Here is a 137,808-nt window from a genome sequence, read left to right as displayed (position 1 = left end):
TCTGTGGTGTGGGGCTCTGTCTTTGGACACTAGTCCACAGGCTCCCGGGCCCTCAATAAAGCACCGCATAAACGACTTCGGTTTGTTTGTGTTTTCTTCGGATCGGGCAACACCGGAGTCTGTCTCATGGAGTCCAGGGACTGAATTCTGCTGCTCATTTTCCTCATGCACTCTGTCTGGAACACGGCTGTTTCCAGGTCACTTCCATTGGGGCAACCACTGATTATCACACGTCAAACCATTTCTTCCTCATGTGTGACTAATAAAGGCAGAACTGCTGCATCTCCTATTCAGTTTAGAAATGCATTGACTGATTACATGGAAATAGCTTAATTGCAGAATACTTATTCCATTGAGTTCCATGCTGGATAAATACATTGTACTGAGATAAAATCTAGCCTGGAATTATTTTGGTCTCATTCACACAGTGCTGTGTGTGCCCTGGCAGCTTTGGGTTGTCTGCATTCATCACGCATGTAAGCTGCTCTTTGGATAACACAGCTAGGCATAACCAGGGCTTAAATATGCATGAAATTAGGAGTCTTAGTCGTTCACTCTTCTCTAGATTTTTTTTCCTGCTCTTTGCCTTTCTATGTGTGGTTTTATTCTTTCTCATCAGATGTCTTTGAACAAAATTTGTTGCTCCATTAGTGTGGCCAGTGCAAAGAGAAACTAAAATATCCTAGTTTCTTGGCAAGCTGCTCTATGTACTGATTTATATTTTCTTTCTGCTGTTAGTGTTCCTGGAGCAACAGTAATAGTTGATGGCATCAAGACTTATCTAGACTTAGGAAAGAACTATACAGACATACACTGATTAAAGAGTGAAAAAAAATCCTGGAAAATGGAAGTTTTCCTTTCCTAGTGTGTTATTTGAACAAAACCAAAACCAAATTAAAACAAAAAAGAAAGTGGCTAAGAAAAAGAAAAGCTGTCCTTTGTTGCCATGTTGTATGAAGTACTCATTAGAAAAATTACTGAAGGTGAGGAACAAGCAGGGTAACCAAGGAGGGCAGAGTCGTTAAAACCTTTTTAGTAGTGCTGGAATTTCTGCATGTGGTACTAGCTGTGGTGCTGTATATTCTGATAATTGTATTAGCCCTGCTTCTATCTTTACACATTTTAGGGCAGCCATATTTTAATAAAACATCAGCATACCAATGTGATATGTTAAAGCAAAATAGGAAAAGTCAGATGACTGGAACATCTCTCTGAAAATGAGCCAGGCTAGTCTTGTAAGATATGATTGAACTGCATGTTTGAAGTCTGACTTTACTGGGTCAGTATAGCATTAATAGGATGATACTGAAGGGACTATTATTAGTGACTCAGATTTGAATTTTTCACATATCAGACTCATCCAAGTACATTTTCCTGAACAATTTCTGGTCTGACATGACTAAATTTTACCAGATGTGGTTTAACGGACTTAGTCTAATAATTTTCTCTTGAAAGGTACTTGGCATAGCTAACAAAGCTGTCATGGAAAAATAATGTCAATCTGTGAAGAAGAAATATTTCAGCTTAATACAGCATGCAATGCATATAAACTATAAAAGAGTGCACTTCTAATTTAGCAATGTCATGAATTTACAGTTACTCCAACAAGGAAATCAGGTTTGTTACTTTTATCAGTGTTATTGCTGTACACAGTCCTGCTGTAGCTCTCAATTTAACTTTTTGGATCATGAAAAATACATTTTTCTTTAAGTCATTTGTGTTGCTTATTTAAATGCTAAGATCAAAAATAATTGCAAGACGTTCTACTTCATTAATTAAAGATGTTTCTTTATTGGCCTAATTTTATACTTTCACACAGCAAAAGGGTTGTACAAGATGCAATTGTTTCTGCTGTAAAGAGATCTTTGAGGTTTAAGATTATTCAAGTTTCAGTTCCCAGCTTGTGTTCCTCCAGACTATTTAACGGCAATGCCAAAATCCCAGATCTCTGTAAGCGTAGTTCTTGCAACAAAACCGGCACAAAGAGTATGCAGAGATTAAAGCCGGACTAAGTGCCTTACAAGAGAGCTCAGAAGAGAATCTTCCCCCTAGACCAGAGTTCACACAGTGTTTTCTTTTGACTGTGTTCCTTTGCAATTCTGCAGTCAGCCTCCAGCAAGAACCTGACTCAGACACGAGGCTTTGGTGCAAGTCATCCACAGACACCAAGGGATGCTCCAAAGGACAGAGCCCCTGGAACTGGACAAAGCTGCAAAGCTTTGTTATAATGCTTTGCTCACATCCCTTCTAGGGGCTTAACAGATGACAGGAACACTGCCTAAAGTGCCTTTTTGTCACCCAACAGTTAATCTGTCATGTCTCTTATTACTCTTATTGAGACTTGGTGAACTTTTTTGGGTGTATGGAACTAACAGGAGATGTAGAAAATTTACACTGGAAGGAAAGCCAATGAAAGGATATGGATTATCAGAAGTTATATATACACAGACAACAGATTTTGGGTTTGTTAGCATAAATTTCTATTTTACATTAAGAAGCCTTTCTAGTATTTTTTCAGAGGAAAAGTAGTATCTTGTCAGCTTTATAGTGCAATAAAACAAACACAAGGAAAGAAACAGGTTCACAATGTAAAATCTTCAGTAGTAACTCCAGTTTTGTTGGTATATTCTTCTGTACCAAATCCTCTATAGGGTATACAAAAACAGCAGAATAAGTAAGAGCCTTTAAGTTCCAGTTCAGGAAGAAAACGGTCGTGTCTGGTGTACATGTCATCTGCTTTAACAGCATCATTTCCACAGCCTGTGGTATGAACCGAAATGCCAGAGTAAAATAGATCAAATACTTGGAACATTGAAACAACCTTTTCTTCTTAGGTAATATTCAGTAATAAACACTTTAAAAACCACATTTCTCATCATTAACATGATTTTTAATATATAGACTGGTGCCATAAGTAGTCTAAAATAGAGGTTCTTCACTGAGCAATTTTCACTGGGCTTTTTATGCCACTGAAAAAAATCTATAGAGGGGCATAAAAATTGCAACCAGCAAATATCCCCATGGATAAACCTCCTTAAAACAGCTATTTTTCTTACAACACTATTACACCATCATCAATAGCTTGCTGTTCAGGAATACAATTTACTACCAGAGTAAGTGTTTCAGGAACTGGTGTTATCATGTTTGTGAATCGGTTCCTGATTGTCTGCTAAGATTCCAAGGTAGCTGGAATGGTTTCACATAGACAGTTGATGGCAATGTTACTCAACTGATCTCTGCACCCATTCCTCCAACTACTGTGCTTTACTTCTTGGAGCTTGCAGAAACAAGGAATTATTTTCCTGTTGCCAAATAATTAGTACTTTAGCACATTCTGATTTATTTTTTTGCATTTAATATTTGTTACATATACCAAGGTTTTCAGTTCAAGGACAAAAAAGGTCTTAATTTATAGAATAATAACTTGTTTTTATGAGTTACATCATGGCTAAGCACTCAAGCCTACAAACTTCACTACAAACTTTGGCCGACAGTCAGAGAAAGATGTGATCCTCATCAGTACCACACTGCAAATACCATTATACTGAAGAAAAAAAACCCCACCCCAATCTCTCCTTTCTGCAGAAACACACTCAGAGTTTTGCTCTATGAGTTAGAGCTATGCCATGGGAATAACCTGCCAGTATCCCACGCAAGCACCATTACCCTGGCAGTGTTCCTATGGGTGCTGTACCTTCAATCCAACTTTTATTTTCTCTTTTTCCCCCCCTTCCTTTCAACTGTTGTGGTTGCATATCTCCTTTATTTTTGTTTCATCTTCAAAGCAGCATACCACATTTTCACAAAAGGAAGTATTCAAAATGGTAATTTAAAAAAGTTTATTACATCAGTGAATCAGCAAATAGTATTTATTTCCAACAAAGCCACATTATCTTTTTTGTCTTCTTTCATCTAGACTTAGCTGTATTTAATAGTAGCAAAAATGGGACTATAAAATGTAGAATGGAGATGAAATGAAAAAGTTGAGATGTAATCTGAGGACTATTCAAATACAATGTAATTCCAGCTGTTCTACCCAAAATGCAGCCAATTTGTGTACATTTATGCCTTACATTTTCATGTATTTGCTATAGAATCCAAATATTTTATGCCCAAATAAAAACCTCCTACAGGATAGGAATATCTTTAATTGCATAATGTGGATTCTGTTAGTGAATCTGATAATACAGCCTCTCCCTTTACAGACAAGGTGACATTAACTGGAATTATGGAAATGGTAATCTAATGCACTAGATGGCATGAGTAATGGAAATACTCAGACTTTCTGTCTACTGATACTCCAACCCACCAGGTGATTCTTCAGCTTAATATTAAAGACTCAGTCCAGCCTCAAAATAATGAAGTTTTAAAATCCCACATTAAGTTTGCTCAACAGTGGAGCATCATGTAGTCTTCAGACACAGTTCAATGCCTTAAAAAAATTTCAAAGGACATAACAATTTAGGAATCTAACTGTAAGTATTCTCCAATAATGGTTTTTGGAAATTTCAAATCCATGAGCTTACTTCAAGAAAGCAGTCAGATATCAGGAAATCTTGTCAGTCCAGAATATGAACAAGACAGTAAGTTAGCCTGGCTTTTAATTTCTTCATTAGTTTAAGATCCAAGGAACAGTGGGTTTTGTTCACTTGGTAGAAAAAAAAAAGTTACTTTTTAAACTCTGATTTACCAAAAAAATAAAAGCCCAGAGATTTGCAGACATAATAAAATTTATTTAAATTCCATGCATTACGGTAGCTACAAGTGTAGTCATATGAAACTGAAGGACAATAACTTCTTCTGTCCATACAATGTAGCTGTAAGTGAAATGAACGGGAGTTCCACAGTTACAAAGAAACAAACAAAACAAACAAAAAAAAAAAATCCCAAAAATGGTAGATCTGTTTCAGTTTTGAGTTTCAATTCAGATACAGTCACTGGACTGTAAACTTTTTGGGGAGAAGATGGGCTTACCAATTTTACAGCTGAGAATGTTTAGTTTAAGATATTCTGAAGAAGATCAGAAGATACCTTTTAATAATTACTACTAATACTCTGAAAAATGAAAAAAATCCCTTAGCCTTCATCCTAATTGTTAGAATCAGGACAGCAATTGCAGACAGTCCATTTTCAAAGTGCAGCTAAATAGGGTTTTATTATGCAGCTCCTTCAAGTTGTACTGAGTAAGCTTTACATTGAACCAGTTTTGCTTTAATTTCTCAAGTAAAACTTCACCGGTCCTCATAAGCTTACATTGCTTTTTGATATGCAAAAATTTACAGACTGTGCTTGATTCTGACCTCCCATATTTCAGTATGTGCAAACTCTTAGGGATTTAAATAGTCTTTCTCCCTCTCGGTTCAGACTGATCTTTAAAACAGCAAGGATTATCCAGCCCTCTAAATTGAAGACAGGGTGAACTGAGTAATTTATGTAACTGGCACTTTTTAATTGGCCCAGTTCTCCCACAAAATGTAGCTCTTATAAATACTAATAGGCACTATTGCCACAGATTTTCTTATTTTTGCAAGTTTCACTGATTTACTTGTTGTTAGCATTTTCTGCAGTTATGAATTTAATAATGCTGAATTTTTATAAAGACACTATATGTAGTTCTAGCCTTCAAAATTGACTTCCTGTATCTAGTAGTAATGTTAGGTCAACCTAAATTTGCTGAAGATATTAACCAATGTAAAGCTAATGAAGGTGCCACATTTGCATGAAAGTTTTTTTAGTTTTCAGAATGCATTCAAGAAATGGAAGGGGCAAAACCTAATTATTTTAATACAAACTTGGTTGAGTGCCCAATTGCCTCATTTAAAACTGTGTGTGGGGAGGCTGAGGAGTTTAGAAAAGTCCAAGTAACCAAGTATCTGGGTTACTGGGAAGTTAAAAAGCTAATGCAACTGTGTTACATCCGGATAAAAAACATTATTCAAAAGCAATTCCAATACCGAAAAAGATTTCAAATTGAATAGTTTATTAACATGGTAGTCATCTTTGTAACATGTGCACACACACTCGCACACTCTGAATGATCTGCCTGGAAAAAGAGATCTTAATATAGATGCTGGGGGAAATTAAACATTAAAAATCCTTTAGATTTTCATAATTATAGGCAATTATGTCCACATCACTTACAAAGCTATTGCCGAATCTTTCCAAGGAAGCAGAATTTGGGAGAAAAAAAAAATTCTTTTTGGGAAAATTCAACAGTGGCATAGCAGAGCTCTCAATATGAGAAAGCTGACATAATGTGGACCTTTGCTGTGAAATTTGTCTTTGCAAAATATGGGGAGAAGTTTATCAATGGGCAGAAAATAAGACGGCGGTGTGAAGTAGGCTTTTGCTGAGTCGATTTTCCTCACAGTATTGTGCGGGGTCATTGAGAAAAATGCTTAGTCCTTCTCTGGAACCAGTTTCAGAACTTTTCCAATTGCAATGGTCTTACCTAAACCAAGGAGACAAACAGCAGAGTTATATTTACTGTGAAAGGAATGTAGACGTCTCCAAGAACATGAAAACTAGAAAATACAGGCTCTCAAGTACTAGAAAACATAGAGAATAAATTATTATGTTGTAGCATTAGTATATTTTAAAAGCATGATAAAATTTCAAAAATAGTAAGACTGCTATTCTGACAGCAAAGAACATAGTGTGGATTGTGGAAAACCTGCTTCTATGCTCACCTAAGGAGAAGGCAAGGCAGAACCACTACCAGATCTGTTTAATGCACTTCAAATAATTTATTTTAAATGCATCCCACAAATCTGTGAGTTTTACCAGGGTGTGCATATTAAAGCCCAACATACAAACCCCCTGATATTTTTCAACTTTAAGTAGTGAAACTATGGTATTCATATTGTAGGTGGATATTCCAGGACACATTAAAAAAGCACTGCTGATTATTTTTCAAATGCAGTCTTTTGTTTCACAACACACATTTCTGTACATTATTCAAATAAAACTGTCTCTCTGTTACTAGCAAGGACTCTGCACAATGTCAACAATTTGCTTAGACTTACATTCCCATTGTTACCCAGAGAGCGATTTCCACTAGATAACAGCATTTTAATACCTCACTGCCATGCAGCTCCAAGTTCAAGTAAGTTTTTGCAGCAGTCAGTACCTGCTGCTGAAGCAGCCTTACCCTCATCCCTTAAAGTGAAGCGACCCATCTGAGGGAAATCTTTGAATGTCTCAAGGCAGATCGTTCCTGCTGTCCTTAAACGGGCAATGCAGACTTGATCTTGTTTCACAAAACGGGGCCGTGTCTTACTTTTTTCTCCTGTTTTTTTGTCTACCAAGCAGATTAAGGCCTGTATACGAGAAAAAAAAAAATAGCCGTGAGCACTAAAATAAGGGTTATTTTTCTTTACAAACAAACAGAATTGGTCTAAGAAAGAATATACTTACAAATTCATGAAAGAGTGCATGATTTATTCAGTCATGTTGTACACCATGTTTTCAGAAGGTTTATGCTAACACTTAGAGCCATTTTTGTTTGTGTTAGGGCACAACCAAGAATTCCATTCAAGCCCGAAGCTTTATTGCTTTAATTGCTCTACAGATGTATGACATGACTGAATTCTTCATCCCAACAACAGGATGTTTTATATTCACATCACAACTTAAAATGACACTTACTGTTATCTCAACTTCTTCAATACAAGTGTGGATGTGCAGCACTGCATTATAACCTGGGCAGATAATGGATTTGTGCTCAATTATCACTATCTGTAAAACAATTCAAAATAAGTGCATTTTTCCTAATTTCAATTATGAAAGAACAGAGAATAATCAATGAAGAACTATATTAAAAAGTCTATTGAACAATATACACACAAATTTTTGTCGAAGAGCCAAAACTTGTAAGTCACTAGTTTATAATATGAAAGTAAAGTAGAACTGGCTTGATGAAGTCTTGCTTTCACCATTTTAAGTATCTAAAACTTCATTGAGAAGTTACATTCAAAACAACTTGTATTTTAAAAACTGAAATTAATGATGCAAGTTTTAAGTGTATGTGTTATTGCCCATTTAGACATATGTCAGTGAATAAGAAATCTGAACTGAAACTTCAAACTACTGAAGTTTTTGATTTGGAAAAACATAAAATATTTCCATGGTTTTTACCCCTCTATACAATTAAATGTTGTTATTCTACCTGGGCGTCAAATGTGCGTCCAGAATGACAAAGGTTGTTGAGATCACAGAGAATAAATCCTGGAAGTATCTCTTCCTCTTCAATTCCCTTCAGTCTGATCTTTAGATTTTCACCTGGGGCTACTGAGTCAGTTTCTACATCATCAGAAAGGATTCCAAGAACTTCCACGTTGTGCTTAAAGGAAATAAATATATAGTTTTGCATTATGAATATTTTAATCTGGTACAAAATAATTGTAACATAACACTATTTCAAGAAATAATTCTATTACAGTTTAAGTTCATTATATTTGATTCTGTCAAGCTTTGGAACATTTAAAATATTTGAATAATGAATTACTAATTCTTGAATTTTTTTAAAAAAGTTTTTTCTTTTTCAAGTATTTTTTCCTGTTTCCCTTTGGGGGAAAGAGGGAAAGAAATAAACGGTTGAGCAGTATTAATCCATAGCAGGTAAAAGGCTTAGTGGGCCACCAGTACAAACATGAAATAAAACCCAGTTGAAGTGTGATGATTTGTAGTCCAGCAACTGGGTTTACTAAGGCAGGAGAACCCAAGTTCTGACTGCTAAGGAGCTACACACACCCTCTGTGTCCCCAGAAACATTACCCCTGAAAACATGAGAGCTTACTTGTGTTCAACGGAACATCTTCTGATTTAAAGTAATGAGTATCATTAAGAACCAAGCTCTTTTTTTATGATAGTAGATTTTTTTAAATATCTAAACCTTACTGTACCTTGTTTGGCATCATCACAAGCTGTTGTCCTTTGCAAATAGAGCCTGACTCCAGCTTCCCAAGGACCACAGTGCCCATGTCCTTCACAGAAAGAAATCATTACAGAGCAACTGAAAACATTTTCCTAAAGAGTCCACTCTATTTATGATTTACCTCTGAGTTTGATTACTTAACTCTATGAATATCTAGCACTGCTAGACTTAGTATTTTGGAAATTGTTCTCATGAAAGATTACAGATTTTAGGAGTTTCATATAATGCCAAAATTATTTACTTCCCCTTCCCTCCTCTATTCTACAGTTGGAAATATAACACTACCAAAGAAAAAAGATACTCTCTAAAAGTACAGTAAATAGTCTATTTACTGCTTTCTGAAAACAGCCTCTTTACACTTTCTATGTTATTATTTTACTCTGTACCTTATATTTATCCACAATTGGCAGCCTGATTGGTCCATCAACTGAACGGTTGAAGTTTGGCAAATTATCCAGGTATGGAATAAATGGTAATCCACTAAAAGAGCAGAAGGAATTTGTTTCAATTTTGTGAGCACCATTTCATTAAAAAAAATTACTCAGAATGGATAAATGCAGTCCAACCAAAAGAATCATTTTCATCTTGTCATTTAGAACAATAACCTCTAAGACAGCTTAAATCTATTTTAACATCCCATCAGTAGTGTCCACTTTACCCCAACCAACATATTAATACCCAGGAAATGCATGTTTTTAAGTTACATTACAGGCATATTTTACACCAATTAATTATTCCTTTGAGACTCATGACAGATGTGTAATATATTCTTAGAAATACAAAACCATAAGCTAGGTCCAAATGTGATTTCCATTAATTCTTTTTAAAGTACACAGAACAATATTGAAAAACATGACATCTACTGAGAGACATGGCTTGTCCCTAATTATAATACAGCTTCAAGCAAACTGTTCACATCAAACAATTACTTATTCTAGCAATGTCAGCTGCAGCATCACTGGCAAATTCAAGTGCTCATAAGGGACTGAACTCACACAGCCAAGGAACACTGCTAATATTCCTAATAATCTTCTGAAGTTTGCAAATGCTTTTCACTGGCATGTTGCATGGCTGTGTTCTTATTGCTCTGGCTGTATTTCCTCAAGCACTTTGGCACACAGCTACAACATACCACGCTCTGCTACCTCCCAGCTTCACTGAAGCATTTACTTTTATTTAAACATAGCAAATATTCAAGTTGCTCAATTTAAGATACATACATATACCAAGGACAGAATTCTGACTGTTCTTTAAGGTTTGCTCCAGTCAGTCCTGAGCAGGGCATGAAATGAATGTCCTTTTTGGGATTGAAGCCAACTTTCTTCAAAAATGGCACCAGTTTCTCTTTACATTCCTCATATCTATTAAAATGACAAGCAGATCAAGGTAAATTCCACTTATTCCAGCATAACATAATTCTGTGCTTTAAAAAACATGCAGACATTTCAGTTCCTTCAGCTAAGTTACTTTGTGAGCAGCAAGCAAGCCTAATGGAAATCTGGAGGCCTATTTGCATCTTCTCCCCAACCTTCCAGCACAGCTCGGTATTGTCTATTCCCCTCATTCCTCTGCTCCATAAAGCACTGCTCTCCATACACTTCAATGACAGGGCCAGGGGAGCAGCAGCACAAGCTGGAACTGCTTAAAGCAAGAGATCCAGGCCAGCACAGCAGGACAGACCATGCAAACAACTCCTGAGGTCATGCTCCAGGCTGGCACTTCCGTGCTGCCTCCTTCTCCTCCAGTTTCTGGAGGTTTCATGCTATTTATTCCTGTCACACCGCCTCCTCTCAGTTTGGGGTGAATTCAGTAATGCCAGAAGGTTAGGGCAGGACCAAGACAGAGAACTGGGCGTGCCTTAGTGAGGCAGGCTGACATTCCCAGGTTGCACAGGCCCTCATGGCTTCCACTAAAACCTCCACAATTCTGGGCAGAACACACAGCAGGGTTCTCTGACAACTCTGGCAAACTCGACTCACTTCCTTTTTTAGACTCAGTATAAAGTTTCCAAGTCAACAATTCAACTATGCTAGAATGCATGGGTTTGTTAGATACGTCTGCATGGATCCAAGCAGTTGACAGTGAATGCTTGAGTACAGAACTTCCAGCTTAATTGAGAGGCACTGTCCTAGACACTGAGCTGCTGGTTTTCCTGCCAGTTTCATAATATCTGCCTTTAGTCCACCAGTCAACTATTCTTTCAGCAACAATGGGATACAAAAATTACGTTACCTAGGAATTATTTTATTGCAGTATCTGTCAATGAAGATTAGTTTTTTAATATTAAACTTACCTTTCATTACTCCAGTTTACAGTTGGATCATCCATTTTATTAATAAGAACTATTAAATGCTTTACACCTGCTGTTTTTGCTAACATGGCATGTTCTCTTGTTTGTCCACCTTTCTCAAATCCAGTTTCAAACTCTCCTTTTCTTGCAGAAATTACCTAATTAAAGATACATATTTTAATAAAAGTTCTACAATTCTCTCAACAGAGCAATCAACAATACTGCCTTATTCAAAAAACTCTGGGTAGTCAGACCTAGTAAAAGCTTTCAAAATGCACTGGTATATCCTCAGTATTACCCATTAGTCTCTGCACTGACATGTAAAAAAAATCACATGACACCTGTGGACAGCTTTAAGAAGCTGCTAAATTATTCCAAAACTCACTCATCTCAGTAAACTTAACATTTAAAAATTCTGCTTGCTGTAAGTAACCAAAAGAATAAAGAAGCAAACAAAAAAATAAAAATCACAAGCTTAATTCCACAGTATATGCAAAATAAAACTATCTGATTTGTCCTTACCAGAACAGCAAGATCAGCTTGAGAAGCCCCACCAATCATATTTGGAACAAAGCTCTTGTGTCCAGGAGCATCTAAAATAGTGAAGTGTTTCTTCTCCGTTTCAAAATAGGCACGACCCACTTCTACTGTTTTACCTTTGTCTCGTTCTTCTTGGTTTGTGTCTAAGGCCCATGAAAGGTACCTAAAAAAATCCCAACCCAATTACTCTACTGTTGTATTAATTATTATTAAATTTATATATAATATTTTAGTCATAAGAGACCTTTATTTTTGCTTAATTATTTTAACCACTTCAGCATTGCTAAACTTAAGTATTTCTAAGACCAACAGTGACTTTGTTTGATTTGTGTACATTGAGCTGCAGAGCCCATTGCCAGTTCTCCTTCACACACCTACAAGGATTCAATTCTAAAAATTCTAATAAACAATTTTAATTTTCTAAGTTCTTCAGCTGTGATCTAACCTCAAGTAATTTAAGGTTTGCCTCAGTCTCAGAAACCTCAGGATCCAATGCAAAACAATTCCTCCTTCTCAGCATAATTAATGAAAACATTAGTTCTAATTTGCATATATCATTACTGAGAATTATTAATTCTCATTTATTTGCACATATTAAGCAGAAGTTAGCTATGAAATACACACCATCTTTATTCACACTATCTTTGATATTTTCATTATATCGACTCTTGTTCCCTCCTAATAATTTTTCCCACTGGCCATCAACAAGTTAGCTTCCAGTTACACAAACTGAAAATTCAAAACAACCCCATTACTTAACTCCTTCAGGTTTTGTGAAAACCGGTGAATATAAAGAAGAAAAAAAAATACTCTTACTAAGGATAAAAACGTGATAATAACTCCATTGAACTGGTTTAACATAGCAATATTTTTCACCATTAACAGCAACTGGTAGACATCCTTAGCTTTTGTTTTGTAGTGACTAGCTAGTGTCTGAAGAGATGCTGCTTGGACAATGGTTGCTTGGTGAAAATAACTATGTCACCCTTTCTATTCCACTCTCTCACACGATTCAGTAAGTTCAGGTCAATGCCCTTCCCCCGAGGACTCCACCGTTGCTCTACCCCTAAGGAAGTCTTTAGCTGCTCCTTTTCCAGAGCCCTTTAAACCCCTATTATCCTCCAGCCCAAAAAGGGAAAGGTTTCAAAAGGGAAATCAATTTTGCAGGAGTTATTTGAAGCAGAATTCAGGCTACTACTTGTGCTGTGTATACATACACTGTCCCCAAAACCCAACCAACCAAAAAACAGCAACAAAACCCAAACCAAATACGAGGCACACAAAAAAAATCCACCCAGGACAAGAGCACCATCTTGCCTGAAGGAAGCCAGGGCTACTGGGACAGAGACTAAAACCAGTTTCATTGCAGTAAAGGGCAAAGTGTGCTACTATCTTCACAAAGTTCATACCATGTTTCTCTGTTTTTTTCTTTAGCTTCTCTTTCATACTTTTCAAGTGTTCTTTTGTCAACCATTCCTGTCAAATACCTAAGAAGAGGGAAAATAAAAGTGAAATTTTACACAAAATAGAAAGGTATTTCCAAATAGTTAACTTGTACAATCCCTAAAGATTATTATGATTGGGGAATAAAAATATTATTTTTTTTTAAATCTTCACAGGAAGGCCAAAGTTTAACCAATGGTATAAAGCAGTTTCAAACTGCATTTTAAAATACAAAGAAAAAGAGCCATGTTCTAAGAAAGGGATTAATTTTTAAAATTTGATAATGTTTGCTTTTGCATAGTTGCTTCTATTAAGTGAAAATCCTATAGCAACAACATTAATGCACGGGAATTAAGAAATTCCAAAGACAATAAGCACCTCAATTGACAGGGATAGAAACATTCTGTTATAAAAGTATTAACATATGCTGGTTAAAGCCACAAAGAAAATATTAATTTTAATTGATGTTTTTTAATTCACAAGAACAGGAAATAAAAAAATTAAAGAGTTTCCTTACATTATTTGTCCTCCAATAGTTGACTTGCCAGCATCTAAAAAAAAATTAATTCAAGTCATCAACAATTTACAATTCTAGAAACAGCAGACCATTACAAACTAAGTCATCTAGTTTATTTCCAAAGCATTTCTGTTTTGAACCATAATCTAAATTTTTGGAAGCATCTTGCATCTTCCCTTGTTCCCATTATAATTTGTTGTCCATTAAATTACACCAAATTTTGAACATGCTGTTTTTATATATATAAATTCAGCATTATCCATAACAAAAACCCCTCACCAAGCAGTGATCCAGCTAAAGCCAGGGTCAAGATCATGGGAAGCTCTTGCAAAATCCCCTTCCCTACTTCCTTTACCCCTACCTTGTGTGGGCTGCTCTTCAATATTGGGATGTACCACTGCCCACAGCCCCTTTAGTTTGTGTGACTCCATTCTGAATTTACCCAAGGACTAAATTACAGTACTTTTAAGGTGATAACTATAGAAATGAAAAGACAGAATTTACTATATAACTTGTGATTCAATAATTCTTCTCTAGTTCTGACACCACCCAAGTTTTTATGAAGCTTGTTGAAACTATTAAATGAAGATATTTTGCTATAAATGCTTCTTTTAACTATGAATTATTCTAATCTACTGTTGTAACCCTACAAATTCTAGTATTTAGAATAGTAATTTTTGAATCTAATAGCAAGAACCCTTTTTATTTAAAATAAGCAGCAAAGAAGCACAATTTTCTGATTTTTTTCTTTAGATCATAAACACAGATGTGTCACTTCAGCATTCAACAGGAGCAGGTACTTGTGAAATCATGAACACAGGCACTGCTGTGTCCAAGAGAACACACTCTAACCTTAGCACTCTACCCCTGAAAGACCTTTAAATTTTTCATTTTCCAGAGCAGCTTCGTTAGAATGAATGCTCCTATGAGCCTCAAGACATGGTGAATACAAAGAATAGCATTAATTTCTAATCCTCTGAATTCTAGATAATACACAACAGACAGATCCAATTACTTCACCTTCACTTACAACTTACCTACATGTCCAATGAATACTACATTTACGTGCTCTTTTTTCGGAGCACCTGGAGGTGCTACAACAGATTTCGGTTTTGGTATTTCCTCCTCCTCTTCCATCATTTCCTGAGCGCTCTCTTCAGAAGGCCCCGCATCCCCTGCAGGACCACCTCCTAGCTCTGCTTCACTGGGTTCTTCTTTGTGGTCCCATGACTCTTCTGGGGACATTTCTGTCTCTCCATTTTCCACTAAAAATGAATCAATTAGATATATTCAAATAGATAAAGAAATTAAAAAGAATTACCTTGGGGAAAAGTCCCTGCCCTAAAGGTGCACTCACAAGGTTTTAACTACCAGGTCTGTTAACATTTTCCTATAGAAAAAGGGACAACTGCTGCTTGTTTCTGAAATTAATACCAGGAGCTTACAAGTTAGTTTGTGAGCTGACAAAAAATCTAGGATACAGAAAGTTTTGTTTTAACAAGGCAACAACTTCACACAGAAAAAGCTAATGTAAGACACTCAGACCAGCCCAGTAATCTGAATCCACAGACACACACTACCAAATGTTTAGAAAGCAAAGGAGAGGGATTATAGTTTAAGTTCACTCATAAGCCATATAAAAACAATGAGAAAGATACAATTTCCATGTTCTGATTGTTCATATTGCTGACCACTTTAAAGTTTTCTGCTAATCACCATTCCACGCATGTTAATGGGGCTATTTTGTAATATGAAATTATTTTTTAATAAATCACAGATCATTTTACAGTAATCCAATTGCAGCTTTCAATGCATACTAGTGTTCAATTACCTGTTTCCTCATCCAAGTATAAAGATACAACAATAACCACTAAGGACTATTTGTAAGTGCAATGGCTCTACTATTTTGTTTGCAGTGGTTCAGTAAAAGCACTGCAGTAGTACATTATAGTACTATCATAGTGAAAAGGAACAATTCTCATCTTACCAACAGATTCTGAAATTTCCATGTTAACAGCAGCATTTGAACCTAGGAGGAAAAAAGGGGGAAAAATTTAGCATTGAAGACACATTCACCATGACAGTAATCAAGAACAAAGAAAACTGAGTGATTAAATTAATAAAAGGATAGTTCAGATGCTTTGGCACTTGCCAGCGCTTTTCAATATACAGGTTCATTTTGAAAATTCTCTTCATGCTAGTTTTATGATCTTCCATAATCCACTTTATGAGCCTTTCTCAACTGCCTATAAAACTGTAAATAACTACAGATAATCACATTGCCTTACAAGAGTAGTATGAGGATAATGAAGATTGGAAAAGGTTCATAGAGATTTAAAAGAGATTATTTGCAGTATTTTTAAAAGAATCATGTTATGAAGATCACAAAAACAACTACCTTCACAAGAGGCTGTCTGCTCCTCTGGAGAAGGCTCTACAGGTACACCTGCAGAGAAAAATAAAGTTTATTTTTTAAAGTATAATGATATGACCAATTTCCAAACTTTGCCAAAAAAGACCATCTCCCAACTTGATTGCAAGAAGTGTATGGAAAGAATAACTTCCCTCCCCACCAAGTGGTACTAAACACAGCCTCCAAGCACAAATACTTCTAAAGAATACTGCCTAAACATGGTGAAAAGAATATACCACTTCTAAAAACAACCCATTTTTTCCCTCTGCATGGAAAGATACACTCAAAGCAAGCAATTTTTCTATACATAGTATTTTACCTGCCCATCTTTTTTGAGCACACTGGCTATACTGGCTATCGGTAAGTGTTAGTGTCTAACTGGTGTTTAAAAACACCAAAGCAGTTTCATTGTATCCAAAAAACCAATGTGGTGTCACAACTGCAGGGAAAGGGTCTGCCAGCTGCTGCTTACAGCCATGTCTACACTGCTCTTGTGCCTCACTTCCACTAAATGTTGAGTAGAAAATAGAAACAAGCTATTAAAAACAAATTCTTAACATCTTCTGTAGTTATTAGGGTCAAGAGATGATAAACTCATTCAGATGTCTGGTATGTTTGCCAGTCCTCTTAAACACCACAGCACAGTCCCATTACGTGGAAGGCAATCTCATCGGTCACATGCATCTATCAAAGCCACAAGTACGGTTTTTTTTGATAAATTACTCAACCCTCTCATGCACTAAACCATGCCACTACATTTTATGCCAAGGTGTAACTAATTATTAAACCTACTAGGAGTGATACACTCCAATTAACACACCACTCAGTGTTTTGGGACGTTATGTCACATGATCAAGAGGCCTTCTATAACTACCCCTAAAACCTTAACCTATTTAGTTCTCTCTTGGTATAACTTCATAATGCTTTGAAACAAGTTCATTATCTTTTTTTTCAGCTACATACAAAATTCATACCCTCTGTTTAGCTGTACTCCAGCTCTCCTGCAACTGAATTCTAAACACAGATCTTAAAGCATCACTTGCTCTATACGCATGATGGGACCTAAAGATGAAACAAATCCCCTCAAAAGAACAAAACCATACAGAGAAGGACCCGATTCTAAGCCTCTTTGCTTTCGCACTGTTTGCGTATTTGCTGCAGACTTCTCTAAAGTGGAGCAGCGCCGGGAGAGCTGGCAGGGGGCCAGAGGACAGGGCTTTGCAGGCAGGGTGAATGTGGGTCACAGCACAACATCCAGTGGCCAGCAGCAAGACAGGGAGGGGGCACTGCAATGCCCGGCTGAAACCATTCCCTGCACTCCTGTGTTGGATCAGACATGAGCTACACTCCCGAAAACAAATCAACCAGGTAATAAGAGAATGATTTAATATAGTCAGTAAAAGCATAGGAATAGAATACCCTTAGACCCTTTTAAAGAAATGATCTATCACTGCCATTTGGCAGCTGGAAAAGACTCAAATCAGCCCATTTTTGAGTGTGGTAAGCAGGTGGCACAAAATTTAGATGTGAACCTAAAGCCTCCATTTTGTAGCACATCAGAAGATTGTTGGTTATTTCACACATACTGTGGTTAGGATGCATAAATATTTTAATTACAAGATTATTTCAACAAGCTTTTGATTTCACTTCAGAAGTCTGTCTATAATAAAAAATGTATCAAATGGCAGTATTAATGCACTTGCCTTGAAACAGAAGTTTTACCAGTGGTTGGTGAGCTAGTTAATTTCTTAGAAATATATTGTCAATCAACAGCATTTATATAAACTCAGTTTTTACTTTCTGGTCTATAATACAGCAGGTATGCATACAGGAAAAACGTTTCTCCACAACTAACAAAGAGGAAGTAGGAAAAAAAGGTCCCTCTGTACAGGTCTAGCACACAGGAGTCAATAAGATAGCTTGTGCATGGATGCTAAAGAGTACTAGTACCACACAACCAGGGGGCAACAGATATTCAGCAATAACCACAACCATTTATTACACTCTGGTCACTTTGGTACAGAAGTGGTAGACATGCTTTGGAAGAGGACACTGAATTATATGAAACATATACTGTTTCTTCAAAGCAGAAATAAACAAACCACTCACTAAAAAACAATTGTTAAGAAACCAAGTAAATAAATAAAAAACCTTAATTTCAAAACTAACGTGCTCTAAGTGACAAAAATAAACACGCTCCAGAGTAATTGTTTACTTCTGTTAAACAATTTCAGGTTATGTCAGACACTGCTACATTTCAGACAAAGGCTCAGTTTTACCATTGACTCTATGTGGAAGTGAACAGATTGCCTGAAATGTACCTTAATACCATCACCTGAAAAGGACAAAATCCTACTGCTTCCTTAGACCACAGGGCTGCTGCATTTTGATCTGTCACATCCTCTCACTTGTGAGGATCATTCAGACAGGAATCTTTCACATGAGAGGGATTCAAAACACACTTTGGAGGAAATCTGGTTTTAAAGTCAGCATGTGCCTTAAGCGACACCAATTTTTTAATGCCTCAAATTATTGGATTTACACATGATAAGCAACTGCTGGATTTTACACCTAACCATACTCCATCTCTCCTTCAAGCCCTAAGTCAAGAACTGCTGTTGCAACCTTATCCGGTATTATATGGAGTGAGTGGTTTACCTTTAATCCTGCTCAACATCAGACCCTTAGGACATTTTTTGGAATATCTTTGTTGTCACTACCAAAGGCAAAAATGAATACAGATGTTGCATTTATCTACTACTGCCATCAGACAGTGACATTATGGAATTCAGAGTCTTGTCTGGAAAAGGTAATTGTGGGAATTTTTAAATACAAAATTCACTGGAAGAGTATGCACACTACCAATACAGAGTCCAAAATTGCACAACTTGTAAAACACGGCGAATGATCTCTTTAAAATACATCTCATGTCCTAAAGAATCCACTCTGCCTACTTCATAGCATTCTACTACAGCTGATGAGTTTGTTGCATATCACACCAAGTTTTGTACTTGTTTGCATTTTTGTTGTACAATAACCAAAGCTGCACAGCTACAACAGGTTTGAAGTTTTCCAGTCTCTGAAAATATTGTTTTAAAAGACTGTAAGCCAGGAACTCTGCAGCATTAACATATTAGAATGCTTGTAGATAAATAATAGAAAATTGCTTCTAAATTTAAATTATATTAGAATTTAGCAACTTTTTCATATATAGAACAGATACAGCTGGCAAAGCAGAAATCAATAGTAGAACAGTGGTTAAAGCGCAGTATTAAAGTCAAACTCAACTGTTAAGCAGTAGTGACAAGCTCCATCTTTACACAACCTCAGTTTACCAGATGCACAGAAAAAGCTGATACAGGTCTCCACAAAAGTAAGAACTGCCCAGTGGTTAACTGGTTAATTCCTCAGCAGCAATTACCTGAACCATAATGCAAATGCCTTCACAGAATTGATGAGAGGCACCACACATTTAGTGCAATACCAGCAGCACTCACAGCTCCAGCCCTCCTGCTCTGCCGCTGGAGTGATAAGAACCCAGACAAGACTGGAACCTGACAACTGAGGTAGACTACAGAGTTAATGAAACTCTGCACCACACAGCAGAGAGATAAAAAAGAAAAAAAAGAGTAAAAAAAATAAAAAAGGCAAATTCAGCCCGAGATAAACATCTTATCTTCAAAACTTAGATGCCTGTATAGCAAATTTGTTATTGCTTCTCTAATACAGGCATCAAGTTCCTTCACGGGAATTCCTGAAGAGTGAAGAAACACATGACACCACCTTAGGATTCCCATCTCCTTTTTGTATGTGTAATTCCAGTATCTGAGTTCAGCACACATTTACACAATAGTCATACAGTCTCAACAGTTTTCATGCATTACATAACAGATGTTTGCCCCCCCCTTTTTTTAAAATGAAAGCATAAAGACAATTACAGCAGAGTAAAAAAATAAGTCTGCATCAAACACACACAGCATGAAAAGCAGAATGAAAGAAACCCCAAGAGATTCTTAGATAACAACAACACACAAAGATTACATCAAGCACAAATAAGTGCTACAGCTAAACAAAGTGCTTTATATTCAATAGTTAGAAATGTACAGAAAGAAAAGGTTTTCAGGAGTTCACTGTAAGGCAGTTGTTTTGAAAGTTAAACCCAAAATTATGTTATTCTCCTCTCTGCCCTGCTTTATAGCCTATTCCCCAGCTTCACCAGTGGACACACCAGTTTTTAAAATGCACCAAAGCAAGAGCAGCTCTAACTCTGTAAAATTCACCAAAAAAAATCAGCACTTGTTTCAAATCCACAGGATTTTATTACACGTTAGCTTAGTAAAAGACCCACCTTCTTCCTTCCCCAGGGAGGACACACCTTAAGTTTATCTTATCTAAACCTGACATGCTTCTTAACAACTAAGTTTAGGAAAGCTTAAACTTTTCAGGGAATATATTAAAACCCTCTTTTGCTTAATACCAAGTATCTGTGCTCAGTTGATCACTTGATTTTTAAGACAGATACCCAAGAAACCAAGCTCAGTATTTCAACACTTCAGGATTCCACTCTGACAAAGATCGCATAACCCAGTATCTTTAGTATAACCCATATTTTTAGTATTGCATCACCTGTTCTAAACTAACTTCTGTATTGAAATACAATCACTGTCATCTTCCCATAGACCTCTTCAAAACACAGTCATTAATTTAATGGACTAAATTATGACTGCTTTATTCCTTTATAATAAAAAACACAAAACCATCTTTCTATCTTGGCTTCATACAATCATCTGCTTCTTTTGTTTGCATATCTCTCATCACAAAACAGGAGAAAAAATGCCAGAATTCCTTAAGTGGAACTGTAAAACCAGATTATAAATAGAATCCAAGAATTATCCCAATTTATTTTTGTGTTCATTTTGATAGAGCAATCAAGTTTTAAGATAACATCATGTTTTCAAACCCATTCAAGCAGTAGCCCAAAGCAGAGTGCAAAACACATGGTCAGCAGCCTGTAGCCCCAAGACAGTTCATGCAGTGCACAGCTGACTGCCAGGGGTTTGTGTGGCTTTCACTGGAGTCATGCAAGGCCACGAGGGTGATGAATTATTCTAACAGGAGCAACACAATCCTGGCCACCTTCCTGGGGACACTTTAGATGTAGATAAAGGACATCTGTGTAACATTGGCACCCTGAGTGCATCACACAGGTATTTTCTATCTGATCACCTGCCAGTGCCAAGACATCCAGCCTTTCTCTGCACTGACTGTTTTAAAAGTGGTTGTGCAGCTCATCTGTTTAGAGAAGCTGATCCAAAAGACTGCTCTAGATAGTCAAGTGCCAACTCAAATCAAGATTTTCAGATAAGAAGAATTTATCCCATATACTGGCTCTGACAATACAACCCTGATTTGCTGCCGTCTGAGCAGTTCAAGTTTGCAGTTCCGAAGGATTAACAGTAGCACTACCAACACCTGTGAGGAAATCATCAGCACATGGTTCCAAGGCTGACAGGAACAATCATGTAACCCCTTCAACACAACAGCTTCTTGAATTGTGGGCTATTAGTCTTAGACAAGCCTTTCTCAGCAAGTTCATATGCAAAGTGAAGTCTGTAGACAACTGCGATGTTACAGAGTCTCAGAGTGTAAAATGAGATAACAGACTGTGGGGAACACAGTGGTACAGATAACTCATCATCCTGCTCTGGAAAGTACAGGTCTCAGAACCGAAGTAGAAGATACTGAAACTCCACCTTTTGTGTTTGACTGACACATGGATGTCCCAGCTGCCACAAGGTCAGAAAAAATGAGGGCAGGGAAAACCAGGAAGAAAAATGCTATATCAGTTTATTTACAGCACTTGAAGGCTGAGGATGTCCAGCTGCTTGAATTCAACTGTTTCAGAAATGACTACTGCAGGCAAGTGAGGATATTTAGGGAGTGAAGCAAACAGGGGCACTGAATCCTAAGCCAGATGTTTGCTTGGCTCAGGATTGTAGGTGCAAGTGGTTTAAACCATAGCCATTAGTAAAGACATTTAGAAATTCATTTGAAGTGGTGAAGAGATCTACCAAATTAAACAGCAGCCCTAATGCCTAGAAAAGGACAAATGCTCTTTCCTTACACCAGCTGCTGTGTGTCACACTTTTTATTCTTATTACTTTCATACTAATGATGCTTTTTCTCTTGCTACTACCACTGCATACTTCAAATCAGGGAACAATTCAGGTTGGAAGGGATCCCAGGAGTTCGGTAGTTTAGTCTCCTGCTCCAAGCATAATCGACAGTGAATACTTAAAAATTATTTCTGAAAAGAAAAACTAACACAAAATATAGTAAAGACCATACAAGGAAGCTGTGATAAATTTTACCAAGAATCCTGTGAGTATTCAAGAACTATGACAAAAATTGAACCACAAAAATGCAGATTGATGCTGCATTTTCAGAAGTGTTTTGATTCTCTCATACCCATTTAAAAAAAAATAGAAATCTTATTAATTGGGCATTGGTGTTAACTATTCCCTCTGAACCATTGCTTGAAACGGAAACAAAGAAAAGGCCACCCAAATGTAATTATCTCCTATATACAACTACAAAATTAATAAAACAGAGTACAAAAAGAAGTCACAGAAGCTAAAGAAGAGTGAAGTTGCAAGGCACAGTTGTGACTATATACATTTAGAGACCTTAACACAATCTGCTGTCATTTCATCAAGTATCACACCTGGCCTTAATTTAGTTGAGCTTGCTAGTCCAGCAATTGCTAGAGAGTCTCCCCAGTACAACGGGTCTGTGACACCCTCCCAGTTCACCTGTCACATAATTGTGCTGCAGCCATGGCTGTGACAGACAGAAACCAAAAAAGTCTTCATTTCTATTTCCAATAGAATCCAACAAAGACAGATTTTACATGAACAAGTTTCACTTGGATATAATTTGATAAAAGCAAGTCCTGACAGCTTCAACATTTAGAACATACTGGTTTTAGTATATTCCTTAGATTCAATAATGTAAATAATATACTTTTCCCATATAATCCAATGATAGTTTCAGAATTGTTTAGGAATTAAATTATCTCTGAGAAGTTATATTGGTGGTAAACATCAGTCAGCTTTCTTCCTAATATACAATTTCCAATCAAAAGAAAGCATGTGTAAACCAGTTTTAAAGTAAGCTATTAAGAATGCAGTTCTCAGGAGTCTCACAGTTTTAGAAAGTTGTCTTCTTATTCCATAAATAGCTTCTGAGAGTGCTCCTTCTGTGCTCTAAACATAAATTACAGGAATTTTATTCAAATTACTAGAAACATTAAGTTAGTGTGCATGAAAGGAAACACTATAACACACTGCAGCCACACAATGGAATCTGTCCTGTGGAATTTTTTATATGCCATGCTGCTACTACACACTTATCCTGATCTATAATGGCCTTTGAATTACTAAGGAATTACGACTTGAACAAAACCTCACCAAGAGAAAGTTCCAAGAAGAAAAAAGCATTACTAGAACTTAACTTTAGGCCGCTGAAATTCCCAAAGTGACAGCAAACTTTTTAGATTTCTTCAGGTTTCGATTAATCAACCCTAATTTAGGTTCTTCCCCACTACAAACCATGTAATGAAGAATGAGTGTCACAGAGCACCTAATTCCCTATGGGAACAAAAGCAAACTGGGTTGCTGAAAAGTAACCTATTCAGCACCATTGTCTAATCACATGTTGTTCTGACTTATTTCCAGAGCAAGCTCCACCTAGTTCTTCCAGCCAGGAAAGTAGTTGTCACCTTATACAAACATCTGCAAGGAGAAGACTGTCAATTACCTTCTGTAACCAAGCACATTGGACCTGGAGGAGTACCTAACAAGCACAGTACTCCAGTTAGGAAAGAAATTGTATTTTTTTTTAACTGCAGACTTTTGTCTGCCTAATTTTAGGGATATTGAAGCTACTTAGAGAAACTCTAAATCCTAAACATTAAAGAAGATAAAGCAATCAAGGTGAATTCAAACTAGGTAGATTATGGCACTAGGTAGCTATGTAGGAAATGTACTCAGCAATGCAGACACAAAGCAAAGCTATCCTGATGACTCCAGATGATCAGGCAGCTTTCAAGTTATCCCTAATATCTGGAAAGAAAAAGCTCATCACAGGCCACAGAAGTAGCAAAAGAGTGGAGAAAAGGAGAGTGAAGAAATAATGAGTAGATAAGGAGATGTAGCTTAAATTCCTACAAAAAAAAAAAACCAAACTATAAAAAGCCTTAGATGAAACCTTACAAAAGCAGCTAGGAGAAAAAAAAAATCAAAATTATTCTAATATTATTCAAAACACTAAGAAAGCTTTCAATCATAGTATTGATTACATAGTTAGAAAAACCCAAACCTTGGATTCAGATTGGAATATTTGCAAAATACAAGAATGGATTTTGAAGATTAGTCAAAGGTGCACCAAAAGTTCTTCACAGCCCCAAGCTACCCAGTCTACCTTTACATCTGAGAACTTTAACATATACATTTATTCTAAATGGAATTCAGGAGTCTGCCCATGGCTTCTCTGAAGTTTATTTTAATGCACTTAGACACTGCTTGCCTGCAGAGTACATAAGCTACAGCTTTTTTTTCTGCTAAAAATCAGGAGTGCTGAACAACTGTAGAGAACGCATAATCTAACCTAAGGAACAGGTTAATATTTTGTTACAAAAATATTAAAGTGTCATATATAAAAGTTACAGATTTTAGTTGTTAACAACTATTAACTTTAGATACTAGGGAGATCAAAACCAATTAATATATTAAGACAAAACACGATAAATAATAAGCCACAACCAATAGGAAATCATGCCAAACATAAACTAACAAGTAGTATCTTTAGTGAAATTAAAATACTAGATAACTACCTGAAACACTAGCTTGTTTCATACTACACCAGTAGAGATAGAAAAAATTATAGGAAAAGTTAGGAAGTCTCAAACTCCTTAGCTATAGAAGTAACACTAAAACACTACCACAAAGTTAAGCAGCATGTCTGATGTTTGCAAGAACCTTCAGTATGGAGCTGGAAATGAAAAAGTAGCTCTCCTTTAATTTCCCATATGCTAAGTACATCTAGTATAAACACTGGCTGCATACACAAAGATCATTTGAAATTAAAAGCAGGGTAAATTTCAGGTTATTCCATTAGCTGAGGCCAGCTGGACAAAACTCCCCTCCCTACTAATCCTTTATCGGCATTATGTTAGGAAAAAAAAAAAAATTACTTGATATAATCTTCAGAAAGGCATTTAAGATACATCCGAGCCACTGGTGGCTGAAGCAGTGCTTTTCTCCCAAGCAACACTAAATTTATTACCTCCAAAATCTTCGACAACTCCTAGAGTATTATATATTATATATGTTACATATATTATATTTATTTTATATATTATAGTAAGAGCAGAGCTATGCGGTTTTTTCTCATGGTGGGTGACCCTTTGCGAACAAAGGTCCCAGCGAAACGCACTGGGGATCCACAGGGAGCCCGAGCACCCCAGTTTCTGCTGCTCCCTGGGCAGAGCACAGCCCGCAGAGCCCCGCAAGCCGCGGCCTCACCCCGCCGGGGCCCCCACGAACTCGGGGGCTGCCCCGGGCTCCGGCAGCGGCTCCCCTGCGGTGCTGCCCGGCCCCGCCACCCCTTCCCAGCCCCTCTCTGCGCGGGGCTCCCCCGGCCGTGCCCCTCCCGCCGGGGAGACCCTCCCGCGGTTCGGACCCTGCTCCCGCTCCGGGCCGTGCCCCCCACGCCCCTGACCCCCGGGCCGCCCCCCAGTCCGACCCGGCTCTTCCCCCGCCCCGCGTGGCCCTTTCCCGGCCGCCGCGGGCCCGGCACCCTCGCCCCGCGTCCTCCCAACATGGCCCCCATCCCTCCCTGCCTCCCTCGCCCTCCGCGGTGCCGGCCCCGCGGTTACCGAGCGGCGGCGGCGGCGGGAGGCCGGGCGGGGGCGAGGGCGGCGGCAGGCCGGGCGCCGGGCCGCCCCGCAGGAAGGACGGCACGAACTCGGCGGCGTGGACGTTGGGCACGAAGGGCTTGGCGTTGACGTTCAGCTGCCGGCTGAAGGCCGCCCCGAGCAGCTCCTGCTGCGCCTCGGCCTCCGCGGCTGGCGGGGCGCAGCCCGGGCCGGCGCCGCTGCCCGGCTCGATGTCCGCCTGGTCCCAGCAGTCGGGAGCCGAGTCGCTACTGCTCCCGCTGCCGCTCCCGTTCGCCTCCATTTTGTTGCGGCCCCACAAGGCTCCGCGGCCCCGAAGCGTCTCCCGGGTGAAGGGGGAGCCGGCGGCGGCACCGACTCAGCACTCGCTCCGCCGATTCCGCGTGTGCTCCGCCGCCCCGACGCGAGCGCAGTGTGGCCTCTCGGGCTGCCGTACCGTCTCCCGGCAGCCTCTCCTACCGCCATCGTAGTAGTTTTTATCTCCCCCGGCCTTCCTCCCGCCGCACGTCCGAGGCGCGGCGCAAGAACTACAATACCCGTCATACCCCGCGCACGCACCCGCGGCCCGCCTCCCGAGGACAGACGGGAAATGGAGTTGCCTGCGTTCCTTGCGCGCTCAGGAACTGCAACTCCCGGCGGCGCCCGCGCGCGCCGTGCGTCCCTGCCGGCCCCGCCCCTTTTTCCAGGGGGATGCGGGACACGGAGTTGGCGCGAACGCCTCAGGCGGGATGGGAACCGCTCGGGTCAGTGCCCAGCGGTGCCAAATCACAGCGAACCCGTCCTGGAGAGCTCCCGGGGAAGCTGTGGGAGCACACGCCCTCCTGCGGGATGCCAGAGGGCTGTACCTGTCCAGCCAGAAGTGGACAGGATGCATGGAAAGTTCCAGTATTGGTAATTCTACAGGACACTTTGACTTGCTTGTTACCATGTAAAAAAGCCCATCCAGTTAAGCCAGAGTTAGTAGGACTTTCCAAATACTGAGGCCCTCCCTCCACTGGTACAACTCTTTGAAATTTTTAAAACGAAACCTCAACAAACAAATCCAAAGAACATCACTTGAAGTATATTTAGAGAAAACAGCATGGAACAGAGAGGAAAGAAGATTTTGGGGTTATGGGGCTGCATGAGGCTGCGGCATTAAATGCTTGGGAGTTTCTTGGAGTGCTGACATGCGAGGACCAAGTCATCTGCAGCATTGTTCATATTACAACACTGTAGGACAGGTTACAGAGCTGTTTTGAAAGCAGGTAGTCTTAGAACTAAAAAAGAAAGATCTCTGTTTGGTACAGAATCCAGGATAGTTCTGATTGGGGAACCAAAGCTCTCCTGAAGGGGCATTTGTGTAGCATAATCCTGACTTGAGAACCAGAGGGTTTCTGGCTGCACATCAGCAGCAACATGTGGGCCATGGACAAAAACTTCTACATGTGTTAATGGAAATATGGGCTTCCAACTGATCATATCCAGGGAAAGCATTAGTGTGCAGGGTAGTACTTACAAAAGTAAAAACACAATAATACCCAGTAACATAATAGAAAGTTCATTTTGGAAGAAAAAACATCACTTATAATGAGACTTACGAGAGACTAAAAATCTCTGCTAAGTGGAAGCCTTTCCTTCAAGCACCACCAAGAGCTTGCCTTCACCAGAGCCTAAAGAATGAGTTTTAAGACCTTGTGAAAACCACTCTCTGGTAATTGTCTGGCACATAGTTATTTTGCAATTTTCAGACATTGTTAGCCTCTATGTTTTGAATTTCATACAATTAAGGAAAAGGCTCACCCATGCTTCTCTTGTAATATTTGGAATTTTGTCAAACTAAAAGTAAGTCCGAGCTGCACATGGCATGTTTCTGCTTAACAAAAAGAAAAGTACTATGCAGTGCATTGTTTTGGTTTGTTTTCTTTAGTTCTAACCTGTGCCGGTTAGGTGACATTTATTAACCAGGAGATGTCTGATACATTTCATATAGTATGGAAACAAGGTAGCACCATTTCAGCACTCAGGGGTTACTAGCGTTGAATAATACATAAAACTCCAGTGGAGAGCAAGCTGGATGCATTCTGCTGACAGAGTGACTTGTTCCTGAACACTTTTTACTGTCACGATGAGCATTTAACAGCTCAGGTTTATAATGAGTGCAACGCTGCAGTGCAAGCTTGTGTTTTGTTTGAGCTCTGACACAGCCTACAGGACAGGAAAGCCTTAACTGGAGGCAGGTGCTGCCTTTCCAGAGCAATTAAGACATACTTTAAGATGACCAGCACACAGAACAGAGAGACAGCAATTTTTGCACACATTTTGTCATTCTTCTTTAAGGTTTTTGAGATGGAGCTTCATTCTGATGGCTCTTGAAGCACTAAGTTGTGAGAAATTTGTGTGTGTGTGTGTGTGTGTGTGTGTGTGTGTGTGTGTGTGTGTGTGTGTGGAGTAGGGCCAAATATGTATTCGATCAGAGGTGCAGAAGTGCATTTTACCACTGATTTCAGGGGAAAAGAATTAGTTGTGTTTCACAACCTTTCTTTCTTCCTTCCTTGACAGGTATTTATTCCCTAGGTACTTGCTAGGATATAAACAATTAGTCCACAGAATTTCAGAAGATGCCAGATGCCCTTCAGAGTGTACAAACCTGTTTTGCAGGCTGTCACACATAGGAATTGTGTAAACTCAAACACTAAATTTTTAACAGGGCTAGTAGTTTGTTTTTCCACTTCAGAACAGCTGGTACTCAAAACAAAAAGTGGAATTATGATAGTTTTACTGGAAAAATATCTGCTGGCATGTAAATGGTCCTGTTTGCTTGAGGTTTTAAACCATTATAAAAACTTTAATTGTTTCGATTTCTTCTGCTTCAAAACGTTTAGAATAAACATACCAGCTCTTCATTTAATAAATACTAAAATTTTGTTATTTAATAAAATACTTTTATTATTGAGAACCACACAAATAAATCCATCCTCACGTCATGACTGACTTAAGTGATCAAAATTGTCTATAAAAGAAGAGTCTGGCCCAGCTGCCTCTGAGCTGTTAGACCCTCTGCTGAGTCTGTCCAGCTCATAAAATTTAGTGACAGAACAATCCACTTTCTTTTTCCTCCTGGGCTACTCAGATGAATCAAATAAGAGGCATTTGACAAATTCCAGGGCTGGTGTAAAGTAAGAATGGGGAACAGGAGTTATTTTTTGGTGACAGCAAGGTATTAATATAATAGACTATCCCAAGGCAGCTTCACCACTCATTTGCAGCCTGTGGTCAGTCCTGTAGCAGTGAAATGGAGGGCTCTGTTCGTATGACATTAGGAATAGAGGTCCATACTTTGGTAATAACTTCCACCCAAGCTCCCACAAGCACTTTGCAGCCTGGCAGGGACACCTATGAAATACCAATGCTTTAGCCATGTGAGCTGAGGAAGAAGATGTATTTCACTAGAAGGCTCCAAACAGGTTAGCAGCTTCAAGAAGTTACTTGCTCACCACCAACAGGTAACTTTTTAAAATTCTATAAACTATCAAAAGCCTTAAAATGGAATGAGAGTTGTTTTAGGGTGCTGAGTTACCATTGAATTGACTCAGTTTACCTTGACATCAAGTAACTTCCCCAGCTACTGCAACACGGGAAAGAAACATTTTGGCTGAGACTGGGAGGAGCAGGAAAGGAATACAGCTTCCCTTTCTGGTGTGGCAGCAAGCTGGGATTCGAGTGACGCACTGTGAGCCATGACCTGAAATTTAAAGGTATTCAAATATGTACAGTAGTTATGCACCTAAATGAGTAGCCTGATATTTAGAATTCCTTTGAAGTCAGAAAGAGCCATTATAAACAAAGCCAAAGGAACAAGTTATTTACTTAGGAAAAAGAAAAGACGGGGGTAAGAGGTAAATTATTGGAAGTTTAACTAGGTGCCAGGAATTTATAAACTAATATTCTTAAACCCTGGCAAATTCGCTTTCCAGGTAGTCTGTGGAGATTTAGCTGAGAACTAGAGAATAGAAAACACAGTTATGTTTCAGCATGATGGCTTCATTAAGAACCAAGTCTCTCCTAAGTTTTACTGGTGCTCCTGGAAGTATAAGTGAATAAAGAGGCTTTTATATTTACACAAGACCATGTCTAGTCCAAACTAAGATATCTTGCCCTGGAAACATCTTTTTACTGACTTCTTGTTCCAACACTGCTATTTAACAAATGCCGTTTCTGGCCTGTTCCTCTCCCTGTGCTTGATATTGGCAGAACTGCAGTCCATGAATTCCCTCATAGAAATGTATTTGAAGCTATTTCATTGGAAGAATTTCAAATAAAAGTCTTCTTCAGTTTTCCAAATGTAGCACCAGAACATAAGCTCTGTTTCACAGTCCAATCATAGAATTACTCCACATCTGCAAAGGAATTTAGAACCTGTCTCACATTTCATCATGGGTTGACAATGAGTACTTCAGAGCTGGATTCTTCTTTTTGATGGCTCTAATCTAGAGTAAAAGCCTTTCTTAATCACTCCTTTTGGAGCAATTAAACACATACTGCAGGCTTCAAAAAGGGCATAAAATTAATTGGTTTTGCTTGAGATATCAAAAGAAATACATGGATTGCTACACCAAAATGCCAGTTTATAATTCTCTGTGTCCATGTTCTCAGCTTTCAAATACCTCACATGCTCAGCTCATTATTTTTAAAAATAGTCATGAGTTTCTCTCACTTCTGTGTGTATACACAAGCTTTAGTCCCCTTGATTGTGTATCGCTAAAAATAAAGAATGAAAGGCCTTTTTCGCAAGTGCCATCCTTTTTTTATGTGACCCTAACTGGAGGCTCAGAGTTCTCAGCTGTGTGATCTATTGCTTAGTTACCCTGTTTTGTTAAGATGCCAGAGATCTGTAAGGTAGGTTCTTATTGGATCTTTGCTCATGATGCCTCTCTTTGAATGCACAGGCAGTGCAGTTCCTCCTTAGACAGAATTTCTTCCATAGTTTTGATACCATGAGATTCCAGACTGAAAAATGAGGGAGAGTAGTTTAGGTAAGTAGTTTTTCTGTCAAAACTGTTATGTGTGTAGGTTTCTTGCTATCAAAGCTAAAAAGAAACAAAGATGGGGATTTAGGCGTGCACATTGTGAAGAACCTGTGCATAGTTTATAAACCTTATGGCAGATATAATGTTGTAAATATCAGAGGGATTGTTTAATGTGGAAGGAATGTGCTGAGCAAAGAACATGCATCCCAGGAAGGGAAGAATGAGATCACTTAAATGATGTAAACAGTGACTGAGTTCGGACTAGGAAGGTTAGAGACAGGAGGGAATCTATTTTGAAGAAAGGCAGGAACTGTGTGGTTCCAGAGATCTGAAAGCCAGGAGTAGGATTGGTGAGAAGAGGCATCATGTCAACCAAAATACTGAAGCAGCTGAAAAGAAATCTTCTGAATTACAATCTACACCTCTGTTTACCTGTTCTTATGCTTTCTTTTAGATCAGCAATGTTTTGATTAGAAAATCAATCATGCTTCTTCCTAAGAGCAGCATGGCCAGCAGGATGAGCGCAGTGACCACCAATGCTGAGGCCACACCTCGAGTGCTGTGTCCAGTTCTGGGCCCTCATGACAAGAGGGACATTGAGGTACAGAATCATGTCCAGAGAAAGGGAACAGAGCTGGGGAAGGGCCTGGAGCACAAGTGTGATGAGGAGTGGCTGAACATTAACACACTGTCTATTCACACTTTTTCTGATTGCAGGGACTCCCTGACATGGAGGAGCTCCCAGCTGCCATGTCTGCTGCTGGATACCATAATAACTCTAGGCCAGACCTCCCACTTTATAAATATGGTAAGAGTTCTATACCACTTAAGTTTTATATGGAAAATTTTACATGCTGTCTGGTCTCAAGGGAGAGGGGAATAGAAAACTGGCTCTATGTGGGATTTTTCTTTTCACCTTCTTAATTCTCTGGAATTCCAGTTGAGGGAGCATGTTGTCCATTAGAGATCCCTTAAGATTTTAGTTTCAGTAATGACTAAAGCAGAATGGCATTATTGTTGTGAAGGAAGAATAACAGTGTCATGGGATTTTTAAAGCTGTACTTCTATGGCTAGTTAACATGTTAACATTGTTGCAGAAAATAATTACTTCATTATGAAGCAGTGAGAACGAAATAGTGAGCTTGTTTCTAAATAGCTTTAATTACTCTAGAAGTATTCTCTGACAGTATTCTTATTCCAGAGACACTGATTTGCATGGGGAATTATTCTGGAGTAGTGGTGGCTAAATCAATTACGATCTCCCTCCTGTCTTGAGAGAGGGCATGCATTGGCACTGTGATGCTGTACATGACAATTTGAAAAAAGTGAATGTGTGTTACTCAAACCTCTGAATAGCTAGAGAATTTGGCTAAAATTACCAGAACAAAAATTCTTGTTAGACTTCAGTGTATGCCAAACACTTCACATAATTCATAATTGTTCCTGCACATTTATTTTTGTTGTAACTCCATTACTCCTGTTGGCATTATACCACTGATGATTTTTAGTTTATTTTGTCCACCCGCAAAGTCACTAAAATAGAAGCATGTAGGAGATTATTTTTCCAACACAAAATGTAAGTGCTTACATTAAGAAATAAATTGTTTACATTCTGTAAAAACTATTTTACCAACATAAAAATGTCACTGGCATTCTAACAAGCATCAGCTTAATCCAAAGTTGCTTGCACAATTCCTTTTTTATGCATTGTCCTTAGCAGTTACATAACAATTCTGGCACATGTGGAATGTCAGAAAAATGAAAAGGTATCCTCTTTCCCCCAAGGGTTTGCAGTCTATTTGCACTGCTTTCCTGGGCTGTGCACTTCCTCTGTTCCATAAGCTGGTTCCTAGCTCAGTCAGCTTTGAACACAGTGGGGGATACAGAAGCTGTCTGTGATTTAATTGACTGTGTTTATGCTATTGTTATTTTAATCACTATTTTAAAGGAACATTTTTCTCTTCTGTTGTTTTGCTCTTTAATCCATTTTGGAAATACTTGATGTAGCACCAGCAACATCACTCTTTTCAAAGCTGTGGTCTAGTTAAAATGTGTTGAACCAAACAGGCAAAATCCACATTGTTCTTGTTTTTGCTCTGTTTGCAAATGACATTAAACAGTATTTTGTCTAAGAGTGGTATTGTTCTGTGCAGCTTGTAAAAGCTAATGAACATGATGAACCCTTTAATAGCTCCATTCTTTTATTTACTAGCAGTGTAGGACACCATTCCTAGAACAGCTTATCTCCTCCCAGCTATACAGTCAAAGCATGCATGTCACAAAACATGGATTTCTGAAAATAACTGTTACAGAACTGTTAGAGAAAGTAACAGGTCGTGTTTTAGGAGATGACTGTAAGACTGCTGTTCCTTGAAGTGCAATAACTTCTGAGAAGGTGGCGGGTTTTGGTACGTACATTGGTCTTACTGATTTTTAGGATTGTTGAAGTGAGGTGATTTATAAGAGACTTTTTGGGGGCGATTTATTCTGTAAATAGCTTTAGAGAATTGGAGAGGATCAGAGCAAGCCTGTACTATAAGATTTGACAGTGTAGGTCAGTTGCCTTAGTGTGTGGGATAAAAAGAGCTGTGCCAGCACAAAACCATCAATGTAGAAGCAACTATACAACCAGAAGAATTCCTCTGTCAGCCTAGCTAATGTTGTTTGTGAAGGGAATGTTATAGTCCTAGCAGAAAACCCTCTTTCTCTTGGTAAGTGCTATGTAATTATGCCAGCAGAATTTCTGAAGTACAGTCAGGCAAAAAACCTGGCATGAGCTTGAACAGAGAAACCCTGAAGCAATGCCACAACACAACTTTGCTGTTTAAGTTATGTGTGGTAAATAGACCTTAAGTTATTGTTCTGTGACAGTTAATTTTTAATCTTTAATCATTGACATGATGATATTACTTACTTTGATTTTCCATCCAGAGTTTTCATTTTATTATTTTAGCTTAGACATTCTCAATGGCTTTTTAAAAATTAAACAGTGAAAGATAAAATTTTTCTTACTTTGTCCAGGTGACTTATTTCTGTCACATAATATCAACACACAATATTAACATAATATTAACATGTTACAAATAAGAACAGACAAGAATTTCTGGAAGTCTTTGGTTTCTCCAGACGTTTAACGAAACCAACAGTCAAATTGGTGTTCATGGCAGGAAATGCTCTGGCTGGATGTTCAGTACTTGGTGTGCCCATAACAATATCCTTTTCTTAATGTCTCTTAATGAACTTATTCTTAATGCTTCTGTGTTTTCTTTCATTCATTGGCTGAGTCCAATATAAACAGCTTCTCAATTCAGGTATAAAACATCCCGTATTAAAGCCAGTTGGTATAGTACACTTCTTCCAAAAAAGTGTTTAAAGGGTTGTTTGTTTGAGTATTTTAATATTAACTTCCTCCTATCAAAATGACTCAAAAATGAAGGTTGCACAAGAACCTTGTTAAGCTAGAAAATGTCTTTCTTACTCCTGGACATAGATTTTGAAATAACATGTATTTTAGATGTGTAGCGAGGTCTGTCAGGGGGAACTATTGCTTTATCAAGATTTATTGATTACATGCTTGCTTTCATGCCCTTGAGGAGAGGAACTTTTGAATGTTAGGATGTGCAGAAAACAAAGGCAACAGGCCATGACAACTGTAGTCCCTCATTGCTTTTTGAACCATTTGTTGCCTGTGTTTTGTCATTACATACATCACTGGCACTGTGTATAGCTAAGGGGAAAAGGCTGGGACTTGAATGGTGGCTGCTTAAAGGAATGACACATTAGAGACCCTTTACTGTCATTGCTCCCCAGTTTTCAGTGTGTGAAAAATGTATTGCTTAAATTTCAAGGATTTGTGTTTTGAGGCACATCTGTCAAAGAAATTAGTTTATCCTTAAAGGCTGTAAGCTTTGGGAAATAGTAGTCCAACTGTTGAGGGACAATTATTGCTGTAAGAGACAACATCATTCTCTAGAGCTCTGATGAAATGAGCTGTATTGTGCCTTTGACTTGGGGGGGAGTTTCCTAGAGTTTGACTGAAAAGATGAGACTGCTTTGCATTTACTTTGTGTCTTATGAGAAATATGTTTGAACTCTAACCAGCCATATAGGAAAACTTTCTGGCCAACTGAGAGAGAAAGCATTTCTGCCTCAATATCTTATGATCCTATATATACAATCTCAAATAATTAGGCATAAATTAATTTCTACCGTACTTAAAGTTTGACAGGACTTTTCAAATGAAGACATTGGTGCATTAGTTCACCAAATGTGGATTTCTGTGGCGGACTTCATTGCACATCCCCAGTAGGTGATCACAACATTTCTCTTATAAAGTGTCTTTACAGTTTTTAGGAATAGTACCAATATTATACTGAGTAGATGTCAGTTGTAGGATACATCACAGCAACATGTAGAGCAGGAGTGCATGACAAAGTCCAACAAAGACAAATGCAAGGTGTTGCGCCCCTAAAAAAGTAATCCAGGAGTGCAGCAAAGGCTGGGATCTTTCACTGAAGTCAGTGGATAAAAGTTTAAAGAATTGGATCCAGCTTGTCTGTCCTGAAATTCACTTACTGTACCTGTGGATACCAGGAAGATACTTTCATGAGAATCTGCTTTCTTGAGATCATTGTTGAGAATGTGATTGTCCTCTCCATGACTGAAAAGGCTAAATCAGATTTCATCAATTCTTGTTTATCCACTAATCTTGAAGAGAGAGAAAAGCCTGTGATAGAAAGCCTTGAGCTGTGCACCTGGCCCCTAGAAACAAGCACAGAAGCCACAATGAGCATTTCCATCTGCTAGAGACTAGAATACAGATCTGTTAGACTGCTCCACTAAAAACAGTTTGTGTATTCCCACATGGTGCATTTTGTGGGAAAATAAGTCTCATAGGAATGTGGTATGAAATTACAACTCCTTATACAATGTTTTCCTTCTACATTTCTGTAGTCAAAAAGGCAATTAACTTAAGTATGATAATGAGAGACAGCCTGTAATTCTGATCTGTCTGTGGCAGTGAGACTGGATAAAGGCAGTTATTTCTACTTGCTAGAAACTACTGGTTAACTTTGTATTTAAAACAAATTCTATTGGAATAAAACATGAAGATACAAGTTAGCTGTGTAAACTGTTTTCATTGGGACAGTCTGTAGTCAAAGCTTTTTTATTTTTCCTGTGAGGAGACCAAATACATTTTCAGCAATGTTACATTCACTGTACATACATTTACCTGTCTAGGAAGGAGATGTCCTATAAACTTATTTTTTCATGCTGGGTACTGCAGTTTTAGCCCAATGACAATTCTGTACTACAGAAAGTAAGTGAAAAATGCAGATAATGTTTTAAATCAAAATTGTAAAATATTAATATAGCACTTCTTTTATGATTAGAATGTAATCTTATTAAATTTCTCATAGAAATATGGTTATAAGCAGAAAAAAAAAAAAAAAAAAGCAAAAAAAAAAAAAGCTACAACCCCCAAAATGAACTAAGCAAAAATGCCAACCAAATACTAATAGATGATAAATTAGGCTAATTTGGAATTGAGAAGCAGTCACCATAAAAAATATCCCCAAAGTTTTAGAGACAAGAACAATTATCATGAACTCCTGTTTGGAGATCTTCTCTACAGTAATTAGCACCTGCTCCAGAAATGTCTTCTATAAATAGTCATTTTCTGTTTCAGACAAAATTTACATTGAAAACTATCTTGGTGCAGCTGCTCAGTTTTTCTACAATTGTGAATTGCCAAAAAAGGAACAGAAATTCCTTGGGGACCTGAGTTAAATCCTTTTTCTGTAACATGATCCCATGTAGTGGAACTGTGATGGAAGCCCATTATTACTGCTAACTGTTTTTAAAGTTGCTCAGATTGAGAAGTGAGAAGCCTTTTGTGGATGACCCTCGTTCTTTTATAATTTTTGTGGCTTTGTAGTTCCATAATTACTGCCCCAGATGGCACAGTGCCCCAAAAATGAATACTTTGATAATTTGCTGCTCTCTTGTACTCCTTGTCAGCTCCGGTGTTCCAGTGCACCACCGCCCTCGTGTGAAAACTACTGTGAGAAGAGTAAGTAGATTTCTGCAGTACTCTGTGGCTGTGCTAGGCATCTTCCTGTTGTATTTTACGTTTGATATACTGGACATGTTTACTGTACATTAATTATTGTTTATGATTAATGCAATGCATCTCTTTTATTTTATAAGGTACCGATTCAGGTGGAATTCTTTGGATTTATTTGGGCATAGGGTTGATTTTAATACTCACTCTGTTCACCTTAATGGTCTTGTTTAAATGGAAGCACCTAAAGCAACTAAAAGAAAAACTGGAAAACACAGGTGAATAAATAAGATTCTTCATAAAATAATTTTAGATCATTTTACTACTCTTATGTAAAAAGATTGTATATATTCCAGATTCTGATGACTGTCTTTGTTGGATTATTTGGTATTCCTCATATAATCTCCATGAAGTTACCACAGTTATTAGGGAATAAATATACAGATGCTGACTTGCAAAAGCAGCAATTTCTTTGTTGGTTCTGGATCCTGTCAGGATTGTGTTGCTGTGTATTCATACCTGGCTTACTTGCTGCTGTTTGAGAAATCATTCATGAATGCAAAAAAGCAAAAAAAAACTTTATAAGGGTTTCAGTCTTGTTGGATGCAGAAGAAATTCTTCCCAGGCAGAGGATACACATTCAATATTAGCTTTTCATTTTATAAGACTTTAAATAATTTTATTTAATATTGTAGTCTGTGAAAACTATGTGAATGTGAAAAAGTTTTTTTCCATTTTACAGATACTATTATTTGTGAATTCTCAGACATTAAATAATAACTGATTAGAAAATGTGTGTCGGATTACTTCAATGCTTATTCTGAAGTAGAGGATTGTACTGTCATAGAAAAAAGGAATATATGTAGCTACATCTTAAAACTTCCACTAAATCTTAATATTTTCACTGAGGTTAGAACATAGTTGGACCATAACAAAATCTGGATCTTTAACAGCTCTTTGTTTAGTACAGCATGATGTATGTACTAAATTAACTTCTGTATATTTACAGACTCCTCTGTGGAGCTGAATGCTGTTCTCAAGGCTCATACTGAAAGCAGTGTGAACACGGAAGAAATTAGACACACACTTCCAAGTGAAACATTAATGTATTCAGTGGAAGAATGCACTTGCAGTGACTGTGGCTTGGTAAAACCTCAGACTGTCTGTGAGACTTCATTTCCATTACCAGCTACTGAAGAACGAGCTACTGTTCTAGTTACCACCAAATCTTTTGATTATTACAACTATGTTCTGGGTATTGGATGACTGGGAGAGAAGTGTATTTGTACTGAGTAATAATAAATGAGTTTTTCCAGTTAACTTCAATACTTGCAATCAGTGGAGAAGGTAGTATATCATCCTTAGAGATCTCCCATTGTGCTTGCATTAATATTGTCATATTATTTCTAATTCTAGTATGTCATTAGTCAAGTATTTCTACATTATTCTCAGGCACGCAACTAGTTATTGGCATTTTTAATTTCAGAAAGTCCTTACATACGACAGCTTTTTCTGCCTTTAGAGATTGTACTTACTTACAGCAGATATATACAAAATAAACAAGTTTCCAAATAACTATGTTCATGTTAGACTCAGATCTTGTGCCAAAAATTTCTTGATGGTACATAAGGACTGTTCTAAGAGGCAGAAATGACGACCTACACTACATCCCCAGTCTTGAAAAGAGTAATTTCAACACTTGAAACAGGAATGTTCTAAAGATGAATATCTTGTATAGTATGGAGGCCCCTGGGTTCAGAAGGTATCACTAGGTGATAAGGGAGGTTGTGGTGCTGGAGAGCACAGATCATGGAATCACAGAATGTCCTGGGTCAGAAGGAACCCACAGGGGTCACTGAAGTCCAGCTCCTGACCTTCACTGCAATTCCATGTATTTCCTGATGGTACAGGCTTTCCTTTCAGGGCAAAGTATTTTTAGACTGAGATTTATTTCTCTTTTACAAATTTTTTTTGCTTACCCTTGTTATATTTACAAGGATGGGTGATTAGTCATGCTAGACTACTCTGTGGCCTAAAATTAGGAATATATTTCCATCACCTTGCCTTCCAAGTATTAATGTTACTTTCCCAATATTAGGCCACCAGAATTTTATTCCTGGAAAATTACAACAACCACACAAGCAACCACAACAACAATCGTCTTTATTTGTAGCTAACATTCTCCTTCAGGTTCCTGCATGAATGGCGAATTGAAGTATTTCTTTGCACGAAATCTAGGACTGATCAGTTACAGCATCTTTAGGAGGCTGACAAAGTTTGGGGCCAGTTGGGAATTAGGTGCTCCGGGTGGTTTTGGCCACACAGGGCCAGCAACTCTCAAATAGGCCTAGGGACTTATGACATTAGTTATTATCATCACTTAGTTTTTTGGTTTTATTTAAAGACCCTTTCCGAGCTTTCACCCTGCACAGCACATGCGGCAGCAGAGGACAATTTATGTGGACGCTTTATCTCCACGTTTCTCACCTTCCTTTCCCGGTGTGGCGTTCCTGCCCCGCAGGATGCCTGTGCCCAGGCGGCTCCGGGCGCGCAGGGGCCGCGGCAGCCCCGGGGCCGGGCCGCGCTGAGGGCGCGGGGCCGCGCTGAGGAGCCCCGGGCCGGGAAGCGCTCCGCGGCGCTCCCGGAGCCGTGTTTACCTTCCGGGGCGCCGGGCGGGTTCCGGGGCGGGCGGTGGCTGCCGGCCCGGCCGTGGCTGTGCGGGAGAGCCGCGGCTCCGGCGGACGGAGCCCCGCGGTCACCATGAGCGGTGAGTGCGGCCGGACCGGGCCCCTCCGCCCCGGGCCCGCCGGGTGCTGTGGGGGCTGGCGCGGGCAGAGCGTGCCTGGGGGGCCCGGGCGGGAGTGGCGCTGCCCTCGTTCCCCCCCGCCGCTCCCTGGTGCCGTGCTGAGGCTCGGGACACTTGGGTCTCCTAGCACCACACCCCGTTCCTCATTCTGGCTCCCCCCGAAGTGGTGTTTTACCCCGTTTTAAATCCTAAATCCTGCCCTTGAGCGTGGCGCTAGCTCACAGCACAAGTGATGCTGGGCTCGGGCATCTGCCTCAGCTGTGCAAAATCGTAGGAGATACTCCTGAGGAAATAAATGATCAAGGGAAAATAGAAAATAGGAGTTAAAAAAAATTAAAAATATGAACTCAGGAGCATGCAGTCGGTGGGAGAGGTGAGAACCACGGCTTGTGGAAAAAGCCCTGTGTGTCCCTGTTGCTGTGTCCCTAGCTGAGTCCCGGTGAGGATGTGTCTGTTTGGATGTGGTAATTTCTGTGGGAGAGGGAAGTGGTGCGGAGGGTGTGCTAAATCTTGAGGGAAAATGTGCGCTAAATCCTGAGCTTTTTGAGGTGTTTGTCAAGGAAATACTTGGAGCTTTGCATGACAATTGTGAGCCATAAACTACAGGACTGGAGGAAGCAGATCCACTTGAATGGGCCAGCATGGGGAGTTATTTGTTATGATAGAGATGAAAATTATAATAGACTTTTCTTGTCGATGTAAAGGATAAGTGGTATTTATTTAATATGTATTAAAACATACTGGCAAGGATTTGTTTGGGGCTTTTGGAGAAGGGAGGTGCTTTACTAAAAACTTTGATGGTTCTCTTTGTACATCTTCAGCAATGGAATTTGCAGACAGCACTCTGCGCCCACCCTGATCTAATACATGGTGATCTTTGTTGCCAAAGGCAGTAAGAAAAAAACTGAGGAGTTAAGTGGAGTAACTAAATGCTTCATGTTTTATGGGGAGCAGTCATTTCTGAAAAAAGTGAACTGAAAATAAAACCACTTCACTTGTATTTTTTTCTGTTTTGTTCTTACCTTTATGGTAAGAAAAAAAGAGAAGATTTTTGAAGAAGAGATGAGGCAAAAAAAAAGATTATTGTGGGTAAACCTGCTGAGAAAAATGCAAGTAACTGTGAAATCTTTCAAAGCATGGGAAAATAAAGTTTCTCAAATGTTTCAGATCTTGACACAATGTAGAATAATCCTAGTTACAAAATTTGTAAGAGTCATCATTTTTGTATGGAAAACCTCAGCCCTTCAATGATGAATTCAAACTGAGAATAGCCTTGTGCAAATTTATGCTAATTAGAGCCTAAATCTTCCTAGGAGACTAATCTTTGAGAGTTCTGTTTGGATTCTGTGACTCAAAAGGCAAGGTAACCCCTCATGTGGCCTAAAGCTTCATCTTGTAGTTATTTTTATTACCTTTAATATTTTCTCTTTTTTGGTAAGACAATGAAGAGATACATGTTTATGAGAAAAACCCCATTTAATTACTTAAAATAGAGTAGTGCCTAAGGTGACATTAGGAGTAGTGGTTCAATTGCATGGCAACCACCCATGTATAACCCCTGCCAAGAATTATAAGGTTTTTCCTACAATTTTGAGTAGACAGCAAGATAACAAAAATCCCCTTATGTTGCTTTTTGACAGACATTACTGTTACAGAATGCTGTACAGTATTTTTCTAGAATAATATAAGTCAAACTTATCAGAACAGAAAAATATCTATCATTATCATGCTTATTTCAGATAAAGGAGATGGCTCATGTTAACATCTCATCAATTTTAACCATATCCTTCTTTTAGTGCCTGTAACATCACTGTCTGTACTTCTATGCCCAGTTTTAGCCCTTTCAGCTAACAGAACTGTTCCTAAAGTATAGATGGAAGAATTATTCTCTTAATGGCTATGATCATGTTTAATGTTTATTTTTGTTAGCCATAGTGTATTTCTAGTGGATTTTAAAGTAACTTCCTGTTGATGTAAGCATCGCCTTAATATTACTAATGCTGCTTACTAATTACATACTCACATTTTATTGTACAGTGCTGAGTAGGTTAAACTTTAAAGGCAAATAATACAAGGATATAAGATTTATGTGTTTGTCAGGAATTTGGGGTATTGTAATTTTTTTAATGCAGGTTTCAAAAACCATAAAAATGCAACTTTTGGTGGGGAGATGAGGCAGTAGAATCATAATAATGTAGTATATGGTAGCATTTAAATTAGGTCTGTGTTTGTTTTATCTTAAACTGGCGTCATCAGAACCTGTATTAGAGCAAGCAAAAGGGATTGCAGTCTGAAATTTTGCATTCGGGACACAAATGCAAGTTATATAAGAGCAATATGGAATTTATTTATTTTAGTTATATGCTGTATGTGGTGCTGAAGAGGACTTTACCTCTGAAGAACTGGATGAAAATCCTGCTTTCCTTTACTTGCACACCAATTTGTTGCTGCTGTAGGTGTGGATGCTTGTGGCAGAGTATGGAGAGAAGTTTGTTTTAAAAATAGGAAAGCATGACCTTGAACAACAGAAAATGAGAAGGGTCACAGAGGCAGGTGCAGTACCTGAGCCTATTTTAAACCTGTTTTGACTGAGTAGATGTTGGTGGGAGGAGTATCTTTTAAGTTTCTTAGTTTTTGCAACCTTATATTTATGTTTTCACAAATATTTTTAGAGCCATGTATGAACTTCCTTTTTTATTGCAGTAGTCTAAATACAGCGTTTTTCTGAGTAATGCTGTTTTTATGCATTCTGTGTTTTGTATTTGTATGTGTGTTGCTGCAGTTTTTACTGCTATTCTGAATCAGAAGGGTATTTTAGTCTGTTTGTAATACACTGTTAGTCTTTAAATCAGCTGGAGTTAATCACACTTAATTGGTGCTTTTGTCTGGAAATATGCTTTTTTTTTCTAAAGAGTTTAGAAAATGAAAATGTGAAAGAACTAAATTTTCTATAGAGTTAGTAGAGATTTATTTTTACCTTCCATCTACTTGAAACAAAACCATCAGTAAATAGTACTGTATTTTCTAAGCTTGTTACAAAGAAAAATATACCCTTGGCGTGAAAAGAGACACAACTTAGTCTTTCTTTTTTTTTTTTTTTTTAAATTAGACTTTGTGAATATTTACTACCTGTAAAAGTTCTGTTAAGCAACAGCAGTAGAAGAATTTAAGATGTGCATTGAAGAGAAACCTCAGCTAACCCCTCAGTAGACACATTACCTGGCCTTATAGCCCTGATAATGGTGAGGGTGCTCTGAACTGCTTCAGGAATTAGTCTGTGTAAAGTTAAGGTTCTTTGGTGTCACATGCTTTAGTGGTTTAGAACATTAATTAGTATAGAATAGTATATTAGTTTGGAATAGTAGGTATTCTGTATTTATGCATTTTTTTATATTGATCATGGTTTGGAATCTAGTTGCAAACCATTTCTGTTACCAAATAGATACAAAGAGTCCAAAGAGATGTGAATTTAAAAACTAACATGTATTGCATTTGTATAAAAAACTTGGCCCACCTACTATTATTTTCATTTGATAGATGTTTTTCTGGTCATGAAATTATTAATTCCATGCATTTGTTCTGATGTTGTCTCAAGCTATTAATATAAAGAGAAATATTGTATTATGCCTCTTCTTGCAGGTATGTGGGTGGTGTAGGACTGTAAGAGTAACGAGTTTTGAAACAGCAGGGAAAATCTGCAGAGTTGTGTCTATTCAGTGTTACTGAACATGAGGGGTTGCTCTAAAAGTTGGGATTGTTTTCCTTATTTTACGGTGATGTGATTTATTATAAAACAAATGGATACATGAATACATCTCCATTTTGGCAACCCATGCGTGGTAAGAACATTGAATATTGCTCAATAAATTGCAATCTCTGGATGTGGAATCTTTGCATGTGGAATGGTAGGGATTATATGAATTTAGCCTTATCTTCACACTGGCATAACTGGCATAGTTGTTAGGAAGTTAAAACCCGTTCGGTGTGGGGTTTGTTTCTGGAGTCCTGGACTGGCACTGAACATTGTTTGTGTGCACTGGAGTGCTTGACTAGCAGCCCCAGACCCCACACGTCACATGTCTGCTCAGTTTGAGTCAGAGTTCAAAATGGGAAGCACAACTTCTTGAAAATGCACTGTAATCAGCAAAATCAGCATTGTGAAGCTTAGTTAGCAGCTATGTTTGCACGTTTTTCCTGTTGTTTACATTGTTCTGGCATACTGTGGAGGTTTTCTTCTATTAAATGAATATATGAAACTATATGGAATATGAATTCTATTAATATATTCATAGATGAATATGGATTTATATAATACATTATATCAGTGTAATGTATATCTATATTATGAGTATGTATATTTAAACAAAGGCAGAATCATTTCAACCAGACAAATTCTGTCCTGTCCTGCTGGTTTAAAATCAAAGCAAACTGTTTTGAATAGGATTATGAAGATAGGAAATTCTGGGATTTGGACCTCACGGTGTCAGATAGCAAGAGGAAGCACATATCTTTGATGTCATCTCTCTTTACTAGAGGGTTTAATGTGTGGTGCTTGATTTTCAGTGTCGGGAATAATTTGCTCACGCAGAGTTTGGATAATTTGCTTTCAGTCCATATGTACATTGGTTGTATGTCCTTTGAGAGGGAAAGGAGAATGGAGTGACTTTAACTCCAGAGATGTCACAGAGATTTCTGATGGGAGTTTTGAACTTAAACTCAGAATAAAGAAATTGCAGAGGCAATTTAGGTTATGTAAAAGAATAAATTTTACCATATTCATGGGAGTTTATAAAGGATATCCCAACAAGCAAAGTATTATGCTATTGTTGAATAAGCTTGAGAAGTTAAAGGTTGTCTTGCATAGTTCCTAATATAGTAACAAAATAGGTTTTATAGGTGCTAATCAGAAGAACTATGCTGGTAGTTAAATTTTAAGGGTTTTACTCTAACAGTTGTTCTCTGTTCACCTGACTTAAAACTCTTTCTGCAGTAAGGTTTGACAATAAGAAGATACTCCTGGTGTCTCATTCTTGTTTTCTATTCTTTTCTAGTGCTGTGATGCTGTACTATACTGGTAGTTGTGTAAAGAAGCTCAGGGCAAGCTGTGCATCAGCTTAAATAATTATTCTGTATTTGGTACTGGTGAAATATATTTTCAAAATATTACTAAAATAAGAATCTAGATGACACTCGAAACAGTATTGCTGCCTGCTACAGAAAGGTTCTTGAAACCTAACAGCACAGTTTATACTGCATTATTTTACTTAGAGAAAATACCTTAGTTAAGTTAGTGGAATAATTGGCACAGGAAGAAAGTTTTCAAAAATAAGTTTGTGTTGGCCCAAATGTGTTTTAGAAAACAATTTATTTTAAAATGTTATGATTTTGTTGTATTTCAGGTTCACAGACCAATGACACTAAAAGACAGTTTCTTCTAGAACGGCTACTAGATGCAGTGAAACAGGTGAGAAATCCAGCGCACATTTCTGCAGGGACTGTCTTTGCTTTCTCTTTAACAAAGAGAAGGAAGAGAAGAAAAGGAAACAAAGAAGAAACTGTGGCTTTCACATAGTACAATTGAATTTTTGTCTGCTAGCAAACAACTACTGTGCAGTATTTATTTAAAATTCTTGTTCTGGACAGGTTATATTTATAATATATCTATTTTAAATATATGTAATACTATAGAATATATATTAGGAATATGCGTTCTTGTAATTCTGATATGGCTGAACTAAATTGCAGTGTACTGCAAAGTCTAACTTAGTTAACATTTTAGAGTAGCAGCATCTTTTCTTTGCATTAGATTTTTAGTGAATGGTTAAAATACATGTAAAGATGTGATTTATATATGCGTGTCTGTGTCGACGTGAAGTTCAGCAAGTAGAATTTCATAGACTGGAGTCAATTTGGGAGAGCTTGGGAGGCAAAAGAATGTCTCATAAGTAAGCCAGTGAAATGTTTTATAAGGACTGGTTCTGTAATTGTAGCATGAGCTGGGTAGCAGCAGTGTTTGGTTTTCTGGGCTCACATTTAAAACTCAAAAGTAGTAATTTCCACTCAGTTTCCAATTTACTGCAGGACCTGCAGGTGTGTTGCTCTGGCTAGCAGGGATATATTTGAACTGCAAGACCAGCCCATTAGTGTAACATCATACTCTAGAGCACTTTTTGGATGCAGGCTGTATTTGCAATGCTCTATTTTGTGCTGCATCCTTTTTTGATATGACTTCGCTTCATATATAGAAATATTTCAGAAAACTGAACTTGTTTAGTGTAACAAAGTTACTAAAATTTCTTAAAATCTGTTTATTGCAGTGTCAAATACGATTTGGAGGAAGAAAGGAAATTGCTTCAGACTCTGATAGCAGGTAAAATAGTCTTAGATTAACATTATTATTTAAACAAATAATTTAAATTTTGCATCATAATGACATAAAACATATAGCACAAAATATTTGACATGCTCAAAAAATTACGTTGAATGGAAGGTAGATGATCTGAAGCTAAAATAACATGACTAATAGCCCCTCTAACAGGTGAGGGTGATTTCTCAAATTGATTGCCAGTTCTTCTGAATGTAACCTGTGCCTCAGCTTTCAATCATTATGATGAGACTGTGAGTATAAGTAGATTATACTGCTTGCAAATGAGAACTGCTTAGAAGGGATGTTTCACTGCTTATAATGGTTCACTTTACATTTCTTATTCAGAGATCTGGAATAAAGTTGATGTATAGAAACATAGTTGATTTTTGCTATGATTTTTTCATAGTTCCTTTTACATGAGTTCGTTAAAAATTCTTTTGCAGAGTGACATGTTTGTGTGCTCAGTTTGAAGCTGTGTTCCAGCATGGCCTGAAGAGGAGCCGGGGATTAGCACTGACAGCAGCAGCAATCAAACAGGCAGCAGGTTTCTCCAGCAAAACTGAAACTGGTAAGTTGCTAATTGTAACTATCCTGGTTTAAATAGTTTATATATTCAGTCAAGTGATAGAATTTCTAATAGAAATTTCAAGCATTGCACCGAACTGCAGATAGTTGGTAGGATACTTTACACTTTTCACTTTACAGCAGTGAGAATGACTGTTGCTTCTTAGTCTAGTTTAACTTGCATTCCAAGTTTCTCTAGAAACGTTGCTGTTAGGAAATCTGCACTTCCTACTGTTGCATCATGTATAGTGGCAAATTTACTTTGAATTCTGGCAGGGATCAAAGTTGTGTAATTGTGCTGTTAAGTTTTTAAAACAACATTTTCATTCTTGACCTTGTCTTACTCAGTTCTTTAAATGTCATGTTCTATATAGGTCAGTTATGTTTAACTTCTAATTATTGATGTAATTTTAGAAAGAAAAATTATATTGCTTGTATTGGTTGGCTTTGTTTTATTACTTTCCCCACTTTCAAAGAAAAGATTCCATTATTTTTCTCTTCACCATGATGTTTCTCCTTTTTTAAATCGGAACTATATGAAGATACTGATCAGTTTTTATCAGTATTTGGGAAAAGTGCACAGAAAGTGTTTTAGTGGAAAGAGATACTGTTACTGTTTAAATGCAACACTTCTGTTTTCTAAAGTAACATGAATTAGTTATTTGCATGTCTGCAAATTCTGGAGCTACCTGTTCTTTGGACCTGCCTTCCAACATTCCACATCAGTAACACAGAGTTCTAAGAAATCTTTTCCCTTCCATTATATGTTTCCAGTTGAACATATGAACCTGTGGATAAAATACTAGCTTAAATGTGCTTTTAAATGTGAATTCTATGTAAAAGTGTCAGAGAGAATCATTTAATTCATGTGGCTTTTTCAATGAAGTGAGACTTCTAAGTGCTTGAATAGCCCAAGTTCTGTAAGAATAAATAACCTATTTAATTGGTGTGTTGCATGAAGAGGGTAAATGATTCACCTTTGTTCAAAGTTTTATTGTTACCTGTTTGTTTTATAAATTTACATATAAATGTATTCGGGTATGAACTAAGTGGTTTTCTTGGTGGGGTAGCTGTCATTATTATTATTATTATTATTATTATTATTAATCATTAAATTCCAGAGCCAGTGTTCTGGTATTATGTGAAAGAAGTGCTGAACAGACACGAGCTGCAGCGCTTCTACTCTCTGAAGGCCATCACTACAGACATTGGCAGAGGCCGGGCTTGGCTGCGCTGTGCTTTGAATGAACATTCCCTTGAAAGATATGTTCATATGCTGCTGGCAGATAAGAATCGCCTCAGGTACTGTATCTGATGCCTTTGTAATGCAGGAAGTGTACTGACAAATGAAGCACAAGCAACAAACCAAAAGCCACAGCTGTAGTAGTACCCTATATTAATTGCTATGCAGCTTAAGTCTCTTAACATAATTTTTAAAAAATTTTGTCAGCCATTGAGATAGTGACTTTTGCCTGTATCAAGATGTGACCTCTTCCCTAAATCCCTTCTGTGTTCTTTCAACAGTTTTCCTCACTGCAACCTGGACACCATGCTTTAAGGTGCCTCTCTCATTCCACTAAAATAGTACACAATTGCAGCTGTGTCTGATCAATTTATCACTGGTAATTGCTTGTTGCCTTTTGGAGATCCTGTAATTGCAAAGCTCCAGCAGTGCAGCAGTGGGGAGCTGTGGCTGCAGATCACTGGGTAGTTGTTTGGTAGCAGTTTGTGAACCTTTTGTTACAGTTACTGAGAATAATTTACTACACATTGTGAAATCCTGAACTACTTTGGAAGTGCAAAATGCATTTAAGTTCATAAACGGAGTCCTGCCTTTTTCTCATATGTCTTCAAGTCCCATTCTTTATGAAAACTTGAGGTGTTTTCCTTTTTTATCAGTAACTGTTGAGATTGCTTAAACCACTTGAGCAAGTCGAGTGGATTCAGCAGAAAGGCATTTTATTCATTTGCATTGATTAATGGATCTAGTGGATAGGATTATTGCTTGAATCAAATTCATTAGTACCTCCTTTTCATTTCTAGCTTGTTCCAGTCATCTGTAGCTTTCTTGCAAAACAGATTTTGAAGAAATCAAATAAAGACAAATGAAATAAAGAGAAAGGTCTGAAAACCATTAGGAAATTAGTGACTTGAATTGCTGTGTTACTAATTATTCTCATGCTTGTAGCAATACTTGCACAGTGTCAGGATTATCAGCACACTGCATTTTAATGCTATTTCTAAAAAGGTTTATTCCAAAATTTTCAAGTGTTACCTGAATTCCAATGGGATTTACAAAGTCAGTTTACATCCCCAATTATATGTTTTGGAAAATTTTAAATCAATCTGTCAGAGTTGTTTAATATATAGATAATATATTTTCTTGTTGTTTTCTTGTTTAATTTACTGAATGCTGATAGTAAAAATACAGCATTCTGCTACTAGAAAGAACCAGGGTTAACACAACTAAATTTATGTGTTCATAGTGAAAAAATGTGGGGTTTTTTGCATCCAAATTCATAGTTTACCCTAACAATTTAGGATAATTGGTATGGGTTTGGATATTGAAACAGGTCACAAAATCATAGAATATTAGGATTTGGGTTAGAAAGGACCCTTAAAGATGGTGTAATCCAACCCTCCTGCCATGGGCAGGGACCCTTTCCACCAGAGCAGGTTGCTCAGGATAAAGGGAGCCTTTCTGTTTGTGTTCACGTGTTCTAAGCTTATACAAAACGTGCATAGCAATAGGTATAGAGAGATGCTGTGACTGCTAATGCAGTGTGAACCCCCAGGCCCTGAGTGGCTTTTTTTCCCCCTTAAAATGTGTAGAGCTAAAACTAAAGGAAAAAATGCTCTTTAGGATGTCTTTTTAGAACCAGTTTGAACAGTTATCAATTTCATAACTACAGGGAGTTACTGTGACATAAAATTTAATCCCTTGGGATGCTCCTATTTATTCTTCAGAGTTTTCTTATCTTTCAGAAGTGAAGTATGTGTTACTATAGGACTGCATGTCCTTTTTTTTCCCCTTTAAATTACAGTGTCTTCTATGAAGACTGGTCTTTTATGATGGATGAAGAACGTTCCAGTATGATCCCTACAATGGCAGCTGGTAAGACTTTCTCTTCAGTATTACTGTTCTTGGAAAACTACTGCATTTTGGGATGTTTCTGGTTGTGAGGCGTTTTTCTAATACACTCTGCTTATGTGGAGAATGCGTATCAGAGGCACAGCCAAGGTGAACGGTCAAGGTATTATGCCAATTTATGCTATGATTTGATGGATTGTTAAAGTCCTGGATCTGGACTTCCTACAATGCAAAAATCTTCCATATACATTTTTTAACTCTTCAGCAGTCAAGGCTAACTTAAAACCAGTGCAATTTAGAGCAAGCAAAGTGGGTTATTCCTGACTAGAAATGGGTAATGATGGAATTTTATAGCAAGATCCAAATTACACGTAAATACAGGTAAGGTGAGTAAGAGTAAGGAATGATAACAAATAATTTACTTTTCTAGAGTTCAGCCACAGAAGTGATATTGTTAACTTTTATACCCCTTTTCTCAGATACATGGTCACATGCTTCATTCTGCAAGACAAGGTTCATGGATTTGCTAATGGAATATAGGAACCAATGAATACTAAAGTTGCAATGAAATGGCTTTAAATAAAAGGTTATAAATAAATGAGCTCACAGTACTTTTTGATTATTTAATGTGCAGCTGAACAGCCATCAAGAAGAATTCAGAGCTGATTGCATCAGCTTGAATACAATCTGGAAAGGAATTAATGGTACATGAAAGAATAAGAGTTCATGCATTAGGAGCTGGGATAAATTCTTGGGAAAAATGTTTTCCATGTCATAGTTTCGTTAATCCTTAGCTTTATATTCATAACTTCCGTGTGAAGTATATGGTGCATTTCTGGTGTCTCTTTCCCCTTTCTTTTACCTGAAGGTCTGAACTCCATTCTTTTTGCTATCAACATTGATAATAAGGATTTAAATGGGCAGAGCAAAGGCACACCCACTGTGTCAGATTTGCTAAAGGAATCCACACAAAATGTGACTTCCTTATTGAAAGAGTCCACTCAGGGTGTCAGCAGCCTCCTGCGGGAGATCACTGCCTCATCTGCAGTCTCGATTCTCATAAAACCTGACCAGGACTCTGACCCACTGCCTGTTCTGCCGAGGAATGTAAATGCTGGTAAGCTTTTATGAATGTTAGTGCTGTTCAAAAACTTAGAAAATATTCAAGTGTGTTTAAATAACTTTCTAATTTACTTTTAATGCAATATTATATAGCAGAAGTCTTAAAAATAAATGCACTATGCATATGAACCAACTGAGTGTGTAGTTAAAAAGCGTGAAAATGGAAATATTGGGTGTGAATACTGCATGGTAACTGTGTATTTCAGCATTTTTGTATCACTGTGAGAGGGAGACTAAACTGTTTTATTGGTAGTGCTCTGCTTGTGACCTGAATTTCAATTTTTTGTTCATAAAATTACGCTTTGAAATTTGTGATATAATGATTTTTCATTTTTAAATGTTGTCTTTTGGCACCTTGCCAGTCAGACATACAGTGATGTATATCTTTCATTATATATCAGGTACAAATCTTAGCTTATAATCTGCTTCAGGCAGTGACTGTGTTTAGTCTGAATTCCTATCCAAAGCAGATAATTGCCAAAATGAAAATTTACTCATACACTCTTTACCTTTAGAGGTCTTAGTGTTACAACCAACTTGTATGATGTTAGTTACTAACAAAGACCCAAAGTCTTAATCTCTTGTAATTTGAAATCAGTCAAGCAAAATGTGATTTTCATTATATATTTTTTGTTCCAAAATTAACAAAGTAATATTTTATTATCTTTGTTTCTGGAAGTTGAGTTGTTTTGCTTTGTAAAAGTACAAAACTGCAGGAAGATTTATGTGCTTTTCAATTAAGAAACAAGGTTTGAGTTTAGGTAATAAATTGTTTTGGTTATGAGAAAAAAGCACAAACCCCACATGAGAATCTGTTAGGAATAGCAGTTGAGATAAAACCTGTTTTTTATTGGCATTTAAAATAGACTTTGTCTTAAAACACAGTTTTTAGAGCAAACTTGTGGTACAGCTTTTGTTGTGTAGCACTTAAATGAGATTAAAATCATAGGTGATACTTGGGATAACTTTGGTATAGAATAACCTTGCAAGATGAAAGAAGACAGCAATTGACCATATGGTGCATATGGCTCCACAGCATGATGTACCTGATGTGTACAGCATACATGTGTGTACAGAACGTGAAAGATACAACTTCCAATGAAATGTCACTTTAAAAAAATTGAGTTTGTTCAAATGCAATTATATGTGGAATGTTAGAGCAAGTCAGATGTTTCCATTAAAGTCTGTGTTCTTTGTTGGAATTCTATTTGCAACCAGAATGGGTTTTAACATCCTTTTAAAAGTATGTTAGTGTGTTTTGTGGATATATAACAGCTGGACTTGAATTAGACAAAGCAATTTGGTCCCAGTGTGAGGTGCCTTGGTGAGTAAATTTCTGATGTTTCTTGGAGTGCTTCAACTTTGCATTTAGCTTCACATGCCCATCAGATTCAGTAGAATAGGTAATTCAGAGAATAGGTAATAGTGTAAAAATAAGTGCTGTCACTGAATACATCTGGTGTAATCAGAAAGAATTTCAGTGTAGTTCTAGACCAAGAGCTATTTAGCTGAAAATTGGCTGTTCAATTTTTATAGACAAAACTATTTTGATTGCAAGTATTTGATTTTGTTTGCGTTGTTTCTGCTTTTCCTCTGAAAGTGCTTCATGTTTTCTCTGTTTTGCCGACCTGTTCTACATTATGCATTAGGTGTAGTTCATTGGAGAAAGTGGCAGGAAGGCTAACATTTTATTTTAAATTTAATTTCATGGGTTTTTAGAACTTTTTTTTCCAGTTTCAATTGAATCATGTGCATCTCCAAAATATCTTCTAAAATCTGAATTATGTAAGGTAATAAAATAAAGCTGGTAATTAGAGATTTAAAAGTTCATGTGTATGGAAAGATAACAAATGTCATGAAAGGGGTGTTTTCTTGACTAGAGTAATTTAGTACATGAATTCTTTCAAGAAAAATAAAAAGGTTTCATTTATTATTTATCTTTTCTAAACTGTGTAAAACTTTGTATTGCTACTAGATTTGAAATACAAAAAAGATCGAAAAAAGAAGAAGAGAGTGACAAATATTATCTCATTTGATGAAGAGGAAGATGAGCAAAACTTGGGGGATGGCACAAAGACTCTGATTACAGGAGAAAGTTCAGAGGAGAGTGTAGACAGATCTTCAGTTCTTGCATTGTCCTCATCTGAAAGCACTCTCGGAAAAAATCTGAATGGGAGTGAAGGTAGCCATTCGTGGAAGAACAATTCAGTATTTATGAATGGAGAGTATGAGTACCAGAAACTGGATGTGAAGAGCATTGATGATGAAGATGCAGATGAGGATGAGCTGTATGGAAAATCATTAGGAAACAAAAGCACAGAAGGTGGAACTGAAGCTTCTGAAAAGTAAGTATTGGGGCAGGAGATAGTGGTAAACTTTCCATGCATCCCTTCCACCTCTCCCTTTCCTTTACGGGTACTGACAAATTGATGTGTTGAACTGAACTATAGATTCTCTCTCTTTTTTTTTTTTTTTTTCCTCTCCTTATTCCTCCTCTCCCACCTTTTTTTCTCTCTTTTTTTTCCTTCTTCTTTTTTCCTTTTTACTGTTTAAGCAATATGGGCCACAGCAGTGATGATATTTTGCTTCTAAGTTTCACTGAAATCACAAATTTTGAGATTTCAGACTTCTTGTTTTCCTTGAAGTTCTCAGTTGTTAAAACTTTGGTGTGATACAGCCTGGCTATAATTCTGGCCTGCTTGATATTTCCTTGTTCTTAGTATGATAATGATTCTATTTTGGCTATACATAAAAATTTGTATTTTAAATAAAATAATCTTGTTACATCAGGATGTAGAATGGTTCAACAAGGCAGAACAGAACTGAGAGAGAATAATTTTAGATACTAATATGCTTTCTTTATTTCTGACAGAAATTCATTTAGAAGAGAAGGCAAGCAGTGCTCGTCTCATCTGCTTTTGGAATGTCTGGTCTTTAATGAATTAATGTATGGCTGACCAAGAAATTGGCAGGCAGATTGAAATAAACATTTTTCTTGCAGTGGTATCTCTGAAAGAAATGTAAGCACTATGAACACCAATACCAGCTATATAAATAGATTGGTTTGTTTGTTTGTTTGTTTGTTCTAAATAGGCCTCATGAAATAGTCACATGCAATTCCCAGCTATGCAGTTGGAGTCCTCTGCAGGTCCTGAATGATGACTCAGATGTTCTATTTCCTGTCAGTGCTGTTGGCTCTTACTCCCAAACAGGTGGGCATTTGAATTCACAGAACTCCAGCAACCTTTATTCTAACACAGGACAATGGTAAGAAATAATGGGGTTGTACAGACACAGGAGATACTGCACAAATGAGATAAAAAGTTCAAATTCATTTTTGTTCTGAATCAGAGTTCTCCATTTGAGTAGTTGCTTAGTTAAGGGGGAGTTAACAATGTCAAAATAAACCTGAGTTTCACTGGGATTAAGCTGTGTTCTTGTATTTTATTGAAGTTTAGGATAGTTGTATAAAAAATATGTATATCCATTTTCTAGATACCACTAAGCTGCAAGAAGCTCCAAGTGTGTTTGAGAAGTTGGATTCAAATTAATCTTGACAGATTGGAGAGCAGCTGGAAGCAGTTCAATAGAAGCTGTTAACTGTTGAAATACAGGATAAGGAATGATTGACTAGGAAATACTTGCTTAGAAAAGGATATTGTGATCATGGAGTGGTTTGGGTTGGAAGGAATCTTTAGAGATCATTTTTTTAAGACTGGCTTTCTGAGCTGTGACCACTAGTTGCCAGCTAACATCTAATTTTTCACATGCCAGTATAGTTTTCTGCAGGTTACAAGCTGATAGGGAATTAACAGAGCTGTGGACAAATGAGGGTGTCATTTGTAAATGTAAGCTCCATTGGCTCTCCTGTAGCCTCAGCTGCAGTGTTGTGTGCAGTGAGGGACACTTCAAGAATGATGTGGACCATTGGAAGCAAGCAATAAAAATGGTCGAAGGAATGGAAGAGAAGACCTGGTGCTTTTACAGGATCCATATTAGTACCAAAAACAGACAAAAAAATTCCACTAGCCCTCCCCTTCACCCTGTTGATATTTTTCTAGCTGTTCATAAAACAGCATGAAAACTTTGGGTATACTCATTTGGGTTAATTTCACTGGACTTTGGGTATGCTCATTTCAGTGACCATTTAAAAACTTGTCAGTGATATTCAAATAATGTTTTAATTGTAGAGTATTTAATATTTTTTGCATACACATTATGTGTCCAAGAGTTTAAACGGATTGAAGGCCTTTGAAAAAGTGTAATTCAGAATTCAGTTGTGTAAGTTCAGTGAAAAAACTGTGAATCATAAAATAATGCTGCACTGCCCTCTGCTGTATTTAAAAATATGTACCTCATAAGAAATGCCAGTGGTTCAAAAAAAAAAAAAAAAACCCTAAAAAAGAAAAGGACATTTTAAATTTTTTCTTGTGCTGCCATATTTTGAAGGAATTGATTTAGAAAATGTTGAGTCATTTGTGGCATTGTGGTCTCTGTAAAACAGAAACTGTTGGGGAACATCCACAGGTTGAAATCTGGAATGTAAGAACACATTCCTGTTTATGGGGGGTGGTGTGTGGAATTAAGACTCACAGTTGCTGTCAGTAGGTGTCATGAGGCATCAGGAGCATGAGTTGGGGGTTTTGATCTGAAATCAAAAATCAGGAGTGCAAGCCAAGACTGAGTTCTGGAGGCAGATGACCAAAGAGGACATCTGTACATATTTGTATGCATCTTAGCCATAGCTGTCCCAGGGGCTTACTCTTTCTAAGAAGACACCAAAGCCCCTTGTTTTGTGTTGCTTTCTCTCAGAACTGTTTTGAATGCAATGCTCAGCCTGCTAGAGGTGATTAACAGGCCCATTCAGATCACTTCTGGGCACGGGACAGATATTTTCAGTCCTCCTCCTGTCCATCTTTGTGGTCTGTTATGCAAGTGAGAGTGACAGAGCATTGGGCTGGTGAAAGGAGTCAGTTGATCAGTGCCAGGAAAGCCCCCCAGAGCCTGTTGTCTGCTCTCCTGGTCTCACCTCTGAACAGGAGGAGCTGCTGGAGTGTGCAGGGAGGGCTGCACTAAGTGCCCATTGCACAACCCAGGTGCCAGCCAGTCAGAGACAGGGATACACAGGGATCCAGGCACCCACTCCTCAGCCACACTGACTATTTGCTGAGATTGAAAGCTGCCTTAGGCACTTGTTTGCTTGACTCTGGGAGTTGCACTTCTCCTGGATGAATGATGTCAGAAAGAACATGCATTAGCTTATTCTGAGGGGAGTCCAGCCCACTATCTGGCAAGCTCATTATTATCCTGGAATTTTTGTTAAAACATGCTTAATGAGCTCTTGTAAAATACATAGTTTAACCCAATATTTTGGTTTATAGGTCTTAATACCAATAAATAACACACACACACACATACATATGTTTATTTGAAATAATATAATCTATAGTGTTGTATGTTAATATGTATTTTCAGTATTAATCTGTTGGAGTGCTCCAGGGATGTGTCAGGGCATATCATATCTCCATGTAACTAGAAATGAGAAAGCCTCTGTCAAAGTGCAGTTGCTTGGAACAAAAATGGAGTATGTATTTTAGGATCTGAGCTTCAGTAAACTCTACAGCTTCAAAAATAAATTTTCTCCTCCATAGACTTTCTGACATAAATCTATTTCCCATTAATTTATTTTCTAAAAATTTCAGCTTTTTAAATATGTTCTATTTAGGATTGTCTTATAGTAACTTTGTAGCCCTTGCATAGTGAGATGCAGAACACATCAATAAAATATGATTTTTGTTTGTTTCCACCTGAGCTTCCTTAATGACAGGCTCAGTGATGTGGATGTTTTGCTGCCGACAGTTGTGGATCTGTGGACAGATGCGCATTATTCATGCTTTTTAAACAATATCTCATCTGTCGGATTCCTGATGCTTGGTACAGAGACGTAAGGAGCCAGAGAAAAGCCATGGTGCTCTCTTGGGAATACAGAAAGTGCTGGTGTCTTTGAAAGGTTTCGTGTGCTGGGGACTAACCACAATTTCTTCTCCTGCAAGTCACAACCAGATTTGTAGTGAGCATGAAGTATCATGAGGCGCTTCAGCTCCGGCGGTTTATGCAAGTAACTTCAGGAAGAAGTCTCCTCATAGCTTTGCAACTCTGTGCATATCAAATATAATTTAGGAATTGTGCAATACTAATTTCTTTATGATGGCTGTGTTCCTAAGAGACTTGACAATCCTGCTGGCATTCAGGGTCAATTTGTAGAAGCCAACTTTGGAGACAGAATTAAAAGTGTTTAAAAGCTTTAGCAAGTTGAGTGATTCTGTTTAATAATATAACTACCTAACTTCTGGATTTATGTTCTTATTTTATTTTTTGAGTAGTGCAACCCAAAGAAAGCTAATGCTTGTGCATTTTACTTTAGATAACTTGGAGAATGGAGAGGGGCATGAACATGCTGTTCATCCGGTAGAACTGGTTCCAAGGAGGGCTGATCTTCCTTACAGGTATGTGCCAAATATGTTTGTCCTAAAAGAAAAAAACCTTCACCCTTAAGCTTCCAACTTATTGTTACCTAATGCATTTAGTACTGGAAAACCAACTACTCATCAGGGTGCTTCTGCATATGTTAGGAAAGACAAATGCAAAAATCCTACAATTGCCTTTTTGCATAATTTCATACACTGAACTTTTCCTAATTATCTTGAAGAAGTCACTTTAGTCGTGTCAAATAACAGACTCGGCCTCTTGGTTTTGAAAATAAACCTCATGGTTTCATGTTGTTTTTTACGTTATTTTTTTACTATATTCTCTGTGGCCTTTTAATTCGGCATTTTTGTGCGTTTGCTTAAATCAGTCTCCCAGAAGATACATTAAAAGATTGTTCAAAATATTTTTATTAAATATGGGTGAATAGGATAACAATTGTAGTTTCTGGAATGTTTTTTTTCTTAAGTTTTGAATTCAGGATTTTGTTTTCATATATTGATTATAGTGTGCTTTTATGACTAGAGTGGAAGTCAGTCCTCCAGCTCAAGTGAATACTTTAACCAGTATGTTGCCTTCAGCCACTGTGCCAGAATCCATGACAATTAGTAAGTACTTCCTTGATGTATCTGGATTGATGGAAATAACTTTGAACGTCCTGTAACTCCTATTTTTCTTTCGATAAAATCTGCTTAGAGAGTCATAGAGTACTTAATTTCTGATGTGCTGGTCATGTTAGTAATAACTGCCCTAAAATGATGTTTGTATTGGCAGGTTATGCTTCATTGCAGCTGATATATCCTTAAATTAAATGTGACTTCAGTAGTTAAATGAAAAATAGTGTTTTGATTAATATCTTTAAAGTTCTACAAATTCTGAAAACACTGATGGGTGGTTCTGATGTAGTCTTGCTTATTTTGCCTGTTTTTCATAATGGCTAGTCAGAAACAAACAGACAAACCCCACTCTTTCTGTGATTTTGATATGCAACTCTGGTCCAAACATAAATATGGGCTTTCATATACAAAAACTTGAGTTAAGATTAAGCAGGAGGACAGTCATGTTTCAGTGGTATTAAGAGCAGAGCTGGACAGGATAAAATAGTCTTTGCTGCAGAGATAGATTAATAGAAGCACAGGCAGTTTGTTTATCACATACTTGATCTTTTTTCTTTGCATGCTCTTGTAGAACAAAGACTTAGTTCTTAAACTGAGTGTCTAAGCTTGTAAGCCAGTATGTGTTTATGTTCCTCACTGTACAGATTGTTCTGTAACTGAACTGGCTTTATTCCTAAAGCTCTTGGGTGTGTGTTTGTTTCTTCTTATAAATTTCAATATGTACAAGTTTTAAATTATGACATTTGGGAAGTTAGAAGTGATGCAGCCAAGATTCTTTTCTGCAGTTGATTCATGCAATCATCAAAATGAATGAAAACTTAAAATATTCTAATCTCATTTTCTAAAGCTATATTCAAATGCTGTATCAACCTGTGTTAAAGGAGATAAAACAAGCATTTTCACTGGGCAGTGTTTCAGGCTCTGGCACTGGTCTACTGACTGAGCTTCACAAAGCTGAAAAGTCCTTTCTTGCAAAGTATGTCATGAAGTGGCAAACTAGGGCATTCTAGGAGCCATAATTGAAGTGTGGAATGGACTTACTGTTATTTGCTACAGTGACACTTTGGTCACCAGATAGTCTCTGCTGATGTTGTTCCTACAACAGCCTTTTGTTCTTATTTATTTCTCAGAGAATTGCACAGGGAAGTTTTCTGGTGCCCCTGCACTCTATTAATTCTGCTCTTTGTAGGGGAGTCAGGTACCAGCAGGGGCCGCAGTTGGTCTCCTTCAGTTACTCAGTTATTTCCCAGTGTAGGTTAAGACAGCCATAAAATAGAAAGAAAATCTCAATACTTAGCAATTTGTAAATGAAATGAAAACACAGGATCAACAGAAGCATGCACACTATCATTAGTTTCCCAGTTCAGAGAAGGCTTTGGTGAAAGGAAGTGTGGGAAGCATGTGAAACCCATCTATAATGTCAGTAGAACACCTAGTAAATAATCATAATTATAATTAAAATTCAGCTGACTATACATTTATCGAATTAGTGAATACCTTTATAATAGATGATCCTGGGTATGTTGAATGAAAATGCCTTTTTCAAGTTTGTTGTTATTGGTTGTAGATTCTCTACAGGAGAGGAATTCAGCGCTGTGACAAAGTCAGACGCTGAAGCTCTTTCTCTCTTGCAATTAGCAGAAGAATTATTAAATGCTGAGGCTTATAGCTTGGTTGCATAGCAACTGATTCTAACACATCAGGCAAGAAAAATGGAATGCAGTAGTGCAGTGAGAAAAGCTGCGAGGTCTCCAGTGACTGGATTTTTGTGTTGCTTACTACTGAAGACAAAACCTGAAATGGATTTTTAAAAATTTATATTATTTTCTTGCTTTTGTTCCAACCTATTAGTATAGTACTAAACTTCTCTTACTTCTTTTGATATGCAGGCTATAAAGTTATGAGAAGCTGTAATTTAAAATTTCTGCCATTTTAAATTATTTTCCTGAATGATGTCCCATGCATTTGTAAGGTATAGGTTAATTTAGCAGCAGATAATGTCTCAGAAAATACTAATACCACTCAAGAGAAATCCACAGAACTTTGCCGTTTATGTCAGGCATAATTTGGAACTGGCCCTGCTTTTCAGATTGTTTTGTCATAACCAAGTTTATAAAGAATTAAGCTGGTCAGAAGTTTTCTATTTATGCATCTACTCTACTATGTAATTTTCAGTTTTTAAGGAAGTTGTCTTTATCTTAGTATACTTGAATCACAAACAACACTGTTTCAAGGGTTGCTATTGGAAGAGAAGATTGTATTTTCAGCATTATTTTTCACCAGAATAATCTGTCCTACCAGCACAAGTCTCCCCATTTTGTTTTTGCATAGAAAAAAAAAATAAGTTCCAAAACATTCATTTTAGAAGGATTCTACTTGTGTTTCTTCTTTACAAGGTTCTTTTATTATAGTACTATTTTTAGGAAATAATTGGTAATTTAGTTTTTTCACTATCATTTTCTTCAGTTTTTAAAATTGGGCTTAACCACAAAGGTTAGAAAGGTTGTAACACTGTACATCATTCCATATTTTTTCTTATATTCTTGAGAAATCCCCAAGCTTTTCATGATCACTGAAGAACTTTACTGAATAATTAAACCTCTATGTTATATTCTTAGCCTGGTTGTGTAAGTGAACATGGTGTATGTTCTTGTATTTTCTGTGTCCTCTAAATAGCTGCTGACCTGTAGCAGGACCTGCTGTTCTGTAACCCAGCTGCCACAGGTCACTGGCAGGTACTAAATTCTTGTGTCTTCTTTGAAAGCACAGCTGTGAGGGGAGGGTGTTTGTATTTCATCAGGGAGAGGAAAGCTGCAGTTTGCTTTACGTACTTGGTTTTCACCAGGGCTCTTCTATACAGTAGAAGGCCAACACAATTTATTTCCTACTAAAATTTGCCCTGTGAGTAGTGACATGACAGGATAATATTTACAAGATTTTTGAGCACTAAATTAAGCCTTTAAAGGCAGTATTCATGTAGGCAGCTTAGGGAGCATCAAGCTCTTTATGTCTTTAAAGGTCAGACTTCTGATTTAAGATGTAACTAGTCTGCTGGAAGTCTTATTTGTCTCTGAAAATATCTGTGTAAATTTTCACTCATGAAAAAAAAAATAAAATTCCTGTAAACTGCTCCCAGCCCACCCTGATATTCTATCTGCAGGATTGCAGAGGAGGCTGCATGACCTTGTGTACTCTGAGGGATGATTTCACTTACAGCTCATTCTTCACAACAGGTGATTGCAAATCATACTTCTCCAATCTTTGGCTAAATAGCAGAAGAGTTGTGAAACTTATGACTTTTCTGGAGGTTGTTGGAAACTGGCAGGTGTTTCTCAAAGCATTATATATTCCATGCTCTGTGACCTTATGAAAGCTTTCTAGAAGCTAGATTTTGCATGAAGTATAGAATGGAATTAAAATTTTTTTTTAGAGCAAATATTCACTGAGTAATTAGGCACCACAGATTAATATCAGCAATTAAAGAATATTGTTAGTGCTTGAAAAAGTGAGGTTTAATATGAAAAAATTAGTTAGTACATTCCTTAATTTTTATATTATCTTTTTCTTTTTTTTTTCCTGATGAAGAATGGTTCGGAATTATTGGTTTGTACATGGGAAGTTTTTTCAAGCAGTTGTTGCAAAACTATTTCTTAGGAAAAACTTCACTAGTTATCATCTTATCTCTGTCTTTATGGAACTCAGGTTATCACTTCACTGTTAGATATATTGGCGTTGAATGCTGATCCTTAACAACAGTAACATATTGTCTTTCATTAATATTATTTTACAGAACATAAATGTCATCAAGCACAAAACAGCTCAGAAGTAGGACATAAAGTCTAACACGAAACACTTTTCCAAAGTAGGAATACTTGGCCATCTTTCCACTGTTTTATTAAAAAATAAAAAAAAAAAAAAAAAGGAGTGGGGGAGAAAGATTGAGCCTGCACCATCCAGAAGTCAGAAAATGCCAAATTTATGGTTGCTGCTACAACCCTGACATTTTTTTTTTTAAAATTTATTCCCTTTTCTAACCCACACAATGTATGAGACATAAGTCTGCTGGAAAAATTAGGTTATGATCATATGCTCATCTTGGAGGAAAGTGTAAGAGACAGACAAAAGCTCATGAACTGGGGGTGTTCTGGCAGGTTTGAAGGGAACCTGCTGTAGTGTATGATTCTGGATTTCCTTTACGTTTAGCTGGCTGCTCTGACATGCTGCTGAAATTTTTCAGGAAGCGTAAGTGAAAGTAAGAAATTACAGTTTTTGAAAGTTTTAAATATTATACCTGAATTAAATAGGATAGTTTCCCTTTAGGTCTACTCAGCTCCTTGCTTCAAAAGATCATGAAATTAAGGTTTCTGATTTTTTTTCTTGGTAAATTTTTACTCATTTAATTACACTAATAATGTTTTACTCTTTTGTATTTACTATGGATAGAGAGGTTAAAGAAGTGTTGATGATAAACTGTGTAGTTCTTGGGTTTGTTTTGAGTAATTTATAGAAAATATGACTCCTTAATACTCATCACTTCAAGAAGATACAGCAGAGCTATAGCCATGGAGCAATCTTGCTGCTCAGGTAGGCATGGGCTGGACCAGCCTTCTTGGAATTCCAGTCTCTTAGCCCAAACTGGTGGTCTCTGTTGATGCTTTTGTCCACACCTCCACTGGTACCTGTAATTGAGCTAAATTGGCAAGAAATACTGAGTATGAAATGTGTTTGCATTTGTGATCCTAAATTAAGCATTGATTTTTGCCTTATATGTGATAATGAAATTAGGAGTTTCTGCTTTGTTGTGTCTCTATAGTATTGTCAATTCCATGACTCTCAGAAAAATGAGGCAAATGGAAATAAGTAAGCAATTTAAAGTCATCTGTTTCAAGAGGCTTTTTTTCTTCCCCTTTTGTGCAAACTATGGTCTTTAGCAGAATCTTGCTTTTGTGCTCTGCTTGTGTGTGTGTGTGGGAGAAGGGAGTGAGAAAAGATGGGATTTCAGGTCTCAACTCATGCAGAAGATTCTGGATAGAATAAGGGAAAGAAGATTAAGTTATTATGCAAGTTAAGGTTACAATTTGAATAGGCTGGTAAAATTGAAATAATGAAGACAATTTATAAAAGCTTAGCTGTATAAATGTTAATAAATCAGTAGACATTAAAACACCGAGTACACACACAGGCAGTTGTTGCAGAGTGGGCACCTCGTGCCAAGTGCAGAGCCGTGTCTGAGCAGCAACAGCTTTAATTTATTCAGAGTTAGAGACATAACAGCAACGACCTGTTGATTGTGCACTATCATATTTTAATGGCACACTTAAAATATTTAAAATGCCATTGGCTTGATGCATCCTTGAGGAGGATTCTGAATTCAACATTTTAGTTCAAGAGCTTTATTTTGTTATGGAGTGTTACTGTACAGAAAAGTTACCATGGATCCTTTTGCCTGTGTTATTTATTTGTATGATGCTCTAACACTTCCTGGATTATTCAGTTTTCCTCATCCATAGAGCAATTGTTTATTTCACAAATAGGCTGATGGATTGTGGTCCCTTGTGCTAGTATTTAATACCCAGAAATTTCACTATTTCACTTTCAGTTTTTCTACGAGATTTGGATTTTTTTTTTCAAGGTTGCATAAAATATGCTAAGTTACTGTAGAGAACTAATTATTCTTTCTGTGCTGAATTAATAAAGTGCAAACTTCCTCTAATGACCTATTGAAATGTTCCTTTTTAATGTCATTTAGCTCTTAAGGTGTAATATAGGTGTTATGGAATGGGCAGAAAAAATATCATCTGCTTTCTCCCCGGCCAAAGGTGCAGGAATGTTTTGGAAAAAAATCTAGCATAAAGAAATTTGGGTTGGCTAATTTCAAATGATAGGAGAGCTTTGCTGAACCCTGCAGTCCTGCAAGGATGGCATTTATCTGCAGATTACCAAGGCTAGACTGGAATCATGATGTCTGCAGCACTGACTGATACATTTGATCAACATAATGAAATCTTTTACATTTTATCTACTACTAGAGTTTGTCAGACTCCATCTGGCCCATAGGACAATGTTAAGATTTTGTTAAATGGGAAAAAACTTCGGTAAATATAGAAAATATCTAGAAAGGTATAGGTAATTCTGTAAGCTAAATGTAAAGGGGAAAGAAGTTGTCCAGTGGCTTTCCTTCCTTGAAGAAATCAAGTAATACCAGTTCTGTTAGTATGTTTTCAGTAAAAGCACACAAAATTTACTGGCATCTGCATTGAATACTTGCAGAAGAGAGTTGGCTGATTTATTATATATAAACATTTCAGTTAAGTGTTGGGAGAGATGGTTTAATATAATTGTGTCCTTGCAGCACTCATAAAATTATTGATTAACATGTGTGAAATTGTTAATGAAATTTTTAAAGCTGACGCCTTTCTGTGTGGTATTAAGCTGCTCTGATATCATGTTAAACCCAACCCAAAGGAAATCTTTAAAAATTCTAAAATTCTATCAGGTATTGTTTTTTTTTTTTCTTAATTTTTATTCTTGATTTAATGATGGAAAGCATTTTTAAGGTATTTCTAAAAAAATAGAAAGGATTTTGTAGGAAATTACAAGGTTCCGAGAGCTCATCATCTTTAGGGTTGAACTTAAGAAGCAATACCATGAGGAAGCAATGACATGATCTCTATTCCCTGTAGCAGTTATTTCCTGTGTCAGGATTTACAGGCAGGAGAAGAAGCAATTTGGAGAAGCTGAACAAGTAACAGTGTATCTCATTAATATGCATGTGGTGAAAAGGTGCATTCTGCCCTGCATCTGTGGTGAAAACAAAACAGCTGCAAGCACAGGCACACTTGTAAACATTAGCATTAAAGCCAGATGCAGATTAATTTGATTTGATCAATACTTCTGATGCAGTTTTAAATAACAATGCTTTTGAAAGATTGCTCATATTAGCGATGAGATTAAGAGCATTTTTATGTGCTTTGCTGAATAGCAAATGATGTTGGCATCATCCTAAGTGTGCTGCCTGCATACATGACTTCTAGATCTGGAATGAGCAAAATGTACACAGACATTAATCCTTTTTGTTCCTTCTTCTTAGATGAACTTCGTCAAGCTATCGTGGCCATGATGAATAGAAAGGATGAACTGGAAGAGCAGAATAGGTAGTTTGCTTTTTTATAGTCAAGAGGGACTATAACATAAAAAAAAAAATAAATCTGTTCTTGAATACAAGCTGTCCATACTGTAAAGCTATACATAGTATTTATGTAGCCTTTTTTATGTATATATTATTTTTTCTGTGAAAGGTTAACTTAATAATTCACTATTTGAATGTTGATACTGAAGAATAGTGTTTTGAGGGCTGCTTTTTGCTTTTAGTTTGAATTAGGAAATTCTTTGTACCTTGGGAGCTTTGCAGTTGTAGTTTCTTCAAAGCCAAACCTTACAGCTAGAAGATTCTGAAGCTCTCTTAAGATAGCTTTCCAAATGAGCAAAAGTTTCAAATATTCAGAAGATTTCTGGTGTTGCCCTTCTGGTGAAGAAGTGATGTAGGATGGTTGACAATGTAATGCTGAAAGTGACTTTCATTTCTGACGGTCTTTATGTTCACTTGGGGCAAAGTGATGATGCTAATATAGAAATGATCAGTTGCTTATATAAAATTCCATCAAACATACTTTGTATTCATTTAGTTTATTGAAACACATAGTTAGATGAACGAAAATACAAATGTATTCAATGCTTTAGTAGGGCTATTTTGGTAATTCATATTTTCTTATAGGTATTTTGGTTTTTTTAATGCTGGGCCTACCAACAGATCCTATTTTCCTTCCTCTTATTCTTCCCACTCCCATAATGGCAAGTTATTGCTTCATTCAGCTTTGTGGGCTTTTTTGGCAGAAGGACCAGGATGCTTTGGATTTTACCATTATGCATCGTGCTGACCTTTGCTATCTCATCAAGGGTTTTTACACGGAGGTCTGTGGCAGTGCACTTGGCAGAGACAAGAGCCTTGCCTGTCTTGCTATAAATATATTGCTTATAGATTATTCCCAAAATGTATGGACTTGCACTAAAGTATTGAAAACAGCTTACAAGCTTTTTTAAAAAGCAAATTCTTTCTGCATGCTGGTACAGTAGATCCCATAATAGGTTGTGCTTTGGGCTTGTTGGCAAGATAGTAATACAAATTAATATTAAGCATTTGCAACTGCTTTTTCCTTGTAGCTTTTCATATCTTCATATATCTTCATATCTTAACATAATCAAATCAGGTGAATTTATTAAATTGAATAATGAAATTTTAGGATGACATCAGTGGTATCATTCAGGCAACCTCCTCTGTGATTCTTAGAGTATACTCTAATTATCAGGTAGTATGTGCAGTGTTCTAAAGAGAGGCTGTTGCCTTCCTGCAGATCCCTGCGAAATCTGCTTGATGCAGAGATGGAGCATTCTGCAGCACTGAGGCAGGAGATGGAGAACTGCAGAAGGAAGGTGGCAGAACAGGAAGAGCGACATGCCACAAAAGTCCAAGCCTTGGCACGGTAAGAAGTGCTGAAAATGTCTCAAAAAGTAACTGCAGGGGAACAAGGGAAATAATTTCCAAGTAGCTGAGTTTGCAGAACAGAATTGATTTAAAAAATCACTTAAAAATCCGATTGTAAGCAATAGCTGTTACTAAACAATATCAGAAAGCAAGTACCAAGTTCTGAAGTGGTGCAGCTGTTTTTCCCACAGCTCCAGGAAGGTCAGCTGGAACAGGTTTCTCAGGACCATTTCCAGTCAGGTTTTGAATATCTGCACAGATGGAGACTCCCCAGCCCCTTTGGGCAGCTCTGTTAGCAGTGACTTGTTGGCAATGCTGTTCCTCGTGGACTCCAGGCTGCTCTTGGCTTGCTTTGCCATGGAGGATGTTGAAGGCTTGTGCTCAGCTGCCTGTCCCGCAGGGCTCCCAGATCCTCCCCTACAGAGCTGTTTTCCAGCTGGAAGGGTTATCTGGGTGTCCTGAGCCATTTCTCCCCAAATGCATTTACCCTTGTTGAACTTCACAGACATTTTCTGAGTCCAGCTCTCCAGCCTGTCCCTCTGGATGGCAGCACAGCCACACAGTGTCCCTGTTCCTGTTTTGTGCTGTCTGTGACCTTGCTGCGGGTGTGCTCTGGCCCAGCATCCAGGTGATGTTAAAGTGTTAAACAACATTGGCCCCAGTATTGAGTTGCCTCCAGCTTGACTTGGTGCTACAGTGAAATTGAAAGAATTTTAACCCACTCCTTGTCTAAATGGGATTCAGCTTAAGAAAGACTTTGGAAGGTAAATGCTACTATAGTAGCGTGATTTGCTTCTTACAATGCAAAATAAGCTCTAGAGTAACCATGATGTGTAAACTCTTGGGGGTGATTCATGTGTTTAGTAAACAACAAATAATCTAAGAGTTAAATAATCTGCCTTACCCAGAGAGAGGTGTTTCTTTTCTGCATGCACAGGCACAGTGTGTTTAGTGTCAATCACAAACCACAGCTGAGATTCCTTTAAGCTTTTTATTACCTATTTGAAAATGATAAATATAAACCTTTCATAAAAATAAAAATATTTAGGACCCTACTTATTCTGCTTTTGATGACACATCAAACCAGACTACTTGCTTTGAGGGAGGGAGAGATATGAATAAGTGGGTTTGACATTCATGTGCTGTAAGGCAATAGAGACAATGCAAAGACTTCATCATTTAATATTCATGTTTCAGGTTATAGGAGTTGTATATTCATATTTCTTTGACTCACTTCCCCCACAGTTTTAGAATTTGCAGTGACATATGGGTGAATCAGATATTTGTCATGCACGTACCTCTTTAAAGAATAGATAAGGAGCTTTTATAACCAGACCTGAAAAGATGCTCACTTAGACTAACAAGGTATTTTTAAACAAGTCTATGTAATTCCTCTTATTGCTGTATGGGTGTGTTGTGTTGATTGCTCTTCTGAAAGTCGGCTCACCTTGTCATGTGATAAAAACAGTGTGGAGAGCTGCTGAGGCATGATAAATTCATGTGTCATCAGTTACTTTGGACTTGGGAGGCATTTCTTTAATGATTCACTGCAACTCATTTTCTAACATCCTAACATAAGAAACTTTGTGTGTAGTCTCTTTGTAATATAGGCTTTTCTTCTAAAATTTTTGTTGGTTCACTTTGTATGCTGTAGGTGATGCTGCTGCAATAATAAGAGTAGTAAATTTTTAAAATAAATAGTGTTTTAAACCAAGAAGCTGAGCAAGCTGAATAATCTAAAGAATTTGAAGTAACAAAATTTTGGAATTGCTTTGTGAGTGCTGCATAATACACTAGGTGAGTAAGAGGAAAGTAAGTTTCAGCTATTTTGAAGTAGTGAAATCTCACTGTTTCCCTTGAAAACAATAGATCACATGACCAGAGCAGAAAACTTTCCTCGCTTGTAATGTTCTGAATATTTTAAGACAAGGGAAATCATTCACTAACAATCTGACTGTTGTGATTTGATGAATGAATATTTTTCAGATTATGAGAGCTGATATTTATGTGTGTCCCCAAAGCTCTTTTGAAGAATTTGACATAAATAGCTTCCTGAAGGCTTTGAGAACACAAATTTCAGTGACACATCAGTCAGTGCTGAAATGATGGCTTCTGGAAATCTGCAATTATTCAGCTGTTCTCCTGGACTCTCCCAAGAGTCCCTGGCCTCCCAGAAAAAATGTTAGTTTGCTGAAAGACATTTTCCCAAGTTTCCCAGTTTCTCTTTGAAAAATGGAAGAAGTCTTAGGTCATCTTGATTTCAAGTAGTGGTAATCACATTGTTTCATTTGAAATACTTGAATAGCTCTTTCATAGCAGTTGCTGTATTGTGCCAAATGGAGCAGGCTGAGGTTCAACCTATTTGCTAGTCTTCTGATAGAATACACTTGGTAGTCCCTCTAGTATAATGCTGTCAGCTTGTTTTGTTTTGTTTTGGTTTTTTTTGGTATGGATTTTTTGGTTGGGTTTTTTATATTTTTGTTCTTGTCAATGAACCTTTCTCAAATTGCATGGACATATTGTGCCAGTGGCTTCTTGGCAATACTGAAGTTTTTTAATTGAAATTCTTTTTTTTCTGTGTGGGATACTATTACACCCCTTTGCAAGGCAAAGGAATTTATTGAAGTTGACTGTGAAATTGGATAATCTCAGATTGCATATTCTTAGTCTATATTCAGCAATGTTGGAGGAAAGCATATTACAAAGGACAGGCTTTGTAGCAAGAAAAGCAGATAGAGAAGATGAAAATGCACTGTGTGGGGAAATGGGGGATGAGAATTTGGCTCTACTTTATCTTACACTTCTACATATGTCCTGTTTACTGTAGATTCTGTAACCTAGTATGCCTCTTCTATCTGCTGTCTGTATTACTTACACCACATTGCTTTTGGATTTGGCATTTGCTGTTATTTTGTTTTACAACACTTCTTTCACAGCCATAGCCCTTCAGTGATGGGTGAAATGATGTGTGGTACATCTTGAAATGATTCCATCACTTCCCTTAAGCAGCTTCTTACAGAGAGGAAAAAATATCTCTTGTTCCTGTTTGTGAAAACTAATTTGAATATTCCTTTATTAAATGATTTTTTCTTCCTGCTTAGTTAGCTGGTGACATGTCACAAGTCATCAGTACCCATCAATACATGGGAAAAATTACTGGAAGTGGAAGTAATTTAGTAAGGGACAAAGGATCTTCCTAGAGGGAGCATGAGGGAGAAGTGAATGAGGAAGAATATTTGGCAGCAGGTATCAGTGAGGGCAGGAGGAGGAGAAGCATCTGTAGCATAAGGAGGAGGAAGGGGAAGAACTAAACAAGATGAAAACCACCCAGCCTCCATCTCTGAGTGAACCCCCAGCCAAGGAAATGGTTTCAGTGACGGCCCTGCTTCAGCTGCAGTCCCAGCCCATGACAAGCAGTTAAGTTTAGCACATTGTTCCTTGTTACAGTTTTTTATGGAGATTGGTTTTATTATGTAATCTCATTTTATTCTATACAGTTCAAATTCCACGTCTATGAGTAGCAGTTCAAATTTTCCTTATTTAATTGTATTTGATGACAATTAACTGTGATCTTGCACCTCCTAATAATAGAATCATTCAGGTTAGAAGACATCTCTGGAAGTCTCCTAGCTCAGCCCCTGCTTTAGATTCTAAATATTGCTGCAGGACATTGTTTCTTTCAGTTCTTAATTCCTGCAGGTTCTTTTATTGTTTGGATATTTGATACATAGTTTGTTTGTTTTGTTTTATTTTATTGTTTTATTTGTTTTTATTTTTCCCAATGCTGAATTTAGGAATAAGGCACTTTTCTGGAATAAGCTGCACAGAAAGCACTGGAAAGAATCCGATATTTGGGCCAGAAACTTAATTAAATTCAGGCCACTATACTTGAGATACATGAAAAATTACTCTTCTTCAAATTAGTTTCTTACCATGCTCATTTCACAGAAGCCCTGGACAATTTTTATATCATTTTCAAGAAGCAGATGTGTGGTGGAGTTTTGTTCGGGTTTGTTTCTTTCTTTTTTCCTATTAAGATCTAAACAAATAAAGTCCTATAAGGCCTCTTTGTCTGCAACAAAAGCTGAATGCTATATGTTCGTTCACTGGATGCAAAACAGGCAAGTACTTCCCAGTACTTGTGTGAAGCACTTAATGTTGCCTAAATGCAAGCTTGTTCTATGCTGCTAAAAAAGAATTACCATTCTGACAGAAGTTTTGATTTTCTTTCAGATAGGATTTCCTTAAATGCTAATTTAAAAATAATAAAATAGAGAGGAAGTGTCATTATTTTTGATCCAAAATTAGGCAGGGAGTTGAAGGTATTTGACAATTTACATTTATTATACAATTGATCATTCCTATGTATATGCTATAAAGCTTAATCAACAACACTCACTATACCTGTGCTTTTGAACAAAAAGAGTAATTTGTAGGAATACTACATTGTCATCCTCTATCATTGTCATTTTCCCCTATATCAGGTCATTTTACCATTCGTCTTTCAGCTTATTAAATGGAAGTAGTGATCAGGCAGGGAAATTTTATTAGAAAATATTAGAAAATTCTGACTGGGCCATATTATACTGCTTTGAATTTCAGTCTTGTATCAAAAACCTTAAGTGAATAAAAGTCTTTCTCAACTTCATCTGTACTGTATCAATTTTAAGTCAATTTTAAGGCAAAGTAGTAAAAAATGGATTTTTAAAAAATCCTGTCACAGTGCTGACAGAAGGCACTGAGTCTATTCTCATATGTAGAAATATGGTGATACATGGTTTTTTCATAAGAATCTTTAATACTCAATATATTCTATCTGTACACAGTAATTTTCATGCAGACATTCTTACAATTCTGGTGAGAAACCTTTTTGTTTAGCTGTCATAGAATTTTTTTTTTCATGAATTAATTATTTAGGTTTGTTTTAATATAGTATATAGGATTAAACTGCACTTTTTGGTTTTTTTCCTCTTAACCTGAATATCAGTGTCTATCTCTGGTGGAAACTTATTTGTTCTTTGTAGTCTCAGAAATGAAAAATATCATCAAATGCATAAAATCATCAAAGACTCTTAAAATTCGATTGTCAAGCAATCAATAGCTTCTCAATTATTTAGTAGCCTCCTACTAAAATGCTGAATAAAATTGAGGTAACAAAGTTCAGCAAGCTGAACTGAAATTCATAGGAATGGGAATATAGTGCCAGTCAAGGCTCCTTATAGGAGCAGTGTAGCATTGCTCACAGCAGCAGTTTGTGTGTGTGTGTGTGTATATAAAATATGTGTATTTTGTGTGTGTGTATATATATAGTATGATAAGGTGCATCAAACATACATGCATGTTTTTTTAAAAAATTATTTCTAATTCTTAAATAAATTCCCATTGATAAAATACCTTTTTTTGGGTGTATCATCTATTTACAGCTTTCTGTGCTGTGTTCCATGTCCAGGTTCCATAGCGCCTGGAGCACGGCCTTGGTGGCCCAAATTTCCTCCTCTCTCTAAAGGCTTGTGGGGTTCTCTGTGTGTTGTGCAGTGTTTGTGGCACCTACATATTTCTACCTCCATATTTTCTTAAAGAAGGATAAAAGTTGTTTAAATTCACAGTCTGGAAACATGTTTTTGTTATGTTTCTTTGGTATAAACATTTCTGTTGTACTCACTTAACTGAATGGGCTTAAACAGGTAATTGAATTTTCAGATATGTAATTTGTCAGCTTTGTTTAAATCAGTCAGTTGGAGCCCTTTTTATTTCCTCCCAAATATAAGCTAAGGTGCTTAATGTTGTTAAGTGGAGCCATGGTAGTACCTGATTTGAGTGCTCGTACGCTCCAAAAAGAAGTGAGACAAGCATAGGCACTGAAATATGACAGCTGAAGGGATTAACTAAATTTCTTGTCTTATGGTTTTCCTTTAGGAATGGTTTGTGGAAACTTTTGCCTTGAATATTGTTGCTGAAGTGCTGCCATTTTCTTACAATGATAACGCCTGTTTCTAAAGCTGAATTATTATTTGCTTGCAATTAAATGCAAACTAGTAAACTAATGATCTCATTTTACATTGGCCATTCTGAATTTCCTTGTGTAGTATCCCATCCTTATGTTTCAGTTGATTGTTGATTTAGATAGACTGTGTAGTTTGTGTGCCATCAGTATACCATAGTGTAGAAAATAGAAACTAAACAATGATTGGAAAGGGTTTGTTTATGAGATAATCTATTTCACTGATGTGTTTATGTGGTCCTGGAAAACTAGTTTTCCTGCTACTCTGCTGTTGATATATTATTTAATGTGTAAGTATTTTTTTTTTCCTTGCATCATGGTGACACAATTTAGGTAAAGCTCATTATAACAGAGAGTCTTTTTGTTTCCATTGAAAAGGACTTTTCATCTATTTTGAGAAAACAATAATATTTATTTATTATTTTTTTTTAATCAATAGAGAAAATGAGGTACTGAAAGTGCAGCTTAAGAAGTATGTAGGAGCTGTCCAGATGCTCAGAAGAGAAGGTCAAACAGTGGAAGGTAAGGATAAAATGAAGGCCTGAAAAGAATCCATGCACAGGGTTTGTTTTATTGTATGCTGCCACTGAGGGAGTAATATCTCCCAAAAGTGAAAATAATATATTCAATATATTCTCCTTTTTAGAAAAATAGTGATATGGATTTTTATACTCATTTTTACAGATAATTTTCTGGTAGCTGAGGTGGTCTTACCTTTTTCAATCAGAAATTTTCCAGAAAAAGCTTTCAGATGAAAATTTAACTTAAATAAAAACCTGCGAATTAATGTGAAATTTGAATATAAAAATAAACGTCGTATCTCTAGATTATACTGTTGTTTTGGAGATCAGTGTTTGCAGACTGTTTGAAATAGACTCTGTACTGAGTAGTAATGAGCAGATTTTATATCTGAAAGAAAATGAGCCAAGTTATCAGCAGTTTTACCTGTTTGTCTTCTGTGGTCTGTGATAGAAGCATCCATGAAGGGCTGAATTGAGATTCTGAATCCTTTCCTGGTGGGATCTGGATTCCCACTGGTTACAGAAGGTGTTCAGAGAGCTGAGGAGGAATTTCAGAAATTGGCACCATCTGTTTAATCCTTTTAAACTGTGAATATTTTGGTCATATAAGTGGCTGCATGAATGAATATTACTGTTCTTAAGGGTTAGCCACTGTACTTATGTGGAGTTTCAAAGCTTCATTCATCCCTAAAAGGATATTTGTTAGTGAGAACACATGTTTTTACTTCCGACTTTGCTGGAGTGTAGTGATTCATATTAAGAATTATTCACGAAAACCATGGCTTAGACTTCCTATAATAGCAGAAATTATCCTTCATTAGGTAGTGACAGTTTCCATGATGAGTATAATTATAGGAAAAGGAAAAAAAATAATATTCCTAGGCTAGCTCTATTCCACCATGTTAAAATTATGCAGATTAGTGAGTGATAAGAATAGAAACTGAGTAGGATGGTCAGATTTTATAGATGAAATAGGGGAATGGAACAGTACCAACATTTCTAAAAATGAACGCATGTATGCTTTATGCTGGAGAGATATTTAATCAATCCACAGTAATTTTCTGTAATATTTATCACTAGAGACCAGAATAAATTTCAGCTACATTTAGTATTTGTAATAAATTTTTCTTACATTCTAGCTTCACATGTTGAATTTATATAAAACTAAATTTTTTCCCTTATCTGCCATTGAAAATTTAGGTGAAGTTTTAGTAGTACTGGGGTCTCTGACTCAAAGTACATAAGCATGTAAATAATCCCTGAGTACTAGCTGCAAAAAACGAATGAAACAAAAGGAGTTTGTTCCTTTTACCAGAATTATAGAAACTATTGCACCCATGGTTTGTATACGTAATGAGTAATTTTAATTATAATTAATCTTCTGAATGGTATGAAAACAGAAGTCTTAAATGCATTGTAGACTTTAAAATACAGATTTTCTGTGACTCTCTTTTGAAAGAGTCAGAATAAATTTGGCTTCTGCTGTTATTTTTATCACTATAAATAATGAAGTCTACATGTTTGCTACAATAATCAGATCAAATGCTATTGAGTATGGCTTTTAAATAGTTTCCTAAAATAATAAATGAAACTCAGCTTGATACTTTGCCTTGTGGAGACTTAAAAAGGCCAAAAAACTCCACTCAGCAAATGTGATTATAAATAAATTACCCAAAAATCAGAACTATCAGCTTTCAAAATGAATGATCACTGCTGTAGCCTGAGAAGTTGGATATTGGTATTTAAATATTTAATAAATGAGCATCTTGATTTCTCAGCCATCAGCAGGAGTTGGCTCTGTACCATTTTTTAAACCTGCTTAGATAGAATATTTATATAAAAATGCTGATCTTAAAATTCTGGCTGAAGAACTTGCAGCAACATTTTCAAGAAAAAGATCTTAATATAGCTTTCAAATTCACTTAAATAATAATAAACTTCTAAATTCTTCCTCAAAGCAAAAATCAGTTCCCAGCCTCAATAATATTTAGCCAGTTAAATTATGGTCTCTCCATTTACCTTATAGTGGTTGTATATGTAGTTCAGATATTGAAGAATAGTGAAAGCATTTCTTCATCTTCTATTAGGGCTTTACTTTTATTTGTTAAATTGTTTTCTTAGAAATTCATGAGCTATGAGGAAAAGTTGAATTGGATTCCGTGTGACTTGGAGGAGACTTAGGACTTGAAGTGATCTTCAAATACGTAAATGATAGCTAGGAACAGGAATAGAATATTTTGTAGTTTTCATTCACTACAGATAAAAGAAGTAATGGGCTGACATGGCAGGTGAAGGAAGTTCGATTAGCTATCAGGAAAAACTTTGTGAGAAGAATAGTTAAATTTAAATAGGTTGTGCAAGGAGACATGATATCTCCCTTCCTGGAAGTTTTTAGGAAGAAATTAGACAGTTAACTGTCAGGAATGGAATAACTCCATCTGATTCTGCTTGATGCAAAATCACGAAATACTGGATGAAATATGGAATGCTCATTTTCAGCCCTATTTTCTGTAATTTCTATGATATGTAAGCAGTCTGTGCAAATAATATAAAATTATATTTTGGAAGCCAAGTTAAAAAAAAAAAAAAGGCTTAAAACAGAAGTGTAAGTTTAGTTTTAGAAGACTTTGGTCAGGAATTGCAGGTAATACATGTATTAGACAGCTGTAGTCAAAGAACAGCCCGATGCTTTTGGTTTACTTTTTTTACTGTTAAGATTGCAGTCTAAATATTTCTTACAAAAAAAGGTCCCTGCAGAATCTGTATTTTACTACTTGTAATAGTGTTTAATATTATGATCTGTAAAGATATTTTTAATAACTGTTTCTTACAGAGCTAATGTTTCTAAACAGGGTGTCGTGGACATTTATGGAATTTAACTTCTTAATTTGAGGTTTGTCTTTGTTACAGTTCTGCCAAACATTTGGAGCACTGATGGTGAATTTACAATTCCAGAGCAAAAGCAAGTAGAAGACAATGAGGAACTGGCCAGCTCTTACGAAAGGAAATTGATTGAGGTAAAGTTTACACTGCACAGATTTTATGGAATTGTAATTGTAAAACAAAGCTTGAAGCTTAACTAAGCTTCTTTGCTTAGTTGTTATTTTTTTTCTTCAGGTATGTAAAAGATAAATCTGATTTTTTTCCTTCAAAAATAAAAAATCTCAGATGATTAAGAATACTTTTCCTAACAGGGGTACACTTTTATATGCTGATATTAAAATGAAGATTTTAATAGAGAAGCAAGTTCCTTCAGGTTTTAACTGCTGGTGATGAAGTTGAAACCATCACAGACAATAGATTTGAGGTTTTGTTTAAGTTACAGTACATCATTACAGGCATGGCTGTGTTGGCAGTTGAGATTTATTTAAGATGAGGACACAGTGAAATCTGTAGCTTTTTCTGTACTTTCATGCTGGTTTCTGATTGCAAATCATGTTTCATTTTTGTATTGCTTGTTGAATACTGCTGCAAGAAAATGGCTGATAGAAGATACAGCTTCTGTTGATATGACCATGTTAAAGGCAAGATTTACTTTTAAGATTAATGTAAAATTCATTAAATGAAAAAAAAGATAAATTAGGGTTTCATCCTAAATTTGAATACAAATTATTTTCAAGACAGAAGTAATGAAATTTAATATCTAATATCCATATCTGCTATTAAATATTAAAAGAACATTTTTATAAAAAGTAAAACAATTCTCTATGTCTTTCTCTTGCCCCAAATGCCCTGAAATTGGATACCCACATTAACTGATTAACATGAAGATGACTAAAAATGCAGGTCATGGATCAAAGAGCTTCATACAGTTCTTCTAAAACATTCATACTTGGTTATCCTTTTCTCATAGGACCATGTGAAACTAATTCTCTCCCTAATGCTTACCTTTGGTTGAGTTCTTCTGACTCCTTTCCTCTGTTCTGTACCTATCAAGAGAATACCTTAATTAAGAACACAGGTAAAATCTCTCCCTGCTGTTGAAGCCTCCTTACTTGTACCAGGTTTGTTCTGTGTGCTCAGGAGTTTCTTACTGACACTTGTGGGTTTTTGGAAGTGTCAGTGGAGACACAGCCCTGGCTGTAACCACAAGAAAAGCTTTCTTGCCAGTGATACTGAGAAGAGGGGGGCTGCATCTGTTTCACTTATTAGTCTCCAACAATATCTTCACAAGCTCCAAACAGGACATAACCCCTGTGATAACCCTTCTTTAATGCTCTGAGTGTGGCAAGCTCTGTCAGTCTCAGCAAACACTGGTATGACTGGACACAACTGACAAAAACTGGAAATTATTGCTAACATGAATAGGAAACTCATTAAATGTGCACAGCTGCCAGTTTATTTTGGGATGAAAACTTCAGCTTATTTTCTATTTGTTGGTTTTGAGGAAACCTGACTTGTGCCTACCTTGTGTAGTGAGAGTAGAAAACCAACCAAGCAGAAATCCACGCAACAAAACAAAATCAATTTCTGAAAATGAACTGTGAGCTTCTTCTCCCCCCTTCAGTCCTGGAACCAGTCTTAAAGGTGCAGAACTTAATATCCAGCATAAACAGAACAGACCACTGGGGATACGATACAAGCATCAGAAAGTCACCCTAGGACACAAGCCCAAACCAAAGCAGCTCAATGCCAACCCTGTTCCTAAGTGCTATTTCAGTCTGTCTTGGACCAAATGCATTGTTTGCAGATGGAAATACTGAGAATAGATAATGGAAGTTTTGAAACAGGTGGCAAAGTTTGAGTATTTTATGGATGTATCAGTAGATTTTTTGGAACCATCTCTGCCATTTTGAGTTTTACTGTTTTTCACCTGTAGAAAAATGGAGTTGTTAATAGGATGCCTGCTCTGTTTTGCAGCCCTTTGGCCTTGCTTCTTTTGAGAAAAAGATGTATAAGAACATAGATATTTGAAAAGGAGACCTTCTCATGGAAAAAAATACATCCATGATTCTGCTAAGAGCAAAAGGAAGCAACTTCCAGTTCTGTCTAGAGTTTCTTGTGAAACATGTGGTGTTTTGTGACTGTTGGGGGAAAAATGCCTATACCTGACAAAAAGTTATTAATTCAAATGTGGCTTGTGCAAAAACTTTGATGAAGTCTTAGTTGCAAACAATATTAAAAGAAGTCTTGGGTTCTACTAAAACATTGTGAGAAAATTACTATTTTTTTATTGTTGCAAGTTTTTATTTATTTTATGTTTATAGAATTTGTCTAGAAGTATGTCCTTCCAAGATAGAATGTATTATTAGATGCTCAGTGAAACAGTCCTAACCTAAGTTAACTGATTGGTCCTTTGCTGTGAAACATGAAGTGATATTTCCTTTGTCATTTCTCTGTAGACTGCTCTCAAGTGTGGTGATGCTGGGCAGTGTACCTGCAGTACTCTCAGGCACTTAGGTTTTCTTTTGACAACTCTAAAGAATTCTCTTAGTGAGGAGCCTCAAGTGTTTACTTTAGCCTCACTTCACCTTCATGAGAAGGGCTTGGGTGCTTTAAACTGTTTTCTTGTATAGGAAGGAGCAAATCTAAATGATCCTCTGTCCAAAGGAAACCTACCTTATTTATATATTATTTTTTTGCTTTAAGCATATTCTTATGAAGAAAAACAGCTGTGAAGATGATTGAAGTCCCAGCAGGGAAATTTATTGCTTAAGCTTCATTGTGGATTGAGTGAAGGAAGATGTGACTGTATGAAAATGTAACTGGAAGGATATAATTATAAGGAGACCACTTTGTTTTAGCACACTTTGATGCAGGAAAAAATTAAAGGAACTTAAATTAATATTGTCATTCATTGCTCCTTTTGATTTGCAGTGATGGTAGTGCATTTTTCTTTGACAAGGAGAGGTATTGAAGTAAGTTAATTGCTAATAAGTGTTACCTGCCAGTTGTCCTTTTGATAATATAGAACAAGTGATTTGGTGTTTTATTTGCTGTTAAATTTCCTTTTTATTATTTAACTTTGCTAGGGATACCTATAAATTTTTGCATTACTTGTAGTGTTTTGAGAGAGTTGTTGAATTTGCATATTAATTGAGTCTGCAAGTAGAAAGTTATTTCAAGGACATCAAATCAGAGAGAGACAAAATAGTCACATATCAGTCTGGATTTTGTTCTTCTGATAGGCCCTGAAAAATCAAACATGTTTTCAAATATGCAAACTACTGAGATTTGTATCCACTCATAAATTTTGGTATTGCTTTTGATAACCAGCAGTATTGCAGCTTTTCTCTGTGAATACGCAGCTGGTTGTGTGCTGTATCTCTGCTGCACCTGAAATGCAGGGAAGTTCTGCCTTACAGCCCAGACTCTGCAATTAACAGTGGCCTGTTAATATTAACCTGGTATTCTTAAATGTTTCACCACCCACTTTAAATTGGAATTAGTGGTTAAGCTAGTATGGAAAATGAGTTATCTAGAGTTAATAGTATTACATTATTGTTTTTGGTGTAGTTTAGCTCTTTTTTGCATATATGTTACAGTGATGAATTACTAGATTTGAAGGACCCCCTCTTATATAAAAAAAAAAAAATGGAAAAGAATGCTTGAAGTTCAATTTGAGAGAATTATTTTTATTTTTTATTTATAATCAGTGATGTCAGATCCTGGCATGTCAAATTGAAGCTGCTTTTTTCTGTTTGCTTAGATTCTGTGAAGGATGCAGGTTTGTGTGGAACAAAGCACAAAATTAAAAGCAGGCACCAAATTAAACTGAATTCAACTGCTTTATTTTGGGGAACTTCCCTGGGGAAGAGGGAGAAGGCAGAGTAATTCAAGAAAAGGAAATTATGAATTTCACAGATAGTAATGAACTGCTTCCAGAAGGGAAACTATGAACTCTTAAGAGATTTGGCAGTAGTTCAAGTCCCTGTGCTATTGTTGAGGTGACTGGATTGAAATTCATGTTGTTCAGCTGTGCTTTCATGCTGTTACCCTGCTGCCTGGATGGGAGTATGAGCAGGAGGAGGCATTCCAAGAGGTGTTCTAACTGAGGAACAGGTTTAACCATGCTGCTGGGGCAGCCCACTGGAAGGGGCCCAGCAATGCCCACTGTGTTCATCTGACTGCTGGAACTTTCCATCCTCCTCACTCTCCCAGCCCCAGGCACTCTCAGAACATCCTGCATCACTTGCTGCTCTCATGACTTAAAATGCAGAGCACAGCCACAGCCACACTTGGCGTTCAAAGAGGCCACTCTGTTTACCTGAGAGCACAACCTGTGACTCAGCCTGACTCTGGTATAGACTCCTCTGACCTCTCACAGATTTGCCTGGAGTGATTGACTTCTAGCTCCAATCCTATTAAAATTCCCAACTAAGAGTGAAGAGTACATCACTTATGAATTATTGACAAAGTTTAATGCAGTTTGTGCATTTTGCAGTACTCCCAGTTCAAAATATTGTGATTAGTTTGTACCTGGTGAGTGCTGCATTCCTCGAAGAATTAAACTAAGAACAGAAGTCAATGAGTGTTTTATTAGAATCATTTGTCATGATTTCGAGTGATAGGAATAAAATTTGACATGAAGTTGTATTTTGTCCTGTTCAATCCAATATCAAAACTACATTTCAAGGCATGAGTCAAAATTATAGCAATGTCTGTTTGTAATGATTGTTCAAACTAATGCATTAGCAATACTTGGAGAGTATGGTAAAAAGAAATTGATATACGTGTAAGAAATTACATAGTGGGATTTTTTTTTTTCCCAATTCATAACATAATTATCCCTTGGCTTTACTTTTCAGGTGGCTGAAATGCATGGGGAGCTGATTGAATTCAATGAGAGGCTGCACCGTGCTCTGATGGCCAAGGAAGCTCTGGTGTTCCAGATGAGACAAGAACTAATTGATCTGAGAGGGCCAGTGAGTGTTTGGTTATTGCATTATAGAATATCCCTCTGGAATAGGCTCAAACATTGCTACTCATGATGAAATATCTATTAGCTTGTAAGAAATAACAGATCTTTGAAGAATTTGCTTTACACAATTCTTTTCCTCTTAACTATTCTAGATTATGCTTTACATTTTATATTTTCCTTATAAAGGAAAGAAGATACCCTTTTATGTTTATTCTAGCTATAAAGTAGGGTAAAAAGCTATTTCTGTTTCAGTTCTAAATGCTCTTGCAATCTGGTTTTCTAACAACTGCGCTGCTTCCTTTGATTCTGCAGGCATTAGTCCATCATTGCATCGTTATGAACTTTTGTACTTACATAATGTTTTATAAGAGCACAGCTGAAATAAAATGCTCATGTGTCCCTCCCCTAATGGAATATTGGTTGTAAAAGAAAGTGATCAGTAGGTTTTATGTGCTTTGCATTTTCCCATAAATTGCTTATACACACAGAATATTTTGTTTTTGCATCCTGTGCTCAAAAAGCCCTAATAATGGTGCTCTATCATGCATTTTCTATCTCTTTCAAGATTATAGGCTTTTATGACCCCCAACTCATTTCTTTACAAAACTGTAGCAAATTCTAATATAAAGGACTCACAAGGGTGATATGTTCACAATCCTCTTGCAGGATTTTGTTTTTCTTTTATTGCTTGTCAGTCATAGTTTTTATTGGCATTTGTAAAATTGAATGTTGAATTGTAATTTCTTTATAATAGTATGCTTTCTTAATTGAAAACATAACAGCCACTGTGTGGAAATTATTTCTGTTTTGTAAATATAGGTCCCTGGAGATTTGAGCCAAACATCTGAAGATCAGAGTTTGTCAGATTTTGAAATGTAAGTTTCATAATTCACCAATTTTTCTCTTCATACTGTCTCTGGGAAAGGAAAATAAGCAAACAGATTCAATAATTTGCTTTTCCTATATTATTTCCAATAACTGCATTCTTAGCTGTGGTGTCCATGTCCCAGTGTAGTTAATAATGCTGAACTCTAGGAGTTAAGATTTAGGAAGATTGCCTTAGAGTGCTTTTTAAGTGCCCTAGGTCTTGGTATTCTGCCAAAGCACCAAGAAGTTACTGGTTTTAGTGCTTTGGGTTTGATGGGTGCTGGTTGCTATTCATCATGTGATGGATTTCCTCATTTTAACAGAATAGCTCCTAATCAATGCTTACAAAAAACCCCAAAACTGCCACAAACAACCCACCCCATTCTAGAGTGTTGTGATTTGGATTTTTGCCTTTAGTAGTCAAACTAATGAATCTTGCTTTTGTGGATGAGGGGTTGAAAATGTAGCTGATATGTTTGAATCATAGAAATCAGGAGATGGATAACAAAGAGTGGATAGGAATGGCTTCTGCATAATTGTGCACTGTTCTTCTGTTGTTTAATGAATTTTACCTGAGGTTTGTGGCTGAGAATGTTGAATTTGTTGCGGTGAATAATTTTTACTGCAAGTGTATAATGAAATGTTGTCAAATGCATGCTGTGAAAAAAACACCCAAATCCCAGAAAACCTGCAGAAGGAATTGTTTCAGTTGGGTTAATTTTAGGGAACATTTTTAGATTCAGAACATGTAAAAAGTTCACGCAGAACTCCATTTTTCTGTTACTTAATTTGAAGTGATAAGTTGCTTTGTTGATAACTTTGATCATTATCTAAATCATTGCATGTAGTTGCTTTGCAATTCTTACACATAAATATGATTCCTTATTTTAAGTTTTTCTCGGTCCTCTTCAGATCAAATCGTGCTCTTATTAATGTTTGGATTCCCTCAGTCTTTCTACGTGGAAAAGCTGCCAATGCATTCCATGTTTATCAGGTAAGTGAGCCAGCCTAACAGGGATTTTCTGTGTAAGTTTCTGACTGAAATAGCACATTTTAATAATTTAAAGCTCTTTGTACAATCTCATTAGAAATCAGCTAATGAGCAGCAGCAGTAACTTCATATATATTCATCCACAGGATTGTGTTGATTATTCAAATAGCATATTTTGAGGGTTGTCTTTTAGGAGTTTAATACTTTAAAAGCATGCTACTAAGATGACTGCATTGCTCAGGGAGTGTAACAATTCAATAGTAATCACTAACAGCTTCTTCAATGTGCATGTACATGTTTTACTTCAGTTTTGGGGATAACAGTGACCAGAAACATTGCTTGACAGACAGACAGATGTGGTTTACTGTAGTAGCTCACTTGAAAACATCTTGAATAATGAAACAGTCCTTCCCTGAGTGTTATTGAACGTGTTCACATTGTGTTCTGCCTCGGGCAGGTCTGAATTCAGGGGCCTGTGCTCCAGCCTGACTTGTAGTTGAAGCATTGAAATTTTATTGTGTTCTTTGATTCCTGAATTCTTGGTTTCAGAGCAGTGACACCCTCCATGCATAGAATGGCAAGGTGAACTTCAAATACTCTCTAATGTGCTGTCCTAGGCTGTTTGTATTTCTTTATTTGTGGATTGTTAGCAGCTGCAAAATTTCTCCACTTTTGTTTCAGCCACATGTACTTAGTTCTGAACAAGATTGCTGAAGCTTGTTAACATGCCTCTCACTCAGAATGATGTTTTTTTGCAGAATTTTGAATCATTTATGAAGTGTTGGCAGGTAGTTGAAAAATATAGGAAAACACCCACCTTTTGGCCAGTAAAAGACAATGAAAAATAAGACTTGAGCTAATGGAAAGAAAAGCCACCAGGATGGGAACAGTTAGTAATTTGTTCAAAAGCATTGAAAAATCATTCAAATTGAGATGCACAGGTGTGTGAAAACCTAACTTGTTGACAAGTGTAATTATTGTTGTCTTTCTGGCTTCCACGTATTTCTCCACTCTGCTGTTACTGGCTGCACATTCGCAAACCCAGACACAGGTCTACCAATGCAGAAATTCTTAAAAGCATCAAATCTCACCCCACTAGTTACTCTAATGATGCTGCAGTTCCATGTACACTAGAAGAGCTCTGTGTTCTACTGCTTCTTTCCTAAGTTGCTCTGTGTTGTTTTTCATCCTCCTTGAGCAGGGGGGATGGACCAGATGGCCCACTGTAGTCCCTTCCACATCACCTTCCCCATTCTGTGAATTCTTTGAAGAATTTAATGTATTTTTAATTTTACTTGTAACTTGGTATCTAATGAGGTTACTAAAGGGTTCAGTATTTGTCATGCAGTTTGACTGAGCATCACTGTACAAGTGGGATTGTGAAAGCCTGCGAAATATGCAGAATTCACATATGAATATGTTCTGCACATTCAGAAGGAAAAATGTTGATATAAATTAAGCTTCCCAGTTTGTAAGAGGTTCAGAACTTTACCCAAAAATTTAGAAGTGAGTAGAGTTAGATTTTGCTTGTCTTTAATGGAAAATAAAAAACTTGTAGTTGAAGGCTTAGCCTCTTGAGAACAGGAAAAAAAGGAAGGAAAATATTTCCAAAAGATTGAAAATTCTAAGTCTACAAAATGACAATTTTAAGAATTTCACCAGGTTTTTATGTCTACAGTTTAAATTTCTAATATTGGGTATTCATAGTGTGCAAAATTCTGTTTATTGGTATATTTGAAAAATGTACAAGTTCTTCTGAATATGTTTCATTCATTATCTTTTCACACTATCAGTTTACAGATTTTTTTTTTATGTGAAAAGTTAAATATAGCTGTCTAGAACGTAGAATGTAGTCAGACTAGTTTGTCTTCAGCTACAGAACAGCACTGGATATTATAGAATTCTTCCAGTGAACAATTGAAATTTGTCTTTTCATAGTTGAGAGAAAAAGCAAGCAGGAATTACCTGTAGAAGTGACTTTGAACTTCTATAATTCTTGTTAAACTTTGATCATGGCGCTCTTTCCTTATGGAAGAACACATGAATATCATTCCTGCCAGTTTTTGGTCTCATTAACAGGAGTGTCACTGCCCCAGTGCATATGAAGAAGAATATTTTCCCAAATAGACTCATACAACTGTTATGAAACATTTGAAGTGAGTGCCACCTCTCTGATCAATTATATAGTCATGTGCTTTCTGAATATATATTTTACATTTTATGGTGACCAGGAAAGCATTAATTCGGAAAACTTTAGAACAGGTTCAATAACAGCACTGTGCACTTATCTTATTAAATCTCTGCTTAACATTAAACATGTGCTGCTGATTACAAAGAATTTGATTCAGTGTTGAAATTGTGGAAGAGGTTATTTACCAGGCTACCAGTATGCCTTGAACAGACCTAGACAGTGAGTCCAATTAGGATAAATGATTGAGCTCATTTCTGAGAGTCCTTTTATTCATAATAACCATTATTTTTATTGCCTTATCATTTATTTCTCCAATGGCAGAAAATTAAAATGCATGTATAACTCTTCTAATCAGCTGCATGAGAAAGGACTTGTGGTATATCAACAGAAAGGAAAGTAGCAATATTGCAGAATGTTGGTGTGAGTGAGATTATTACCAATATCTTTTGGAGTTCGCATTTCTCTGGGAGAACTTGGGTGAACAGATGTAAAAACTGACTCTTGGCTGTGCTGGTTAATGCTGAGAAAAAGATATCAAATGAACTTTGGAGAAAGCTAAAGTGTGCCAGCTGGAACAGGCAAAGTTTGAAATTTTGTTTGTGTTAAGCATGAATTTTAAATATGCTAAATACTTACAACTGTACTTAAAGCTGATTAGACATTAACCCTCAGGTGCTTAACCTGACTGAAAATCAGATCATACATGTGATACTATCAAGGTAAGATGTTGCTACTAAATGAGGGTGCTACAAAAGGGCATGAGCCTTGGTCATTGCTTTTCCAAAGGCAGTTCATGTGAGTGTATTTCTGAGATAGCTTGATCTCTTCTATATTTTCTATTATTAGAAAGCTAAAGAGATTGTCCTTCTCTCCCCTCCTCTGATGAGCCACCTTGTTAACCTTTGCTGATTTAGAATTGTGTATCTCTAGAGCACTTCACTTGATGGAGAGAGCAGGACTGTGCCAGGGTTACTTGCTCTGTCCCACTTACACTGCACTTTAGAATTGTTGTGCCTCTTCTGTCCCTTTCTGCTTATAAATAGGTATTTTGTAGCAGAAAATAAACTGCTGTGTACATATCACTTGCCTTGAAAATGACCAGAAGAGGGTGGAAACAATTGCAGAGCATCTCAAGTAGTTTGGAAAATTATGAACCTATCAGTTCCACAGTGTCTGTTATCTGTTTTCATGAACTTAAAAAACCTTTTGAAGAATTTAAGAATTAGGAGAAATAAATATGGATTGCTGTGCCTCTCTGAAATCAATGCCAATTTTGCACTCGTGCTTCTTAAACCAGGAAAAGAAATTTATGACATGTTAATCTGCATATCAGGAAGGCCTGACCTGGACAGAGTAAGAATAGACTCCTGCAGGAGTTTTCTTATTGTGCTTGCTTTTTTAAATTTAATTTTATGTTTTTAAATTTAATGTAGATTTGTAATGCTGTTTTGAAGGGCATTTCAAAGTATTTCTCTTTGTGCCACGTTAACATCTGTTTCAGATGTTCAAAATCAATGCATTTTTCATCCTTAAAGAAACACCAGATACTGCTCTTCAGTAAATACAGCAGGAAAAGTTTCCAGCACCAGCATACCTGTCACATAGCTTCAACCATCAAATAGTTTCTTTAATTTCTGTTACGGATTAAGGATTCTGGACAAGCTCAGAAATAAGACTGTGGTCTCTGAAAGCAAGCAGCATTTCATAATGAATCCTATTAGATGTGGAACGTTCAATCAGACCTCTCTCTGTATTTGTAGAGTTACAGTGCACTCTTGCAGTAATGTTTAACTGGCAGAATTAACTGGTTATGAATCCTAAGGATTTCAAAACAAGCTCTGGAAATGTAGCCAAATTTTATGCTCAATTTGAATGGCTAAGTTCAAGGGGACAATTGTGAGCAGCAGATAATTCAGTGCTCCAGTTTAGCACTATCTGTTACTGTCTTAAAAATTAACAGAGCTCTGGATCCGTATCATTCAGCTGTGGACATTACAACAATTAGAAGGTATATAAATTTTAGGGGAAGAGCTATTTAGAATTGGATGTGCACTTCAGTGCAATTACTGAGTTCAATTAAAAATATTTTTTTACTTGTCTTCTCAGAATATAAAATAGTAACAGAAAAATGCTTATTTTATAATCTCTGTTCACCATGGAGTTGTTATGGGTTATTCTCATTGTGTGGAATATATTCTCTTGTGCAGAATAGCAGACTGTCTGTTCTAAATGAAATGCCAGTAGCAGATCTTATTGAATAAATAAAGCATAAATCTCCACATGCAGTGCACCAGGAATTCGAAGGTGAAATAGCTGAAACGTGACTGATAAATAGCTTCTGGCTTACATATCACAGATTTTAAAATAGGTAATCTGACATAATTTTTAAAAGGACTTAAGGAGGTCTAAAAACCAAGTTGTTACAAGTGATTAGGAAAGGGATAGACAAATAGAAAATGCTATTATGCTCTGTATAATCTCTGGCTTATCTGTGTGCAGTTCTGCTCCTCTCCAGAGAAATACATTGACTGCAAATATATGGGTGGCAAAAAAAAGATTTTTCACTGGAGGAGCATGTTAGAAATTCTCAGCCTGCATGAAAGGCAACTGAGAGGGGAATACAATAGCAATCTTTCAAATCATGAAGAAAAGGAGACATTTTTAACTGTTTCAAAATGCAAATTGGAGCATCCATTGAAACTATTGCCTTGCAATTTCAAAACAAGTGCATGACAGTGATTTTCTCCACAATGTATAATCGAGGGTAATACTGAAAATTTCTGTGGGTGTGGAAAATAAATGAGCTAATTAAATTGAAGAAAATTCAATCCAAGCACAAAGATGTGACTTGTTTATAAGGAAATACCTGGATAATGATATTTTGGAATAATAAGTACCACTATACCTTGTGTTTATATTTAAATCTTCTGGATAATATATAGTTCATAATTCTCCAAGGAATTTTCTGAACTGTTGAGATCAGTGTGCCTTGCTGTAAGAGCAGAGTGCAAGGAACTTGGAGGTGACTTTAACTAAACATGAGTTACCTTTTTAATGTTATGCTAATAATGACTAATTTAGTCCTAAAATGGAAATATTTGGTATCATGAGGAAATTTTTTTCCTTCCAACTAATGCTTATTTCTGTGCATGGCAAGCACATTCTAAATGTTTTCATAGTACATCCTCTCTCTTTGTACTTGCTGAAGTTTGTTTTCCTTCAGTTTAGATCTTGACTCCTGCCTTGCCATTCATTAGCACTGATAGATTACTGGTGCAATTAATTTTGCACCTGAGTAGAAAAATTATTTAGATGACCAAATGATGTCTTTATTACCAATCAACAAATCATAAGGATTGTTTGGACTTCACTGAATAAAATCATGCAGGCTGTGACAGGAGCTCAGACAAGACACTCATAACCATGTCTTCCAGCAAGAATATTAGGCAGTTATCCAAAAGTAGGTTCAGAGGTTTATTCTCTTACAAAGTTGCTATTACTGAGTGGCAGATTGATTAGTTATAAACATTTTGGGACACAACCATAGATGGAGAAATTAATTTGTTTTGTACAAACTCCCACTTAAGGAAGCTTAGTATGTTAAACAGACAATTTAAAAATCAGGTGACTTTTTAAAGCTAGGGTTATAGTGGCAAGAGTCTTTTCCAAACAATCTGGTTTCTCTAGGTTGCTTTCTGATGACTGCTATTTGTGATCTCTGCAGTTTGATGCCCATCTTTTTTGTGTGGCAGACATTGCTCAGTCAGCTTACCATTAGAAAATAATTTCTTGTCTAATATAATCAGGGGCATACAGACAGAACCCAGATCAGAATTATAAAAAAATTGCATTTTCATTTTACCTCTAGATGGTGATAGATACAGTTTCTTTAGTATGTGAAGCAAGTGGATTATTGCAGTAATATTATTTTGTCATATTTCTCAACTGTAGAGTATCTTGTTTTCTGTATACATTTTCCTGTGAAGTGTACAGTAAATGCCATTAGTCAAGCCTTTTTTTGCTATAATTACCAATGCCTGACACTTAAGATAATGAAACTGATATTTTATGATTCCTAAAGTGATATCAATATTTAAATAGCTTCTTGCAAATCCGCCTTGTTTGCAGAGCAGTGAACACTTTACATTATAAACCAAATAAGTTTAAAGATTAATATGCTAATCAGACAAGACTGTTACTATTTGCATATGAATAGGACACCCTAAGACTATAATCAATAAACATTTCTTACAATTTTTTTATTTCTTTGACTATCTTTAGTCTTGCTGTTTACTATTGACTGACATATTTGCTTGTAATATTTCTTTTTGTGTTACTTTAAATTATATTTTAAGACCTGTTGTTTTGCTGTGCACTTCCTCCGTGAAGGAAGACCGTACACTTTCCTATGAAAGGCTTTTATCACAGGATTATTTAGGTTGGAAAACAGCTCTGAAATCATTGAGTTCGAGTGTTCCCCAGCACTGCCAAGGCCACCACCAACACATGCCCCCACAAGCCACATCCTTGTGATTTTTAAATTCCTTCAGGTGTGGTGACTACTCCTGGTGTGGGCAGCCTGTGCTGGACAGCCCTTTCCATGAAGTTTTCCCTGAGATCCAAAGTAAAACCTCCCCTGGCCCAGCCTGAGGCCATTTCCCCTTGTCCTGTCCCTGTCTCCTGGGAGCAGAGCCCGACGTGGCTCCAGCTGCTGGCAGGGAGTTGTGCAGAGTGAGGAGAATCCCCTGAGCCTCCTGTTCTCCAGGCTGAGCCCCTTTCCCAGCTCCCTCAGCTGCTCCCCACAGGACTTGTGCTCCAGCCCCTTCCCCTCTGCTCCCTTCATGCTCCAGCCCCTCAGTGTCATTGCAGTAAGGAGGGGAGAATTTTCACAGAAACACAACACAGAAGAGATGGAGGAGAACTGTATCTGTTAACCAAAAATCTTTGAGGAGGACGGTGCCCAGAAAATACCTTGAATGAGAGATGAAACAGGGAAGGTACAGTCCAAGATCTGCCAGCTGGGCCTGTTGACCTTGAATTTAATCAGAAGCCAGCATGGCCTTGGTATTTCCAAGGTTGAAGGTTGAAAATTTCCAAGCATTGAAGGTTGAAAATGGAAAGCAATGGACTTGCAATTAAGAGTTGAAAGGTAAGCAACAAACTAAACCCAAACAATTAAACCCAAAGTTGCATTTTATTTTCCTGACACATGATGAGTTGGATGACTTCAGCAGCTGCAGCACTAAGCAGGCAAAAAGGAGAAATAAATAGTCTTCTAATCATATTCCATTTCAATGTAGCGCAGGGCAAGGAGAGAAGAAAATGAACTGGAATGATTGGGAGAATTTGAAAGAAAGTTGTAGCTTGTGAGAGTGATTTCAGAATGAGGGAGCCAAAAAGGTTGAATATCCCACTTTTTCTGCAATGGGACCCAAGGATGTATCAAAGAAGCTTAAAAGGAAGTATAAAGCAGAAAAAATTTTAAATAACTGTGATGGAGGAAATATACAAAAAGATGAGATCAGTCCTTGGAGACTTTTGTAATTACTTCTTTTTCTAAAGGAAACAGAATTACAGCTTTCTACATTGATTTGTTTATTGAAGTGCTGGATGCAAAAAATCCTAGGAAAGTAAAAGCAGAATTTCTATTTTCATATTATTTTATAGCTACTGCAGAAAGAAGCAAATAATTTATGTTCAATAAATATCTAAAATAAATACTAGTTATGTTACATATTTTAGAAACTGATTGATGAGATAGCCTCCTTTCCCTTGCCTAAGCACCCACAATATTCTGTTTGGAGAAAAAAACAGCACTATTGTCATTTTACCTATTTTCTCGTCTTCAGAAACTTCTTTCTCTGCAGTGATTGTCATGCATTGCCATGACTGTATGGTTCAAAGTGCATGTTTGTGAAATGATGTTAATTATCTTGAGTTCTTGTAAGTCATATTTCACTGTCAAAAGGAGCATATTATGCTATTGAGTGATATTTTTTTTGTGCTGATTTGATTTGTATATAAAAAGACAGAAACTATTGATTCCATGCAGCAAAAGTGGAGGTAGTGCTGCCTTTGTTCTCTAGTGGCCAGTCACTTTAATGCTGTTTTGGTGAGTAGAAGCAGAACTGTGACTGCAGAAGCACAGTGATCATTACTCTGCCAGTCTGTAATTGAGTGGATAAGCCTAAAACGTGTGACATTTTTCTCTTTAGTGGAACAATATTGGCTGCTTTTAAGGTTCATGCTTTGATATGTGTTGTGTCATATATTTGACACTATTGTTCATTTTTATGAACTAAATAACAGAAACTTGAAGATTTAACATAAATTACTTTCAAGTTTTTGTAGTCTTTGTGCAAGTGGATAAAATGGTCATATTGAAATAAAAGCTTATTCACTCTAATTCCTGTTATGTCTCTATGGAACACAAAATGCTGCTCCTATCACAGCTGAAAAGTTTCATTGTTCCATTTGTTTTTCATTATGCAGAAAATTCTTAAATTGGATCATTTTCAAAGGGGGAACTTAACCATAAATGCAGGCCTGCAGCTGTCTCAAAATATAACTTCCATTTGTATTCATTTCTCACACTTCAGAGGTAACTTTGGAGAATTGAGTTTGAATTTATACTTACCAGAATCTCATTGTCCTGAAGTAAAATGAAACTGGTTCTTATTTTTTTCATTAATACTTTTTACTTCTTCTATATGTTTTGAGTGCAGAAATACATAATTTTGATAAAACCTAAGTAGATTGAAATACATTACTCCCATTTCATTCTGTGCTTTTCTAACAGGAAAAAAATATTTCTAATCCCCTGAAAACAATTATTTAATAAATTGTAAACTTCGATCAAAATCTCTTTAACTTCATTTTCCTCAATAATTGAGATGTACATTAAAGTTGAACCAGTGTTTTAAGAATTAAAAAAACTTTATTATCCGAAGTGTAAAACCAATGGTACTTCACGATTTGTAGTGTTATTTGAAAGCAAATGTAAGGGAAATACTCACCAGTCAAGCTGAGTTATGTTAATTGAGTTACCTGAGTTAACATAAAAAAATAATGGTTCCAGTCAGCATTTTCTGGTTTTGTGTTCATGCTGATTAGGTTGTCCCTACCAAATCAGTTGCTAATTTTCCTCTTTATTATCACATGCTTAGGCATTGATTTGAAAGTATGTAACAAGCGAGGATCTCCAGAAAACCCTTTTTATTAGTGAGGGAAAGTAAGTCAGAAATACAGTAATACAGTAGAATTACAGTAATTCAGAAGTAATAGTTTTTCTCTCACCCATTTTTTATCCCCTTGTAATGCCTACTTAGCTGGTAAATGTCACAGGAGCTTCCTTAGTGCAGAACAGTCTCTTGCATTCCTTATGCTGTCCATCACTTTTTTCCATGGTCAAAACTATGACCTTGTCCAGCCTAGGACTGATTCTTTACAGACATTCTCAGTATTCTCTCTGTCCTTTGAAGTGTTCTGCTGCTGAAATGTCCCGAGTTCTCTTGTATCTTGTGCCATATATGTGGTTTAATAGAGTTTTCACTGCTCACCTCTCTTTAACACTATTCCCTTCCCTCTGGAATGGGCCATGGACTCACAAGGACTTTGACTTCAGCACTTTCGTGTTTGTGGAGCTCCCATCAATAGAGTTCTTTGTCTTAGAATTCATTTTTCATTATGTATTCAGTCCATCCTTCAAAGAAATGTGAGCCACATTTACAGGCAAGATTCAGGAGTAACTGTTTAGGGAATATCCTTCCTGATGCTTAATTTGGAATTCTACAGTGAGGGATGTCATTGCAACAGGAGAAGGTTCTGTAATATCTCGGTCAGTATCCCTTGCTGCCAGCCGTACTGGTGAGACACAAAAGTGAATCCTCAATATACCAATCTATATTTTGCATCAGAAAAGAGAAGTACTCACATGGCACTTCTGCAGATCAGGAGGATGTGTGTTGATTACAGACATTTGGTAACTGGAGCTGGAGCAAGTTGGAATTTTGGCATTTCTCCTTTTTTTTCCTCAGGCTTTTATATGTAAGTGGTGATGAACTGTGTCAGTTGGTACCATTCTCTTACCAGGACTTGCTAATAGAATTTTTGACTCAGAACTGCTTAAAGATTCTTAACCTATTAAGTAACTTTTGGCTCAAAACGCAGTACCATAGGAGCAGGATTTTTCATTTCAGTATGCAATCAGTAAACTTTTGCTTTCACATTGATTCTCTGAAGATTTTTGGCATTTAGGTAATATTAAGTTAGCAGGTAGTAGACTGATAAACACTATTAAATTACTACTGTTATTGCTATTGCTCTTCAAATCTCTGACTTCAGACATGTTTGTGATGAGAAAATAACAGACTAATTCATTAAACATACTTATTAACTGAAATTTTTCTTAGAGCTGCTATAGCTCAGAGCTACAGAAAGGTTACAAATCAATCTATACATTGGGGGAGACCCAAGTGGAAAATGCTACTAAGTTACAAACAGAATCTACTTACTTTATTTTTTTATATTTGAGACAATATTAAAGTGAAATCTTTTGTCTACAAGTAAGTATTCTAGCGGTGATTTTGATTTTGTCTGTACATTTTCATTACCCTGAAAATTATTTAAGTAGGTTAGGAATTGGATGATATCGGGGAAACAAGGGCATCAGAAAGGAAATGAAATTATTTAGAATTGATCTTTTAAATTTATCTGGAATAAGCCTGAGAGTAGTCATTTCAACTTGCTGTAGCATGGCCCTAAGATAACTAATGCCTTCAGTGATGAGACTAGGATAAATTTATCCAAAATAATTTTATGTTTAGTATTTACTTAGTTTGATTTCTCAACTGAATTTGGATTAAGTGTGTAGAAATCCCTTGGCTTGGGAATAGTATTCCCCTCTGAGATAAAATAAATTTAAATGTGTGCTGCATCATGAGCTTTAATATAGATTTCATAGTCTATTAGTTGATTATCAATAAATTCAATATGGCACAGGGATCCAAATGTTGCATTTTCACTTCTTGCTGTCTAAATTAAGTCAATATCATGTACATAGAAAAACAGTAAGAAATTTTCCAATAGTTTTATCTAAGAAATCAATCTTTGTTTTTGCAGTCCTGAAAAATTTCAATTACAGTGTACAGGATTCATTAGTTAGTTAGTTAACTGTGGGTTACAGCTTAACAGGTAATGTTGAACTGCATGATTCACCAAATCACATGTGCAAAGATAAGTGCTTAGTTAAATTAGGATTTCCATATTAAATAACTTAGTTAAAAATAGTGTAAGCTTTTTTTTTTTTGTCATCCCTGCGCCCCGAAGGGAAACTGAAACATGAATATTGGGAATGTATGCAGGTTGCCAAACCATATACTGGTTGAAGTGACAATAGGAAGGGAGAGGGCTTAGAGCTGAGCGAATAATGATTTTAGTATAGTTTTTACTACATTAAATAAACTTGATTAGATTTAAGCAAAATAGTCACATTTCATATATTCCTTCATTTGCCTTCAAAGATGTACTCAATTATTAAAACAGATGGTCCTGTAGGTGTTTAATTATCCTGTCTTTGTTTTCAAAGTAATAAAGAAATCTGAATACTTTTGGCAGATTTACTTTTGTCGTTCCATCATTACAGCATCTGAATTCTTGTTTCCAAAACTAGTTGAATTTTTGTTTACATATGCATTTTAAATTCACAATATTCTGAAACTTTCAAATTTAAATGTGCTAATTTTGGAATTATAGTATTCATTTTTTGGAATGATAGTCTTCCTGTAGAAAATTTATTAGTGTTTTCTACACTGAAATATTCTAATTTGACAAAATTTGCATGGTATCTGCATAATATATTGTATTTTGTTGCAAAGAAGCCTCCTATAAATTTGAGAAACTAGGTGTCTGAAGACAGAACTTCACAAAGACCAAAGCATGAGCAGCTTTTGTGGGAGAAGACATTCACTTCATCTCTGAAATACCATCAGTCCTTAGAAAAACTGAGTTTTTTCTCCTAAGGACTTGTAATATCTCAGAGAGAAGAACTCTGCTTCGGTCACCAGGGAAAGCTGCAATTCAGTGTTGAAATTGGTCAAAATCCAAATTTTATTTTTATCTAGTTTCCACAAAAATACAGTTGTTACTGCCCAGTCTTTGTGTGACACTGGTTGGTGTTGCTTTTTTACATAAGTGCTCTCCTGATATTTGCCTTATAGTTTACTACAAAGTTACTGGGGGGGTTTGGAGCTGCAAGGCAAGACAGTATCATCAGTACTGTTCCAGCATAATTCCTGATGTAAAATATTGGGATTATTAACACACACAAGGATGAATAAACTACAGATTCCATTGAAGGAACAAAGGGAAAGGCCACTTTGGATCTGAAGTTCTGGTGCTTGGTTTATAGTTTCTGACTTATGCTGTTTCAGCATTCTTTAAACTGTGTCATTCCCTGGGAAAGAGTGAAATCTCATTTTTCTGTAAGTATATTTCACTTCTGCATGACATTTTCCTAGAGAAAGCGAATATTTAGCATGTAATTGGTAATAGGCTCATGAAATAATGAGGAGCAAACAAAAACAGAATCACAAAAACTACAGCTGTGTTAAATTATACTTAATGTCCTATACAAGCAGAAAGAATAAACTGTGTTTATTTTCCAAACAATAAAATTTCTAGTTTAGTTTTCAATGTAATTTTGTTAGGAAGTAAATTAAGTTTCATACTTCAGATAAAATTAGGTTTTGCAATTCTGATGCTACAAAGCTAATTTACAAAGTTGAAAAACTGCGTTGAGGACATAGAAATCAATTTCATAGTGGTATTAGATTATTTTTTCCTTTGGTCACTGGGTAGTAGAATATGCTGGAAACCATGGTAACAAGAAATGCTGCCATGGTTGCCCCAGAGTCATGTTAAAATGAGCGAGCTGTGTTTGTCTTGATTAAAATAAGAGAAAGAGAGAGAAAGAGGAGGAGAAGGGAGAGAATGAGTTTAATGACCTGTGCAACAGCAAATGCACTCAGACATGGAACTGTGGCTGTGGAATCCTGGAGCTTCACATGGTGCCTCACATGAAGGTGCTGAGCCAGGAGGCTTTAAGGAGTGAAGGACACACATCAGCCCTGTTTGTCTTTACATTATTCCTTTCCCTGTCTGTATTTTGCAGGTTTATATCAGGATAAAGGATGATGAGTGGAATGTCTATCGAAGGTATGCGGAGTTCAGAAGCTTGCATCATAAATTACAGAATAAGTACCAGCAAGTCAGGACTTTTAACTTCCCACCAAAAAAGGCCATTGGAAACAAGGTACTTGAAAGAACTCACAGTATCAGTAAAAGTTGGGGGAAAAACCTCTTATCCATACAGAAAATGAGGTGACTCAAATATTTTCACACCTGCTAGTACCTGCTATTCTTACAGACTTTCTCCCTAGCATCTGGAGATTCACTGATGTGGGTAATGCACTGGTTTTTCCACTTACTGAAAAGTTTTACTGAATGAGAGACTGATGGTACACAAATGCACAAACCCTCAAAAACTGTACTGCACATGTCTATGTGTAAAATGAAATCTTCATTTTTATTTAACACTGGTGAATAATTAATTAAATATTTCAGTAAATTTCAAAAAGTAACAATCTAAATTCCTTACATTTCTTGCAGTCTTCACCAAAACTTTTAAGTTCTTTAAACCAGCTTTTTAAAGGCACTTAGGTACTTAACTCCTGTAATCTGTGTCTTTGTGTCTTAGCCCTGCCATTTTAAAATGGGAATTTCTGTTTTCCTGCCCTATAGGGATTTTGAAACAAAACAGTAAATATTGTAGGATGTATGTAGTAAATATATAGTACAATATAATTAAAATCTTAGTCATCAAAACTTTAAACTGATCAAGAGTGTAAATACATGTTGCAATGGACACCACAAGTCTGGTAAGGATTGAAAAGTAATCAAAGTAAATTTCCTTTGCAGCACAGGAATTATTTGAAAATTTTGTTTAGCTATCACAAGTAAAATCTGCAATGTATTGGAGATTTAAATTGTGCTTATGACTAAAAATATCTTTACTAAAGTGCTGGGTTTTTCCATTTCAGTTTTTAAGATTACTCAAATTTCTTAGCTTTTACATAGGATTTTTTCTTTTTACTATATTTTTGCCTTTGTATCACTGAGTTCTTGTATTAAATATTTAAGAAGCTCCTACTATAGTGATCTGTGTAGTCATCTAAAGACAGCTGACATAATGACTAAAAAACTCAGATCTTCATGTCATTGTTTGGTTTAAGACCACAGTAATACATGTTTTATTAAAATGCCGCAATCGTCCTTTGTCTGCGTTAGAAAAATGATCCTTGCTAATTTGTATGAATAGAAATTTTCAAAAATAAATAGAAAAAAGTTAAAAATTCCTTACTGGCATTCAGATGTCAGTGAATGTATGGATGTTTAAAGATAGTAACTGACTTCCAATGATTTCCCAGGTATTTTGTAAGAATGAGTAGGTAAGTTTGGCACATGTGAAATGACAGTGATGCCCATAATCTGGGATGGGTGGTGGTGATACAAATGCATATGAAATTTATCAATGAAATCCCTAGGTCTGTTTGGTTGGCATGAGGTCCATTTAATGTAGCTCATTGCCTGCTGACTGAGGAAATGGAAGTACGAGAGCTTTTCTGCTTTTTTTGCCATCTATTAGGTCATGCATTTTTCATTTAATTTTTAGTGGACAGTTTTGTAATGGAAACCAGGCATTTTCTTCGTTGTTACATAACTAATTCTCCTTTTTTGAAGTGATGGAGTATCAGCCACTTCAGTAAATTATAAAAGGAGCCTTTTAAGCTTTTTTTGATACTCTTTCATCCTTAATTACTTTAAATACTAATTGAGTTACAACTTCAGTTGCACAATTGATGCATACAAAATTATCAGTTGAGCAACTCATTAAAAAATTTGCATTGCTTATTCTTTCGGTGCTTTAGCTTTGAGCCAAAATTCTACCTTAATCTTGCATAAACCCACAGCCACTTATCAGATCTCAGAAGGGTTTTTTCTTTCCGGTGAGAAGTGGATGCCATCCCTTGCACTCCTGAAAGACTCCTGTGGTGAGATGTGGGGCAGTGATGTGGTTGTGACCTGGCAAGGGACAGAGTGACACTTTCACCTGAGCTGTGCAAAGCTCAGTTTGTCACATAAGAGTTTATTTGCACAGCACATTATGGAGGCAGAATTTTGTCCTTTTAGTGGGGCTATTTTCTGTGTGTGTCACAGAATGTAATGTACTTTGGAATTTGTAGCATTTTGTGCAGTTGTCCTTGGAAAAGAATTGTGCTGTGTGACTGACTGAGATGGTCCTGCTTTCCACAGTTGAAGGTTTAAACGGAAGGTTTAAAAATTCAGTATAAAATTAATTAATTCATGTGGGAATGTCTGTCTTGGAATTCTGCAGAACTTTCAGTTTAGGATGAGGATTTGTACAGGATGTTACACGTGGAAGTGTTTGGTAATAAACATAGAAGAGATATTGCCAATACTACTTTTTTCAATACTGCTTTTTAAATTTAGTGGCTACCAAAGCACATTTACATTTAAATATGCAGTTAGATTTCAATAAATATTTTTTCTCTCTGATATTACTTTTGCTGGTTTTGATAGAACTGGGGCTGTCTTCCCATTTCTAGATTAATCAATGCAATCTTAAATCGGTGCCTAAAGAATAGTTTCAGTAGCTGAATTCTGCTAATAAAAGTATCTCTTACATTAATCTATGATTTTCACATCCTTTGCAACTCCTCAGTGTTATAAGATGCCCAAATAAGATACTGGTAAAAACCAGTCCTCCATGTGTAAATGGTTAAAAATTATCAATTTACAGCTTTTGGAAAATGGCATTGATAGTTTTATATCCTTCAGGTCAGAACCTGGCTGAGTTTATTCACTGCATCCCTTTAATGCACTCTGTACTGTGGGGCTAATGAAGATAATGTGCTTATTGTAAATGTCAGAGGCATCTAAAGGTCTTGCTGTAATTGAACCCAGCACTGAATTTTGTGATCAGTTACCTGTCCCAGATTTAGAGAACCTCCAGGACCACAAGAGGACACCATATTCTGCAGAATGACCTGGAATCACTCCTGCAGACTGACAAAATATTGTCCAGTGCTTTGCTATGCAAAATATTGGAGCTCAGAGGAGGGAACTTAACTAGAAGAGAGAAATGTAGAATAAAATACAGAGAAGTATTCATTTTCATGCATATTTTTCCTGTTTACTGCAATAGAAGTCAGGGAGGTCAGGTTCAAATGCAAAGTTGCTGAATTTGACATTGGGAAAATGCAAAAAGAAAGCAGAATTTCAGCTGAATGAGGATTTTTAAAAGTCAGAAAATCAAATCTTATATATATTCATCAACTAGCAGTGGAATTTGAAAATATTTAACAATTATAACCCATTATTTTTAATAAAATATAAATGTTGATAATTCTGTTTGTAATGTATTTTTGCCTTTCATTTGTTTGCCTTCAGTTGGGACAATTTATCTTAAAAGTTCATGTTCATGGTATATCAACAAATTATATATGTAAGATTAAAAACTAGCTTTAATGCTTGAGGAAACCTAAATTTAATATACAGAAAGCCAATTAGTTGAAAAATAACTGAAAAGAGGAAAGAATACTTGGACAAGTAACCTTTTTTACAATTACAAAGAAGTGTGTGCATTTGCCTTTCAGCTTGATAACCTCATTTTCAGCACATTAGTTTAACATCTGAATTTAGTAAGTTAGAACTAAAATAAAGCAGAGAAGAGAATAATTTGTTTTTTAAATGTTGCTTTGAATTAAGTTAGATATTTACTGAAGGAAAATAATAATGCTTGCAAGAGTCCATGTATTAATTTTTGTATATACTAGTCCCCATGCTGTGTATCTTCTACTAAAGATCTTTCAGTGCTGATAGTAAATAGTTGTCAAACTCTTTATGAGTAATCCTGGCAAGTATAAGAGCTCTTTCTTCAATTCATCAACGCTTTGAGCAAAACAAGAAATATATTTGTTCCTTTGTGTTGCAAGTATAAGAGAAATGCCATATACTCAGCATTTATTTTAATTATTTTTAACCTGCAGATCAAATTCTTTAAAACTTAAAATTTCAACTGTATTGTTAACATTTGGACTGTTCAGGTTTTGTAGCTTTAGAACTTGTTCCCCATATATCAGCCTTGTGATTTACTCAGTATTTTCTATGTAGCTGAATTTGTAATTTCAAACCGATTTTTCTTCTGTGGCATAGATTTTTGCCTTTCAGCAAGCCTTTGGGTCCTTTGGATCTTTTGAACTCATCTGTCCATTCTCACTGTTTGTAACTGCTGCCTTCCCATCAGGAATGCCCAGGACAGGCTGGGTTCCGTGGGGCAGCACTACAGCTCTGCAGTGTGCCCACTTATGGGAAGGTCATGAAGAGCATCTTTATACACTCACAGCACTTGATTGGAAAGGGTTCCCTGTAGGTTTTTGCATTCAAATTTTATTTCATTTTTTTAATTTAAGATAACTTTTAGCTTTCATTTGGCTTCTGAACCTTTGTTGTGTTGTGTTGGTGTCTCTCAAAATAATGATTAAATATTAATACATGAATATTTACTGGACTGACTAGTCTAATTTTTTAAATATTGCAGCATTCTTAAAATCCCAGTTGCTGCTTGTACATTGGGCAGATTATAGTAATTGAGTAAAGATCTAATTAAAAATCCTCTTGCAAGAGTTTTGTCCCAATAGAGGGCATATCAAAATAGAAATGGTTCTTTAGTTCCACCAAAGACCTGAATTCACTGATTATCTAAGTGAGGAGAAATTGAATCAGGTAGCTTTGCACTGAGTGCTGACTTGACTGCACGATATCCTTTGCTTTCCTTTAAAGCACTGGATACCCCATATGGAAAGAATACACAGCACTTTGCTGAGATCAGAAGAGTGACATTGCTGTGACTTCTCAGATGCATTGGGAGAACAATAGAGAACTCTAAAATAAATTTCTGTCTCTGAGAAAATGTTGAGAGCAACATAATTCATAATATTTAGCCCATGCAACTGAAGCCTGTGAGCTGTATCTCCAGCCATAGCTTGTTTCATGCTCAAGTGTTAGTTCAATAAAATGAACATGTACTTTTCACCTGTCAGTGGCTAACCTAAATTGTAAATTAATTTGTAAATGTCCCTGTTTTAAAATGTTCAAGTATATTATGTGCTTGTGTTTAAAAAGATTCAATTTGTATATACATAAATATGCATATGACAACATCAGACAGGATTTGGGATATATATGAAGTTGACTTCTGGAATGTATCTTGTGATTCTGCAAATTCTGCTCCCTGGGAGCTCTATCTTTCTTCCATTTATGTCAGTGGAAATCCTGCCTTTGCTCACAGGGTGTAGATGGATTCCTTTTCTTTTGCTCCCAACAGCAAAGCTGCTTTTTATCAGTGTTTGGTCTGTTTGCCTGTTGCTGAAGATAGTGAACAGTTTAAGATAGGCTTCAGGATAACTATTTTAGGATTAAAAGGCAGAGAAGATAGAGATTTTATTGCAAGTAAAATAAAAGAATAGAGCTTGCTCTTGTGTTTACAATGCATATTGGTTTTTAAAGAGGTCTGTCAAGTAAAGAGTTGTCTGGCTTTCTGTGTGTATATATATATATACACAAATATATATGAAGAAATTTGAAGCCATTCAGATTAGAGTTTGAGAGTTAATATTTTTGCTGTTAAGGGTTTCACATGGTGTCATTGCTGTGTAACCCCTGTCGTGCAGTTCCCTTCTATAAAAGTTGATTGCCATTTTTAGTGAGCAGGACCTGTCTATTCACAGACTGTAAAGCTGCTTTAGACCAGGTGATGAAGGAGCTGAAGTCCCCTTGGAAAGGGATGCAAGGAGAAGCAGCATGATAGGAATAAGAGTTTTTAAGGAATACACACACTCCTCCCACATAAAATATGTATTTTAAAATGAGAAGTATAACAATTCCTGTTTAACTAGTACATAGACAGTAACAGAAGACATGAAATGTTTGAAAGAGGATGGTGCAGGAAGAGTCTTAGGGAAAGAAGTAATTTAATTTTAGATTTGGGTATTTTTCTGTCCAAATGCAGCAAAACAATTCAAGATACAGCCTAAAATTTAAGTAAGTGTTTGGCTTGCATTGGAATCAGAAGTACAGATATATGTGCTTTTGTCCTCCGGGAGATTTGGGAGCTCATAGAAACTAACTTTCATCAGATTAGTTTGTCAAAGTCAAATTGTCAGGGGGAGCTGAGAAGAAAGCAAAACTTGTGGTTAATGCACTTGAGACAGGGTGCTAAATAATGTTTCTTGGTACAAAGCTTTGATTTCCAATGTCTTCAAGTAGAGTTGATAGAAAATTATGACTCTCTGATGTTTCAGAATTGGGATACATTTATTAAAGGAGTAAAGCTTTGAAAATAAAAATCCTCGAGCTATATATTAAAAATTTGAAGTTAAAGATTGCTTTCATTAATAGTACTTAAGTATGATGTAATATAGAAGCTTAAATTCTGTATTGTTGACAATTTTAATTTTCATTGCTCTTAGTGGACTTAACTAGTGTATTGAGTTATTTTCATACAGTCTTTTGCTTTGTGGGTTATAGGAAAAACTGTAGCTAATACATATTTGACAGACATGCTTGTGCTGTAGTGTGGGTAAAAGGAAAAGAAATGGACTCATTTGTATTGTGTTCAAACCAGGAAAGGAAATTAGTCTCATATATAGCTATATATGATAATTGTATAATATAACAGTTTTTGTGTCATTCTAAAGACATAAAAGAAACTTCATCCTGTAAGTTCAGTGTGTTACTTTGTAGCTAAAAAGTTCCATTCTCAAGATTTAAAATAGCAACTGGGACTAAATTAATATAATCTGGTTTTCAAATATGTAACTTTATTGTGGTACCACACAAATAGAAATGAAAATAATGTGACTCCTGGCATAGTCATTAAGATTTCTAGTCACAGCACACCTGTTTCCTGGCACTGTCACCTGCACACTAAGGGGGAATACAGAGTATTTCAGATTTTGAGTCCAGATCCTCTGGGTTTTCTACTGCATAAGACTGCAGTTGATATTTTATGTATACAGCACTTAGAAAAGAGCATTCAGTTCTTCTTCATTTCCATTTTTTTGTCATATCAGTATCCAAGAGAAGAGAAATAAGTCAGCAGGAAATGGTTGGCTTTTATATGACAAATACTTTATAGTAAATGCTTCCCATTGTGTGGTATGAAATGTCTGGGTTACCTGAAACTCGGCATGAAGGTTAAATCGAGAAGAGTGCAGAGCAGCATATTTCATTTTCAGGGGTTTAATTTAAAGGTAAACAGTTCTCCAGCTCGTGCTTCTCCATCTCCATCAGAATGTCTCACCGAATTAATCTGTTCATTTGGTGCTCAAGGGCACCATTTCAATGAAATAGTGAATTGAGTAATTTTCTTTTCAAGTTACAAAATTTTCCTGCTAATTGCTGTTGAAGTTTAGGAAGAAGGAATGCAGACTATTTAGGGTCTACAAAACAAAACTTAGCCTGTCAAGAGATGTTTTTATTCTTGCTATCTTGTAATGCTATAATCAAGAGAAGCAATTTATTCTAACAAATTATTGAATATAGAGCCCATAGAAACAGTTCAGATGGTGTTGCTTTGCATCATGACATTATGGGGAAAAAAAGGAAAGTAATTTACATGCTGCTTGGACAACTGCTAGATAAAAATATGGCAGTTTTATAACAACTCATGCGTCATTTAGATATTCTAGTAGCCTCCTGGTATAAAATGAAAATATAAAAATAAATTTTCTATATTTGTTTCTTATTGTGATGTTGAAGCTAAATTAACAAGTTACTTGGATTAATAAACTTCTTTTCAGAGAAATCTTAACAGGGACACCTAATTACAAAAATAAAAGTAAACCTTTCTTTTTTTGAATTTGAAATTTTACCCACATTTTTCCATTTCCTTACATGTCAATGTGCTTGATTTCACCTCTCTTCTCCTTCCCAAAATGTATTGTTTTATAAATATTGGCAAATTTTAATCTTACTTGCTCTACAGCTTTTTGGGCAATTGCTAGTACTAAAGATATTCAGTGTTTATTTATTTAAAAGAAAACTGAATATTGAATACTTCAGATCATGTGAAATGCTGAAGGCGCTTCCTGCATGAAAAATCTGGTTTTCTTCATTGTATCATGTAAAATATCTTTGCATGAAGGCATAATAAATTATGGGCGCTTAATATCAATATTCCTCCTTAATTCAATTTATATTTTAGAAAATGGAATCATCCCATCAGAATGTATCTGAACAAAACTTTTTTAAAGAGGAATCTAGACTGTTACATGAGAATAAAGTTTTTATTTCAATATTTTTTTTTTTTTTAAGGGAAAGCATCACTGTAAGCTTACTGTATATATATAAGCTTGTACATTGTAAGCACTGTATGTACCATGTTTCTAAAGAGTTTTGAGGTGGGTTATTTTGTTGTTATTTTAAATTTGGAGTCTGTATTGGCCTTCAGGGTATTTTCAACCAGATTAAAGAACGAAATTAAGAAAGAAAACTGCAGTGTTGGAGAGAAGCACTGGACTGAGACACATTTTAACTAATATTGTTGATAGTTATTACTGTAATATAGGCTAGTGAAAAAATGGATCTCAATTTCATGAACTGCTGTGTTGTAGTTTGCAGAATCTCCTGAATAAAATTATAGGGTTGACTGCTAATACTTTATCTGAGGAGAAGACAGAAATAGTGTTTCCCTATTCAATAGCTGAGCAAGAGATAAGCCCTTGGGGTCTTGCTGCAGTTTTTTTATTGATGCTTTTTAATTAACAGTTGATTCCTGACCAGTTGACAAATTAACACATGGTTGGCATATGTCTTTAAATAACAAAATATTTAGATGACACTGGATTTTATTAGCATAACATTACTGAGTTATTTTTCTAACAGTGGCATTAAGCACAACACTAAAAAGAGATCCATTTTAGATTTATTTTCAAGCTTTCTTTTTTCTGTTGGCATATTTACTGATGAAAATGTTGCTTTGATTAAACTGGTGCTTGACTGAGGGCATTGCAGGACTGTAGCTCACCCTCAGCGCGTCTGCTACTGGATGGGTTTGCAGCAATGCCTTTTTCAAACTACTTTATCTGAAAGCACTTTTCTGGTACCATTGAAATGAACCCAGAGCTGGAGATGGAAATGCATCAGCTATTTTAGTAGAGAAGCACAGAGTAATAATTACAATTATGTAGTAAATCTCTGTTTAAAGGAAAATAGATTTCTTTTCAAAACTGACAGTTCCTTGATTTCTTCTTTGTATCTCATCCTCTTAAATTCCTGTTTGTTCCACTAAACAATAAATGTACAAAAAAATCTCATGCTGGGATGGGGAAAATGGCAATTTCATGTATTGTATACCCTTGTTATGTTGTGTAACGCTGGCCCGGTTCTGCCATACAGAAACTGGCAATACAAGTAAGATGGAAATTTTAAGCTTATGTAGTTTCAGTAATTTTGAGATGATTTTTGTGTAATATAGTGGCATTTGGTATATTTAGGATTGGAAATTGTACCTTCCTAAAAGTTTTATGATGGAATAGTTACTGAATAGCTACTGAATAGTTACTGAAGCACAGTTAGCCTGTGAATATTTGCTGTATAACTTTTAATTACAAACTAGTGAGGATGAATCAGCAATTGAATATTTAATTAGCTCCCATCTCAGTTTATTTCCTGCTTCATTTTGAGGTTAGCATTTGGTGCCTCATAAATAGATAAAAAGTGATATGATAATTTTGCTAAGACTGGTTGGCCAAGATGGTGGAAAATATTAGGCTACATTAGAATAACCTGAGTTTATTTCTGCAGTTGCAGGTTCAACTTTGAATAGCACTGTTGTCAGCTTAATTTAGGATGGGATGCATTGTGTGGTATCAGAGGCTGATTAAAGTCCTAAAGCCATATTTCCTTTTATTTCATATTTACTTTAATCTTAATTGAGTTGGATTGAGCCCTCAGCTGTTTGGTTGTTTGGTTTTGTATGGGTTATTTCTTCCTCCCTGGTGCTACCAGCAGGAGGTTGGTTAAATGCTAAGTAATGGTTAGAACCTCAGGAGCAGTGAGTTTGATGTTGATTGCAACAGCACCAAGCCCAGAATCTAAAAGTGTTTTATCTGTCCCTAAATCATGGCAGGTAACTGTGGCAATCATAGCATTTCCAAAAGCTCCTGGAAAATATTTGATACATCTTAAGTGAGCTGTCCCATTAATAATGAAGAATATCAGTGTTTCACCATCTGTTCCATACTAGCAGTGTGTATAAAAGACCAGCAGTTGTGTGAAACAATTTAAATTGCAAGTGGGAATGAACTTGGCTTGTAATGAAAAACTGCAAAACAGCATGGCATAAAATATGGTACATCAAGACTCTGCTTCTTAATTTTACATCTTAACATAATTTTATATATATATAATATATATTAAGAGCCTAGAACTTTTCCATTATCTATTACAATTGTTAGAGATTTGTAATTTGATACTAGCCTTTTGCCATGGACAGAAGAAATGTGGCAAATTATCAGTCAAAAAGAATCTCATACAACAGTTTGGGAGACATGAATTTCAGATTAAAAATATTTTCCTAGATGTGTTTTGATGCTTCTGTAATCTGAAGGAGTTTTGCTTGTTAATTGAAATTTTGTGGTCTCTTAATCAAAACTGTGTGCTCTTGAACTGTGGGCTAGTAAATTACTTTCACTGTATAGTTAGTGCAGAAACAGTAGCAGTTTTATTTTTTAGAAAATATGCCTAGAAAACTTCAGTGAAATCTTAAAAGTGGGTCTTTTTTAAAGTACTGTTACTTTATCTTTCTCTGTATGCATTTGTTTCCTTAAAAAAGAAACTATGAAATCCAACCTTTAATAATGTGAAAATGCAAAGGGTTTTTGCAAAGTGTATATATTTGTAATTTTAACAAAATTGCTTTGTCCTCAAAGTACATTCACATCAAGTGTACATAAATGTGTATATTGAACCTTAGGGGAAGATCTTTGCTGTTTTCTGTGTGAGTACATATGCAAATGTGTAGGCTTGTGTCGACTCATACAATCACCAAAGACATGTACTGAAAGTAGGGGGCGGGTGTCACTGATACAAACCTAAATCAAAAAAATTTCCCTGTATTTTTTGCTTGTAAATAAAAGTAGGTGTTTGTTTACGAGTTGGAATGTAAAGTACAATCTAGATTTCTGCTGCGGATAATTGTGCCCAATGAAAAGAAGGTTATAGGTACCTTTTTATAATTTAAGACTGAAAAAATTGGCCAGGCTTTGAGCCAGTTGTGTTTTTCTGTTACCAATTGTTCTGTTTACTATATTGTGACAAAAACTCTTTATTACTGCAACAGCTTGGCAGTAACAACTCGGTGCTAAAATCATTGCTCTGAGTAGCCGACCTGCTGTTGCAAAACGCACGTTTAATGATAAAGTGCAGACCTGGAGCTGAATCATTTTGACCTTGGTTTACATTGCTTCTGGTGAGGACAGTGAGCCTTAGCACATGGTACAGAATTTCATGGTAGATTGCTTGGTGTTTGTTTTACAGATCAAATTCATGTCAGAATAAAAGAACATTTTTAACTGTTTTCAGGCTGGGATTTTATTTCTGAGATGTTCTGCCTTTTTTTTAGACAAATGGCAGAAAAATGGCCACATTATAAGCACTAATGTGATCAGCTGTAAACAGCAAAAAGTGCATGTTCCAGCAGTCTTAATTAGAAAAGTCCTTTGTGCCATTATTTTCTGTAGTCAAGGAGACTCTTTAGAGTAACCTAAGGGATAGAAAGTATCTACATTCAGCATTTGGCTCCTGTGTATAACAGAAGTCCTTCCTGTGAAAGATGTTTTTATTTAAATACATTTGCAATGCAGAAGTCATACTGTAGGAATGCAGCTTCTGCTTAAGAGAAAACTTAAACATAATTGAAATTATTTCACTGAAAATACTGTTTTTGAAGATTTGTGACCGAAAAAATCTTCAGGACTGAAAAAGTTGCTGAATGTGGTATTTAAAAATGGAGGTTTTCTTGTGGGCTTGAAAACATAACTGACAGTAGAGATGAAGGTAGAACGAAGGAAGGGCAGTGAGGGCAGGGCAGTTCTTGGGAAGGGCTCTGAGCTGAGGTTGTCCCACACTGGAAGTGGCTCATGGACCAAAACAGGATTTTCCTCATCTCTGCCCATGTGGCTAAAGCTTCCAGAACCAAAGCTCTTCCACAAACCTTTTCTTCTTCCCAGACATCACCCATGCCTCCCTGTCTTGTCTTCTGCCTCACGCAGCTGGTGGCAGCAAATAAGTGTCCCTCCAGTGGGATGATGTGGTACTTTAAATCCTTGGAGAGGAAAGAGGGGAACACAAGGTTGAGCCTCACCAGGGAATCCAGTGGGAACAAAAATCTTAGTGAAAAGAAAAAAAAAAATAGTAACACAGGTGTCAATTGTTTAATTAGCATTGAACAGTGCATTTATTTATTATTATAGTCCCATTTTATGGTAATAATGTGTTATCATGAATTAAAATGTTCACTTTAATGTTCCCACCAGCTTGTATAGGCTTCAGTACCACACATTTGTCCTGTGGTGGGGCAGGGAGCAAGCTCTGCTCTGCTCTGTCCCAGCAGCAGCTGCTCTCAGCTGTGGGAACTGGGCAGGTGACCCTGCAGAGGAGTTTGGGGGGAGTTCCAACACTGCAGCTTTGTTGGTTTAATCAAGGATGAGTTTCAAATAACCTGCAACACAACTGGTGTGTGGAGAGTGTGTATGTTGCTGAAAAAACATGTGCCTGATAAAAATTAAATAGCAAAGTATATAATATGTAGGGGTTTTTTATTTTCGGTTAGATCTTGATTGAATTAATTTATTTGATTAATGAATACATTAATTAATTTTGGCATTACATTACTACATTGAATGAAATGTATTAATATAGAACTGGAATGTTGAAATAGGACTGGACATCTGTGCAAGTTCATATGTAGAAAACAAAAATAAAATAACTGTATATAGTTTGTAATTTCATGAATTTAATTAAGCAATGTAAGCACTGCTTAAGTTTTTGAAGTCTGTAAGTATGGAAGTCTTCAACAATTTCATACTATTCTTTTTATTCTTTCTAATTCTTTCTATTATGTCCCTACAATTATGTCTGATTTGTTATTCCTAAAAATATTCCTGTTCCTTGTAACTTCTAATGAGAGGGAAGAACAGAACAAAATGTCAGTGCAGGTTCTAGGAATGCTACAGCAAATTCCTCCTGAACTCGAAGGAGCATCCCTGCTTTGATGGTGTTGTTGTGTTCTATCTAGGGAAGCAATAACCTTCAGATTTGCATCCCCATGCATGGCAGCATGGGCTGAACCTTTTCCATACAATGAATTTATTCAGTGTTGTCAAATGTATTTATGGTGTTTTGTTGGCGGGTTGGTTTTTTTTTTTTCCCCCTCAAGAAACAAGAATTAATTTCAATGCCTTTTCCTACAGACATAAATAATGCAGGTTAGATAGACACATCTTTCAGATAATGGTTGTTTTTGAGAGCTGTAGTTGTCTAATAATAGGTTTGGCTTTGTGCCTAAAGAACATACTGTGACATTTAAACCAGGTGAGCAGTGCCAGCATTCCTGAGACAGAACACTCTGGCTGGAGCATAAAGCATCCAGCACCTGATGTCACTGTAAACCTGTTGGAGCTCCCTGTTCCTGGAAAATGGGTCACCTTTAGATTGCAGTCCACTGTAATTGTGATCCCTCAAAGGAAAAAGGTTTAAACTATGTGTAAGTTATGGCATGCATGATGTCTTGCTGGTTGTGATAAACTTTAATATCTAATTCCATCAGCAGAATGTGGAGTTTATAGAACTATTCTATTTATTTGGACCAACATAGTATAAAGTCCTGGATCTAAAATGCTACAGAAACTTCAGTAAAACATTTTAATGAGAGTTGTGATATAATATTTAAAAAATCTACTATATTAAGATGTCATCACAAAATAATATTTTAATAACATAAAAATGTTCAACAAATACATTCTGGAGTTTTTGTACCCAACATCTGAAAAGTAGGAACTGGGGAGGCATTGTGGGAGTATGTCAGCATTTCCTCCTGCAAAGACTGGTAATTCTGGATCTCAAAAAAAATGCCTAAGTTGTTATGCCACAGCCTCTGTGCTGCTGTTCTGCTGTGCCTCTCTAAGACTGCAGTGGTTTATGGTCCAGAAAAGACAGATTCTGCCAGGGAGAGGATCTGACATCCTGTCAGTGGATGTTTTTGTGAAACAGGTTTTATTAGGATTCATGGTTTTCCTTTATCTCTGAGGACAGTCAAGGGGTTTTTGCATATTGCCAACATATTTATATAGCCATAATAACAGAGATCATCAAAAGATCAATTTTTATGCTTACCAGGACTGTTTAGTTACATTATGAAGTTGAGAAACGTATTCTTTATGCCATTTATATTTTTTCCTCTCTATTTTTAGGATGCAAAGTTTGTAGAAGAGCGACGCAAGCAGCTACAAAATTACCTAAGGAATGTAATGAACAAAATTATTCAAACTGTGCCAGAATTCACAGCCAATCCCAAAAAAGAGACACTTATTCAGCTGATGCCCTTTTTTCTGTAAGTATCTGTCAAGTACTTAAGAAAATATTAAGGTTTTTTTTTTATCACAGATTAATTTAAAATATAATGCCAGCATCTCCAAAATCTTTAAAACAGTGGTTTTTTTTAAATACACGGCTTCTGTTCAGACTGCAGGTGCTTTTGTTATATTTAAAGGAATATATGACATAAAGATAATTTTTTTGTTTATTTAAATGGTGATTTTGGATAAAAATCACAGTGCAAAGCTTTCAGAAATATCTAAGCGACTTTAAAATCTGCGTCCATACATGCTCTTCAAACATTAGGTATTTTCAATTTCTTTCATTTGGTCTTCTTTAGTTCTGTTTTGTTTTTGCTTGTGTGGGGTTTGTATTATTTTTTTAATCTTTTTTGGGGGGATGAGGGTAGAACACTGTTAGGGCCCTTACTAACCAAACTAAAACGTCAAGTTGTTGAACTTTTTTTAGCTGAATTTTGCAGTCTGCTGATGCATGTTTTGATTTCATTAAAGTTGAATATGTCTAGAAATAACTTAATAGTTGTCAGTTAAGCACCTCAAACCCTTTCATATACCATCACACAAGGGATATAATCTTGTAAAACTGTCCCTTTTCCTTTTCAACTTACTTCTTTATGTATTTGTAATGATATTTAAAACTATTTAGGAAATAATACTAGTGTAAATTTATTTTTGAAAGTCATGTTCTTTCACTAGTAATTTTTCAGTGCAATGGTTTTTCATTACTACACCTGCACAAATTATGTATAGATGGAACACTAGTTTACAGTAAGTCCTCGTGTGAAATTTGCTTTCCACAAGCCTCTGCACAGGGATTGTACATCTATGCCTGTAAATCCATGGGTGGATTCATTTGCAGCTCCAAGACCAATTTCAAATGAATATGTTTCATCACAGCACAGTTGTATTATTGCCTGGTCTTTTGCAGAGTGTGTCAGATTTTCAAGTTGAAATTGCATTTCAAGAAAGCTCTATTTATTAGAAAATGTAATAGAGGAGTGGAAGAATGCCAAGATGCATTTCGGGGCATTCATGAGTTTCTGATTTTTCTGTGGATTTGAAATCAATTTGATGAGACATCTTGCTGATGATGTTATAAATGGTGATCTTTGTGGGGAAAACTTAAGAGACTTGCCTTTTGCTCCCTAAGAACTTAATGTCTAGAATTTGACTAAGGGTTGTAAAGATGGAAATGGTTTAAAGTTCCAGTTGAGGGGCCCATGTGTAGATTTTTGTTGAGTCATTTTAAAGAAGTTATCCTTTATGTTGTAGTTAGTTTTGTATTTTAAAGAAGAGGAGGCAAATACAAAATATATTTGCAATTGTAAAATGTAATTGTAAATGCAATTATAATCCTGTGTTTTTTTAAAAAGTCTTAATACACTATTGTTACAGAAGTAATTTATTACACTATTTTTTGGTTCTGAGAAATGTCATTTCAAGATTTGTTTATTTATAATCTCCTGGCCACTTATGTCTAAAACAAGAAGGGAGAAAAAGCGTCTTCTTACTACTCAGCCCTAAACAATGACTTTCTAATACTTAGTCTTTTCTAAGTGTGTAAGTAGAATTTAGATCTCACGTTTCTGTTTATTAAAAGAAGTTCCAGGTATGGGGATCTGCACAGGACAAGATGAAAATCACAGTCCATGTAATGGGTTCTACCACTGCTGCACAAGTCGAAGCGAACACCATTTCCCTGTTATAAAACCCTCCAACCCTGTTTATTCTAATAAATGTAATGTAAGGAGAGATTCAATTAATTTCACAGAAAGAGTAAAGTTTTATTGAGAAGGCAACACGTTGAAGTTCCAATATTATAGGGGTACAATTTAGTTAGTGAAGCATTGTGATACAAAATAATGCAGTTATCTCTAAAGAGAGATTTGCTGAAGGAAATTGGCCAGCATCATTTATCACTCATTCCTAAACACCCCTGTGATGCACTGCACTGGTGCTAACCCTGGTGTGGGTGTGCCACAGGTGGCAAAAAACATGTTTATTTTTAGAGTTTATTTTTAAATTCAGCAATTTCATAATTCATAACTTCATAATTCATAACACATTGCATGAGACAATGGACTGGAATGTTCTGTGTTACCTGGACATTATGGCAGAGATTCTGTTCCTACATATATCTGTGAATTGTTTCTGAGAATATTTTTTTATATAAAAAATGTATCAGCATTCTCTCTTGGCTAGATGGTTCTCTCTGGGAATACTAGTGGGATTCTGGAAAAATTCAGCTGTTGAGCAAAATAACTATATTGCTCATCTATGGCAGCAAACCAAATAGTTTTTTAATGCATTTTACTACTGATATTTCAGACTCTTCTGCAGATACAGCAGCAGCATTAAATTAATAAAAAGAACTTTTCTAGAATGTGCTCCTTCTATCAGTGTCTGAAAGTGCCATCATTTCTAGGCTATCATTTGAACTCTCTGTGGCCTTTATTATCTGAGAGTCATGACCTGGCACTGCTGGTGATTTAAGAAGCACCTGAAAGAAAATGCATTTCAGTTCCACTTCTGATTGCCAACTTCCCCAGTATTATCCTTCTGTAATGGATTTTGAGCTTCATCAACAGGAGACCTTAAGTATCTTGGAGTCTGTGAATTGTTTATTACAGTAATCAGTTGTAACCTTTGTACTGTAGCTGCAATTCTTCTGTTAGGTTTAATAATATTTTCCTATAAAACACTGTAAATACATACAAAAATTCTGATATATTTAATTTTGCCTCTGTAGCACAAATGTATGTACAGTTAGTTGCATCTTTATCAGTGAAAGAGTAATTACAAAACATTGAGGTATTAGTCCTAGGATTGTGCTGTAGACAGTAGTGATACCTCACTCTGGGGAAAATATTATCTTGATATGCATGAAAAATCTCAAGAGCATTGGATCTGTCTATTAGGAAGCAATGAAATAAAATTTAAAAAAATGAAAATTATCTGGTCTAAAGGGTTTCTTCTCATGGCAAAATTACATGATCAGGCTTCAGTGTACAAATGAAAAATCCCATAGAAGTTATGTCTGATTAGGCATCCTATAGATAGAAATTACAGGGTCAGTTTTAAGACCTGACTGTGGTCCTGTAATATGATTATGATGAACAGAACGTAAGATTAATATATCTAAGACTGAATCCACTGTTACTGAATATTGCCTAAAATTTTTATTGTGAGTTTGTTCTTTTGGTTTGGGAATTCCTCCCTTTCAAGTGCAGTGGTTCCATACAATCAGGTGCAGATCTGATGAGGCAAAACATTTAAATTGATCTGTATGAAATAGCCTGGCACTCTTACAGAGGAAGGAGTTGCTTTTATTTTGAAACTCAGCTAACAGTTTGCAGTACAATAATGTGAATGACTTTGCTACATTTCTTCCCATTATGGTATCAAATGCTAGTGGTGATTCGTGGAAATGTCTCTTGTTCTAAATCCTTCTGCTGTGAACTGTCATTGATGTATTTTTTCTTTCATCAGTCTCTACCACTTGTAATCTCAGTTTGTATCTTTTTCAGTTTTGATACTGTGTTAGCTCAGTCACAGGATTGGCCAAAGAGTTTCCCTTATAGTCTACTTTCATGTCTTAATGTAAGAAATAGATTCTGGCTCTGCTAATTTGTCTGCTTAAATGCTGAATAAAAAATTATTTGTAGTAGTAAAATTGTCATCACAAGAGAAATTTTCCAGTCCATGTGGAGCAGAATCTAAATCAAGAATTGGCACTGCTGAATTAGATTGCTACATCTGCTAGCTGGTGAAGGCCTTTCTGCTAATACTTACTAAAATGAACATTTATTTGCACTTACAATTGGTTCATTATGGATAAACAAAGCTGGTTATGACAAGTACAGTTGTGTTTTAATCACATTTTTATCAATATGAAAAATTATCTCACACCCTTAGCTCTTCATAAATATATATAAAACCAGGAGGAATCTTTGGCAACAAGAATCACAATTCTTTGGACCATGTAACTGAGTCTTCCAATATAAATCATCATGTAGATGGTATGATTTCAAGTATGTAAGAAGCTAAAAGCTGTAAAAAGTTGGAAAAAGGAATTCTAAAATGCTGTGATGGTCCATTTTTCTGTCTCTGTGGTTTCTGTATCAATTGCCCTCATATTTTAAAAGAGATTTTCTTTCCATAGTCCTCATAATGGGCACAAACTGAAATGCAGGAAAAACAGTAAAACCCCCTTTTTTTCCACTGAGGAAGGTGGAACCCTCTAGCAGTTTGCCCAGAGGTTACTGACACTCCATGCTTGGATTTGGCAGGACACAGCCCTGGGCAGCCTTGTGGGGATCTCCACCAACCTTGGTGCCTTCCAACCTCAAATTGTCTGCGAAGCTCGAGGATAATCTTAACTCGAGCTGCGTTTTACACCCACCCTGCACAAAGAAGGGTTGGCAAAACTCCAGCTGCTCCCACAGTGTTTGTTACCTGTGAGCAAAACAAAGTCTGAACATGGGAAGCTTCTACAACACGGAAGCTACTGCACTTGGTAGCTATGCAGAGCTATTCAGCAGGAATACAGCCACTTTGCTGGTTCTTTTGCATTGGCAGTGCAAATGTTTGGATAAAAATACATGCAAGAATGGTATAACCACAATTTGGTGAATATTTTCACAGGTTGCTGTGCTAAGTACTTTTTTATCTCATATTGTAGGCCACAGGTACATGCTACACTGGTTTTTAAATAACAATTTTATGTTCTGCTGAGCTGCAAAGCTGGGCATTTACTCCCTTGTGGGAGCTGCTCAAATAGATGCTTTAACAAAAGCAGGGAAGCTGCTCAGTAAATCATCAGCAGGTTCTGTTGTCTGCAGGATGTCTTTGAACACCAAAGGAGTCATCAGTTCTTCGTGATGATTAGAGGATTGTAATTTTCAAAAACTATGTTGTCTCCATTACCCCTGGGTGACATTACTGGCAGCATATTTGATAGCAGAAGTTGTGTTCTTAGGTGTTTTGTGTCAGTTGTCTTTGAGTCACCAAGTTAAATTGTAGTAAAAAAAAAAAAAAAAAAATCTCTGTTCCTACCTCTTTCTTATTTTGTAAAATGCTTCCACCCTCTTAGAAGGTAAAGTTATGAGACATGTGATAGAGAGAGACTGATAGGCAAATTTCCTTGCCAACCAATCAGCTACTCAAAAAACAATGTCATCCTGGGAATACTCCTCTCAGATTTATTTAGCACTAAACACTGTTTAACACCAAGTATCTGCTTTTGGTCTTGCAGAAAACAAAGTTAAAATATTGTGGAAGAATAGATGTTTGTCTTGAAAGAATTGAAGGACTTTGGTTTTGATTTAGCAGTTTTCTTATCTCTGTTTCAGTTGCACCTGTCACTGTGTCATTGAGAACATTTAAATGTGTATATTAGAGGTATGAGAGGTAAAAAGAACATTAACTTCTCTACAATACCATTACAAGTATTAAAATGTTGCTGCCAAGTAGAAATGAAATAGTTCTTTTAGGAAATTTACTGTGAGGCACCTGTGAATGTTGTATTTCTGGGTTCAATTTAAAGAAATTGACAATTGACTCTTTCAAAATTAGTTTTGAGATATTTTAGAGAGGTTAAAACATTTGCTCAGACTCAGTTAACTACAGATTAGTGCAACAATTATATTTCACTCAATAACTTCATCCCCACAAGGGACAGGTCATGTACAGCAGATGTGGCACAGTTTTAGTGTAAAGAATGAACCTATTTAAAGTAAGATATTTGAATACACAGACATGAATATATTTGCATATGAAGATAGAGGTACAACTGTTCTGCTGTTATTGCATCTTCAGATAAACAGTAAGATGAAAAGCATACAAGCAATCCCTGAAGTGCTGTCAAACAATATTGAAGCAAAGTAAGGAAGTTTTAAATACAATTTTGAGTCGGTTGATTTCTCAACAAGTGAGTTGGTGATGACATGACACTTGTGAAGGTTATCAGGGTGCATATCTGTGCCTTCTACTGGAATGAATGGCAGCACTCAGCTCAAGCACCCTACAGCAGGTTGGTGCTGGATTGCTCCCCTGTGTTACCAGCTGGGCTCTGCATGGCTTCAGTGCCTCCTCACCACGTCCCAGCTCTGCTGTGTAACAGGAATAAGCTCTCTGGTAGAATATAGTAAGCACTCTGGAATAAAATTTACATGAACAAACTGGAAATAGCATTTGCTTAAATATGGGACTTTTAATTAGTAAAGCACCTTCTAATGCCTGAAACATGCTAATGAAACTAATTTATTGCTGTGTTAATTGATTGATCTAATGTAGAGACATTACACAATATTTATCTTTCAGTTGAACTGTGTTGCCAAGCACTGATGAATGTTGAAGTAAAAATATCTTAGATATCTAAAGTTTGATTATCATGTTCAGATAATGCAGGAAGTTTCAGTGCAAAAAATGTGATATTCTTTTGAGGAATTTTTGTTGATGATAGAATTAAAATACTTGAATTTGAGTGGATTGTTTTTAACAAACATAGAGTTGTCTCACTGTTATTCTTGGGTTCTGCATTCCTCACTTTGTAACTGACAGTTTTGGTTTTAGTCTTTCATAACCTATGATGCTTGACATCAGACTTAAAAAAAGCATCATGCTTGTTTTGATCTAAGTGAAATGTGAAGAAGTAGGGCAAAAATTGTTTGGTCAAAGTATATGAAAATTCAAACTTTCATCTCTTTCCCTTCTGCCAGAATTGCCTGTTATATTGTGTTTTGTGGTTTTGCACATATTGGTGTTGAAGATGTGTATTACATGCCATTTTTAAATGTCTTAAAGTTTTCATTTCCCTGCTCTGGGTAATTAAGAGGGTTTATGAATGTTAGAGGGAAAAGAAGAAAGGAAAAAAATACATCAGCAGGAATAGAAACAGTGATAAAGTGGGCAAGAAAATGCAGGAAGAAAGAGACATGGGATGCTTGATGTTAAAAGCAAGAGGGGTTGAACTGTGTAGGGAACTGTGGATAAACACTGGTACTTTACACTTTCTAGAAGCATTTGGCTTTGTACAGCTGGTTTTATCCAAACATATGAAGATGATATGATTGAAGGTTTTCATTTTACAATGGATCTATCTGGGCTTTGACAGGTGATTTGTGAAATAATTAAAGCTTTGTATAGGACATGAAAAACTGACACACGTTCCCATTGATTATTCAAGTCTGTCAGGGAGCATTTATTGCAATTCTGCTGCTCCTTTGCACAGGGTGAAGAGCTGTCCTGCATCCTCTGGTTTTGTTCAGACTGAAGGTTTGCAAAATCATTTCTTACCAGTGGTTTGTCTTTTTAAATGGTCAGAATAGGTTCTAAAATCTCTGACCTGAGCTAGGGGAGGGTGCTTATCACAGCAATACCATTAATAGCACTCACAGTCTTCAGACAGTTGCTGGAGATGGAAATATATTCCAAATACCCATCAGCACTGAAGGTATTTGCTGACTTCAGCTTGGTTCTGCTGTTAGTTTTACAGAAGTTAACAGTTAAGTAATTGCTCACTGGAGTTTAAATGACATTTTTGATCAGGAAGAATATTTTGCATAGTCCCTAATGATTTACATGAAGTATATAAAATAACCAACAAGATATGCCTTTTGTATAAAAACACTGTAATCCTTTACATGTCAGATAAAAATTAAACAAAGTCCAAATTTGGAGTCAGAACATATGTTTTGATATATTTAAAACTATTTTTGTAGTTGCTGATTTTCTTCTCAGTTGTTGAAGTAAAAAGGATTAGAGAAACTGTTCAGTTTTCTTAGTTCTTTATTTCTCTCAGCTGCATTTCTACAGGTTGTTTCTTTTCAGCAGCTGGTCTTATTAAATTTGCCAGCACTGCCCAATGCAAATAAGTTTTATTCAGATGAAAGAATATGTTTATGTCTCTTGACTACAGTTTTAAGGCACCACTGAGTAAGAAGTGTTTGAGTATTCAGAAGTACAATTAGAAGGACTTTGTCCTGCAGGGATGGGTAATAGTGAAAGTATTACAGAAACACTAAGCTCACCCTAATGAAACACCTCAGTGTTCCAGGGCTTAGATACCTCAAAGAAAAGGTGTTCTTCATTTTTGTCTTGGTGTGATGCTCAGTAAAGCTGGGGTGCCATTCAGCAACTCCATAATGCTGAAGGGGATTATGTATTGTATTTATTGCCCCGCTATTCAGCCTTACCATTAAAAAGAAAAAAAAACAACTTCACTTTGAAATAGTGTGACTTACACCAATTACCATCTCAATAAAGTCAGTGAGACTTGCTTTGCCGAATTAATTGCTATGAATTGTTCAACAGGCCTCACAAATAGGTGTTTATGAGCATATTTCCATCAATTAGATTTTTATCATGCCTCTTTATATTCAGAGTGACCTTTACAGTGCTTATGAGAAGAATAATTTAGTGCATACTGTACAAGGATTGAATACTCTCCAGTCACCATTGGAAACATTTGAGGACTTGTGATCTTTAGAGTTGCCTTGGAATAAACTCTTGTTTAATGCTGCCTGAGAAAATAAGAATTATGTTTAAAATTACTGAAACAAATGACAGAGAGGCTATGTTATGATACTTCTTTTGCATGTGTAGAAATGTACAGGAAATGCTCTCTATTGTAAAAATATAATCTTAAAAAATTGGGGCAAAAATAGAAAGCAAGTAGATTGACAGCAACAGTTATAAAGCACTTTGTGTGTTGCTAACTGGTTTATATTGGTTTTATTTATAATCACATAATTTATCAAGCTCTGGAACAAATAGAGATTATGTTGAAAACAGCCATGGTCAATTTAAGAGCAAACTTCAGTGCTGCACAAAAGGAGCTAGTCCTTAGCTAGGACAGGGTTTCTAAACTCTGGGGTTTGTGTCTCTAACACTCTGAACTTGTAGCAGTGCAAGAAGAGGTTAAGATTTTTCTGATAAAAGAACACAGAGACAGTTAAAGTTTTGTGTCATTACAGCACTGGTCCTGTTTCCTTGGTTACAAGTCACATGCACTCCCTTGTTAAAAAGTGAATTTTTGATATATTCAGGCATTTCTGTACTGAGCAGGTGTTTCTGAAATTGGTAGCAAAAAATGGGCTCTAGAGCCAGGAAAGAAAGTTTCAATTTGGAGGTTGGGCACACCATTCCTGTCAGCATATTTACTGCACACTCATGTCTGGCAGGGAGTTGCCAAGGTGGATTTGATTAACAAAATCAGAAACTGTTTCTAATTTTAAACACACACAAAAATCCTGCTTCTGTTTTGTCCATACCTAACTCATAAACAATGGATCCAATATTTTTTAAAGCTCCTTATACTATTTTTGGCATAAGGAGCTTTAAGAACAAATTTTTGCATCCAGGCTATATGAAGAGTGGAATGTTAGAAATGCTAATATAGTTAAGTGTGCAGGACTTCAAAGTTCTGTCCTCATTCTTGATAGCATGAAAGCACTTTACTGTGGGATAAGGTATGGAACAATCAGTTTACTTTTTTTTTTTTTTGCTTTCAGCTATGTTGACAGCCATTTGGAGACCATTTCTTTGTAGTGTGGTGTGGTTGTCTTAAGTGAGTAAAAGAATAAAGATGTTCTTGTCAGACGAGCCATATGACAGCTGTACCTGACACTCAAATATAGAGTTGCTGCACCTTTCTTGTAAGCACTGTGGTTTCTACCAATATTTTCACTTCATTCCCTTCTGATTATCAGCACTGCTCAATATATTGAATTAATGACATACAGGAATAGAATTTAATCCAAGAAGACGTCATTATCATAACATGTTAAAGTGCACAGCACAGTGTCAAGGTGGTAGTTTAAATTAATTTAACAGCAGTACATATAACGAGAAAAGTCCAGACTGCAACAGTCTGCAGCTGTTCACAAGAGTCATTCTTTCAACTGGAGACACTTGTTCATTAAGAACTTTCAAGTGAGGTTTTCAGCCTGGAGGAGTGTACTGAAAATACTGGAATTTTTCACAAAATATATTTGGGAAGGTAGAGAGAACAGAAATTTGTCAAATACTCAAGTGGGATATGCTCACTGAGCTTGGGCAGCCCAGTGTCACACTGTGATTGAGGTGTGGGTGGCTGAAAACCAGACTGAGTCAACAGGGACTTGAGGCCTATATTGTATTAAAGGAAACGTGAAATGAGGGCAAACTGAACCATCAAACAGGTGAATCAATTTTAAAGAGATAACTAAATGTTATTAATACAGGAGGGAATTGTTTTTTGTGGGGAGCAGTGGGAATGATGATTTCTGGACAGCAGAGGTTTGATGCACCAATGTAGAATCAACTTAGCACAGGAGTTTGTTGGGAGAAGAATGGGGTATGAACAGGAGCAAACAATAGCTGGGTTTTAGTGGGTAACAGTGTTGTGCTGTCAGTGTGAATTAGTATAGAAAGAAAACTGGAGAAGGTAGGGAATACAAGAATAAATGACTTGAATAAGAGTAGAGGAATGTTGTAAAATGTAACAGGAGCAAGAGACTGAATGAGACAGACTGGATTGATTGAAGAGAATGTATGTTAAAATGATGTGAAAAAGGGAAAATGGTGGAAAAGAATGTAAAAAATAGAGAGCACTTCCACAGGATTTATTTTCCTTTACTACATTTTATGCACACATTTAAGAAGCCATTTCATTAGAAGGGTATTGGGATTTTCTTTCATTTTTTGAAATGGCAATGGTAGCTGAACTAGCAACCAAAGGTGTTCACGACAGACACAGAATTTTTATTTAAACACTATGTGGAAGGTATTTTGTCTTCTGAAAACAAGGCTTTAAAAAAATATACATGGGTGATTCTGGTATTTTTGAATATTCTTATTGTGTATAAAGATTCAGCTCCATGTAGCATCTTGGGGTGAGAAGGTCTGGTGCAATGAACATTCTGCATTCAGTGTTACTCCTTGTACAGAGCAATGTAAATGCCTGGCAAGAGGAGATCCCTCTGCTTTGGTTGTCTGAGCGGCTTTGTGGTCATTCATTGGACCTGTTCTCTGTGTGCTGGGACAAAACTGCCTCTCATCCTTTGATCCTCAGCTCTGTAAGCTTCCATTCTCTCCATTTCATACCTTGAATATACTTTTGTGAAGTGCTTTCAGCATAATTCAGGATGATTTTTTTTTTTTAAGTACTGGAAACTTGGAAAATGTACAAGCAAACAGCTTCTATCTTCAACTTTATTGTCTGCATACTTTAAAATCAATTTTTGCTCATGTAAACATTTAGTAGATTCTGAGTTTATGGGCTCTTTGTGCTGTGTTTGTCTCCAGGAGCAATGCCAAGGGGCTGTACCTAAAACCTGGATTAAAAAAGTGCATGTTTTAGTTCTCATGCAAAATAATGAATCAAGAGTTGCAAAGTACAGCCATGAAAACAGTCAAATACAAACCAATGCCTGTAAACCTGCTCTCCATTACCTTCCCCGTCTGCACCTGATTACTGGCAACTGTAAAACATTGACACCAAAATTTTCACCAAAGTTTGAGAGTTTGACATCTCTACAAGATTGATAAAAGTTTTCCTACTAAGCACATAGAACGTTTCTACTTGAATAGCTAAGAAATATAACAGGGCATTTTGTTTCTTCTTCCCTTCAAATAATAGTAATTATGAAAGATTCAGACTTTTTTTTGTTCATTAACTAAGTATACTTAATTTGTAAAGGAAGAAGCATGTAGTTATTTCTTTTTACTGTCTTTCCAATTGTCTAGTTATTTCTTTTTACTGTGTGAATCAGTTTCTGGCATGATTGTCTGAGTAGAATTCTTTTTAAAAATTGCTTTAATGATATACCTAATTTAATGAAAAAGAGTTTTATTTTCTGTTATCCTACTTTTTCTAGTATATGGGACTAGACATGTCTGAACAGTTTATTTCCTAGTTACCCTCTCTGTCTGTAACAATTTGCTCCATTATTCTGCTGGAATTGACTTTTTCAGAGGAGGAGAGTGCAGAGGAGTTTGCAACTCAGTCAATCAATAGCTGAGAATGTGCTAAAATGCTGGGAGTGTAAGCAAGTGCAGATTCCTCTGTGTTATTGCTGTCCATGCTGTATGACAGTGTCTACCTTCCAGCATGTGGGAGCTCTCATACCTTGAACTACCAAAGATGTGTCTTTTTGTCCCTTTTCAATCAAAGTTCCCAAAATGAATACAGTGTTTTAAAATGGGCACAAAATTTTCAATATAAAAAGCCCACGAACATATAGAATTACGTTGCATCCTAATGCATATTTTTATGTAGCATCTAGGTCATCAAAGAGCACCAGACTGGCCAAAAAAAAAAAAAAAAAGATAATTTTCTTCTCAGTATAATTTTTTAAGCTGCTGAGCAGGTAAGAGTACACTAAATTGCCTCTATAGTGACTGCATAATGGGACATGTGGATGGTAGGAGCCATTTACTGCATGGTTGTTCAGGACTGGCTCAGGTGCCTCAATGTGTCATGTGCACAGACACCTCTGATGGAGCTGTATAATGTTCTTTTCACAAAATATTCCTTTCTTGAGCCAATTTCCAGGCCTTACCTAAATCTACATGAATTCCCTGTAATGAATTTGTGATTTTTAAAGCTTACTTTTTGGCCTGCTAAATCCTGTGAAACAGTTTGTAATATTTATTCTACAGCTGCATTTAAACTAGCTGATCTATAATTGCTTGTTAAGTTTCTCTTTCTGGAGCTTATTTTAAGAAAATTGCCAGCTTTAGATATTCACAGTCAAATCTCAGCATATGAAGATTGCATAACAGCCAGTCCAGGAGATGTATTTTGGAGAACTTACAGGTAGGGAAAGGGAACCATCTGCAGGTCCCTGACAGAAAACAAGTTTCCAGCAGAAAGTGTTTTGAACACTGTTGATGTGAACATGTTGTTTTGTAAGAAGCCATCTGGTCAGTCAGAGCAATCTGTGTGCAAGTGCAGATGGATCCAGGAGCTTGGGGATCCAGAACCCCAAGTTCCCTCTCCTGCTCCTCAAGACGAGGCCCTGGGGACTCCCCTGTGAGGATGTGCTGACCCACTGCATGCAGCCATCCTGGATCCCACAGCTGAGCTCTCTGTGGGAATGGCACAATGCTGGAAGGAGGAGCAATTCCCCAAGTTCCATTCTCCATCCAGGTGAAAGCAGGGTGCAGGTAGGTGGGATGGCAGGAGGGCTTGGAGCAGATGGGATGGTGAGCTTCCCTTATTGCTAAGTTCTCATAGCCCACAACTCTTCTAGTGATGTTTTTTGAAATTTGAATTTGAAATATACAGTTGAAGAGGGAATTATTTCTTAAAATATGTGTTCACAGAAGGAATAGAAATTAATGGAACTGAAAGGAACCAAAGAAAATAAAACTGTATTTATCATATGCATTGTATTTATAATGTATTTAGAAGTTTCATAGCATGGAACTGTGGCACTTAAAGATGTTTTTGAAGGCATACTATTTTCACAGAGTGAGGTTATTTCTACTACTGATTGATGTGCTGAAAGGAACTTAGGGGCTTCTTACTTACTTTAATCAGTCTGCATGGCAAAATATATTACTTAAAGTACAACAGTGTGGCCTGGGGGATGTGACCTCCACAAAACCCAGTCTGGAGATTCGTGAGCTTAATTCTCTACTTAGTAAAATCATAGTAGAGTCATGAAACTGATAGATACAGTTTATAACAGATGACTCCTGGTATGAACCAGTTACTGAAATTCAGAATGTATGTTCAAGAGAAAGACTTTAATTTGACATTTTCAGCTTGAATTCTATTAACAGGGGAAGCTTGATAGAAATACTTGCCAATAATGCACAGCATCAAAAAATAATTTTTCTTCTATGAGTTTCTAAAATGTGGGAGAGTAGAACAACTCCTAGACCAGCACATGTGCATTGTATGTACAAAGGCAGCACCTCCAGTGAGAATAGGATTTAGGGGATTTGTTGTTTGGGAAGCAGGGTCTGAGTTCCATGACCCAAGAGCTTGGCTCTATCTCCTTCTGGTCAGGACATAGAGCACTGCTCTCTCTTCAGGTCCCAAACACCCATTGTCATGTCACCGTGCCTTTCTGATACTCTGTGAAATGGAAAATGGCATTTCCAAAGTGTCTGGTGCAGAAAAACAATGAATGGCCCCTGTAAGTCCCTGTCTGCTTTCATTGCTGCCTGGTGACCATCCCAGTGGGCACTGCTGGTATTTGCACTGTGCACATCAGGCCTTGGTGGAGAAGGAGCTGCTCTACATTCAGCCTTTTTCATTTTGGGTCGTTCTTTGTGACAGCTGCAAACACTTTTGGCACAGGATGGCATTTGCAAACAATTTTGGTGTGGTGGATTTCTGTATGTATTGTCAGAGATATAACAAGCTGAGCTCTCAGACCTGAATTTATGATGTTTGCTCCAGATCCCCTGAAATGTCAATATCTCAGAGCAATTGCCCTTGAGAAATCTTTTATGCAGGGGGAAAAGGGAGAATAATTATTGAAAATACACTGTTCTTTAAATCAGAATGAGTGTGTGCAAATGTATTCCCGTATGTAAATTTTACATAATTGCTTGAATGGCAGAATTAGTAGAATGATTTTTTAAAAAATAATTTGCTAATGAAACAACATGACTTTTTTTCTTCTTCATGCAACTGTTAGATTTGGAGTATTGTAAGAAAAACTATTCTGTAATGCTTATTTCACTGGGAATAAAACCAAAGATTAAGTTTAATTACTTTTCCACACTGGAAGTGATTTTGAGGAATGAAAGAGGCTATCCTGAGGAAAATAAACTTTATTCCTTTCTCTTAGCATATGAAGCAGTAAGGAATACTCATGAAACTGTGGTTTAGAACAATCTGTTTGTACATCTCATATTGCACTCTTCCAGTGCTTATCCATACTCCTTTCTGTGTGACACTGGCAGTAATGGACAAATGGATGCATCCATTCAAATACGTAAAGCAAATAATCTTTATAAGGGAGGTATCTTTGTGTTTGTGCCTGTACTTGGCTTTAATCCAGACCATAACAAGCTTGTTTATGCCCAACTGCACAGTTTTTCAAAAGGAGGTGGGTTATTTTTTTTCCTCATTTGAACTTGTATTGAAAAATATTGCAGCAGCCATCAGTTTTTCCTGTGAAAACAGCAGGAATTAGCTACAGGCCATCACTGAAATTCAAAACATCCTACAAAAGCTTTGTTCCTTAGTTTTGCTTATCTGCCAGCTGTAAACATAATCCATTCAATTCTGTTGTATTATGGATCCTATTTTTGTGGTGTATTTTTAATATGTTTGGTACTTGTGTGGTGGTAGCAGAATCCATGAACAGTTAGCTGAAGTATCCTAGAATAACTTGATGTAATTATAGGTACTTGTCTATTAATAACAAAAAATTCATAGTATGCAGCCTTCCTTCCCTGCCATAGCCCTTCACATCATTAACCAATGAGTAAAGAAAGTGATTTTGGCTGGGTTTTTTTTTAATTTAGAGTGCTTCAGAGTCTCCAAATACATCCTCTGTAGATGCAAATGAGGCCAAATGTCAGTTCAGAAATGCCAAATGACCTGAACTCTTGAGGTCTGTGCAGAAATAACAGTGGCAGCTTCCTCAGCCAGTGCAGGTCTGTGTGCAGCAGCAGGGAGGGCACAGATATCCATCCTCTCCATGCTTCCACTACCTGCTCCTGCATGGCCCAGGGACAGCACCCAGCGAGAACTTTGCAGATTTACAGCATCAGTCTGACATCAGGCTCTCCTGCTCTGTGAGGATGGAGCCAGAACAGCTGCACATTTCATAATGCAGATCTGCTTTATAGCTAAACAGGCTTCTTCAGTTTACTCTTGCTCAAATAACCCAATTTTAAACAGAAATTCCAGGAAGGGTTTATACTGGGATTGGGTCACCATCTCCAAGAGCAGACCAAAGTAATTTTTCTTCAGATCTTCACGTATTAATTACACAGTGCTCCACAGTTTGGTTATACCAACAGCAGTATGAAGATTTCTTTTTAGATTAAGAATTTAGAAGTGTAACACAATTACACTTAAGAGTTTAGTTAAACTCATATGTGGTAGAGACCTGCTAATCTTAGGGTCTGAAAGGTAGAAATATGTGCCTTGCAAACAGCAGAGTCCATTTCTTACTATTCCATGTCTATCTGACTTCTGAAATCTTGTTTCTCAAATTTTATTCTTATCTTTAAGAACTCCTAAATTAATTCTTTCTAAAAGATTCATTAGTTTTAATACAGTAAATTTGGTAAATCACATATATACACTGAACAGCTCTAAATGTCTGACTCTGTTAGAAATTTTTCAGTAGAAGACTCGTACATAATAAAAGGGATAAATCCTAAAGCATCAGCTATTGAGAATAGCCAGGTATGACCGAAGGGAAAAGAAATGGTGTTGGTTTGCATTGTCAGGCAGACTGAATATTTTATCATATTTTTACTGTTAGTGCTACGAGTGAGCCAAAATGCATCTAAATCCTGAAGGCTCCAAGAAAATCCAGTGCCCAGCACTGCTGAGCACAGGGCAGGGATAAGAGGCAAAGCCTGTGGAGCTGCCACTGCAGTCGGGTTCCGTGGGTCACCTGAGCCGGGCACAAAGCCTCTCCTCGCTGCTCTTCAGGCCAGCACAGCACCACTGCAGGGGGAACTGTGGGAACTTCCCCTCCTGTCTGCTGGGGCTGTTTTCCTGCTGGCAAAGCAGAGCTTCCCCAACAAACACAAAATTCTGCATTATCTCACGGCCTGGTACTGTGCATGTGCATGTGGAGTACTGACCAGTGACACAGGTGCTTTACTGAGCTTCTAAACCACGGAAAGGCAGTTACTATTCTCTTCAAAATTTACTTGGAGACATAAAATGTCCTCTATCAAAGTTGACTATTCTTCCTAACAGCAAAATCTTCATGTGGCCAAAAGGCACAAAAAGAAATGGGAGGGGGATTTCATAGGTCCATGAGGAAAGTGCCTGTCTTGTGATTGCATGATCCTGTGGTAGCTTCCTTCTGGGACAAAACTCAGCTGCAGATTCTTTGGGCAGCAGCAGCCATTCCCAGGCTTCTCCAGGAGCTGGAACGGAGAAGGTTGAGCAGCTCCCAGCTGCCAGGAATGTCACTCCAGCCCTGGAGCTACACTGCAGTGGCTGCCAGCAGTGGGACAGTCACGGCTGCTCACTGCTGTCCTAAATTGATTCTTCTCTAATATTCTGGCAAAGGAGGCAAGCTTATTGCAAATCCGATTTATTTTTATTTTGAACTCGATGGCAAAGTTCTGAGTTACAGAGGGACCAAGATGATGCACTTTTTAAAGGCTCTGAATCTGATGATACCTGGAGAGCTGACCCCAAATTTCAGGAGCTCCTGGCCAGCAATGCGCTACACATTGAACTCCCACTGGAGTCAGTAGCAAATTTTGCTGCCTGTTAACCTAATTTGGAGTCATAATGAAAAAAAAAAGGATGAGCTGCATTTATCACAGACATTTTCATTTTACAGAGAAAATAATTAAAATATGATTAAACAGAAAATGTGATTTTGGTTGCTGATTACTGTGGTTGCCTTTTTGCTGGCCAGCTTGATGCTTGTTCAGTTTCTGTCTAATCCATCAAAATTGTTGCATCACAAGCTGGCTCCATAGTAATTTACTAGGCAGTGTCATTCTTCCATGAGCTTCCTTTCTGTCTTGGATTAAATGTAAACATTAGTCCTTGTCTTCATTACCAAGAACAAGTCAGCATTTCCCTTGTTATTCTGTTGATGGTACTCATTTATTTACATATTTCCCCATCTTGATTACTTTTGTTTATTTAGAGAGTACAGATCTAATTCCACTATGCCAAGTCTCAACCCTCTCCCTGTGATTATGTTGCCAGGTGCAGATGTACTATTTTCTACAAGCTTATCCAACTCAGTGGGAATTTCTTTTTTATCTTAGGAAAACTAAATAATGGGCTAAAATGAATAATAATTTAAAAGCTCCCAGGGGTTGAGATTATGACCTATATTCTTGAGGTTTTTAGGTCATGAATCATTATTAGTATCAAGCTTATGGCTGGAATGCACTAACATGCCCTTAGTATTTAAAAAATAAAGCCCAGAAAGAGTGGTTGCTGTAGAGCAGTGTTCTTCATGTTACTGTTGCCACCATATTTTCCAGAAAAATTATGTTTATGATTCCTGGAGCAGTTTTTAAATTGGTTAACTTTTTTTTATATTCATAGATATTATTTTTAATGTGACATTGATTCAAATCTGGATTTGTCCCTGAGAATGGTTGCATCAGCTCTCTCCTGCCTTTGGCACATGTTAATATCATGTGTAATCTTCATGAGAAATGAAGATACTTTAGAGAAGCAGCTGATACCTCTTAACTTGATGGAGCAATTAAAACTGAAGCACTTCCTTGGAAGATCAAAACAACATGTTTTGATCACAACTTTTCCCTATCATTCCATTTGCTTCTATGGTAATTTTAAAAGAAGGGGCTTGTCCTTAAAAATAAAAGAATGATGGTAATTGTTTGTGCAGGTTTTTATGATGGGCAGTTTACTGGTAGAACCCAAAGCAGACAGAGCTAAGTTGCATTAATCTCTTGGAGACTAAACTCACTGAAAGCTGCACCTGCCAGTGCTTTGGGGCAGATATTCCTGCCTGGCTGAATTTGAATCAAAGAATCAAAGATTTCCTCCCTCCGGGAGCGTGGAGGGGACAGAGCCCCTGAGCAGGGAGTCAGCAGCCAGCTCTCTCCACCAGGGCCATTGCCCAGCTCAGAGCTGGAGCACCAGGAGCTGTTCGCTCCTGAGCCCATGGAAAACCAGGAGATGGAACTGCTGCTCTTCCCAGGTACTGAAATTAGGTGGTGTTGAAGGCTGAAAGTCTGATGTGGTAAAATAAGGCAGGAATATGCACCAAGTTTTTTACTGCCATTAGTCTCAGTACATTAGTGAGCTCAGGATCAGATAAATGATAGGGAGGAACAAATAGGAAGAAACATTTTATGCTTTCAGATTTTCCCTCTCTGTGATACTGGCAAAACTGAGCAAATTGGAGGAGATGATAAGTCTTTCTTCTGTGCTTTATTTTGGGGGGGGGTGGGGAGGGGGGTTTGTTTTTTTCTTTTTTTTTTTTTCTTTTCTTTTCTTTTTCCAATGCTTGGCATGGAACATGATTAATTATTTGCATTTTGTGTTCTGTGTGAACTAGAGGTGGAAAGCTCAGGGGTCTTAATACTTCTTCTACTGGCTTCACATGTCCTGGTGTCTGAGAAGGCATTTGCTAAAACTTTGTTATTATGTCCAATGCCAATTATATTGATTATGTGCTTTTTAAAAGCTAATTTGGTAATTAAAATTGTCTGCCTTCCATGTCAAAATTGCTGTGTGCAAACAGTTTGTGAATATGGAGGTGGAAGTGCCTGGCTGTCACTGTAATGCACTGCTGCCTCAGCACGTGGAAATTGCTACTTGCCAAACAAGTTTTCGTTTATTTTCATGTATATGATGCATTGTGAATCCTGATGCATGTCTTCTGTCTTCAGTTACCTCAGTATTTTCAATAAAAATGTATTCTAGCTGTCTGTGCTTTCCTTAAAGATAAGTTCTTACTAGCAGGAAAACCCAAATCCAGGTGTTCACTGAACACAGTTCTTCAGAAAGCAAATCTGACCTTTTGTTATTACATAAACAACCTTGGATCATGTTCTGCTTCTGAGCCACTTGTTCATGAAATCTCCTCTCACTGAGTGTGGTGGATGGTGCTGCTCACACACAGTCACCCTGACAGGAGGAGAATGTTGGTGATTTCCAGATGGCAATGGATGGAACAGCCAAACTTCCTGCCTTTCAACTAAGCACAGGAATACAAACCCCAAATAAATAAATACATTTATATACAATATAAATTTATAAATAAATGTAAATCTGTGTGTAGTAGTTTCTGTCTTCCTAGTTGGCTGGGCAGGGGTCGTTTGCCAGAGCACAATATTCATGCATTGTGTTATTCTGTCTGGGGCATCATGAAACATGGAGAGTAACCATTCCCAAATGCAGAGGTCATTGTGAAGTGGAAAGCCAAGGAATGAGAGTATTAAGTAGAAGTATTGCTTAGATGGAAACTGATGAAAGGTCACCTTTGCAGGGTTCTGAGCACTTCCTGAGTGAAAGAGTGGATAACACAGATATTATTCAGTTCTAGAACTATTAGATACAGTAACCATCTTGTTATGCCAACTTCAAAAAAAATGGGGAAAAAAATGTTGTGTCATCAGAGTTATGTACAGTGTCATGGTTTACAGAAAAATTCAAATAACAATGCAGATGTTGATGAAGAAAGTCTTCATGCTATTATGGAAACTGAATTGTAGCACGTGAATGTTCAAGTCAGGGTAATTTGAATTGTAACAAATGAAAACACGAATATGTGTCATTATTTCACTGCAAGAAGAGATCAGATATGTCATGAGCGTAGAAGTGTGTATGTGGAGTAGAAGGAGCTGTACATTAACCAAATGGTTGGACAGAATATTAGAATTAATGCTTTTCATTTCTTGAAATTTCATTTCAGATCTCATCTTGATGGGAAATGATCATTCAGTTTGTAACTTGACAACTTTGCTCTAATAGTGTCTTCAGGATTTTCAGTGTTGAAGAGTGCTATAGAGGGATTCTCTATCTCTTCTGTTAACAACTGACTTTTGAAACATCCAAATCAGACATTTGTATTAATAAATGGAGATCACAGTTTCTCATTAATAATTATAGTTAATTTCTACAAAATTGGGAGCAGTGGCAGGAAATATATCTCCAATTATTTTTGCTCTTCACCAACTGGAAATAAAGATTTAACCCAGCTGACTGCAAAGCAGGAGTTAATATAATATGTGAAATGGTTTGGTAAATTCAGACTCTTAGTTAATAACACCACTGAAAAGGTGTCTTATCTGATTTCAGTTGGCAGAAGGTGCTGAGATACATTGCACTGTCAAACCAGAATTAGTTCTCAATTGTCTAATAAGGATCTCCTGATATGGTTTGGGCATTGCTTAACAGGACCTTCTTGAGGAGCTGCCTGCCTGAGCACCACATTAAGTTTTGAGGTTATAACCAGAATTAGATTATTATAATGACTAACAAAGAATTAATAGCACAAAAAGCTGGCAAAAGTCACCAAATTTATCTGGCAGTGAATGCCTTTTTTCATGAGGTGTGTTTAATATAACTCAAGTAAAACTAGAATTATGAATGTCTCCAGAGAGGCATTTACATGTGAGATAGATCTATAGATAGATACATGAAATGCCTGATCCTGAGCTTTGCTACACTCCCAAGATGTGCTTATTGCTTCTGTTCTCTGATCTCTGGCTGATACAAAAGTATTTCCAATTGCAGATATGTTATACTATTTTTATCAGAAACTTCTCTCTCTAATTTTATCCTGAAGAATAGGCAATGAGATGGGAAATAAATTTCTTCATGGTAACGCTCACAACATCAGCTAAGAGAATACTGCAGTTCCATATACTGAGTAGGTAAAGAAAACCCCACAAAATACAGTTTACATTTGGATACAGGGAGAGCAATAAATCAAAGGTATGAATAAACCAGCAGCTGATGAAAAGGACTGGTTATTTTAAGCTATTTTCTATAGATGCACCTCAGGCAGAACTTGACACCAAGACAAAATCAATGAAACTGAATCGTTTGCCAAACAAGTGCTGGGCAGATCAATCAGGAATGCTTAAAAGCTAAACAATGACCCGGTGGGAAGGAGAAATTGATTGCCTCAGCAGGCTGCTTTTTCTTCAGAATGGACCAAGGAGAGAATTTAGAAACGAATTTGAGCCTTTAATAGGTGGACATTCCGCTGCCGAACAGGGCAGTGCCTGGCAAACCTCTCTTCCTGCCAGGCTCAGTCTGGAGAATTGGACCCTGCTAAAGCTTCTGTGGCTCAGAAGGAATAGAATGAAAAGCAGAATGTTTTATTAAAGCTAAACAGGTGTAGCTGGGTCAGATGTAGGCTTAGACAAATTGCGAACTTACCTCAGGGACCTGGGTGAGCCGGGCTGGGAACGTTACTGCAGCACAGCTACTCCCTGCTTTAGATTTAGGTATTTTAAATTTGTATTTTAATCTGAGTAAAACAATCAGCTAGAGGTGCACCCTAACTCAGCCTCCCCAAACTAACCTAGGGACTATTTTTACTGAGTGTGACAAATCAAATTTGCAAACCTTGTAGGTAATGGCTTATTCTTCCTTCTCCATCCCAAACACTGCGTGGCAGAAAGATTTGTCTCAATTCCATCTTCATGTGCATTTGCCAGAAATACAGACAGAATCTTTTTAAGGTCTTCAGGTCTCTGTCCAAGAGTTCGTGGAATATTTGACCAGTTGAACTGTCAGTACATTTAGAAGGTGCTTTGTTCAGTGCCAGAGACTGTATAGGTATCATTCGACCTCTAGGCCAGATCTGTATTATTAAATCTAATAACAGGAGATGGAAGCGATGGGAGATGAATCTTTTCCTGCTCCTTGATTACCATGTGTTTTGGTGGGGGTTGGTAATTTTGGTAAAAAGTCAGAGCTGAAGCAGGCGAGTGAGATGGTGGTTTTCCCATAAGGTTTGGAAAAAGGGAGGATGAAAAGGGGGCTGAAAGACTCATAAATTTATGACTCTTTTTTAATACTTGAAACTTTTTCCTCCATAGAACATCTGTTTCCATGGAAGTTGATCAATTCAATTTCAGCTTCAGTTTTCTTTTCATGCTGGATGCATGAAGATGTAATTCCTCAGATATACATTGATTCCTGTAAACCTACATTAGATAATGATGTGTCTTAGATTGTCATTATAAAAATTAGCTAAGACATTTAAGATAAATTAATCTCTAATTTATTTATTAGATATATCATGTTGTGGAGTAGCATCATTTAAATGAGCAGAATTACTTGCAATTTCTGTCCTTCGCTCACAGACACTGGTGTTCATGTAATTACCCTAAATGACCTAATTACCTCAGCCCTGCTTGGTAGGGCAGACTGATATTAATTCATCTCTCTTCATTTTAGGGGAACTCCTTCTGCCCCTTTTGCCCTTTTCCCTCTGAATAGCTTTGCTCCATTGGGCTGGCACTGATGTCGTTTTGGGGACATGCCAGCAGGAGGAGCTTGTGCATTAAAATGTGCTTTCCATAAAGCAATCACCAAATCACAGTAATTGCACTCCATTCGTGCTGCAAGGTAAATCACCGTGTACCTGCCAAGGATTCCCGTGTGCCTCAGACAGCCAAAGCTCTGTCAGCAGTGGCCATCGTGCTGGTGAACTATCCTGTTTTAGATTGAGCAATGCCCAGTGAGGTGAACACTTAATTTTATTCCATTGTATATTTGATATTTAGATTATTTTACGTTTACATGTTCTGAAAAATATGCATCTTTAAACAAAATCACAGCCCTCTGAAGCCAATGTCACATGCTCTCTTTTACAAGCTTTACAGTATCAACACTGCATTGCTCAATTTTATAAATAGTATAAAAATTATGAGTAATAATATTCATGTTACTAAAAGAAATCCATGGTAATGAGCACAGCTGAAATTGGATTCACATGATCAGAATTCTCTACAGCAACTTAGATAGCATTGCTGAGTTTCAGAATAAGAAATTGTAGGGCCACGGTTGGAAGTCAAATTATCCTTGGCTACCAGGAATTAATAACATAGGCTAAATTAATTTTTAGACTTTTTATTTTAGTAACAAGGAAAACAAGGAATTAAAGATCTAACTTGTTAATCTGGTTATTGAAAAAGAGAAGGATGTATGCCACAGGTATTTTATACATTTTTTCACACAAAGGACTTCTTAGTTACCTTGGAATATAATAGGAATGTGGTGAATCTTGATTTAGGAAAATCCTTTATTATTTTAACTAAAGCTATTTCAGAGTTTTCTGCTTAGAAATTTAGACCAATTAAAATACTCTGTCTAATATAACTCTGTTGAATAAAACTTTTCCATACTGTTTTTTTTCTCTTCCCTTTGTGGGGGTGGCTGTGTGTGCAGTGTAGCTCTGAAGGCAGTGGCTGGGCAGGTCAGCTGCCCTTTCTTGCAGAAGTGCTCTGCAAATGAATTTTCCAGTCAATCCCAGCACTTGTTAGAGGCTTTTGCTTCACTGACTTCTCTCCCGTGTGGGTGCTCCAAACACCTCGGTGGGGCCTGAGTGCGCCTGTGGCTCTGGCAGGAGTGACTGACCTGTGTGTGAAGGAGCTCACTCTGCTGGAAAAGAAACTGCACAGAGAACTTTGGGGATTGCGTTCAAATATGTCTGTATTTGTTTAATATGGCCAGATGTGCAGATGAGCAATTTCTCCTTTCTGGACTTGTTATCACATTCTGAAGATGGATATTATAAAGCTGGGGTTTTTCACTTACGAAAATAAGCTTGAGCTTTGTATGCTGTGTAATTTTTTTGCTTGGTTGAGTTGCTAAATGCAAAACTTTTGTTTATTGATCTGTGTGTAAGCAGTTTAATTAAAAACCATGTGGAGTCCTGTAAAAGAATGGCAAAAGTACAATGCTATCCCTTTATACTGTAGTTTTCCGAGGAGTCTATAGCCTGAATATCACCTAGGTAAGCTGGAATTTTCTGTTACTGCCTGTTTTTGAACTTAATGTACTTCTTCTCAGGGTCTTTTGCAAAAGGCTCATTCATGTAAGACTGTAGTCTGTTGTGGGTCAGGAGAGACTGAAGAATTCAGGGATGTATTACCAATGTACTTCATCATGTAATGATACATCCATCCATGATTAGAGGATTGTTAATTGAGCATCATCCAAGCTCTTGTCTATTTTGCTTGTACTTTTATCACTTCAAAATGCTTTTCCCACCATTTCTAAACTGCAACTCATAGAGATCTGCTTTTATCCTGTAACTTGCAATCTTCCATAAAGTATTGAAAGTTCTACTAGTTCTCATTTCTGAAAGAGCCCATTTTGTAATTCACACTTGAGACACCGATAGAAAGAATGCAATTCCGTGATGTTGAAGATGTGTGCTGTACTTCGCAGTCATGTGCCAGGCTCTCATAACATCTGCTTTTTTCATGTTGGAAATAACGATGCAACAATTGACATATAACGTAAATTAGCTGTTCTGTGTTTATTTTTTGTCTCTCTAGTGATATCCCGCCCTCTGGAGAAGCAGTGAGCAAAAGCAATCGCTCGAAAGTGACCACCCGCTTCCCCAAACTGTCCCGCAGCCACCCAAGGGAGCCCCGGAGCCTGGAGCCCCAGAGTGGGGACCTCTGACCATTCTCCTGAGTTGTCACTATGGGCAGCACGTACTTTAAGTTGTTCTGTGATTCCTTCCTAGCCTATATTTATAATTTAAGCTCCTGAAGAGACTACAGCTGCATCAACTTAAATCCTGAAAAGAGACATTCATTACCAAGGGTCATATCCTGATTAACTACTTTGGAAGGCAGTAATCACTTTCTCAAAAGAATATGAGGGCTCTTCACGAGAGCTCAGCAAACTGATCGGCATTTCCTTTGTTTTGTAAAGCTGCACTGCACGAATTCTCCATTGTTCCTCTGAAGTCCTTCTGTCACAATGAATTCCTTGTTTGTATTATGTAGTCCCTTTTTCCATGTACAGTTTTCTCTTCCAGAGAGACGTGGGCTTCACATCAAGACGATTTTTTTTTCCTTAGGAAAACCTTTATGATTATCACTACTTAATAAGTCAGAAGGATGTGTTTAAAAGAACCTCACTAATTTATTACCTTTTGTAAATAGAAAGACTGGGTTGTTTTGTGTTTTTTTTATTGTAAACCTCTGACACACAAAAGTTTTTAAAAAACATGACAATGTAGATGATGAGAAGAACATTACAGATGGAAAAACAGCTTTTGTACATTTCTAGTTAGATATTCTCAATAGCATTCATTTGTGGGAAGTAGTTCTTTAAAATCAGAGAATGTAATAATTTTTTAGTGAAATTTCAGTCTTCTGTAAGGCAGGTGCAATATTATTCATTTCTAGAAACCACCACAAGGATATACAAAATTAGCATGGTACAAAACAGTGCTTTAAGTCTGGGATTATATTTTGTTATTAATTTGTTGCTTATGTTACAGAACAGTCCATTATTAACAGGGCAGGGTGGAATTCTTAATCTGATTTTGTAAAACCCTTCACATGGTGATACTTAAAAATTGCCTGTAATGAAAGTGCCTGTTACCCATCACCTCTTATTGAAAAGTAATTTGTAATGCTACTACTGTAACTAAAAAATTGACAAGAATTGTTACAAGTGATGGAAGTCCTGACATGGATTAACTGGAATCCAGTTCAGTATCCATTAGCTGCACTGCCGTAGGCAGTTAATTATGTTTTAGCTATCTTCTTCTCTTCATTAAGTTTAAGCAGTGTATGTTCAAATTTTCTATCAATTGTGTTCTGGTTTTCTTTTATGTAAGAACATCTTTCCTGTCAGAAGTTTTTTTGGATAATGTTATTTAAATTAATGTATCTTGTCATTTTATTATCCATTCATTATATTAAATTTTCACATCTTATATTATTCTCCAGGAAAAAACAAGTTGATGATGAGTAACAGACTTTGTACCTCAGTGCTTACTAAAGTTGCAGCAAACTGGAACTTGTGTTCTGCAGTCCTGTGAGCAGTGAGTGTTGTTCAGGCAGGTCAGTGGTCAGTCTTTTTCAGTGGCACCTCTCAGGTGAGAAGGGCTTTGTTACACACAGTGAGTGGCATCAGCGCTGCCTGAGTGAAAGCCTCAGTGCTGGATTCCCACCACTGAAATATGGGGCTTTTAGATTGCACTCAACAGCAAAATGTGGCAGAGAGGAGTGGA

At 36.7% G+C, this 137,808-nt stretch overlaps 3 protein-coding genes across 6 annotated transcripts; 2 read left to right on the top strand and 1 right to left on the bottom strand.

The window, feature by feature from the left end:
- Nucleotides 1-4,712: 4,712 nt before the first annotated feature.
- GSPT1 (G1 to S phase transition 1) lies at nucleotides 4,713-26,579 on the bottom strand. 2 transcript variants are annotated; one of them, XM_058849592.1, is made up of 15 exons: nucleotides 26,076-26,574; nucleotides 16,124-16,171; nucleotides 15,713-15,754; nucleotides 14,763-14,990; nucleotides 13,726-13,759; nucleotides 13,175-13,252; nucleotides 11,748-11,928; nucleotides 11,229-11,383; nucleotides 10,156-10,296; nucleotides 9,322-9,415; nucleotides 8,904-8,984; nucleotides 8,168-8,341; nucleotides 7,648-7,737; nucleotides 7,151-7,319; nucleotides 4,713-6,451 (listed from the first exon to the last, which is right to left on the bottom strand). In XM_058849592.1, exons 1-15 carry the CDS (start codon nucleotides 26,374-26,376, stop codon nucleotides 6,399-6,401), a joined length of 1,869 nt encoding a protein of 622 aa, XP_058705575.1. In that variant the 5' UTR covers nucleotides 26,377-26,574; the 3' UTR covers nucleotides 4,713-6,398. The 2 variants fall into 2 exon arrangements, with proteins under 2 accessions (XP_058705575.1, XP_058705573.1); XM_058849590.1 differs by lacking the exon at nucleotides 4,713-6,451 and having other exon boundaries at nucleotides 7,065-7,319; nucleotides 26,076-26,579.
- Nucleotides 26,580-31,467: 4,888 nt separating this feature from the next.
- Nucleotides 31,468-38,432, top strand: TNFRSF17 (TNF receptor superfamily member 17). Its single transcript, XM_058849692.1, has 5 exons — nucleotides 31,468-31,565; nucleotides 31,820-31,910; nucleotides 37,124-37,175; nucleotides 37,313-37,444; nucleotides 38,176-38,432. The coding sequence occupies exons 1-5, from the start codon at nucleotides 31,468-31,470 to the stop codon at nucleotides 38,430-38,432; spliced, it is 630 nt and encodes a 209-aa protein (XP_058705675.1).
- A 1,423-nt stretch (nucleotides 38,433-39,855) lies between these two features.
- Nucleotides 39,856-137,534, top strand: SNX29 (sorting nexin 29). 3 transcript variants are annotated; one of them, XM_058849897.1, is made up of 21 exons: nucleotides 39,856-39,933; nucleotides 45,372-45,436; nucleotides 46,290-46,342; nucleotides 46,783-46,907; nucleotides 48,025-48,205; nucleotides 49,948-50,018; nucleotides 50,863-51,111; nucleotides 53,092-53,461; nucleotides 54,210-54,328; nucleotides 57,541-57,622; nucleotides 58,128-58,210; nucleotides 65,310-65,373; nucleotides 66,631-66,759; nucleotides 73,202-73,284; nucleotides 76,194-76,300; nucleotides 81,032-81,148; nucleotides 81,964-82,019; nucleotides 82,924-83,005; nucleotides 96,364-96,504; nucleotides 110,807-110,946; nucleotides 136,112-137,534. In XM_058849897.1, exons 1-21 carry the CDS (start codon nucleotides 39,927-39,929, stop codon nucleotides 136,239-136,241), a joined length of 2,454 nt encoding a protein of 817 aa, XP_058705880.1. In that variant the 5' UTR covers nucleotides 39,856-39,926; the 3' UTR covers nucleotides 136,242-137,534. The 3 variants fall into 3 exon arrangements, with proteins under 3 accessions (XP_058705880.1, XP_058705883.1, XP_058705881.1); XM_058849900.1 differs by lacking the exon at nucleotides 136,112-137,534 and adding an exon at nucleotides 131,503-131,553; XM_058849898.1 differs by lacking the exon at nucleotides 136,112-137,534 and adding an exon at nucleotides 120,463-120,767.
- Nucleotides 137,535-137,808: the final 274 nt, after the last annotated feature.

Source organism: Poecile atricapillus, chromosome 14, assembly GCF_030490865.1.
Source record: "Poecile atricapillus isolate bPoeAtr1 chromosome 14, bPoeAtr1.hap1, whole genome shotgun sequence".
NCBI lineage: Eukaryota > Metazoa > Chordata > Aves > Passeriformes > Paridae > Poecile > Poecile atricapillus.
The sequence above is the reverse complement of the archived record's forward strand: the minus strand, read 5'-3'. Positions and strand labels throughout refer to the sequence as shown.

Bases quoted from the DNA above. Each gene is read 5' to 3' on its own strand.
- GSPT1 (XM_058849590.1), bottom strand. From the start codon at position 26,376: ATGGAGGCGAACGGGAGCGGCAGCGGGAGCAGTAGCGACTCGGCTCCC. The intron at 15,755-16,123 runs GTAGTTGTTTTT...TTTTCCTCCTAG, and splicing joins GCAGACAGCCTCTTGTGAAG to GTTCAAATGCTGCTGTTAAC. The intron at 11,929-13,174 runs GTATGAACTTTG...GGATTTTTTTAG, and splicing joins GAAAAAAACAGAGAAACATG to GTACCTTTCATGGGCCTTAG.
- SNX29 (XM_058849897.1), top strand. The intron at 57,623-58,127 runs GTATGTGCCAAA...TTTTATGACTAG, and splicing joins AGGGCTGATCTTCCTTACAG to AGTGGAAGTCAGTCCTCCAG. The intron at 81,149-81,963 runs GTGAGTGTTTGG...TTGTAAATATAG, and splicing joins TAATTGATCTGAGAGGGCCA to GTCCCTGGAGATTTGAGCCA.
- TNFRSF17 (XM_058849692.1), top strand. From the start codon at position 31,468: ATGTCAACCAAAATACTGAAGCAGCTGAAAAGAAATCTTCTGAATTAC. The intron at 31,566-31,819 runs GTTTTGATTAGA...TTCTGATTGCAG, and splicing joins CTTTCTTTTAGATCAGCAAT to GGACTCCCTGACATGGAGGA. The intron at 37,445-38,175 runs GTGAATAAATAA...GTATATTTACAG, and splicing joins AGAAAAACTGGAAAACACAG to ACTCCTCTGTGGAGCTGAAT.